The 144,179-nt window shown below is 36.7% G+C and overlaps 1 protein-coding gene and 1 pseudogene across 3 annotated transcripts; one reads left to right on the forward strand and one right to left on the reverse strand.

Annotated features, from left to right (window-relative positions):
- Nucleotides 1-4,552: 4,552 nt before the first annotated feature.
- TANK (TRAF family member associated NFKB activator) lies at nt 4,553-98,894 on the forward strand. 3 transcript variants are annotated; one of them, XM_045479995.1, is made up of 8 exons: nt 4,553-4,775; nt 39,785-39,932; nt 65,717-65,825; nt 66,910-67,028; nt 88,418-88,494; nt 88,935-89,050; nt 94,576-95,156; nt 98,613-98,894. In XM_045479995.1, the coding sequence occupies exons 2-8, from the start codon at nt 39,834-39,836 to the stop codon at nt 98,790-98,792; spliced, it is 1,281 nt and encodes a 426-aa protein (XP_045335951.1). In that variant the 5' UTR covers nt 4,553-4,775; nt 39,785-39,833; the 3' UTR covers nt 98,793-98,894. The 3 variants fall into 3 exon arrangements, with proteins under 3 accessions (XP_045335951.1, XP_045335950.1, XP_045335949.1); XM_045479994.1 differs by lacking the exon at nt 4,553-4,775 and adding an exon at nt 19,808-19,936; XM_045479993.1 differs by lacking the exon at nt 4,553-4,775 and adding an exon at nt 19,972-20,300.
- LOC123599765 lies at nt 78,197-78,484 on the reverse strand (annotated as a pseudogene).
- Nucleotides 98,895-144,179: the final 45,285 nt, after the last annotated feature.

Genomic DNA, 144,179 nt, shown 5'->3' on the forward strand with positions numbered 1-144,179 from the left:
AGCGGAAATCTGTCAACACCATCAATCAGCTGCTTGATATTGACAAAATCAACCTCTTGGAGTCTGTTTCTCCTTCTTTGAAGTGAAGGGATTCAACCAGGTTATATGAAAAACAACATGCACACACACACACACACACACACACACACGCATGCACACATACACAATTACTCTTACACTTCCAGCACTACTTCAATCTTTCCTCCTCAAACAATAGCTTGTGATTTTACTTAGAACCATGTTTATTGACTCTTTCATCATGGCTCTGGCATCCCTCCAAATATGAACAAATTCAAAGGCAACCAAAGAACAAATAACACACAAAGAGCCCTGAAATCTTTCTGTGAGCTTCAACTAGTTAAGCCTTCCAGTGTCACCCCCCCCCCCACCCCGGAATCAAGCTAAACAGTTTCCAAAGGGCAGATGTCTTTGAAAGTTTGACTTATTTTATTAAAGCCATAAAAAAAACCCAGAGTTTATGGATTATCCTTTTTGTCTCTCCCTCTTTTCTCTTCTCTGTAATTTCTATCTCATTGTCATTGCGTCTTAGAGGTTACAGATGGGTTAACATGGGTTTTTTTTAATCTCCTCATTTGTAGAAAATTACAAGTATGAACTATTAATCCTGCTAATATTAGAAACTATATCAGGACTAAATTACCGTACTGTATGTGTTTGCATAGAAAATTATTGATGACCTTAATGACTTTAAGCATCTCGCAGGAATTTCAATTTCATGAATTCATAAATCCAAAAGAAATATGTTTCCAGTAATGCAAATTTGTTTTCTACCATTTATAAATTCTGGATCTCTGTGAAGGAGCCAAGTAATTTTTATTTTCTTTGTTCCAATATCTAAACCATTTTTCTGGGTTTCTCAGTTTAGAATGAAAATGCCTGTGAGACTCATTCTTTTGGTCGGCGGTTCTCATTAACCTTGGACAGGAGAAATCCCAGTATATAGATCAAAATAAAAAGGCTATTTGGCAATAAACTAAATGTATCACTACCTTGGCCACTAAAAGAGAAAGTAGGATGCATAACATCAGACGCAGACATTTCTATAGTGAGGTGCATTTATTCCTTGATGAAATTTTGTCAACTTATAAGATTTTTAATGGAAAGTTAGATAGTTCACGTTGTACCCTGAAGAAAGTACCATGGGTTTTGCTTTTGTGTGTGACTTACTAAATTATACATAACAGATTAGAAAGGAAAAAATTGAAGGATAATTAAATCTTCACAATCAAAAGGTGCACTGTCATTTTCCTTAACTAATGACATTGAATCTGCTCCCAGTCTGCCCTATTTTCCTAAATTGATATTTTAGAAAAGGCATGAAGTCTAATTCACTCTTCCACTCTCAGCAAAAACCCCCTTCTGCATCACCCTCCTTTTCCTTTCCCATCTTCTTATTGTCTCTGATTACACCATTCTTACATGCCCATCCTAAAGCCAAACTAGTGCATATCGAGCAGGGATTGGAGGTGATACACTCTCTGTTCATTAACTTCTTGTCAGTCTGGCAGCTTTCAAAATTAGGCATAAGAAGAAATAAAAATTGGTAGGGAAAGCATCTGAACTTCTTTTCACCTCCTCTAAAATTCCATAGTATCAGTGAATGAGAAGATCTGTATTAAATAATGTGCCCTATAATGGACATCAGCCTGCCAGCAAGTGGAGGCTAGAAAATTCTGCTTCTACAAATACCATGCCTGGAACAAGGATCCACCCTGAAGTTTCCCATGTGATCCATCATCTGAACCAAGTTGCTCAATCAGATACCTATCCCATGCAGCCCAGCTGTTTAACTAGCTTCTTGGCCAGAGTTGCAGGTACTTGGCGTCCCCTCATGGAGGAGAGAACCTATCCCTGAATCCCAGTCAGCAATGAAGGGCACTGGCCTTCCTGCCCTCCACTTTTCCCAGGGAAGACTCTTGCTTTCCTAGAATCCTTCTTAGGAAGACCTTTCACCCAGATCTGCCCTGAGAACCCTGCTACCCCAAGGTGGCATTATTTGTTCATTATATGTTCATTATTTGATTAGAAACTCCTTGGCCACTCTCCTCTGCCTGAATGGGAACCTGACTTTTGCCTCTCATTCTCTAATTTGGGCTTGGAGCACCCTCCCATCTCCTCCTGCCCCGGTCATCGTACCCTAACCTTTGCCATATTGGCTTGGTGCCATTTTGCTCCTTCCTCCCCTGCAGTAATCTCCACATTTCTATCAGCCTGGTCACGGGGTTTATGACTCTGAGAGGAAAAAAGGAGGGGGAGGGAATAGGAAAAGGAACTGATAAAGACAACAGAGTTAAGAACTTACATCTGCCTCACATGTTCTGCCTAGAGCCAGAACCAGTCGGTAGCACAGGTTTTAAATACCATGCACTCAAAAAGATTTTCAAAAATCTCTAACTACAGCTTCTCTGTCTTGCCTCAAGACCCTCTTGCAGCCAGTGCCCCTCCAGGTTGAGGCCAAGTACTCAGGACTAGCCTGCTCTGCAGGCGCTTGGACATCAGCCAAGCTCACATGCCAAAGTAAATAGAAAAGGGAAAGGGCACAGAATAGAGAGATCAAAAGGGCATTTCCCAGTTAAGACATCAGCACCACTTTTTTTTTTAAGGTGTATTTTTAAAATTCTGCTCATGGGAAAATATAAATTTTTGAGAAGAAAATTCTCCTTCCACTGTTTTATTTTGTGGTACTTACAGTATTAGATAGGTTTTATCTTTCCGTTGTATACAAGAGAGTTTAATGTTTGATATCAGTAAGATAATTTGTAAAACACAAAGTGCTGAAAGAAATTAATATTTCACTGTATGTTAGATGAGTAAATGGAATGTTTTTCATTACAAGCTAACTCATCATTTTAGACATTTTAAAAAGTATTTCCTTTTCAGGGGCACCTGGATGACTCAGTCAGTTAAGTGTCCGACTTCAGCTCAGGTCCTGTCTCCCAGTTGGTGGATTTGAGCACTGGGTCGGAGCCATCAGGCTCTGTGCTGACAGCTCGGAGCCTGTAGCCTGTTTCAGATTCTGTGCCTCCCTCTCTCTCTGCCCCTCCCCCACTCACACTCTCTGTATCTCTCTCTCTCAAAAATAAATAAACGTTTTTAAAATTTTTTAAGTATTTCCTTTTCATAGAATAATGTCACCATGGGTAGAAATATCTCAGACTTATTTAACATCTAATTTAAGAGAAGGCAATGTTTTAAAGTAGAAAAGAAACTAGGGGCGCCTGGGTGGCTCAATCAGTTAAGCATCCGACTTTGGTTCAGGTCATAATCTCACAGTTTGTGAGTTCGAGCCCCACTTGGGACTTCACGTTGACAGTGCAGAGCCTGCGTGGGATTCTCTCTCTCTCTCTCTCTCTCTCTCTCTTTCTCTCTCCTCTCTCTCCTCATAGTATTCTCTCTCTCCCTCTCTGCCCCTCGTGCACTCGCACCTTCTCTCTCAAAAAGTAAATAAAATAAAATAATTTAAAAAATAAAAGTCCTTAAAAAAAAGAGAGAGAAGAAAAGAAACTAGATTGACAATCAGAAGTTCTAAATTCTAGTCATTCTTCTGACTGTGGAACTTCTGGTAAAGTCTCAAATTCCTCATCTGCAAAATGCAGAAATTGAACAAAGAGACTCTCCACCTTTTGTTGTTGTTGTGATTACGGTCATTTTCCTGCTCAATAACTTGCTGTGCTGAGAGCATAGTACAGTAAAAAAAAAAAAAAAAAAAGTTCACTTGGATTCAAAGCCTCAGATGCCTCTAACTTTCTTTGTGACCTTGAGGATTTACCCTCTCCTGTTTCCTCATCTGTAATAAAAAGGAAATGGAACATATGGTGTCTCAGGACATTTCCAGCTCTAAAATTTTATAACAAAGAAAAATGTCTGTGGTGCCTATGCTGCCTTCCATTTGCATGTAAAACTCGATGTTTTGCTCCAAGTGGCCTGAGAAGAATACACGCATTTGTGGAGCATTTCCCCAGTGTGCTAGAACATGCACTCATCCATATGAACAGGGCACCTCAGCTCCCAAGGAGAAAGCTGTCTTAAGAGCCTTTTTTGCTTCACCTTTATCATTAGTCCCTGAGATGATGCATCCAGCATAAACTTTATTATTACCAGACTTCATCCATGTGACCTCTGAAGGCCTTGAAGCAAAGACAACCACCCTCAAGTCTAGTCATTACCTGCTGTTTATAAATATGCCGCTTAGGTTGAAAAATGCCTTCTTAAAAGCCAAAAAAAAAAAAAAAAAAGCGCCATTTATCAAATGAACTTTAAAATTCTCTTGCATGAAAATGTGTTTCATACAAAAATATTTTTGTGTTTACAATTTCCGGATTTTTGTTAAAATGCCCTAACTATTCAAGAAAAAGTATCTTTGATTCAGAAGGAAGTCAGGGCTATAGTCATGGGTGGTTTACAGAACATTTTCTGGTAGTCTTTACTTCATTTCAATATCTTGCCACGATTGGCTGTTGAGAGCTACAAATAAGGAAGTCTTCAATTTAGGGGATTTCTCAGTGGAAGTTCCCAGTTCAACACAAGGGAGAGCTCAGGACAGTTTGGGCGGCATTGCTAGAGTCTGCAGATAAAGTTTCCACACTCTGTAACTGCCTACGTCTTTCAAGAGCACTACTCTGTGAAGGAAGACTTCTAACTTGGAAAAGAGATAAGCCAAACTTGGGTTGTTCCTACCAATTCTCAACTAGCAAGGTGGACTGGATGTCTTAGACTGAAGCGTTGCAGATTTGTTCCGCTCTTGCTTCTGCAAAGTGAGTAATTTATGACATGATTCGATAATGCCTTGTATTCATTGTCATAACTGGAAATTTGGCCTTTAAAAAATAGGACCCCTAGCCGAGACCAAAGAAAATTTTTGAAAATACTGTGTTCTTTTTACATTCCTCTCAACTTTTAAGAGCAAATGTATGTCTCTACTTGAAATAATTTTTTTTTTTAAGTTTATATCTGGAATATAGACCTTCTCCAACGAGTGGTTTTTATAACATAATGTAAGACTTGAAAGATATGTATTTGGCATATGTTAAGGTATAATTAGCTTACTAGATTTAAAAGTAAAATAATACTGTATATATTTGTACTTCTGGGGAGCTAAATTCTTAAAGATCACTTCTGGCCTGATCCAGTGTGTCCATTCAAAAATTAACTCAAGTTTAGTATTTTTTCATCTCCTAAGAAACATATGCTAATGAATATTTTTTTACAGTAAAATATTAACCTTATAGACAACTTTGCATTTCCTATCTTAAAACATTTAAGAGTTCACCATTACGGTAATCCGGGCTTATTTGATTACCAATTGGCTGTTATATTCACTATCAAAAATGAATATTTAAGGATTGTGTACTATTTCTTTAAGTTTTTTCTTGAGGATAGTCCTAGGAAAAGTTGATAGTTCGGACACATTAAACATCAGAAATCATTATTAGCATCAATAGCTGCCATTTATTGAATTTCTGCTAGAGAAAAAGTTACAGGATCTTCCAGCTAGTAAGTGGCAGACCCAGGGCTCAAACCTGAGCCCTGAGGTTCAGGGCTGAACCTGACTGAGGTTCCTACAAGCAGCTAGTAGGGCCCTACGGCCAACATCCAGTTATTTCCTTAAACACTTGTGACAGCGAAAGACATGGCCAAGTGGAAATTTTTAAATACATTCGTTAAATTCTGCCAAGAAAAGACAGTTCTAGCTGGAATTTCATGGAACTTAGGCACTAATTGAAGGAAAAGATCATCCTTACAATACAGAACCTTCCTGTCTGCACACATTATTTTTCTTTCCGTATATTAATAAGGCCTTGGGAAACATATAGGTTCTTTGTTTATTATCAAATGTATTCCAATATATTTTATCTTTTTTGTGTGTAGAGTTAGGGATGCTATTGGAGAGGGATGTTCTTTCCGCTGTATTTTCTAACTAATTACTGCTATCATTTAGGAGAGTTCTTTATTTCGTATTTTTATCTTGTATCCAGCTATTATATTGTTCTTCTATTTGTTCTAAATTAGTTAGGTAATTCATATGTGATGCCTGTTTAGGAAAAATATAATTTTTTCTCCTCTTTTTTTTTTTTTTAACTTCTGTCCAAAACTTCTAGAACAGTGTTTAATAACAGAGGAGATAACAGCTAACCATGTCTTGTTCTGATCTCAGTGGGAATTTCCCTAGTGGTTAACATTAAGAATGACGATGGCTGTTGGTTTGAGATAAATACATTTATCATGAAAACCAAGTAACTACCAAATCTACTTCTCATTCTATTTTAGTAAAGGTGTATCAGTACTTCATGTTAAACAAATTCAATGTAATTTTGGTATTATTATAGACAACTCTATGGTTTGTCTACCTTAAAGTATATAGTGCTCAGCTGTTACACAATATGGTAATTGCATTATTTAAAATTTCTATGTTGTCAGAGGACTTGGGTGGCTCAGTCAGTCAAGCTTCTGATTCTTGATTTCAGCTCAGGTTGTGATCTCATGGTTCGTGAGTTCAAGCCCCACATCAGGCTCTGTGCTGACAGTGTGAATCCCTGCTTGAGATTCTCTCTCTCTCTCTCCCCCTCTCCCTGCCCCTCCCCTGCTTGCACTCTGTCTCTCAAAATGAATAAATAAACTTAAAAAAATATGTTATAAAAAATCATGCCTCCATCATAAAGGTAGATTTATAATATAAAGCATATTTAGTTATTGCTTTAGTTAAAATAATAAATTAGTTGATCAAAATGAACCAAACCAAACCTACACATTTCCTCATTTTCTCTTTATCCACATGCTTAGATGCCTCTCCTCTATTATTTTGGCTTCACAATTTAGTTCGCAGCTCAAATTAACAGAAAAGAATGAAAACAATGTAGCATAGCCAAGGAACCCTATCCAGGCAGAGTAACCAGATACTCAAACAAAGCAGCTGTTCCTACAGCTTTGTGCAAAAACGCTTTCTCCTTATTATGACTGTGCTAGTTGTAAGCCACAACTCTGTTATAACCAACAGTGGTGTGCAAAGTATGTGTCCAAATTAATTAATTTTATGACTGCTTTGGATTCTGTGTCTCCCTCTCTCTCTGTTTCTCCCCCACTTGTGCTCTGTCTCTGTTTCTCAAAATAAATAAATGTTAAAAAAATCAAATTAATTTTATGCCAATTTATATTAAGAAAATGTATGCCAAAAGAGAATTATCTGGGGGCGCCTGGGTGGCTCAGTTGGTTAAGTGTCTGCTTTGGCTTAGGTCACAATCTCGTGGTTCATGGGCTCGAGCCCCACATAGGGCTCTGTGCTAACAGCTCAGAGATTGGAGACTGCTTTGAATTCTGTGCCTCCCTCTCTCTGCCCTTCCCCAACTCGTGCTCTGTTTCTCTCTCTTAAAAAATAAGCATAAAAAAATTTTTAATAGAAATTAAAAAAAAAGAAATATCTGTAATTTACTGAGAACTTTTGCTTTCATTTTCACAAGTGAAATAAATCTGTATTTTTATTTTCTGATAAAAATACCAAAGTTTTCTATGTTCTAAAAAGGTTTAATGAGAGTTTTCTGTTCCTTGGAATATTTAAAGAGCAAATCTTCACACTGTTTATCTTTGGCACCCACTTTTGGATGTAGTTCTTTAAAAGCTTTCTGATATTTTCTATGGTTATTGATATTGTTGGATTTTATGCTGTTTTTTTCACGCAGTTTAGGTTGCTTATAAATGATCCTTGTCATCAAATTTTTCAAAGGTATTACCATACACAGTATTCTTGTACTTTTTTATAATCTCCATAATCATGTAGATAACACTTTTTCATTACCAATTTTGTTTATTTATGATTTCAAAGGTTTTTTTTTTTTAATGTTTATTTAAGAGAGAGAATACAGGGCACGAGTGGGAGAGGAACAGAGAGAGAGAGGGAGACAGAGGATCCAAAGCAGGCTCCGAGCTGACAGCAGAGAGCCTGATGCATGGCTCAAACTCGTAAACTGTGAGATCATTACTTAAGCCGAAGTCAGATGCTTAAATGATTGAGCCACCCAGGCCCCTCATTATTTTAAGTTTTCAAAATAAGTTTGCAGTTTTGTGTCCTCTTTGATCAAAGAATTATTTAGGACAACGAAGTCTTTTTTCAGTTAAGAGATTTTGTTTGTTTAGAACAGTTTTCGATTCAGAGAAATGTTGAGCAAACACAACAGTTTCCATACACCACCCCATCACCCGGTGTCCCCGATTATTAACATCTTACATTAGTATGGTACATTAAGGAACCAGTATTCGTACATGTTTCTTAACTCAATGCATAGTTTATTCAGATTTTCTTATTTTTTCCCTTTTTAAAAAATTGAGGTAAAAGCCACATAACATAAAATTAAACTTTTTACGAAGTGAAAAATTCAGTGGCATTGACTACATTCACAAGGTTGTGCAACCAACCACTTCTATCCAGTGTTAAAACATTTTTATTACCCCGAAAGAAAACTCTGTTGTCCATTAAGCAGTGCTCTGCTTTTCTTGCTCCTCTCAACCTCTGGCAATCCATGTTCTGTCTCTATGGATGGACCTGTTCTGGATATTTCGTGTGAGTGAAATCATGTAACATGTGACTTTTTCTGACTGGCTTCTTTCATTTAACATAATGTTTTCAAGATTCATCCATGCTGTAGCATGTGTCAGTACTTCATTCCTCTTATGGCCAAGCAATATTCTATCATATGTATATACCTCAATTTGTTTATCCATTCATGTATTGTTGAGTAGGATAGTAGGGCTACTTTCACTTTATGGCTATTGTAAATAGTGCTGCTATGACCATGCATTTACATGTATATGTTTGAGTACCTGTTTTCAATTCTTCCTGGGTATATACCAAGCAGTGAAATTGTGCGGTCATATGGTAATTCTCTTTAACTTTTTAAGGAGCAACCAAACTCACTTATTAGCTCTAGTAGCTTTCTTGTGGATTCCTCAGGATATTTTCTGTATATAAAATAATGCCATCTGTAAATATAAATATTTTTACTTCTTTCTAATTTACATGCCTTTTATTTCTTTTTCTCGTTTAATCCCTCTAGCTGAAACTTTCAGGACAATGTTGAATAGTAGTGGTGAAAGAAAACATCCTTGTCTTTTCCTGATCTCAGGGGGAAAACTTCTGGTCTTTCATCATTGAGTATGATGTTAGCTATGGGTTTTCATAAATTCTCTTTTTTGTGTTGTAGAAGTTCCCTTCTATTCCTAGTTTTCTAAGTCTTTTTTTTTTTTTATTCGTGAAAGGATGTTAGTTTTGTTAAATGCCTTTTCTGCATCAGTAGAGAGCATCATGTAGGGTGTTTTTCCTTTATTCAATAATGTAGTGTATTTCATTGATTTTTTTTTTCTTTTTTTTTTTTTTAATTTTTTTTTTTCAACGTTTATTCATCTTTTTGGGACAGAGAGAGACAGAGCATGAACGGGGGAGGGGCAGAGAGAGAGGGAGACACAGAATCGGAAACAGGCTCCAGGCTCTGAGCCATCAGCCCAGAGCCCGACGCGGGGCTCGAACTCACGGACCGCGAGATCGTGACCTGGCTGAAATCGGTCGCTCAACCGACTGCGCCACCCAGGCGCCCCGATTTTTTTTTTCTTTAACCATCTTTGCATTCCAGGGAAATATCACATTTTGTCATGATGCATAATCTATTTAATATGCTATAGAATTCAGTTTACTAGCATTTTGTGGAATCTTAAATCTTTATTCATAAATCATGTTGGTTTTTAGTTTTCTCTTTTTCTGGTGTTTTTGTCTGACTTTGATATCACAGTAATGCTGGCTTCATAAAATGAGTTGGGAAGCATTCCCTCCTCTTATATTTTTTTAAAGCATTTAAGAAGGATAGATGCTAATTCTTTTTAAAGTGTTTGATAGATTTCTCCAGTGAAGCCATCTGGTTCTGGACTTTTCTTTGTTGGGAAGTTTTTGATTACTGATTCAATCTCTTTGTTATAGGTCTGTTCAGGTTTTCTGTTTCTTGTAGATTTAGTTTTCATTGTTTGTGTGTTTCTAGGAATTTCTATATTTCAGCTAGATCATCTTATTTGTTAACAGATAGTTGTTTATAGTATTGTCTTATAATCCTTGTTATTTCTATTTGGTTGGTAACAACGTCTCCACTTTCATATCTGACTTTAGTTACTTATTATTCTCTGAAAAAGTTTTGTCAATTTTGCGGTCTTTTTATTCTCTGAAAAAGTTTTGTCAATTTTGCGGTCTTTTCAAAGAACTGACTTAGCCTTCATTGATTCTTTTGTTTTTCTATTCTCTATTTCATTTATCTCTGCTCTGATCTTTATTCTTTCCTCCCTTCTGCTAGCTTTGGGTTTAGTTTGCTTCTTTTTCTAGTTCCTTGAAGTGTGAAGTTAGGTTATTGATTACAGATCTTTCTTCTCTTCTATTGTAGATGTTTACTACTATTAATTTCTCTCTGAGCACTGCTTTCACTCATTCCATAAGTTTTGATATAGTACAATTTTGTTTTCATTAATCTCTAAGTAAATCTCATTTCCCTTGTGATTTCCTCTTTTGATTGGTTGTTTAAGAATGTGCTGCTTACTTTGCACATATTTGAATTTTCCAGTTTTCCTTCAGTTAATTGGCATCTAGCTTCATTTCATTCAGGTTAGAAAAGATACTTTGTATGGCTTCAATCTTTTTAAATATATTGAGGCTTTTGTGTGTGTGTGTGGCCTACCATTTGATTTATCCTGAAGAAGTTTCCATTGAGAGTAACGTGTCTTTTGCTGTTGTCGGGTGGAGTGATCTATATATGTCTGTTAAGTCTAGTTGATTAATACTATTATTCGAGTTCTCTCTTTTTTCATCTTCTGTTTTCTACCCATTATTGAAAGTGGTAAAGTAAAAAAAAGCGGTAAGTAGTAAAGTCTCCAACTGTTATTGAGTACTGTCTGTTTCTCCCTTCAATTCTATCAATATTTGCTTCATACATTTGGGGGATCTATTGTTTGGTGTGTATATGTGCATAATTGCTGTATCTTTTTGATTAATGGCCCTTTTGTCAGTGTATAGTGTCCTTCTTTGTCTCTTGTAACAGTTTTTGATTTGAAAGCTATTTTGTCTGATGTTAATATAACCACCCCCATCTTTCTTTTGGTTACTGTTTGCATGGAAAATCCTTTTTCCATTATTTTACTTTCAACTTATGTCTTTGGATCTAAAGTAAGTCTCTGGTAGGAACCATATCATTTGATCATGTTACATTATCCATTCTTCTAAGTTTTGCCTTTGGATTAGAAAGGTTAATTCATTCATATTTAAAGAAATCACTGATAAGGAAGAACTTATTTCTGCCATTTTGCTATTTGATTTCTGTATGCTTTATACCATTTTTCTGTTCCTCACTTCTTACATTAATGTCTTCTTTTGTGTTTAATTGGTTCTTGGATTTGTACCACCTTATTCCTTCTCATTTTATTTTATGTATTTTTTTCAATGTTGTCTTAGCGCTTACCATAAGGATTACAATTAGCAACTTAATTTGTAACTATCCAATTTGAATTAATACCAACTTAACTTCAATAATATACAAAACCTTTACTCCTATACAGCTTAGCTTCTCTCTTATGTTGTTGTAATAACAGATTTTTATCTTTATACACTATGTACACATTAATATAGATTTATGATTTTTAAAAGCATTCATCTTTTTTAAATCATGTAGGAAATAAAAAGAGGAGTTATAATCATGCTGGCTTTCATATTCACCAATGTAATTGCCTCTGTCAAAGTTTATTTTTTGTAATGCTTTGAATTATTGTCTAGTAGCCTTTTATCTGAGCCTTCAAGACTCCCTTTATCTACTAACACTGAACTCCTTCAGTCTACTAGCACTGAACTCCTTCAGCTTTTGATTATCTCAGAACATCTTAAATTTTCCTTCATTTTTGAAGAATAGTTTTTCTAGATAGAGAATTCTTGGTTGACATCTATTTTTTTTAGCACTTTAAATATGTCATCCCACTGCCTTCTGAATTCCATGATTTCAAAGTGAAATTGGCTGTTAATCTTACTGAGGCTCCCTTGTGCATAATGAGTCACTTCTGTCTTAACTATTTCAAGATTCTTTCATCTGTGGCTCTCAATGGTTTGCTTATAATATGCTTTGGTATAGATCTCTTTGAGTTTATCCTTCTGGAGTTCACTGAGTATAACATTCAGAGTTTGACAAGAGAGAAAGGGAGGCGAACCATTAGGAGGCTAGTATGATACATTAGAATTGATGGTGTCTTGAACAAAGAGTGGCAATAGAGACAGAAAATGGCTATGAAGACAGTGTTTAACAATGAGGACAGAAAGTTTATGCATGCAAGAAATGTTGCAGAGGAGTACTCATATGAGTTACCTTATTGGGGGACTGATTAAATGTCAGGAAGTAAGAGTTTTATATCTTTGTTATATGGGCAATGTTTGCTTTTCATTCTTCCTCTCTTAATGTGAAAAAATAACCATAAAAATTTGAATTCTACTTATAGCTACTTACCTTCACATTAAAAAAGAACCTAAAACAATATATGTTCAATTATTATTGTTAAAAGGACATCCTATTTATTATTTCTTATTCCTACATGTAGAAGATAAGAAAATTAGTAAATTAGAACATTTTACTTCCTGCCACTTCTCTTCCACCCACTTGAGTTTTTGTTTCTATAAACAAGAATTTTAGAATACATTCTTATTAAGCTATTTATTTATACTTGCACCTTATGTCTTCAAAGTTACTTTTAATAGCCTCATTATATTTGCTACAGATTTTTACTTAATCCAATAATTAAATCATTTCCAATATTTAGAAATATTTCTTTTATCTCAGAATTTTACCTTTCCTTCTTTTTAAAAGTTTGATTCCCTTCTTGACCAACACAAGTGTATCTTCAACTATTTCAGGAAATGGGTGGTATATTTGTGAGCCTTGAAGTATCAAAGAATATCTTTGTTTTCATTTCCTATGTGAATGACAACTTGGGTGGGTATAGACTTTAAAAGTTAAACCTTTCCCATGCAATTATAGATGTTATTCTGTTCAGCTTCTGAAGCTTAATGTTGAAGATAGTCTATTTTTTTCTATTTTTCTTTCTTTGCAAGTAATTTATTTTTTTTCTTCCTGTATTCTTGTTGAATTTTTGCCATACTTTAGATATAAGAAAACTTCCCTCATCTCTCAAGCCTGAACTCAAGCCTCTCCAGTGTGTTTTCAAAGTACCCTATACTTAACCTGTATTGTAGTATTGTAATACCACATTGTGGAGCAATTGCCTGCTTCTTCTATGTGTGTTACCCACAACAGACAGGAAGTTCTTTTAAAGTAGGACTGTGTCTTAGTCATCTTTGTAGCCCCAACTTTTAGCACATAGCAAGCACTCACAAAATATTTGCTGAATAAATAAATTGATAGATCATTTAATATCAAAATTTTATCAGGATATGTCCAAGTGTTTGGTCTCATTCCATTAATTATGTTTCAAAACTTAGAGTCCTTTTCATCTCCAATTGCTTTGGATACATCTTCTGATGTATCTATAGTTGGTATTTCTGTTCCATTTACTCTGATCTTTTCTCCAGGAAGAAGGTAGAGAACTATCTTTCCACTATTCCATTTCATGGTTTTCTTCTGTTTGACCTTTCCATTGACATTTGAGAGAGTTTTTCAAGCTTTTACTCTAATCATTGATTAATATTCTGTAGTATTGATTCCATCCTTGATTATGTTCAAATAATATCTGAATTTTGCCATTGCATGTTTCTATAATCTTAACTTATCCAACTTTGTTGTTATTTCTCCCTGCCTCTTAGCTAGGTCCTTCCTTTTCTTCGTCTAATATCCTGTCTAATATGACATCTCTTTTTTCATAGAAAATGCAAAGCAGATTTTTTCCATTCACTTATGCTTCTAGTAAACCATTTTCCAAAGTGTTCATTTTCTTTGCATTTTGAGAACTCTATTTTCTTCCTTTATACAGCATAATCTTTCAAAATGTATGCTTTGTCTTGTATTTTCTCATTCCCAGCATTCTATAGCCCTTACTAACCAGATGTATGGATTTTTCTTGGTTCTTCTCATTATCTGCTCGATTTCTATTAGTTCCTCAGCACATATATAGAGCTGAGAGACAAGTAGACATGCACAGGTCACAGCTACACTTTTGCCTGAAGCTGACATTTATCAATTTTGTCACTATAGGTATTTACCTGAGCCAAAATCCCTTACCCTTATTGCCTAGTTATTTCCCTATGAAGAGGAGAATTCTTGGTTAATCAGCAGCAATCATTGGTCTTTTCCTTGATAGGAACCATAGATTAAAAATCGAAGTCTCAGAGAGAGCCCAACACACAGCTCTGTCTGCTCATCCCTTTTCATTATTGGCTTCACATACCCTTAAATATGGAACATTTGTCCACTCTCATTGGGATCATGTTGGTATACTCCAAACCACAGCTCCAAAATGGACAACAGAGAGAAGTATTATTGGGTGATATTTGGGCAAAGAATTGTCAAATACTATGTGCAGGTCCCACATAGTAGTGGGGTTATTGCTTAATTGACTAGTAGGTGCCATGAGGCAGATAGTTTTATTACTATTCTTCAGGCCAATTATAACCATTACTATTCTTTATCTTCAAGAAACAAAGGTTATGTCCATTTCAATCCCACGGGTCTTGCAAATGATTGGAAATCCTGTCACATTTTGTTACTAGGATGCTTGTCAACAGGGTTACAGTTTCTCTTTTGACATCTTTTTCTGACTTAGAAAAAGGCACCCCTTTGGGGTATACTCAAGCCCAAGGGGGCAAGGTTTGGCAAGTGACCACCTCTGTCAGCTGGGTGCTCTGTACAGGGGAGAGCCTGCTCAGCCATCCATACATGCTGGATCTGGCCACCAGTTCTTCCTTTCAAAACTATTATGAGTTTTCATATTTCTCTAATTTTTCTTTAGTAATTTAATTTAGAGTCTAAGGCACAAACAGCTAGTCCAGATGTCATCCTAAATCAGAAGTCAACCAGATTCTATTAATAGTGATATTTCACATCAAAGATTTGGCTGAGATCATTGATGCATACCTGGCATTCCAAGTTGTAGTAGGTGTTTATACTGGCAGCTTTCCTTTTCCCTAGATTTATATTCAGAACTATCAATAAAATATTAAGCAGTTTGAAAATAGAACGTAAAATATATTCAATGAGTATGCAGTTCTCATTTTCCTTTTTTTAAATTTTATTTACTTATTTTTGATAGAGAGAGAGAGAGAGAGAGCAGGAGAGGGGCAGAGAGAGAGGGAGACAGAGGGCAGAGAGTGGGACTCAAACTCATGAACCATGACATCATGCCCTGAGCTGATATCAAGAGTCAGGTCCTTACCCTGCTGAGCCACCCAGGTGCCCCCCTTTTTTTCAGTTCTCATTTTCATCCCACTCCACCTCAAAGTCCTGCTTGCTAACCTAAGGTATATAAACATAATATGAATAAAGGAAAATTGTAGGGAAATTATGTCATCCTTTTAAAGGATTAATCCTCAAATAAATGTCTCAACCCAAGTCTTAACCTCAGTAAAACATACTGTATGTCAATTCTAAAAAATTAATCATCATTATAGAAAAAGGAAAATGTTTGAAACTGTTTTAGCATGAAATTCCTCTATCTATCCCAGCATACATGCATGTTTCACACACTGGAGAAATATGTAGCCATTTCTCTTTATGACTACAATATCATGGAATTGAAAAGAGAGGAAAAAGTATATTTAAGAAATGTGTATGTTTAATTTTTTCTTCCTTATTCAAATTTTTTAGCATCTCCACGTTCAAAATGCTTATGCATTCTAGGTGTATTATTACATTCCATCATTTCAATTAGAAGTCACCAAGCAGCTCTTTCAATTTACTAAAACTTCATTAAAATTAAAATTAAAATTAAAATTAAAATTAAAATTAAAAATTTCTGCTCTGCAAAAGATAATGTGAAGAGAATAAAAACACAAGCCACAGACTGGGAGAAAATGCTTGCAAAAGATACATCTGATAAAGGACTGTTAGACAAAATACACAAAGAACTCTAAGTTCAACAACAAGAAAACTAAAAACCCAAATTTTATATTATTTTATTTTATTTTATTTTTATTTTTTCAATATATGAAATTTATTGTGAAATTGGTTTCCATACAACACCCAGTGCTCATCCCAAAAGGTGCCCTCCTCAATACCCATCACCCACCCTCCCCTCCCTCCCACCCCCCATCAACCCTCAGTTTGTTCTCAGTTTTTAAGAGTCTCTTATGCTTTGGCTCTCTCCCACTCTAACCTCTTTTTTTTTTTCCTTCCCCTCCCCCATGGGTTTCTGTTAAGTTTCTCAGGATCCACATAAGAGTGAAAACATATGGTATCTGTCTTTCTCTGTATGGCTTATAAAAACCCAATTTTTAAATGGGTCAAAGACCCTAACAGATATCTCACCAGAGAAGATGGATGGCAAATAAGCATATGAAAAGATGCTCCACATCATATGTCATCAAGGAAGTGAAAATTAAAACACAGTGAGATATACTACATGCTTGTTAGAATGGCTGAAATCCAGAACACTGACAACATGAAATGCTGACAGGGATGTGGAGCAACAGGAACTCTCATTCATTGCTGGTGGGCATACATTGCTGGTGGTCCAGTCACTTTGGAACATAGTTTGATAGCTTCCAACAAAACTAAACATACTAAGGGTGCCTGGGTGGCTCAGTTGGTCAAGCGTCCTACTCTTGGTTTCAGCTGAGGTCATGATCTCATGGTTCTTGAGACCGAGCCACTGGTTGGGCTCTGTGCTGACAGCATGGAGCCTGCTTGGGATTCTCTCTCTCCCTCTCTCTCTGCCCCCCCCCATAAGTAAGTAAACATTTTTTAAAAACATACTAAAAATGTATATGATCCAGCAATTCCACTCCTTTGTATTAACCTAAAGGCGTTGAAAACTTATATCCACACAAAAACCTGCACACTTATGTTATACCAGCTTTATTTGTAATCACCAAAAATTGAAAGCAACCAAGATGTCCTTCAGTAGGTTATTGGATAAATAACCTGGCACGCCCAAGCAATGTAATACTATTCAGTGCTAAAAAGAAATAAACAGCCAATCCATGAAAAGACATGGAAGAAACTGAAATGTTTATTACTAAGTGAAAGGAGTCCATCTGAAAAGGCTACGTACGTACCTTTTTATTCCAACCATATGACATTGTAGAAAAGGCAAAACTATGGAGACAGTAAAAAGATTAGTGGTTGCCTGGGACTGGGGGTGGAATGGATGAATAGGTGGAGCACAGAGGATTTTTAGGGCAGTGAAACTACTCTACTATAGTATGATACTATAATGATGGATACATGTCATTATCTATCTGTCCAAACTCATAGAATGTACAACATGAAGACTGACCCCTAAAATAAACTATGGACTTTGGATGATAATATTACGTTGATGTAGACTCATTAGTTGTGACAAATGTACCACTTGGTGGGAGATGTTGATAATGGAAGAGGCTTATGCATATATTGTACTTTCCACTCAATTTTGCTATAAACCCAAAACTGCCATAAAAAATAAATTCTTTAAAAAAACAGTGTTTTACTGTCATGTTTAACTCAATTACTACTTACTACAGAAACTTTTCAACTGATCACAATGTTATATACAAGATGTTTCTGTTTGTTTAAATGTTTTTTGCAATATATTTTGGCTTTAACTTTTAAAAGTAAGCTCAATATTTAAAAATGCACGGCAACTTGGCAGGCTTTTAAACCCTCGGACTTGCAGGCTTAAGGAAAGTAATGCAAATAACCATGGCTCAGAAGTGTAAGAAGAAAGTGAGGCAACCAGAACCTGATCCTCCTGCTCTAACAAAGAAAAACTACAATCCCAGGGAGCAAGATGCTGAGTTCCCATGAGAAGATACCACCTTCTAAGTTATATGGGACCATGTGACCAGAAAAAAGGGAGCTCAAGAGTTCCAGGGCTGGGCTTGAATCTTCAGAATGAAGAAAGAATCACTGACTGAAGACCTGTTCAGGCATGGCTTGGCCAAGATCCCTAGGACAAGAAAGTTCTCAATTGCAGAAGATTTTGCCAAGTCTATGGATAGAGAACCTATGTTCTAGAGCAGGCTGTACCTGATAACAGCCTATAGTATTCACAGTCATTTTATTTATTTATTCGTTTTTAATTTGTATTTATTTATTTTGAGAGGGAGAGAAAGAGTGTCAGCAGGGGAGGGGGGGAGAGAGAGAGAGAGAGAGAGAGAGAGAATCTCAAGCAGGCTTGACATTGTCAGCACAGAGCCCAATGCAGGGCCCTATCCCACGACCCTGGGATCATGACCTGAGCTGAAATCTAGAGTAAGATGCTCATCCCACCGAGCCACTCCTGCTCATTTTAATCCTATCAAACTGTTACTTCAATGTCCTTAGTATGCTTGTGCTTGGTGATGAGGTCTTTTTCAAACAGCATCAACCCATGTAAGATATGTACAAAAGCAGTGAGAGTTCTAAAAATATTTTTAGGGGCACCTGGATGGGTCAGTCGATTACGCACCCAACTTTGGCTCAGGTCATGATCTTTCAGTACGTGGGTTCGAACCCTGTGTCGGGCTGTGTGCTGATAGGAGCCTGGAGCCTGCTTCAGATTCTGTTGTCTCCCTCTCTCTCTGCCCCTCCCCCGCTCATGCTCTGTCTCTCTCTCTCTCTCAAAAATAAATATTTATATAATAAAAATATTTTTTAAATTAAATAAATAAATAGGTAATTAATATGGAAGCTTCTGACAATGCTATATGCATTCAGTCAGATGCAATTATGCTCCAGTCAATGTGGAAAGTCCTAGACTTCAATGCTGTCAGGAAGCTTCCACATGTGCAGTAGTTTCATGCAAAGAATCCCAGGGAAAACCTTGATGGTGGCAAGAAGCCAGCCTGACATGAGGCTGTCAGGACAATATCCTTCATTTGCAGAACATTCTAAAATTTACCATGTGCTTTTGCTTACATTATTGGATTGACCATTCATCCAGCGAAGTAGGTTATCACTGTCTCCATTTGTCAGATAAGAAATTAAGGTTCATTAGGTTAAGCAACTTGCCTGAACCAGTAGGTATCAGAGCTAAAACTGGGAGTTCCAACATTTCTAGATGTAATGTCTAAAATTTCTATCTTGGAGAATATTCAGGCATGCCGAGGAAATGGAATAATGGGGAAGTCTTAATTCATGAGAATTTTCTATGAAGTTCTGCTTGTATTTACCAACTATTCAACTTTAGCAAGTATATTTAGTGAAAGGTGTTACAGTTGGGAAAAAGCCAAATGGGTGTGTGTGTGTGTGTGTGTGTGTGTGTGTGTGTAGTGCTTCTCAGTGTGGACCTTAACCACCTTAATCACATTCACATGAGGATTCGACAAAAATGCAGGTTCCAGGCTTACGCCCACAACCCAGTTCGCTCTGAACTCTAAGATCTCTAGGGGTGAATTGGTAAATCTACGTCTTTAACAAGTCTGTCAGATGATTCTTGTGTGTGCTAACCCACTTACAGGGTGATGTTAAACCTGGTTATTTTCTCTTTAGGAAAAATTCTAACCAAGGCCGGCAGGTGACCTTTAACCTTGACATTGATGGTTTTTGGCTGCCGTCCTTTTTCCTTTCCCCGGTGAGACGGGACGGGGCGGGGCTTGGACGGGCGGGGCTTGGACGGGCGGGGCGAGTGTGGGTGGGGCGAGAGGGGTCTGGTTCGGCCTGGCCGGGTGGAGGGTGAAGGGTTAAAAGCTCCGCGCGCAGGCGCTGCCGTCTGAACAGGAACGGAAAGCAACTTCCGGTCGATCCACTCGGCCGGGCGCCGCGGATCCCGGGCGCAGAATCCCTGAACTGTGAGTAAGAAACTTCGAGAGCGAGTTCGTCTTTCGGAACCCGTCGAACACAATGGCGGGGAACTTGTGTGTGTGAGCGAGGGCGGTGCGCTGGTAGTACTGGTGCCGCAGGGAAAGAAGCCGAAGAGCTGCGGAGACAACCAGCTCTCAAGAGTGGAGAGGGACGTTGTGCGAGAGAAACCACCCGGGTGTACGTCCCAGAGCGGACCCGGGAGGGGTTTTCCGGGCGCGCGACGTCAGCGCTGCAACGCTGTCCCCGCCGTGACGCTCCGTGGGGAGGGATCCTGCCCAGCTCCGCGTCCAGCGCTCGCGCCGTTTTGACCTTTCGCCGGGAGACAGGGGAGGCAGGGCTTGCGATGTCTGGGTGAGCAGTGGGTCCCGGCACGAGTGTTCCAGACTCCTTTCGGGGCAAGGGTTGTCTTCCGGAAGCTAGTATTATTGTGGTTATTCTTTCGAAAACTTTTAAATAGGTCTTTCTGTTCTTCCCAAGGTTGTTGCATAATTCCGCTCTCTGCTTTCCTGTGGGGTGTCATCATAGCCGTGTCAATGAGAAGTGGGGTAACTTCCCCGAGGGTGACGGAGAGAATGGGTGGGCGAGGCGGAAAAAGCAAAAGCATACCCTACCCGCAGTGGGAACCAGGCGTTACTTAGGGTCTCCACTCTCGTGTGAACAGAAACAACGAGTTACAGGTGTAAAAGCTGTGCTTGTCAAGCGAAGAACGTAGGGGGAAGATACTCAAACCAAGGAGTGGGTGTGTCCCTTGTTATACTGTAACAAGCAAAAGTAGAGCAGCCTTGCTATGTAAAGTGTCATTTATCTCACCGATGCTTTTGACAAGTTATCCTAAGGGAAAAAGGGTAGTAACAGAAGTGAAGTGATATGAAAATGTAGGAAAATAAAATGATTTTCCTGCTTACCATGGTTGGAATACACATTTCAAATGTAGCAGAGAAGCAAGTACTGTATTCTGTTGAAAAATTATTTTCTCATCATTTGGAAGGGGTGGAAAACCCCAAAATGATACAACCATGTATAAAGCCAACAATTTCTAAAGAAAATGAAACGTTCTCAGGCCTTTCTCCAGTCGTAGGTACTCCAAGACCGTCTACATCTCTCTTACATGCACAAAACATGTTATTTCGTTCTCTTGTGAAAGTGAGAAAACTATTCTGTTTTCTGAGTTTTCAGACCAAAAAATATATGGTGCAAGTCTTGCCATGCATAGCTCTATTTTATCTTAATGTCAGCATGGTATTTCTCTATCAGCATGTACCATAACATAGTTAACCATCTCTTAATGTGGCTTGTCCCTATATTTTTCCCATTATTATTCAAAATTATTTATCTGTATTTGATTAGAGTACAGATATATTTTTTTTCTTCTTTTTTTTTTTCAACGTTTATTTATTTTTGGGACAGAGAGAGACAGAGCATGAACAGGGGAGGGGCAGAGAGAGAGGGAGACACAGAATCGGAAACAGGCTCCAGGCTCTGAGCCATCAGCCCAGAGCCCGACGCGGGGCTCGAACTCACGGACCGCGAGATCGTGACCTGGCTGAAGTCGGACGCTTAACCGACTGCGCCACCCAGGCGCCCCAGAGTACAGATATATTAATCCTTAATGAAATATATGGCAGATATTTTCAAGAACTGTCAGTCTTTTGGTTTAAAATGCCCAGGTTTGTTTTTGTTTTTTATCACTTAAGGCAGTTCCTACTCAAAAATTATTAAAATATTTTCCTATATTGCCTGTTAATTATTTTATAGTTTTTTATGCTCTACTCTTTAAAACATCTGAAAATTATTTTTGTACATTATATAAGATAGGGATTTAGCCATTTTTTTCTGAACTCCTTTGTTAAAATCAATTCTTACTGACTAGAAATACTACCTTAGTATAATAAATTTACATGGGTCTTTTATTATTATTATTATTATTATTATTATTATTCTGTTGCTTTGTTCTATTTGTCTCTCCCTATACAAATACCAATCTCTTTGATTCTGGCATTTTTTAAGTAATTCCTACAGCAAGTCCTTCTTCATTTATCTTTTTCAAATTTTCTTGAATATTATTGCACTCATTTTGACATAAAATTTAAAGTAAACTGTTTATGTTTCATTAAAATAATCCTTTGGTCTGTTTTAGCTATTATATTCACTAATACTTTGTGGCTGGTATGTAGATGAGTGACTATACGTCTGGCCGATTTTCTAAATTTATTAGTTTTAATAAATTGTCCCCCTTGAATTTTCTAGGAAAACAATCATTTAAACATAGTCTTATCTTTCTTTATACTTTTTTTCTTTCTTGGTTTAATGAATTGCTAGTTTCTCCAGCCTAGTGATATGTAATCCAACCTAGTGATATGTAATAACAGTGATTCTGGCCATCCTTTTCTTATTTCTTAGTTTTTGGATACTTTTACCATGTCATCATTAAATATGGCATTTACTATTAATTTCCAATAAGTTCTGTTTATCAAGGAAGTGTCTTTAATATTTCTAGCTTACTAGGATTTTTCGAAAGAGTGGATTTTGGACCAAGGTGTGTGTGTGTGTGTGTGTGTGTGTGTGTGTGTGTGTGTGTGTGTTTACATTGGCTAGCATATTGCGAGCAATTTTGAATAATAGATGTTGAGTGTTCATTTGGTCTGTATATTTCTTGTTGTTAAGATGATGTCTTCTCATTACTACTTAACTAAACATTTTTATCAGGAGTGAAAGTTGAGTTTTGTCATATGGCTTTTAGGCATCTGTCGTGACCTATTGTGTGCTTTTCTTTGACCTATTAGGATGATGGGTTATTTTAGTTGATTTCCAGTTTGTGAACCAACCTTACAGTTGATCATGGTGTAATATTTAAGCATATAGGTTCCTTTTTGGTAACATTTTTACTTAAAATCAGTAATTGGGTGTCATCTATAGTCCTCTTCTTCTGTATTATCTTTGCTAGAGTTTGATATCAGGGTTATGATGGTTTCCTAAAAAGAACTGAGAAGAGTTCCTTCTTTCTCTGCTCTGAAGTAGTTTAAAGAGCGTAAGAGCGCTCTATTCTTTGAAGATCTGAAAGAATTAACTCATGAAACCATCTTGGCCTGAAAGTACTATTGTTCTTAAAATAGCAACATCCACAGAAAAAGGCTCAGAACTTAAAAAAGCTAACAATCAGAAACTCCTCAGAGTAAATCCAAATAAATGAAAGAGTCTAAAATACCCATATGTTGAGAACAAAGAAAAATTCTGTGTTTATCCTAGTCCTTTCTCTCCCCCACCTCTTTTTTTTTTTTTTTCATGGTCAGAGAAAATGCTATAGGTAGGCTGAGGCTGATAATAAAAGGTATTGCTGTCCTTTCCTCTATTCCAGTTATACTATAAAGAAAGTAAAGGGTGTTGCTTCTACATGGGCAAGTTCTTCTATGCCTTGAAGGAAACCAGGAGTGACACTCAACTGGGAAAGCATCAGTTTCACTTTGTTGTCATTAGCTTCCCAATTTTGTTGGGAAATTTCTTTCTTTAGAGGTAATAACCAAGCTTACATGCTACTGTAGCCAAATCCCATAAGAGGGTTTCAAAATGAGTTGGTGAAAAAAACATACAAGCTCAGCATGCCTGTACTTAGTTAATATGAAGTGAAAATTATTAACACAGTCCAGATATGTGTGTGACACGTGCACACACATAGAACAGGGATGGCTTTTAACAAGTACAAACCACCAAAGGCCACCTTTTTTCTAGACTAATAGTTTACTGTTTATATGTGGATAATAGTGTATTTTGTACTCTTTGGTAGAGTTATTACCTTTTTTTTTTTTTTTTAAATAAGCTTCACACCCAGTGCAGAATCCAACGCGAGGCTTGAACACTTGCCCCTACAATTAAGACCTGAGCTCAGATCAAGAGTCTGACACTCAACCGACTGAGCCACCAGGCGCCCCGAGTTATTACCTTTTATAAATGATTATTCCAGACACTTTTTGATCACTGTCAAGAATATGACCTTAGGCGGGTAATGTCATATAACAGTATACATCTGTAAACTGTGGAGGACTTTAAGACACTCATAAGTGCTGTTTACAGAGAGATGCAGTCATTATCTGAATGCTTGCATATTTGAGTATTTTAACTGACTTTGTATCAATCTAGAAAAAAATAATTATTGACATGATTTGGGAGTGTGCCTTATAACAACGAAAGACTTTGCATGCTTTTTAAAATTGTGCTCATTATCTAAAAGTAAATGGTAAATAAAAATAGATAGCCTGTGATATAAAACTTCACTATTCTATCTGTTCTGATGTGATGCATTAACTGATTAGCTGTTAACTACTGTTTGGTTTTTTGTTTTCTAACACCTTATAAACATCTGTATTACTATTTAATTTCACCTAGTTTGTGTTTCATTATATCAAGACAAGTTTGGGTTTCTGGTTCCTGTAGGATTTATGTTGTGGCTGCCATTCCCTTTTACTCGTGTCCCCACCCCCCACCCCCCACCCCCCAATCTTCTATGCTTGCTGCTGTGGTTTTCAGTCATGGGTAGAGGGAAAGAGGAGGCTATTATCTAGAATAGGTAACAAAAATCTCTTTATAGTCTGAGACCAAGATTCTAAGTCATCTTCAAAAAAGGCTAGCAGAGAATATAAAATGAACTGCCTTGTGGGTGGATGGCTAATTAGTGTACAGTCTTTTGAACTAGGTGCAATATTTGACACTGTTCAAAAACATTGAGAAGGACTGGAACTAGGTTCTTTGAAACTGAAAACAAGCCTTTGAGACCTGTGTAATACATATGTCATAGTTTTTCAATCCCCAGTCTATAAAAACATTTTTTTAATTATGATAAGATACATATTACATGAAATTACCATCATAACTATTTTTAAGTACAGTTTGGTAGGGTTTAATGCATTTGCATTGTTGTGCAACCAAGAAAAACATTTAAGGGACTTACTCTTTTAAGAAAAAGAGTCTGGGAAGTAAATAATGATAATCATTTATCTCACAAGGGAGATGTCCTGTATAGTAACTTGATAGTAACCTGAGTTTTCTTCCTTTTACGCAGGGATACTCTCTTTGATAGTAATTATCAATACTAAATTTTGAGAATAAACTGAGCAGTGGTAATCTGAAGTTGCTTTCACTTACTACCAACAGTTTTGCTTTGTAAAAAAAAAAAAAAGTGTTGAAAGTAGATTGTGAACGCAAGGTCTATCTTTTCAAGTCATTTCAGTAAGGCACTAACTGGGAATTGAGTGGACTAAGAAAAATAATGTAAGTTCCATTTTGATTGTTACTCAAGAAGTTGAAGTTATAAGAATCTTTGAAACATTTGCGTAGAATGAGTTATAGAAAATTATTCTCTGGAACAGCAGAACAAACACAACTAGGTAATTTGCTAGGGAGAGTGACTTGTTAAAAGGACAGAAACCAGGGACTCAGATCTGTTTAAGAAAATATTTCAAATTGCTTGAATAAAATCAACTATTGTGGGATATTTAAATGCATTTACTGTTCATGGCCATTTGTTATGTAGCATTTGCTATAATATAATTTCATGATTTCATATATTTGCTGTCTCTAAACTAGAAATGTCTTTCCATTGATATTGATGTTTCTTGGTTTTTTAGAATCCTTATCTCCTTTTTGATTAATGTTTAAATCTCACAGATCCTAGGACATTTCATATTTGCTCCTCTTTCCCACACAGTCTTCTTTCTCTTGTAGTTCCCCCATCCAAGAATATTCTGCAGAGCACTGCTTTATATGACTTAAGAAAACAGATTTTTAATATTAAACAGTCATTTTAAACTGCATAAACCTCACCCCCACCCACCATTTCCAGATTTTAACATGGCCCTAATGCAGGAGAGGATACCCCTTAGGAAGCTGAGCAAGCTAACTGAGCAGTGCCATGAATCTGTTCACATTGGGGTGGAATACCACATGTCATGTCCGGTTTTCTTTTGGTGTTACACTGATTGTACACTTCAACTCACAAAATTTGATAAACAGTCTGAGAGAAAGAAGTACTACTGGAGAAAAAAAGGAAGTAAAGCAAAGCTGAAATACACGGGTGTGGTCTTTGGCTGTGAAATCTTTCAACTCTTAAAAGATAGCACAAAAAGTTTCACCAAGTTTTAACATCCAGCAAAATGGACACCTGGTCTGGGGAGCTTTTGGTTTGATGAGTAGGGAGTTGTCTTACCTTGTTTATCGTGATGCATTTAGCTAACCACCAGCTTATGGAAAAAATACAAAATCTAAATTCTAACACTGCTGGCTCAATGATATTTAAGTTTCTATTATTTCAGCTGCCTGACTGTAACACACTAACAGTTGAGGTACAGCGTGCTATGGGTATATTGGAAAGTGAGACTACAAATGCAAACTGTCATTTTGGGAAATTGGCTGCTTATGTTAGGGAACTCTCTTAAAAGTGGGAAATGATTATAACTAAATGTTAGGAGTGACAGTTCTTATCCATTTCCCTTTTTCAAGTAGGGAAAACACACATACTTTTGCGTGTCTTTAAAATTTTACCCTAACTATGTAAGACAGAGGATGTCCTTTTATTTAAGGGTATGTTCTCCCGTTATTGACTCATACTTTTGTTTCTGATACTAATTGTGGGTAAGGAGGCTAATACAGAACTAAAATACAGAAAAGACAGGGTGTATCTCTCACTAATTTATTTATCTCTTTTGCTAAGGTGTCAACTTTTCTGAAATAGAATGTAAATGCTTATTACTATTTGTACCTCAGAGGGTTGGAAAAGCAGGCGACTTTCTTTTCTAGGACAGAGTGGAAGAGGTAACTCAAGGTGATTTCCTCCCCCTGTCCCGAAACTGCATTGGATTTGAAGTGCCCTGTTACCACAAGTGTGAACCCTGGCAGAACACTTACATAGAAGTAGAATAGTCTCAGCAGTGGGGGAAACCCAGCAGAGGGGCCTTTCCCACCTTCCAAATCACCCATATTGTCTCTACTACTCCACAAAAAATAGACCTTATTAAAGCATTATAAATCATTCTGGGTGGAGGCGGTGGGAATCTGATGCCTATAAGCCGGTGATTCTTTTCAAACTTGAAATCCCAAAATATATAACTAATCAAAGTTAAGTTATTCTGGTTGAGCTGGGCAATTGGTGGTGGAATGTTGTTTGGTTCACATACGCCCAGCCTCAGTAGAGCTCTGGAAGCGCTACCACTTTGATTACTATTTTATTTTCTTCAGGATTGGTTAACTGTCACTTAGAGAATAATATTGGTTACCAAAGACAGCAAGCTTAAGATATTTTATCTATGAAGTAAGAAAAGTTCATTTAAAAAGAAGGTGGGTGGGAGGAATTAGAGTAACACTTAAGAAGAATCAACATCCTGATAGAGGAGTCCCACAAAGGAATACAGAAAGAATGAAATTGGCCAAAAAATATTTGAAGAAAATTTCCCAGAACTGAAGGATGAACTTCCAGGTGAGTTAAGTATAAGATCAGGAATCAAAATGGCTCTAGACTTCAACAAAAACAAATGGAAGCTAGAAGAGAGCATAGCAAAGCTTTCAAAATACTGTGGAAAAATTGCTTCCAACCTAGAATTTTTAACCTGGCAAACTATCAGTTAAATCTGAGGGTAGAGTAAAGGTATTTTCAGTGATGCAAGGTCTCAAAAAATTTTCTTTGCAAACACTTTCTCAGGAAGCTGTTGGAGGGTTTAGTCCACCAAATGGGATGAGTAAAACAAGAAAGATGAAAATTTGGGATACTGAAAATGAGGGATTCAACTAGAGAGAGAGATGAACAAAGGGAATCCTCAAAATCAAGGTGAAAGAAGGTCTTGAGATGAAGGTTTACCTTCAGGCATAGAGATCAACAAATCTAGACTGAAGTCAAAAAGCTCAAGGGGAGTTCCTCTAAGAAGATGAAAATGGTAGAGTAACTGAAGTGTCTGAATGGATTGTATTAGTATGATGGGAAATAAAGTAATATAAAGTTTTTTCAGGGAAAGGTGTTTCAGGGAAGGGAAAGGAGTCATAGTATGGCTTACCAGTGAATAACATTGCATAGTTATAAGAAAGTAAAAGCTGAATGTTTATCTAACTATCCTCTTTTTAGAAGATATAACTATTTTGGGAGAATGGGGAGAGTATAAAGTTGCAGGTCAGGGCCAGGGAGTGGGGGGTTAAAAAGAGCTGAATCCTTACTTTGCATAGTGGGAAGAAAAGTAAAACTGAAAAGTCAATAGTAGCAACATTAGCATGTTTGGAGATACAGAGATAAATACCAGAAAGAACCAAAAGAACTGAAAATTGTTGCCAAGGTGAAGCAGGAAATGGGGAGGGGAAAGAAGAGAGCAAGGGACTTAATGTTTTTCTTAAGCCTTGTGAAGCTCTTTGACTCATTAAAATATAGATATGTATCTCTGTGGTTAAAAATAAAAACTAGATTAGAATAAAATGAGCTAGAGATTGGACTTTCATATTGGAGAGACCTGGAGTTATCTGGGTCTTCCATTTTCTAATTCTTTGACCTTAGTCAACTTACATAAATTTGAGGCTCAGTATCCTTATGTAGAAAGGGAAGGCAATTTGTGATCCTGCAATAGAAAAATTAAAATAAGGTACTTTATATAAAGCACCTGAGGCAAGTAATATTACCTCAGTAGGTATCGATCCTTACCCCCATCCCTGATGTTCTCTGTGAGGAAATACCTCCTTCATTGTTGGAATTGTTGTCATTCAAACAGAAATCTAAAATTGTCTTTTTGGTCCATGGCTGTGTGCCTTTTTGGAATGAAGTCATGTCATTGAGATCTATGTCCTTTCTCAACTATCTGTAGATAGTTTGAGAATTTAGATAGAATTGAAATGATTAGGGTATTGGTAGGGGGAGCATCGAGTGGAAAGGGCCATTGCTGCTTGGTGGGAGAAGACTTGGTCCCACTCAAATTTCTCTCTCAACATGAACCTCAGTGCAAATGCTATCAATGGAGTCTCTTCCATTAATAGTGTTTCCAAGAGGAAACACTTGTCATATAAACTGATGAGTTGTGGAATTTTCACAGAACCAAGATTAACATTAGAGTGCTATTGCTGTGGGCCATCTGCCAAAGTATCAAAATACCTTTTTTCTTTCTTTCTTTCTTTCTTTCTTTCTTTCTTTCTTTCTTTCTTTCTTTCCTTCTTTCTTTCTTTCTTTTTCTTTCTTTTAAAGAACATCTTCTACCTTAGCAACTGCTATTTTTGTTTCCAAATTCTATATGCTTCTTCTGAAACAGTTCAAAAAGCAGATCATTGTGGAACACAAAGACACTTTATCAAAAGTCTGTTTCCCTGCCATGGTGCGTATTTGTACAGTTTTATACAGAATACAGGGCTTTCCTAGTTATGAATTGACCCCCTGTGGCAGTGATCCTAAATTTGTCTTACATCCACTTTTCCCCCTCTCCCCCGCCCCCCAAATTATCCAAGAGGTCTTGGACAGTGTTTACTGATGTGTTTTGTTTTTTTTTTAAATCACCCTGGATGATTCTGTTAACCCATGTCCTACAGGATGTTCTACCCCAAACATCCTAAACTGGGGCAGATGAGGGAACTGAGGTCCACAGAAAGGTTAAATGACTTGTTTACTCTTACCTGTCAACAAGTTTGTACTCTGTACTCCTAAATCTGATTTTATCTTTGGTTGACTAGGCTTTTTAATTTTGATCTATAATGTTCAAATTGTCTCAATAAAGAAATTAATATATTTTACACAAGATGTTGTCTCAGTCAAAAATTAACTTTGGAATCTGCATTTTATAGCATCTTTTTTTTTTCCAGATACAAAAAGAAGTGAAAGTGAAAAAAGTGAAAATTTTTAATAAGCTCTTGTTTCCTCACAGTAGGATAGCACAGCAAGTGTTACTTGGTCTGAATATTCACATTTGAGAAAAACTGGCCTTGAGGAGAGTAGAGGCTTGGGTAATTTGGGCACAAATGCCGGTGTGAGAGGTTGGTTTGTCAGGATATCCAGGGATTTGGGGGTTTTGTCTTCAGCAGTATCCAACAGTTGGAGTGAGAGAGTGTGTTGCATGGTATTGTATCTGATTTTAAACTTTTATCATATTATACATTTAAAGTCACACCCTAAACGTCTTGGGAATGACTGGAAATAGAGATCTGGAAATCTCTGAAACCTTATTTATTTTCCCATTGGAGTTCTCACAATTACTTCTAATAAAACAAGTTGTGACTTGCAAACATTTGCCCAGCAGCCTTTAGGTGTTCCTCAGGGAAATTAAAAACAAGGTTATGAAGAGCTGAGCAGTCCTGTGCCCGTGGTTAAGAGCACAGAGTACAGCTTTATAATTATGTAAGCTTTTGCCTTTTTCCATTTATCATTGGTAATATTCTCAACACTAAATGACTGCTCAGCAATTTAAACTGTGATTTAAGAGAAAACAGGCCTTTTTGTGAAAAGGTCCCCTGTCTCCTGAAGTTTCACTATCTTCATAGAAGAGCTCTTTCCTTTCATAGTGGTTTTATTTTGTTCTGATACAGTAAATGACTCAGAGATGCTGGAGGGGTCCCTAATCTGTTAACTCATAAGATTTTAGCTACTTCTTTTTCAAAAACAACTTTGCCTTTTATGAATCTTGTGCAGCCTGTGACATCTCTTATATTATTGTGGTCTGTGTAGGGGGACTTTTTTAAGATTACTGAAAATATTTTTTTTTTTCCCGACTCTTCTGGTTAGCACCAGAAGATAGGTACAAACCATCCTACTCTTGTGAAAGATCATTAGTAATGCTACTTTATTGTCACAGATTTGGCAGAGTAGAAGGGAGGAGACTTAAAAAAGATCACACAATCAGACAGAATTATTTTTCCTGTTACTCAACAGCATGTAAGGGTTAACGGACCCTTTGGATAACATTCCTACCTATTTGCCTTTGTATAAGATAACAGACTTCTGCTAAAATGCCTTACTATTTTATGCATTCCCTAGTTTATTTACCTTCTGACATGACCTTGTCCAGATAATAAGTGGTCCTATCTTTTTTGCTTTATATTTGGAAGGAAAAGAGTGTACATTTTGTGACATGAAATGATACAATAATGGGTATTGCTTCTTTCTCTTTCCATTATTTTCTTTACAAAAATGTAGGGTTTTGTTTGTTTGTTTGTTTTTGGTAAAAAGATTTGGGCTTGGTTGACTGTCAAAGGACTTACCAGTATCAGAGGACTTTCAAAAGTCCTGGTATTTTGAAAAATATCGCTGATGAACCATCTTCAACAAAGTCACCTGGGTTGCTTTGCTTATTGAAATGCATATTCCCATCCCAGCCCAGCTGATTTAGAATTGCAGGGACCTGAATGCTGCATTCCTGTGTATTGTGGACATCCATTTGGCCAACAAATCCTGTTGATTCTGACTTTGAAATGTCTCTTGAATCCACTCATCTTTCATTTCCCCTGCTCTAGTTCAAGCCCATCTTTCACCCAGAATACAGCAGTAGCTTCCTATAGATATCCTCACTTTGTCTCCAGGTTTGTATTCCACAGTGTATCCAGTTTACCTTTCTAAAATGTGTTCATCTCCTGCTTGAAAATCCTCCATTACTTCTTTTTTTTATAAAATTTTTTTCTAACGTTTATTTATTTTTGAGAGAGAGAGCATGACCAGGGGAAGGGTAGAGAGAGAGGGAGACAGAGAATCCACAGCAGCTCCGTGCTGTCAGTAGAGAGCTGAATGCAGGGCTTGAACTCATGAACTGTGAGATCATGACCGGAGTCAAAGTTGGACATTCGACCAACTGAGCCACCCAGGCACCCTAGTCCTCCATTACTTCTTAATGTCAGCAGGTTAAAACCTAAATTTCTTATAGTAACATTCAGGGTCCACTGCAATCCGGCCATAACTGAGTCTGCTGCATGTAGTTAATGCTGTTAGCACACTCTATAACTCTAGGGGGTTCCAATTATGGTCTGCATGAATCCCCTAGGGCTTTTACAGTGCAGCACAATCATACCTGGTAGCCTTGACTTCTGTCTTAACACCCTCACCTCTCCTTCTTCTCTGTACACATCCTAGACTTCATAAATAAAATACCTACAGTCCCTAAATGCACTATACTAGTGGCTTCTCAATTCCTCTGCTCTTTCAGAGTGAATATTCTTTCCTCCCTCTCAATTCTCCACTAGTTGAAATCCTCATGTGTCAGATCCTGTGTGAAGCTTTCCACAATCCCTCTCATTTTAATTGTTCTTCCTCTTGAGCTGTTATCCTGCTTACACCTTTTATTTAGCAGTTCTTTTTTCTTCTTTTGAGGTAAAACTTACATGCAATAAATCTTCAGTGAACTGTTGGGTGAATTCCCACAAATGTTTCCACCTGTGCTTCCCAGACCCTTATCAAGATATGATATGATCATACCTTTTTACACATTTATAATTGGCCTGCTAGTGTGGTTAATCATTTTCATGCCTGCCTGCCTTACTAAATTACAAGCTCTAATTAGAGAAAAAGGCAAAGACGATGACTTTGTCTCTTTCCCATGGAAAAAAGGAACATGTACGATGCATTCAGCACTGAACTAGTGTTGACTGTTGTACCAGTTAACATACAGCTCACCTCCTCTCTTAAGGGACCCTCAAAGACAGTGGCTTAAATAAGACAGAAATTTTATTTCTTCTACATACTACAATTTAAAGTATAAGATGTCCAGGGCTGATCTGGCATCAAGTCCGGTATCAAGGACATAGACATCTTCATTCTTGTTGTTCCAGCCTTATGAAGTGTTGTCCTCACCATGGTGTTCTAGGTGACTAACCACAACATCCCGACCAGTTGGGGAAGGGAAAAAAAAAGTGAGGAGAAGAGCTCCTTTTGGAAGTTGCACTTTTTTGCCAATGACCATAACATAGTCACATGACCATACCAGCTATAAGTCAGGAATACTAGAGAAGAGAACAGATGTTGAGGAACAGATAAGATACATACTTCATATTTAATCTGCACAGTAACACTACAAACTGTGTATCATAAGAAAACTAATACACAAAGAAGCTAAGTAAATGGCTAGAAAATTGCAGATCTGCCATCTGAATCCAGAACCTTTACTTTCTTCCTTCTATCCGGTACAATGTTAGGAGGGCATACTTAAATGTTATTAAGTAAATAAAAGTAGTCTTTACAGTGTTATTTCACATTTTTTATATCACATACTTTCACAGTATCATATCATTTCTTTACTTCCAGGACACCCTATGTAACTTGACTCCATGCTTCTTGCCATCCTAAAATTAAATGCCATATCAGCTGGTTTGTAACCGAGGCCTAGTTTATAATAAAAATTAAAACAAAATGAATACTTCTTTTAAATCTATATCATATGAGGAAAAATATATCACTGTACTTGCCAAGCAATCGCTTCTGTACTCTTTTTGCTTGGAAATGCTATATAATCATAAAGTTGAAGGAGATTAAATCGTTTAGCTCCTTCATTTTAAAAGCAGGGAAAATTGAGGTCCAGTGAAGGTACAGGACTTGCCTTTTATTTCGTTCCCACTGTTACTTCTTTTCAAGTATCATGGGAAGAGCACTAGCCTAATCAACCCTTTCTGTAAGTAACCATCGTTATACTGAAGAATTATCTCAGGTTTGCAGAGTTGTTATGATCAGAAAAATCAAGCTGAACATTGCACAAAGAAATGCTTGTTATCCTAGCCTTTTTTAGTGAAGAATAAATATTACCTAACACTAAAAACCTCTTTATAGCCCTTGGGAACCCACTTTAGAAAGGACGACTGCTGTTTGATAATCAAATAAAAGGAATGGGTGAGGTCATGCCTATCCATAATTCAAAAGCCTGTGCAAATGTTACCTACCTCTCAAAGCCTTTCCTAAACCTCAAAAATAGATGTGACCACTTTCCTCTCCAAATTTTGTGGCCTTTAGATACCTCAGGGAGTGTGTGTGTGTGCGCGCGTGTGCGTGCGTGTGCACACGCACTTTAAGTTACAGCTAATGATGTCGTCGTGAGGATAGGTTTTGTGTATGTTTTGTTCTCACTGTGTGAGTGGTGCCCAGTACAGGCTTTGCTCCTCCTTGGCAATGTTTCATCAAATGAACATATCCACCATGGCACCCTGGGAGAATACTTTGCAGTTGCCTTTAATAAACAGTTCTTGAACTAAGAGTTTCAAATCTTTATTCCCAGTTCGCACACTTACAGCTTTGTAGCTCTAGGCAAGTCATTTAATGTCTCTGAGCTCTTAATCAGTCAAATGGCAATGTGAATAATAGGAAATAAAGAATTGGTGGAAAAACTTTGTAAAAGGAACACAACTCTAATGTGGTACTCTCTGAAGCCCCTTGCTAATAAGTAAACTTTTTTTTTAATTGAACTGAATAGTAATGGGATATATTTTATTAAAATCTAAGTTTGACCCTAGCAGTTGGCAAACTTTTGTTGGAGCTTGGAAACTTTTCCAAGGAAAGATAAAATTATCTCCCTTACGTAGGCTACCTCTTTATTATTGAACAGTTTCATTATTGAACCAAGGGATTCATGAAAGAGGAAGCAGCCTGCTGCCCAGGGATTTTCTTGGTGCCTCCTCCTAGTGGGCACACACTGGACCCAGGAGGCAGAACAGGAACTTGCTGTCCTTCATTTTCCTTCTCACAGGAACCACCCAGGGGAAAAAAGGAACTACTGCCAGAGGGGCAGATGTGGGTGGGTAGGGACTATCCTAGCTTCAGGGGATTGCCCTGAGTGAGTAGGGGTGCTTTGCCTTCTCCTTGCCCAGATGCATTCTAGGGCATCAGTGACTTAATCTTTTCCTCATAGAATGGAGGGGAGCCAGCAAACCAGACCATGGATGGCTTTCCTAAAAATACACTTCAGAGAGAAAAACCAGGGGCGCCTGGATGGCTCAGTTGGTTGAGCGTCCGACTTCAGTTCAGGTCATGATCTCGCGGCTCGTGAGTTGGAGTCGGGCTCTGTGCTGACAGCTCGGAGCCTGGAGCCTGCTTCGGCTTCTGTATCTCCTTCTCTCTCTGCCCCTCCCCCACTTGTGCTCTGTCTCTCTCTGTCTCTCAAAAATAAATAAATGTAAAAAAAAATTAAGAAAAAAAAAAAGAGAAAAACCATAACTGTAAGAATGTTTCCAAGGCAGAGGTTGCTCTAGCTTGGATCTCCTGGGTTTAGGTGATGAGATTTGCGTTTGAGCATGTTTACTATAAATAAAACCATTTCCCTGGAGCCTGGCAAGTTTTGCAGAAGGCATACCAAAATGTAATTGAAATGTGACTGCCTCTTAAATTGTGAAATTAATTTTACACTTAACAAATGCTTTAAAAAAAATTGAGGAACAAGTGGCTTTAAAGTTCAGGGTGTTAATATTTGAAATCTGTCCGATTTAATTAGTTGGGTCCCAGCGACTTTTTCTGTGGTCAGTGTCACTGATCTAACACCCAATTCTCTTCTTGGTTGTGAGATAGAAATTAAATGTATCATTTATTTAGTTGTATTGACCTGAATTGTATCTCTCCACCACACATTCTTATTTCAGAAAATAGGATGCATCCATGTGGAATTTACTCAGTAACTCTTCTTAGTGACATTTGTGTGATCTAATTCAAGGACCTGAAGTAAAGCCTCCACACTATTTACTTGCATATGATGCAGCTATTTTTAGTACTGCATTTACATTTTTAAAGACAAGAATGCACCTTCTTGATGGAGCAGACCTGCATTTTTAGACTCACAGACTCAAGAACTGTAGAACAAATAAGTTTCTTAGACATCAAGTCCAAACATCTTTTTTTGTATTGGAGAGAAATAAACTTGGGTTCAGAAAGATTTGCTCCTGGGTGGCTCAGTCGGTTAAGCAACCAACTCTTGATTTCAGCTCAGGTCATGATCTTGCGCACAGTTTGTGAGTTCAAGCCCTATAAATTTTAGGGCTATGTGCTGACAGCATAGGACCTGCTTAAGATTCTCTCCCTCTCTCTGCCCCTCCTCCATTTGTGTGCATGCTCTCTCTCTCTCTCTTGCTCTCTCTCGCTCTCAAAATAAATAAAACCTAAAAAAAAAAAAATAAAAGATTTAGTTGCCCTGAACTCAGGTCACAGACTTATTCAATGATAGAACAAAATAAGAAACTAGATGGATTCCCAATTCAAGGCTCCTGTTTGTCTCAGATTTTAAAATATAAATGTGTTGTATGTTGACAATTTGTTATGATATGCAGGTTTTTAAGACAGTGATAGGTAACTTAGTCACTTAGTTACTTAAAACCTCTAATTTCTGCATTAGCATATTACAGTATATTATAGTCTCTATAGCTGCCTATCCTTGTTTTCTTTCGCTTCTTGTATACTTATTTTTATCTTGCTCGTATTTTTATAAGCTGCCTTAAATCCTTCTTTGAATGATATGGTGTCCAAAGTACTCAAAGTGATACTTTGTGTGTTAATATTATTTATTTTTCTGTAGTGTCTATGGCATGTCAGAGATCCTGGCAGTGTTAGTTATCCTAACAGTATTTTGTCCTTTATATCTATCAGAGGTGGCAGTAGAAACAAACTTCCTGAGTGGAATGCCAAAAAAAATTACCATTCTTTTATTTATTCAGAAAACAGTAACATTCTGATTCCCATAACAAAACCCTCAAAATTGTTTTTATTAAACCTGAAAATGACTTAGTGTATTTAGTATCTTAAAATGAAAAGACCATTTGATAGGATTGAAATATTACCTAGGTATTTAAAAGAGCATTGTGATTTACAGTCAACTAATTTTGATAAGAATGCAAAGGCCATTCATTAGGAAAAGGAAGGGCAGCTGGATAGCCACATGCCAAAGAAAGAGTTTGGACCCCTACCTCATGCCATATACAGATAAACTCTGTGTGGATCAAAGATCAAATATAAGGCTAAAAGTATAAAATTCTTGTAGGGAAACATAGATGAAAATCTGCATGGCCTTGTATTAGGCAATAGTTTTTTAGATATGACATGAAAAAAAGCAAGCAACAAAATGAAAAATAGATAAATCAGACATCATCAAAATTAAAATCAAGGAGTAGAAAGACAATCTACAGAATGGGAGAAAAATTTGTAAATTACATATATCTGATAAATCTCTAGTTTCCAGAATATATAAAGAACTCTTACAACTCAGCAATGTGAAGGGCCACCTGGGTGACTCAGTCATTTTGAGCATGTGACTCTTTTTTTTTTTTTTTTTTTTTCAACGTTTATTTATTTTTGGGACAGAGAGAGACAGAGCATGAACGGGGGAGGGGCAGAGAGAGAGGGAGACACAGAAGCGGAAACAGGCTCCAGGCTCTGAGCCATCAGCCCAGAGCCCGACGCGGGGCTCGAACTCATGGACCGCGAGATCGTGACCTGGCTGAAGTCGGACGCTTAACCGACTGCGCCACCCAGGCGCCCCAAGAGCATGTGACTCTTGATTTCGGCTTGGGTCTTGGACCTGGGGTCATGGGATCAAGCCCTATGTTGGGCTCCGTGCTGAGTGTGGAGCCTGCTGGAGATTCTCTCCCTTCCCCCTCACCCCTTTCCCCCCACTTGCACTCTCTCAACAATATGAAGACAAATAACCGAATTAAAAAGTGGACAAAGGATTTGGTAGATAGGCATTTCTCTAAAGAAGATACACAAATGACCAGTATGCACTGGAAAGATGTTCAACATCATCAGGGAAATGCAAATCAAAATTGTTGAGGTACCACTTCACACCCACTAGGATGGGTGTCCATTTAAAAAATGAACAATAAACGTTGGTGAAGATGTAGAGAAATTAGGGCTCTTATTACTAGTAGAAATAGAAATTTGTACACATTCTATGGAAACAGCTTTGGCAGTTCCTTAAAAAGTTAAAGAGGATTATCATCTAACCTAGCAATTCTGCTCCTAGGTATGTAACCAAGAGAATTGAAAACATATATTCACACAAGTATGCATACACAAATAGTAGCTTTCTTCAGGATAATCAAGAAATGGAAAGAACTCAAATGTCCATTAACCGAGGAACATATAAACAAATGTGGTAAATTCATACAACGGAATATTAGACATCAAAAGCAGTGAAGTACTATTACGTGCTACAACATGGGTAAACCTCAGAAATTGTTTGCCATGTGAAAAAAGCCAAACACAAAAGCCATATATTGCATGTTTCCATTTATATGAAATGTCCAAAATAGGCAAATCCATAGAGTCAGAAAGAAGATTAGTGATTGCTAGGGGATTGGTGGGAGGGGGGAATTGGGATTAACTGCTAATATTACCTTCTTTGTGTAGTGATAAAAATATTCTGCAACTAGGGGCTCCTGAGTGGCTCAGGTGGTTGAGTGTCTGACTTCGGCTCTGGTCATGATCTTGTGTTTCGTGAGTTCGAGCCCTGCATCATGCTCACTGCTGTCAGCGCGGAGCCTGCTTCAGATCCTCTGTCCCCCTCTCTCTGCCCCTTCCCCGCTTGCACGCTTTCTCTCTCTCTCTCAAAAATAAACATTGTAAAAAAATGTTCTGGAATTAGGTAATGGTGATGATTGTACAACAAAAAGCCACAGAAGTGTATGCTTTAATGTGGTGGACTTTATGTTATATAAATTGTATTTTTAATTTAATTTTTTTATGTTTACTTATTGAGAGAGAAAGAGCGGGCAGGCATGAGCAGGGGGGTGGGTTGCAGAGAGAGAGGAAGAGAGAGAATCCCAAGCAGGCTCCACACTGTCAGCACCAAGCTCGAAACAAGATTTGATCCCCCAAACCATGAGATCATGAACTGAGCCGAAATCAAGAGTTGGAGTCTTAACTGACTGAGCCACCCAGGCTCCCCTATGTGATTGTGTTTTAATGTAAAATACTGAAAAAAAAATTTTTTTTTCAAAGCATTGTGTACCCAAAATAAAATGAAAGATGTTATGAAAGCTTAAAGTGTAAGATTAAGAAGGATTTCCAGTCATTAAGAAGTGAAATAATTTAATACCCTCAAGCCCCCTAGGACTGATAGAGAATTTTATCTATTCTCTGGCTTTCAGAGGATTAAGAGAAAAGTCCTGTGGTGGTGTTTTTTACAGCTGGACAGGAGGAATCAGAAGCATTATATGGTCCTCTGCTCAGAGCCAAGGAATGTGGTTAGAGATGTTATGCAAATTGAGATGATAAAACCAAATTACCTCCACTCAGTAGATCACCTGTAGTTCAAAAACAGCAGGGAGTTTGGAAAACTAATAGAGAGTGTGGGTAGGACTGAAGGGATGTGATTTTTTCTTTTTTAATGTACAATCCAACAGCAACTCTCCCTAGATTTTGTGCTAAAATAAGAGCATTTTCACACATTTTAATTGCTCTGCGATAACAGCAGTGTGAACTCCATCCACAAACATTTATTATCTATTTAACTTTGCTCTAATTTCAGTGTAGCAAGAATTCACCTTGTAAGTGGGAATAACTGTCCGTTTAGTAAAAAGAAATCCCTTCCCACGTTGTTAATCCTGTTGTGCATTTCTATAATAAAGTATTAATAACAAATGGCCTTTTATATTTCTCCATTTTAAGGTTGCATTTATAGATTACTGTTTTCAAAGTAGCATCTTTGTGAATTGGAACCCCACTTGCTCCTTGAACATTAGTAAAGAATATTAAAAATTGTAGAAGTTAAGGTTTCTTAACATTTCTAATCAGGATTTTAGATGAGACCCATATGCCTTTATAAACCTTTATAGTACTTGGTGCTATAATGTTCATGATAAACTGTATGGAACTGTTTTTAAGATGTGTCTTAAAAATGAGATTTGTGTAACTTCATAGCTATCTAAATTGTTTTATTTTCCAGACCTGTCATTTACTCCATCCTTTATAGTGATGCTACAGAACAGAAAGGAATGGATAAAAATATTGGCGAGCAACTCAATAAAGCTTATGAAGCCTTTCGACAGGCATGTATGGATAGAGATTCTGCAATAAAAGAGCTACAGCAAAAGGTATATGGTTTTGGTTTTGAAAGTTATTTCTTCTGGTAAATGGAATTTGAGAATCTTTTGCAACTAAAAAATATTGTACAGTTTGAAACTTTCTTGAAGAACTATAAATAACTAAAACACGGAGATTTATATTAATGGATGGAATTTAAGATTGTTATTGTTTTTTTTAAAAAAAAAAAAAACATTGTGACCAGAAGGAAGAGTTCACAAAGAGTATTATGTTCCATGAATAATTTTTAATTTTCAGTTGCAAAAGAGGGTAAGTTGGAGGAAAGGTATACTTCCTAGGCATAAATTTACCTTAGTAGTTCCTAGACACATGTCTGCTATTGGCCCATGATTAGGTCTTCACTAATCTGTAGCAAAATGAGAAAAATACGAATGTAATGAACTTCTTGTAATGCTAAATTTATCCAATTCAAAATTCTGTCCTTTATTCTCATATTATGTTTCCATGTTTCCATACTATCAGAGTATAGGGCAGAATTGTATTAACACACACTTTTGTGGGGCACCTGGATGGTTCAGTTGGTTGAGCATCCATCTCTTGACTTCAGCTTGGGTCATGATCCCTTCCCAAAGGATCAAGCCCTGCATTGGGCTCCATGCTGAGGATGGAGCCTCCTTAAGATTCTCTCTCTTTCCCTCTGCCACTCCCCCCTGCTTATGGGTTCTCTTCTCTTTTTCTATCTAAAAAAAAAAAAAAAAAAATCCGCCCTCCACTTTGGTGAGATGATAATGATAGAATTTTTGTTTATTTATTTAATATCACTATTTAGTAGTGTCTTGGGGGTCCCCAATAGCATATACACATTCTGTGCTTCTAAAGGGACTCACAGGACTTAGCATACAGTAATGCTCACAGTCAAGATTTATTACAGTGTCATGATAAAGATACACAGCCAGATCATTAATATAAAAAAACCATCAGGCAGATTCTAGAAGGATCCACATGCAGGCCTCCTATGCTCTTTCCCACCTGTGAGGGGTCACACAGAGTGCACCCTGCCTCCAGTCAAAAATTTAGTCACACATGTGCAGTGCTTCTACATAGGGAACTCCATTTGAGACGCAAGAGTTAAGGGTTTTTATTAAGAACTAGTCCCATAGAACATCTACAAAGGCAAGGTAATTAAAAGCAAAAATGAACTATTGGGACCTCATGAAGATAAAAAGCTTCTGCACTGCAAAGGAAACAATCAACAAAACTAAAAGGCAACTGACAGAATGGGAAAAGATATTTGTAAATGACATACCGGACAAAGGGCTAGTATCCAAAATCTATAAAGAGCTCACCAAACTCCACACCTGAAAAACAAATAATCCAGTGAAGAAATGGGCAGAAAACATGAATAGACACTTCTCTAAAGAAGACATCCAGATGGCCAACAGGCACATGAAAAGATGCTCAACGTCGCTCCTTATCAGGGAAATACAAATCAAAACCACACTCAGATACCACCTCATGCCAGTCAGAGTGGCTAAAATGAACAAATCAGGAGACTATAGATGCTGGCGAGGATGTGGAGAAACGGGAACCCACTTGCACTGTTCTTGGGAATGCAAACTGGTGCAGCCGCTCTGGAAAACAGGGTGGAGGTTCCTCAAAAAATTAAAAATAGGTCTACCCTGTGACCCAGCAATAGCACTGCTAGGAATTTACCCAAGGGATACAGGAGTACTGATGCATAGGGGCACTTGTACCCCAATGTTTATAGCAGCACTCTCAACAATAGCCAAATTATGGAAAGAGCCTAAATGTCCACCAACTGATGAATGGATAAAGAAATTGTGGTTTATATACACAATGGAATACTACGTGGCAATGAGAAAGAATGAAATATGGCCTTTTGTAGCAACGTGGATGGAACTGGAGAGTGTGATGCTAAGTGAAATAAGTCATACAGAGGAAGACAGATACTATATGTTTTCACTCTTATGTGGATCCTTAGAACTTTAACAGAAGACCCAGGGAGGGGAAGGGGAAAAAAAAAAGTTAGGGAGGGAGCCAAAACATAAGAGACTCTTAAAAACTGAGAATAAACTGAGGGTTGATGGGGGGTGTGAGGGAGGGGAACGTGGGTGATGGGCATTAAGGAGGGCACCTGTTGGGATGAGCACTGGGTGTTGTATGGAAACCAATTTGACAATAAATTTCATATTAAAAAAATAATAAAGGTAAAGACTTAAAAAAAAAAAAAAACTAGTCCCATAGATACCCTATGTCAACCAAAATTTCAGACTCTCAGAAGGAAAGTAGGTCTTCATCATAAATCTCATAGTCTCTTGGTATAGTCTAAGTAAGCTGTCATAGCAGTCAACTTTATCACTTAGGAAATGTTCTCAAAGTTAGGCTCCCAGATGCCAGCCAAGGGCTAACCTTCATTAGTTTCAACAGGCAGTTGAAAGTGGGAGATCTTACATTGGTTCCCTCATTTAAGAAAAAAATACATTAGCCTTGAAATTCTGAAGTCTAAGAAATATGCTAGCCATGCAGTTCTTAGTTTCTTCCATAAATTTAGGAACTACACAATTCTCTTCATCCTACTTTAAACATCTATAAAACTAGCTGTTATACATATTTCCCTGCATTCCTCAGAAATCATTATTATTTGTGATTCTCCTGTTGGTTTATAAAAGAATACTTCCATTTGTATAGGCAGACTTATGGACTAAGTTCTTCCTTGGGGGGGCGCAGAGGAGAAACAGACTCATAACAATGACAGGGAGTTTTCTAAAATTATTGAAGTTTAGATTTTGGATTTTTCCTTTCTAGTTCAGGTATAAGGCATAATCACTTCTTTTTTTTTTTCAACGTTTATTTATTTTTGGGACAGAGAGAGACAAAGCATGAACGGGGGAGGGGCAGAGAGAGAGGGAGACACAGAATCGGAAACAGGCTCCAGGCTCTGAGCCATCAGCCCATAGCCTGACGCGGGGCTCGAACTCACGGACCGTGAGATCGTGACCTGGCTGAAGTCGGACGCTTAACCGACTGCGCCACCCAGGCGCCCTAAGGCATAATCACTTCTTAAAAAACAAAACAGAGAAAAAAGAAAAACAAAATTCCCAACTTTTATTCTTCTTATTTTCCTATTAGGTTCACTAAGAAATTTCAACAATCCTGTACTTGTTCTAGGAAAGTTAGGAAACACAGAATTAGGGAAGAGCAGTATTGACATATTCTTAGGTTAAGGCAGAGACAGAAATTTCTCTAACTGCTCCTCTGCCTGCACTAGCCAATGGTAAGAAACTCTTGTAATTTAACCTTTTAACTGCCATGGAAGAAGCCTTTGTTCACGTCAGCAATTATTTCAAGGAGGGTAAAGGGAATTTTTTTTTTTTTTTTAATATTTGTCACGTACTCAAGAATAAAAGAAAACATGTATACTATATATTCTTATGTACTAAACTCAAAATATCCTGATCTATTTTAAAATACTATTGTATGCCTGCCGTATACTAGGCCCTTGATGAGGTTCTGAGAATGCTGAAACAAAACATAGTTTATACCTTTAAGGAACTTTCCAATTAGAAGCTAAAAAGGAAGAGTAATAGTTCTTATCATAGGATACTAAGTGCTAAAGTGGAAATCTGTGGAGGATAACATAGGAGCACAGAGAAGGGGCACCTCAGTCAGTCTGGGAGGATCAGGTGATAAGCCAACTCTCACGCCCCTCACTTAGGCTAAGATTAGGAGTTGGGCAAATTAAGGAAGAAGAGTCCTGCAAGCAGGGGGAGCGGTATATGTAATAAAAACACAAAAGGAAGGGAATATATGGTACATTCCACATACAATAAGGTGATTCTATGGCTCCAACAAGAACAATAGAGCTGTACAGGAAAAGAAGCTGTGAAGGTAGATTAGGGGCCTATCATGAGGAATAGGACTAAGTAGTTCATACTGCATTCTTAATCAAAATGTACTGAAGGATTAATATACATGCTTCAGAAAAGGCTTCCTGACATTAGGATATAGGATAGAGGACAATGTAGGATTCAGCTCAACAAACATATTGATAATAAACAGTGTTCTAAGAGCTGGGAATATAAAAATAAGTGGTAATCATCAAGGCACTTTATCAACTTTAATATATATATATATATATATATATATATATATATACACACACACACACACATGTTTCATATATTATGTGTATGTAAAGGTATACATATATAAATGGTATGATTATATATAAGTATCCATTAATATGCATATGTTTTATATATATACAGTTGACCTTGAATAACGCAGGGGGTTAGGGGTGCTGACCACCATCCCCGCCCCCCCGCGCTGTCAGAAATCTGCATGTAACTTTTGATTCTCCAAAAACATAACTACTGTTAGTCTACTGTTGACTGGAAACCTTACCAATAACATAAAACAATCAATTAACACATATTTTGTATGTTATATGTATTATATACTGTATTCTTTCAATAAAGGTGAGCTAGAGAAAAAATGTTATTAAGAAAATTATAAGGAAGAGAAAATACATTTATATATAGTACTGTACTGTATTTATTGGGGGGAAAAATCCACATATAAGTGGACCTGTGCTGTTCAGGGGTCAACTGTACATATATTATACTTCAGTGTAAAAAAGAAAAAATGAATCATTTTAAGCAGTCAACATGCAGACTTAAGCATTAGGGATGAATTAGGGAAGCAGTCTAATGTTTATTTAGAAAATAGAATGGAAAGTAGGTGGCACCTGAATGCAGGCCACTTCTGAGTGTGATAACATAGATTCTAGATGATAACTAAGTATCTGGAATAGAAGACTGGATTGATGGTGGTACTGACGACTGAAAGGAACAGTAGAGAAGATGGAGATTTACAGATGGGGAAATAAGATGTGTAATTAGGTTTTAGCTATCGAGTTTAGTTACCTGTGGGACATGCAGGTGAAATTGTATAATGGATGGTTACAAATATGGATTTAGAAGCCTAGGTAGAATTGTGAAGAAGAGATTATAGTTATAGATTATAGAATAACAAATTTTATTATAGCATTGAATAAAATAGCATTTCCAAGTTAGAGTGTATAGAGCAAAGGAGTATTTGAAGGATAAGAGGGTGAGAGGATGGAAATAAGACCAACCAGCTGGTCATTGGAGATTTAAAACTAAAGAATTGACTATGAAACGAGGAGAAACACCTATTCCTCAGAACTGGAAGGGATGAGAAAAAAAAAAAAAAAATAGGTTCACACGAAGATAAGTTTGCAGATAGGAGTTGGTGGTGGCAGGAAGTTAGCAGGGTTATCATGTATCACTTATATGTGGAATCTAAAAAAGTCAAACCTATTGAAAACAGTAAAATGGTGGTTACCAGGGATTAGGAGGTGGGCATAATATTGATGGTATTTAAGGGTTTAAACTTGTAATGAGGTAATGATTAGTGAATAAGCCAAAGAGATCTAATGCACAGTGTAATGAATATAGAAAATAATATCATACTATGATTATATAATGTGATAAATACTGCTACAGGGGCAATCATATTACAATATATAAATGTATCAAAGTAACACACTGTACACCTCAAACTTACACAATGTTACATGTCAAATTTATTCAATAAAAGAAAAATAGGGTTATAATGTAAGAGTTTATTTTTTTCTGTGAAATACATGGTGAGGTCATCTGAGTGAAGTGATTTTAGGATATTCTGAGAGTGGTAGTAAAGAATTGAAACAGCTTCAGTTAAAAAATGGGAGAAGAAATATGTTGCATCCAACATTTACCATGAATTTTTGGTGGTATCAATCCATGTTTGTTGGTCATTTTTTTCAGCAGCTTTCTTCATATAGAAGTGGAATGAGCAGATGGCCAAATCCAGGATTGGGAGATTGCAGAGTTAAGAGTAGAAGAATGTGGTTAGTGGTGGCCAGAAAGTGGGTACAAAAGCAATTGAAATTGTGTGCTTTGAGATACAAACTAACATCAAGAAGAAGTTAATCTAGCAGTCTAGTAGACTAAAACAAAAAAAGAGGGTTTATGTCCGAAGTTTCCATGAAGTGAAAGAACAGATCCAGAAGGAGTGAAAGAATGTGAGAAGTGAAAGGATTGACTGTTCGCAATGAGTTTGAATTGATGTTTAGGATTTTCTGTTTTCATAATGAGTCATGAAAGTGGGTAGCCGGAGTGGGATTGAGAAATTTTAAGAAACTCAGATTAGAGCACTTCTCCTTAAAGTGGTGACAAGATTAGGAGCATTTAGAAAGACTGTGTGAGGGGCGCCTGGGTGGCGCAGTCGGTTAAGCGTCCGACTTCAGCCAGGTCACGATCTCGCGGTCCGTGAGTTCGAGCCCCGCGTCGGGCTCTGGGCTGATGGCTCAGAGCCTGGAGCCTGTTTCCCATTCTGTGTCTCCCTCTCTCTCTGCCCCTCCCCCGTTCATGCTTTGTCTCTCTCTGTCCCAAAAATAAATAAACGTTGGAAAAAAAAAAATTTAAAAAAAAAAAAAGAAAGACTGTGTGAGAGGAAGAGCCGAAATTCTTGAATGTGAGAGAATGACTAGTATGTTGTAAGATAAACAGTTTTGAGGAGAGACTGGTATTAATTGCATGCCTTGTGGATGGCCTTTTGCTTAAGTTTAAAGGAATATGGCTCAAAAGTGGCAATGATGAGGCGAGATACTGTTTATCTTCTTGTTCTCCCACTTCCTATTTCATTGCCCAACCCCTGTGGTTTGATAGGACATTAGACAGCTTCATATGAGGGGACTGCAGAGGTATTTGTATCCTCCAGAGACAACATAATAATTCCCATTTTAAAGTGAGGTGTGGGGCGCCTGGGTGGCGCAGTCGGTTAAGCGTCCGACTTCAGCCAGGTCACGATCTCGCGGTCCGTGAGTTCGAGCCCCACGTCGGGCTCTGGGCTGATGGCTCAGAGCCTGGAGCCTGTTTCCGAGATTCTGTGTCTCCCTCTCTCTCTGCCCCTCCCCTGTTCATGCTCTGTCTCTCTCTGTCCCAAAAATGAATAAACGTTGAAAAAAAAAAAATTTAAAGTGAGGTGTGCCTAGGTTACTCAGTCGGTTAAGTGTCCAACTTTGACTCAGGTCATGATCTTTCAAGTTCATGAGTTTGAGCCCCACATCGGGCTCTGTGCTGACAGCCCAGAGCCTGGAGCCTGCTTCAGATTCTGTGTCTCCCTCTCTGTCTCTCTACCCCTCCCCTGCTCACACTCTGTCTCTCTCTGCTCAAAAAAAATAAATAAATAAACTTCAAGAAAAAAAAATAAATAATTAAGTGAGATACAGTCTTTTTGAAATTCAATTGTTTTTAGCCATTACACTTCCCTATAGTATAACGAAATAGTTCTGACATTAGGTTTTATGCTTCGATCTCATTTGTTATGCTTTTTTAAGTTAACAATTTTCTAAAATATTTTTGTGGGAAGACCTGTATACTTCCTCTTGACATTTCTTGGGATTTTATTTTATGGAATATATATTGTTTTTTGAATTACAGACTCAAACATACCAAGTGTAAATCACTAATTTGTTCTCATCTAACTACTCCCAGAAATGAAATTGAACTTTGAAGTAAAACCAGCTAAATATTCCTCATTTAGAATCTTTAGTAATAAGATGATACATACAAGTTCTCAAACTTATGAAGATAAGAGCAAAGGTTCTGATGTCAGAAGGGCCCCAAGGGATGTGCTGTCAGTAAGCCTAGCTGCCCTTCCTAACACTGTGCTTGAAGAATTGGTCTATTGAGTGACATCAGCAAGATGGCAAACTAGGAAGTTCCAGGCCTTGTTCTTCCATGAAAACGTCAAATAAACAACTACAGATTGATTGAAATAATTTTATAGGAGTTCTGGAAATCAGTGATTATCAGCAACCAAGCAAACGCCTAGTCAAGGAAAAGCCATATTCAAAACTGTAGGAAATTTCATGGCATTTCTACTTGCCCTTGACCCACTACCTGCCCAGTGTGGTGTGGTGCATTTGGGAGGAAATAGCCCAATTCCTGGTTCCCTCCCTCAGGAAGGAAGGAGAAGAGTGAAACTTGTTTGACACATCCTGACCTGTCTGTGGACTATCCAAGGGAGTGTGTTCTGTCTCATCTGACTTGGAGCTCAGAGTTGGGAATGGTAGCATAAGTTTGGGTCTCAAGCTAAAAGTCATGGAAGGCAGTGGTGGGCAATTTAGCCTGTGGAAACTGCAGGGGGACTGCAGTGGACAGCTGAGTGCAAGAGATTGAAGGAAGAAGACTATAATAGAACATCTAAGATCCTAAGAAGCTGGGGTAAGACCTTTTGAGAAGCTAAGATACTTCCAGCCAGCCAGGGAAAATCAGAAACAAACAGAAACCTACACCCACTGGCCCAAACAGGATACACACTCGGCAAATACCGAGGAAGACCTTAAGGCTTTACCCTGAGCCAATCTCAAGGCTAAGGGGCCTGCTAATTAGTTTTTGTTAGTTTTCTTTTCTTTTCCTCTGACTTCTTTATTATTATTACTAAATATAATTTACTGTCAAATTGGTTTCCATACAACACCCAGTGCTCATCCCAACAGGTGCCCTCCTCAATGCCCATCACCCACTGCCCCCTCTCCCCCAACCCCCATCAGCCCTCAGTTTGTTCTCAGTATTTAAGAGTCTCTTATGGTTTGCCTCCTTCCCTCTCTGTAACTTATTCCCCCCCCTCCCCCACAGTCTTCTGTTAAGTTTCACAGGATCCACATATGAATGAAAACATATGGTATCTGTCTTTTTCTGCCTGATTTATTTCGCTTAGCATAATACTCTCCAGTTCCATCCACATTGCTACAAATGGCCAGATTTCATTCTTTCTCATTAGGGGCCTGCTAATTAGTGAAGATCTTCCACACCAGGCTTTAGAGACTGGAAGAGTTTATTCATATGCCCCAGTTTTCAATAAATTACAAGGCCTATGAAGAAACAGGGAAATGTGGCCCTTTCAAAGAATAAAATAAATTTCCAGAAACAGTTGCTGATAAACATGCATCAGACTTACTAGACAAGGACTTTAAAACACTGTCATAAATATGCTCAGAGAGCATACAAAATAAACAAAGGAGGGATGCCTGTGTGACTCAGTTGTTAAATGTCTGACTTCAGCTCAGGTCATGATCTCATGGTTTGTGAGCTCAAGCCCTGCATCAGGCTCTTTGCTGACAGTTTGGAAACTGCTTAGGATTCTCTCTCTCCCCATCTCTCTACCCCTACCCCACTCGTGCTTTGTCTCACTCTGTCTCTAAAAAATAAATAAATGTTAAAAAAAAAAAATCAGTGAACTCCAAGACAGGCCATTTGAAATAATGGAGTCTGAAGAGCAAAAAGAAAAAAGTAAGAAAAGTGAGCAGAGCCTAAGAGACTTAGGGGACACTATCAAGTGGGGCAATATACACATTATAGAAGGAGGTGAAGAGAGACATTATTTTTTAAAAATAGAAAAAAAGAAATAGGTTATTTAAAGAAATATTAAATGATGACTTCCCAAATTTGGGGAACAACATAGATATACTTATCCAAGAAGCTCAACAAATTCTATGTAGGATAAATTCAGAGAGCCCCATGTCAAACTCCATTATAACCAAGTGTCAACAAAAACAATCTAGAAAGCAGCAAGAGAAAAGGAACTAACTCATTATATTCAAGGGAGTCCAAATAAGACTGTCAGTGGATTTCTCAGCAGAAGTCTTACAGGCTAGAAGGCAATGGGATGACATATTTGAAGTGCTGTAAGGGGCGCCTGGGTGGCTCAGTTGGTTGAGCATCCGACTTCGGCTCAGGTCATGATCTCACGGTGTGTGAGTTCAAGCCCTGCATCAGGCTCTGTGCTGACGGCTTAGAGCCTGGAGCCTGCTCCTGTCTCTGCCTTTCACCTGCTCATGCTCTGTCTCTCTCTGTCTCTCAATAATAAATAAACGTTAAAAAAAATTTTTTTTAAAAATAAAGTGCTGTTGGGGCGCCTGGGTGGCGCAGTCGGTTAAGCGTCCGACTTCAGCCAGGTCACGATCTCGCGGTCCGTGAGTTCGAGCCCCGCGTCGGGCTCTGGGCTGATGGCTCAGAGCCTGGAGCCTGTTTCCGATTCTGTGTGTCTCCCTCTCTCTCTGCCCCTCCCCCGTTCATGCTCTGTCTCTCTCTGTCCCAAAAATAAATAAACGTTAAAAAAAAAAAAATAAAAAAAATAAAGTGCTGTAAGAACAAAACCTGTTAACAAGAATTCTGTATATCTGGTAAAACTACCTGACCTAGAAGACCTGACCACTAGACCTGACGTAGAAGAAATGCTGAAGAATTGAAATGCCTTCAAGTTGAAATGAAAGGATGCTGCATAGTAAATTGAAGCCATATGAAAATGGGTTTTCTGTAAAAGTAAATATACAGACAAATATAAAAACTAGCATTCTTGTAATTTTAGATTGTAACTCCCCTTTTTATTTTCTACAGGATTTAAAAGACAAATGTATAAAAATTACTTTAAATCTTTATTAATGGGTGAACAATATATAAAGATGTAATTTGTGATATCAGTAACAAAGTAGGGAGGTGGAGCTATAAAGTTGGAGGGTTTGTTGTATGCAGTTGAAGTTAGTTTGGTATCAACTTAAGATACTGTCATAACTTCAGGATGTTGTATGTAGTCTCAGTGGTAACCACAAAGAAGATATCTACAGAATATGCACAAATGGAAAGGAGAAGACATCAAAATGTGTCACTACAAAAAACCAGCTAAACACAGAATAATGGAGCAAATGAAGAACAAAAAGCTGTAACATATACAGAAAACAAATAACAAAATGGCAAAAGTAAGTACTTCCCTATTGGTAATTACTTTAAGTGTAAATGAATAAAATACCCTTACCAAAAAACATCGATTTCCAAAAACCATAAAATACCTAGGAATAAACATAACCAAAGAGGTGAAAAATCTCTACACTGAAAACTATAGAAAGCTTACGAAAGAAATTGAAGAAGATGCACAAAAATGGAAAAATATTCCATGCTCCTGGATTGGAAGAACAAACGTTGTTAAAATGTTGATACTACCCAAAGCAATCTGCATATTCAATGCAACCCCTATCAAAATAACACCAGCATTCTTCACAGAACTAGAACAAACAATCCTATAATTTGTATGGAACCAGAAAAGACCCCAAATAGCTAAAGCCATCATGAAAAAGAAAACTGAAGCTGGAGGCATCACACTCCCGGACTTCAAGACATATTACAAAGCTGTAATCATCAAGACAGTATGGTACTGGCACAAGAACAGACACTCAGATCAGTGGAACAGAGTAGAGAACATAAATGGACCCATAAAGGTATGACCAACTAATCTTTGACAAAGCAGGAAAGAGTATCCAGTGGAATTAAGACAGTCTCTTCAGCAAATGGTGCTGGGAAAACCGGACAGCAACATGCAGAAGAATGAACCTGGACCACTTTCTTGCACCATACACCAAAAAACCCCCTCAAAATGGAAGAAGGACTTAAATGTAAGACAGGAAGCCATCAAACTCCTCAAGGAGAAAGCAGTTAAAAACCTCTTTGACCTCAGCTGCAGCAGCTTCTTACTCAACACCTCTCCAGAGGCAAGGGAAACAAAAGCAAAAATGAACTATTGAGACCTCATCAGGGTAAAAAGCTTCTGCACCGCAAAGGAAACAATCAGCAAAACTAAAAGGCAACCAACAGAATGGGACAAGATATTTGCAAATGACATCGATAAAGGGTTAGTATCCAAAATCTATAAAGAACTTATCAAACTCAGCACCCCAAAAAAACAAATAATCCAGTGAAGAAATGGGCAAAAGACATGAATAGACACTTCTCCAAAGAAGACATCCAGATGGCAAACAGACTCACAAAGAGCTGCTCAACATCACTCATCATCAGGGAAATACAAATCAAAACTATAAGGAGGTACCACCTCACACCTGTCAGAATGGCTAACATTGACAACTCAGGCAGCAACAGATGTTGGCAAGGATGCAGAGAAGATCTCTTTTGCACTGCTGGTGGGAATGCAAACTTGTGTAGCCCCTCTGGAAAACAGTATGGAGGTTCCTCAAAAAATTAAAAATAGAACTACCCTACAACCCAGCAATTGTACTACTAGGTATTTATCCAAGGGACACAGGTATGCTGTTTCGAAGGGGCACATGCACCCCAATGTTTATAGCAGTGCTATCGACAATAACCAAAGTATGGAAAGAGCCCAAATGTCCATTGATGGATGAATGGATAAAGAAGATGCGGTATATGTGTACACACACACACACACACACACACACACACACACACACACAATGGAGTATTATGCAGCAGTCAAAAAGAATGAAATCTTGCCATTTGCAACTATATGGTTGGAACTGGAGGGTATTATGCTAAGTGAAATTAGTCAGAGAAAGACAAATATATGACCTTATCATATGAGGAATTTAAGATACAAAACAGATGAACATAAGGGAAGGGAAGCAAAAATAATACAAAAACAGGGAGGGGGACAAAACATAAAAGATTCTTAAATATAGAGAACAAACAGGGTTGCTGGAGGGGATGTGGGAGGGGGGATGGTCTAAATGGGTAAGGGGCATTAAGGAATCTACTCCTAATATCATTGTTGCACCATATGCTAACTAACTTGGATGTAAATTAAATAATAAATGAATTTTTTAAAAAATGGGTTAGCAGAATGGATTAAGAAATGGAATCCCACTGTGTTATCCTACACAGATAACACTGTGTGTTATCTACAAGCCTCACTTTAGATTTAAGTACATACATAATAGGTTGAAAATGAAAGGATGAGAGAAGATTCTATGCAAGTAGTTACCAAAATAGAACAAGGGTGTCTGTATTGACATCAGACAAAACAGACTTTACATCAGAGATTTTTATAGAAGATAAAAGAGGGGCATTTCATAATGGCAAAGTTATTAATTTGTCAAGAAGATACAGTAATTATGCACTAATCATCAGAGCTCTAAAACATATGATACAAACATTGACAGTATTAAGAAATTATAGCTCTACAGCAGCCATCAGAGACTTTAGTACTCTATTTTCAACACTTTCAGTAATGGATAAAACAACCAGATTAGAAGATTAATAAGGAAAATGAGGTCTTGAACAGCATTGTAGGCCAGTTGGAACATATACAGAATACCCTACTCAACAACAGTAGAATTCGTATTTTTTCTCAAGTTCATATGGAACAGTATCCAGGATAGCCCATATGTTGGGCCATTAAAAAAGACTCAATAAATACTAAAAGATTGGAATCATACAAAGCATCTTTTCTAATCACAATAGAATGAAACTAGAAGTCAACGACAGAAGGAAAATTGGGAAACTAAAAATATGTAGAAATTAAATAGCACAGTCTTAAACAGCTAGTGGGTCAAAGAAGAAATCACAAGGGAAATTAGAAAATATCTTGAGACCAATGAAAATGAAAACAAAATACCAAAATTTATGGGATGCAATGAAAGCTCTGCCAAGAGGAAGGTTTTTAACTGTAAATACTTATCTTAGAAGAGAGATCTCAAATCAATAACCTAACTTTACACCACAGGAAACTAGACAAGAAAGCACAAACTAAATCAAAAGCTATTAGAAAGAAGTGATTAATAGTAGTGATTAATAGTAATTAAAAAGCTCCCAAGAATGCCTAGTACCCAGTGGCTTCATAGTGAATTCCGCCAAACATTCAAAGAGGAATTAACACCAGTCCTTCTCATATTCTTCCAAAAATTGAACAGGATGGAACATTTCCTAATGTACTCTATGAGGCCAGCATTACCCTCATACCAAAGCTAGATACACAGACACTGCAAGAAGACTGCAGACAAATATTCTTAAGAACATTGATATAAAAGTCCTCAACAAAATACTAGCAAACCAACTTCAACAGCATATTAAAATGATTTTACACCTTGACCAAGTGAGATTTATTCTTGCAATGCAAGAAAGGTGCAGCATACAAAATCAGCGTGGTTCATCACTTTAACAGAATGAAGGGGGGTTACCACATGATCATTTCAATTGATGCAGAAGAAGCAGTTGACAAAATTCAACATCCTTTTATGATAAAAACACTCAATAAACCAAGAATAGAAGGAAGTATTTCAACATAATAAAGGCCATTTATGAAAATCCCACAACTAACATAATAATCCATAGTAAAAGACTGAAGGCTTTTAAGATCAGGAATAAGACAAGGATATCCACTTTTGCCACTTTTGTTCAACATAGTACTGTTTCCAGTACTACCCAGAGCTATTAGACAAGAAAAACAATATCCAAATTGGAAAGGAAAAAGTAAAATTATTTGTTTGCAGACAACTTAATCTTATATGTAGAAAACTCTAAAGATTTCACCAAAACTGTTAGAACTAATGAATTCAGCAAAATTGTAGGATACAAAATCACACAAAAATTAATAACATTTCTATACATTGACATTAAACAGTGTGAAAAAAATTAAGAAAGCTTCATTTGCAATATCATCAAAGTAAATAATATACTTTGGAATAAACTTAACCAAGTAGGTGACGGACTTTTACAAAACATTACTGGGAAAAATAAGACATCAACATATGGTGGAAAATTCCATGCTCATGGATTGGATTTACCTTTACCATATACAAAAATGATCTCAAACCAGGACCTAAATGCAAGAGCTAATACTATAAAACTCTTAGAAGAAATCATAGGGGGAAAGCTTCATAAGATTGAATTTGGCAGTGATTTCTTGGATATGACCCCAAAAGATCAGGCAACAAAAGGAAATTAGGTAACTTGAACTTCATCAAAATTTAAACTTTTGTGTAACAAAGGATACTATCAACAGAGTGAAAAGGCAACCCAAGGAAGGTGAGAGAACAGGCATGCTTGGATGGCTCAGTCAGTTAAGCATCCAACTTTGGCTCTGGTCAAGATCCCACAGTTCATGGGTTCAGGCCCTGCATCAGGCTCTGTGCTGACAGCACAGAGCCTGGAGCCTGCTTCAGATTCTGTGTCTCCCTCGCTCTCTGTGCCTCCCCCACTAGCACTTGCTTGCTCACTCTCTCAAAAAAAAAAAAAAAAAAAAAATGAATAAACATTAAAAAAATAAAGTATTTGCAAATTGTATATCTGATAAGGAGTTGATATCTAGAATATATAAAGAACTCCTACAACTGAACAACAACAACAAAATAATCTGAATAAAAAATAAGGAAGGATATGAATAGACATTCTCCAAAGAAATTATAAAATGAACTATAAGCACATGAAGTGATCCTCAACATCATTAGCAGTTAGGGAAATGCAAATCAAAACCACAATGAGATACAACTTCATACCCAACTTCCTTCAAAGATGTGGAGAAGTTAGAATTCTTATACATTGCTGATGGGAATGTAAAATGGTGTAACCACTGTGGGAAATGTATAATATTTCCTCAAAAAAATAAACATAGGATTACCATATGACCTAGTAGTTCCACTTCTGGCTATGTACCCCAAAGAATTGAAAGCAGGGACTCAAAGATATTTGTACATCCTAACATCCGTGTTCATAGCAATCTTTGTAAGTCAGAAGGTGGAAGCAACCCTGATGTCCATGGATGGATGAATGGATAAACAAAATGCAGTATATACATATAATGGAATTTATTCAGCCTTTAAAAAGAAGGAAATTCTGACACATAGTATAACATGAATTAACCTTGAAGATATGCTAAGTGAAATAAGCTAGTCACAAAAGGACATGTTTATGTATGATTCTACTTACATGAGTTACCTAGTCAGATTATAGAGATAGAAAGTAGTAGGGTGGTTCCTAGAAGCTGAGGGAAGGGAATGGGGAATTAGTGTTTAAAAGATACAGAGTTTCAGTTGAGGAAGATGAAAAAGTTCTGGAAATAGTTTGTGGTGATGATTACACCACATTGTGAGTGTTACTTAATGTCACAGAACTGTACACTGAAAAATAGTTAAAATGGCAAATTGTACATATATATTTTACCACAACTTTAAAAAATCTGTTGCAAAAAAAGAAAAGAATTGGTGTGGCCTAGATTCTCTTACTAGATTGTTTTATTGCTATGCTATTCATCTATACAAAGTCACCATCCTTTCACCACTTACTTGTCCATACTCCAAGCCAGTTTTTCTCATAGTGTTTCTGTGAAGAAATACACTTTAGGGCTCTTCTCGGGGCCTAGGTGGCTCCATTGGTTGAGCATCTGACTCTTGAGTTTGGCCCAGATCATGATCGCAAAGTCGTGGGATCAAACCCCACATCAGGCTCCATGCTGAGTGTGGACCCTGCTTAAGATTCTCTCTCTCCCTCTCCCCTGCTCATGCATGTGCACTCTCTCTCCCTCTCTGTCTCTTACATTAAAAAATAATAAAATTTTAAAGACTCCTCTTTAAGAAGTCAGTGTGCATTCGGTCAAAAAAAAAAAAAAGCATTCGGTCAAGAAAAGACATCCAACTATTACAAATTAATGAAGGAAACAAAGACAAATAAGGGCAAGTCAGTGATTTTTAAAATATTACTGGCTGAAATTACAAAAGCAGCACATGCTTATTGAAAAAAATGCAAGTAATTCAGGATATACAGAACGTAAAGTGATTGTCTTTCCCCTTACTCTCCAAGGGTAAGCATTGTTAGTAATGTGATATATATTCTTCCAGAACATGTGAATCATATTTTTTTAAATGGAATGGTGCTGATCTGAAAAAGGTTAAAATTTTTTAAAAATGTCTTTATCTTCACCATCATCATCACTAAGATTTATCAAAGCTATGTTTACCAGAGTGCTTTATACAGTCATCTAATTTAATCATTAGACAAATCTGGTGAGGAAGTATTATTTTCATTTTTTCAGATGAGGAAAAGAAAGTGCAGAGAGGTGAAGTAGCTTGCCCACAACCACACATCTAATGAGTAATAAAGGTGGTAGAACTGTGATTTGACCATAAATTTTACAAGTATCAAATAACTTTGTATGTAAATCCCCCTAGCTCTGCAAAGTTAAGCATTGTTAGCCCATTTTCAAATGAAGAAATTGAGACTCAGAAATAAGTTAATTTTTTTATGCAAAGTGGCAGAATGTGTACTGAAACTAGGTTTATCTGAATCCAGAGGCCACATTTATTTTACTAACCTAGCAAATCACAGCCCATTCCAGGTACTCAAAGTGTTCTTCCCATTACTATGAATAATCTAATTTGGCTTCCTATTTTCTTGGATAAATCCTTACTTTGTGTTTTATACATCTCTTATGAAAAGAAGCTGGGGAGTATAAGGCTTACTGTTCGTATTTCTTTCATTCATTCTACAATTTATGATGTGCCAGGTACATAATAAATGCTAGGGATTACAAGATAAGTAAAACAGATCATACACTTAAAGGGTTCACGATCTGATATTGCTTCTTCTGTTTGTTGCCTTGTATAAGCATTCATATGTACCCATGCTAAGAGGTCTTCTGATTTTTTCCAAAGTAGAGTAATGTTTTAATCATAGTAGCCCCTAACATGGGCAACTTTTAATATGCTTACAGAATAAGAGAAGAAACTATTAAATAGAACAGTGGTAGAGTTGGCTTGGTCCTTGAATCAGTTACTGTACAGGGTAACTAATTCAAGAGACCAGGAAGTACTGTGTTTAAATAAGATAAAAGTTTGTCCTCTCGTGCAACAGTCCAGAGTAGCCAGGGATAATGGGGCAGCTCTACCATCCTTAAAATACGGTTTCCCCCTCTGGAATCACAGAGGCCATTCTACTTGTTAACATTTCCCTGCCAGTGAGAACAGAAAGAAGCAGTGAAAAGCAGACAGCTTTCTTTTAATAATGTGGTCCAAAATTTGTACAGGTCACTTCTGTTCACATCCTGTTAGCCAGAACTTAGTCATATGGTCATATGGCTAGTAAATGTATTCTCTAGCTGGATGACCATGTGCACAGGTAAAAGTCTGTATTACTAAAAGAAAAACCGAGAATGTATATGGGGGAATAACTAGCAGTCTTTGCCACACATTTTGACTAACTAGGCTAAGGTTTCAAATATCACAAGAGTCTATAATGTGGACTTAAATATTTAATCAGCTGTATTACTTATACCAAGTTGCTTCTGATCCATTTCTGCCACTGTTCTGTGGAAGAAACCAAATATATTTAATAAAGACTTAAGTACCCTCTATTGCTTATTTGACCATCTTTCCAAGAGAAGTATCAGTAATAAGTAATTTAAAAATCTGAAAATTTTAAAACTGATTGCCATTTAAAAATCAGATTACAGTATTCATAAATGATTAAGTTTCGGAAAACTTCCTAGAGTGGGTCTCCTGCTTTTCCCAAGATCTTTGCATTATGTAAAAAGAAAATATAAATCTCCTTTGTTGAAAGAGAAATGTGGAAAAAAATGTATTTGTCTTTTCTTGCCAGTTCTTGGTTAAAAGTGAAAAATCAACAATGTCTTATGTGGGAAGGTAAAAATCTCCTTAATTATAAGATCAGGTGCTTACAAACAAAATTTCCTTTCTTTCTACTGCTAAGAAAGGTGAAGGATACAGAATACTTAAAACCATCCTGTTTGCTAAGTAAAGATCCTCACTAACTAACCAGTGAGTCTATGATGAAGGCCTCAAATAAGACTAAATTTGACTGTGCACTTTTTGTCATCAATTATAGAGCCAAACATTTTTCCAACAACAATGTTAAACCATTAAGGACTGTGTTGTCAGATTGCTTTATTCTAGAGCTAGTCTTGACCCATCCGAAATGTAAAGTGTCAGGCTTATGTTACCTGTAAAAGCTGGTAGACTATGTTTACTAAAGCATAATGTGCCTTTATTATAGGTAGTACTTTATTTAAAAATCCTTTATTTTCACTTAAGATGTGAATGGCCTCATTGTTTACCACCCTTCTTTTTTTCCTTTCTTTGTTCCCCAAAATCTCTGTGTAAAGTGTCAGTGGAAATGGAGCAATTTACTCTTCTTTCTTTCTACAGAAGCTACTGGTATTAGAATAAAGGTGCTTCTGTTGTTTCTGACTGAAGTTTTATTTCTTCTATTGTACATTGTCAGTACGTTGCCATAGACTCATTTTCTACCTATCAAAATTTCAAATATTTGTATCCTTTGTTCCAGGTTTTTATTTCCAGAAATACTTTTAGACAGGCATGCTAAGGTAGAAGTTCAAAAAGTTATGTTAATAATTAGGAATGTTTAAATTATGATATCCGTTCAAAGATACTGTGAGCACCTACTCAGTATATTGTGTCAGCAACCGTTCTAAGTACTGGGTCCACCATGATAAGCATACACGCTGTCTGCTTCGTGGAATGGTGGCACATCTAGTAAAGAATAGACTAGTCAAATAATCTCATAAATGTGAATTTTCGTGGTGCCTGGGTGGCTCAGTTGGCTAAGCAGCCGACTTCAGTCAGGTCATGATATTGCGGTTTGTGGGTTCGAGCCCTGCCTCGGGGTCTGTGCCAACAGCTCAGAGCCTGGAGCCTGCATCACATTCTGTGTCTCCCTCTCTCTCTCTGCCCTCCCCCTTCTCTCTCTCTCTCTCTCTCTCTCTCTCTCTCTCTCTCTCAAAAAATAACTAAACATTTAAAAAATTATTTTTAAATAAATGTGAAATTTCAAACTCTGGTAAGTATTAGGAAGAAAAGTAAACTGTTGTTAGAACATCTGTTAGGGAGTTGACCTAATCTAGGAGATCAGAGAAGATAATATTTATGAAGTGATTTTTGAAAGGACAGGTTTGAGGTACTTTCCAAGTAAACAAACTGTGTTACAATGACTCATTGGCCTGAAGAATTGAAAGTATAAGAGAAAAGTGCAATAAGAATCAGGGGCAAAACTATGTAGGCTCTTTAGAGGCCATGTTGAGGATTTTTGATTATTTTGAAAACAGTAGGAAACCATTTAAGACATTTATGAGGGAAGGGTGAGAGAACCCAGTGGGTGTTATGATTATATTTGCATTTTGCAAAATACATAATGGCTACAGTTTAGACAGTGGATTGGCTGCTACACTTAGGGAGAGCAGTAAGTCTATTGCAGTAGTCTATTAAGGATGTGATGGCTTGAATGGTGATGGCTACATTGAAGATAAAAAAGTGGACAAATTTGAGAGATATTCAGTATTAAAATTGACACTTGGTAATGGATTGGCTATAGAACAAGTAGATGTCAAGGATGGTTATAGCTTTCCAGATGGATAGTGGTGCCCTGTACTGAAAGAAGGAATGCAAAGGACCTGATTGTCCCATGGGCTGGGGTTGTAGGAGGGAGAAGGAGATGTTGGAGGGAAAAGATCGTCAATTTTGAATATGTAAAATTTAAAATGCTTTCCCGGCAGCACTTGGCCACATAGATCTAGAAGAGAGACGTAGAAATCCCAGAGAAGTCTGGGCTAGAAGGAGATATTTGAGAGTCTGGAGTATAACCTGCCACTTGGGATGATATTGCTTAAGGGGAGCCTATATAGCAAAAAGAGGACCTTGCTAGAATATACTAGCACAATATACTAGAATATAGCTTGCTAAGTATACTCACGTGATCTGCCATGGTGGTTATTTAGGGTCTTGGGCTTTGGTGGTCAGGCAAAACCTGGATTAAAATCCCAGCTCCACTGCCTACTAAGAAACTTTGGCCAGGTTTTTTTGTACCTCTTTGTGCTTCAGTTTTCTCACCTGTAAAATGTAGGAAATAACTGCCTCAGAAGATTAGTCAGTTTAACAGCTAAAATGAAATAAAGGTCTCTGATTTTGGTGCATAGTAAGTATTCGGTGAAATGATCATATGATGATCGTGTATTGTTGAAAATTTTGATTGCGGAACAGTTCACGGTTTTTAAGAAGTAGAATACATATACATGTGCACAGAAGTTCCCAAAGGATATAGACCAAAGCATCAGTAGTTACCTCTGAGGAGGAATGAAAGGCATAGTAAAGGGAAAGACTCTTTACCTTGTACATGTGGGGTTTTGTGGTGGTAGTGATAGTAGACATTTTGTTTTGTGCATTTTCTCAACAAATGTGCCACTTTTTAACAGCCATTAATGGTTCCATAATCATTTTTGACTATTTTTTCTCTTTGTAAACTTTGAACAACCAGGGCTCTTAGTTTTTTTGCTTGACAGAATGTTTTTGATTCAATGGAGGTACCATACCGCTTTCTCAAAAAGAAACTTCTGAATCCTGGGTTACAATGAACTAGAAGAAAGACTGAGAAAACTGGCTTAGAGCATGGGGAAGTTGTGTGGTAAGTCTGGTGACAAATTGTCCATGTTCAGGGGTAATAGAGCTACATGGTAACAGGTATTATGTAGATACCTTGCTCATTATTAAAAGAAAGGAACTAACATTTGCAAAGAGCTTATTATGTACCACATAATTTATACATGTCATTTCCTTCAGTCCTTCAAGTAAATACCATTTTCATTTCAGGAAGAGAGAAACCAAACCTCAAAAAGGCTAATAAGTAATCAGAACCAAAACACAAGATTGCAAAATAAAAATAGCTTGTCATAGTTTACCATTTGGCATGCTGAGAAATTGGTGGCAGCACTGAGTAGTAGATATTCACATTGATAATTTGGTCTGTCAGATTGCAGGTCTAGGTAAGACTTGATGCCAGGAGGATGGGGGAGGGCAGGGTTTATAACCTAGTTATAATAAGAAAATATAGCAGAGAATGGTTGAAGAATAGGCTGTATAAATCAGGATCTCTGAGTTGCTAATCATATACAATCTTTTTTTTTTTTTTTAACTTGAAGTTGATGTTTAGTTTACCAGAGTTTCAAGATAAAACAGTTTGTGATCAAAGTGCTGTGTATTGAGACAGTTATTATTTAATTGTCTTCCTTCAAGAACTGTGGAGCTTCCGTATTGAGAACATTTGTGGTAGTGTTCTACAAAGCTTTTGTTCTCTTTGTTAATCTTGGAACAGTCTGAAAGATTTTTACATTGAGATTCTTTTTTTTTTAATCCATTCAATTTATTAAATTCCTATTCTTCTTATACCTGGAGGAAAACAGTGGTATTTTTCAGAATATTGAGATTAGTTTTTAAGGATGAAAAGAGATAATGTTTGACCTTTAGCAAGTATCATCAATGACGTAAGGGTACTTGAACTTTTTTTCCCTCATCTAGGAAATAAGTGCTTTGAAAAATATTTTAAAAATGAGAATTTTTAGTGTCAGCAATAGGGAAAAAAACAATTTAGAACTCTTTTAATATTTATAAAACACATGAAAACTTGAGCAGCTGTATATCCAAAATTACAGAGAATATGCTGCCTTAGCTTTAAAGGTGGATTGAAATTTCCCTGGATAAAGGGACAGTTCTAAAGATAATCTTTTTGCTTTGTTTATGATAATCAAGGAAGGCATATATGGACAACCATTTTTAATAAATTTAAAATGTATACCATATTTGATCAGCATTGTTTTCAGCTTTGCTTTTGAACACTAAGAAAGAATACAGAGTGCATTATGGCACAAATACCTAAGTACCTGTTTACCTCTTCAGTTACTGGTAGACCACTTGTTTTGCTAGTCTTTGGAATTGGAAGGAGTGTCAAATACACAGAAGCCAGAGTCATCTTGGCCAGATGGTGTTTGATACAGATGGATGGTTAGTTGTCATGCAGATCTCCTAGTTGGTAACTTGTTGCTGCCATCTGACTCAAAGAATCATTCACACACACTGGCTGTCAAAAGCATCTTCTCTTCTGTCTGTTTTAGCTGTCATGTCTGTGCTCTGTACAGACGTGTTGACAAGACATTGCTGTTGTACATTTTCAATGTGGTTGTTAGTGATTTTTCTGTTTTGTGGGATCTTTGATCGGGCTGGAATGTACTTGGTTTGTAATTGTGTTTTTTTTTAAAAATACTGTGACAGTGCAACAATTATCTGACCTTTTAAAAGGACTTTTCAGGTTATAAGTGTATTCAGATCTGTTCAGTGAACAAAAAGCATTTAATAAAAAGGAAAGAAACCTTCTTGTTTCAGTTTCCAAATATAACAAATAAACTGAATTCTACTGGTTATTTCTGAATTTGAATCAGTATCTTCTTGTGGACTCTCTATCTTATAGCCTTGTGGTCAAAATCTTTATACTATTTTCTGAGTATGTATTTTCTTTTCTTGAAATGGTACCTTTTTTTCTGATGGTAAAAGCTTCCCTTTTTCTCCCCCCGCCCCCCCCAAAAAAAGAAAAAGAAAAGATCTTCAGACATTGCCTATCTTTTGCACCCATTTTCTCAAACTTAATTTCCTTTTCTCTTATTCACCTAGTGACCTGTCTCCTATTTTTCCTGTTTCCCTTATAAAATATAAGCAAAGCCTTTCTCCAGTCTTTCAGGTAACTTCTTAAGTTATTTCTGAAGTCTGTTTCTCTGATAATTAACAACTTAATTAACAATTTAAAGTCTATTTATTCAACTAATACTTAGCATCTCAAAATGTGCCACTCTGCTATACTCTAGAGATACCAGAAGAAAATAGTCTCTGCTCTTGAAGAGGTCATAGTCTAAAGTGAAATCAGAAGTATAGATAATGAGACTAGAATACTACAATTGCTTTAAGTGTGTGGAGAACAGAAAAGCAGTAAGAGAACAAGGGCCATTGCTCTTCTTTTCCCCTGCTGTATTTCCAGAATATCAGTTTTTAATTTATTACAGAATTTGCTTGAGTTTATAAAGCACTTTATTAAGTGGTTTAAGAAATAGTTCAAAACTTTAACTTGAAAGAGTTGTTGATTTTTCCCATCCAGTGACTACATTTTCAGCATTATTCGTTTGTTATAATATTTTATATGCAGGTATGCTAAAGTATGTTTTTAAGCCAGAGATAAAAGATGAATATTACCTGGCAGAACCTTCTGACTTGGTTCCAAAAGAAAATACAAGTCCTTTGGTTTTCAGTGCAGGTGGGGGAAAAATATATAGTAGAAAGAGAATAGGCTGAAGTTTGAATCACTTACACACTCATTCTGGGCCTATCTCTAACTTGCTAAGTTTTTTATACTGGTTACTTAGTGTCTGGATAATAGAATATTTTTACCTATCAAAACATAGTGATGAAAGAATGGGCAATTATTGGTTAGTATTTATGAAGAGCTTTGAGTTCTTTGGAAAAAGCCGTAAATACACAGAAGTAGATAGTGAGGAAGTAACATCAGCATGTTTGCTGATTCCTCAGCCTGGTAGCTCTGTGCAGCCCAGGTAAATTTAGGTATTACAGAATTTGCTGTAGACATTTAAATCCTCCTTTCAGTCAGCCAACTCACTCTTTCTAGGGACTTGGGTATAAATTTATCTAGGAAAGAGATGTCTTGTCCTGAGAGGCATGGCCCTAGACTGGATTTTGGTATTTAAGGATTAGTTCTGAGACTCATAATCATAGGATATGTGATCCATATGGATTAACAAGATACATTCTTCTATTTGCAATAATGAAGTTTGGATTCCTTTTTTTTTTTTTTAACTTGGATTCTTTATTTCCATTATTTTTTTTTCAACAAGCATGTACTAAATATCTCCTATGTATAAGTTACTTTGCAAAGTTTAATGGGAGTATCAAGTCCTGTAACACTACTCTCAGGCAGCATGCAAAGAAAATGAACCACTTAAGTTACTTATCAGCTCTGTCAGTTACTCTTCTTTGAAGTGTATTACTTATAAAATTTCACCTTTTGTTTCGCAAAATGTGGTATTTTGCTTTAATTTCCTAAGCTAATGTATTTTGGGAATCTAGGAACCGCTATATAATTTATAAAGAACTTTAAGCTTACTGGTCTCTGAAAAGAATAATTTCATTAATTTTGAACTCTGAATTAAAAAAAAAATTCAAAATCAAATACTTAGTATGTACTGAAGGACATTCCAAGATTATTAGGACCTTCTTTTATATTCAGGGAATTTGCAATTTAGTCATTTATTGTTGGACCAGTGATAAAAATTGATAAAGAATTCTCTGTTATTTGTTGGTGATATTTTTTAAGACTTTGTACTAATTTGGTAATTGTAATGTAGCATTTTCAAATTTGCTTGAAGGTTTGTTAACATCTGTATTCTCTAATGCAAACTGCTGTCTTTTTTCATTGCTTAATTTTCACAGCCACTGCAATAAAATAGCAAGATGAATGGATTAAAAATATAAGGGAAATTATGATATTTAAGATATCCAGTAAAGATTAAGCACATATTCTCTTGACTTCTTAAAACTTAATCTGAGAAAATAAGTTTTTGATCAGTATAATTTTGTAATTTGTACTCATCCCTTTAATTTTCGTAGGGTTTTAGTCAGAGCTACTTTCTTTGTGATTTTATACCCTAAGTATAAATTCAAAAGTGTTTTTACTTAAGAGACATGAAATGTTAACATTTTTTTAAGTTACAGGTATTTTTATACAGTAGCATAGAATGATAGAATGAATCCATTTTGTCATTCATGCTTTTGTCGTTGCTGCCATTAAGAACTGAATTCTAAATTACAATTTTTATCCTAACTGAAAGACCAAGAGTTGAACTATTAACTGAAGTTTCTCTAATTAAAGTGACTTTTTAAATTTTACAGTGTTTTAAGTCAGTGATGTTTATAATGATTATTACTGTATTGTTGGATCCAGTTTTTGGCTCACAAATAACATGCTCACTACCTGGGAAATGGCAGTAGGGCAAACCATATCTATATGTAATTCTTAATGGACAGTAGATGTATGTACACACATCTGTCAGTAAATATAAGGCTGAATGGTTTTTATGTCCACAGACTGAGAACTATGAGCAGAGAATACGTGAGCAACAGGAACAGCTGTCACTTCAACAAACTATTATTGACAAGCTGAAATCACAGTTACTTCTTACGAATTCCAGTCAAGGTATCTTCATATTTATTTTTTACGTATTTCTTAAACCTCTTGAAGAACAGAAAGATGGAAATCAAGTTTTTCTATTTTATTTCTCCATTGTTTCTCAGTAGTTCTGATATTTTAATGATTGCGGTGCAGTTACATGTTTTCATTTACGAAATGAGTACTTGCCAGGGTGTGGGAAAATGAACATTCTTCTAGAACTCTGTGTTGATAAAACTTCTTAGAGGGCAATTTGCCAGTAAGTAGTGAAAGCTTTCTTAAATGTCTGTGCCTTTTAAACAAAAAATTCAAGTCCTAACCATATGCCATAAGAAAATATTTGTTCAAATACTCAAAGATACGTATGTAAGGATGCTTATCACAGTATAACTTCTAATAATGAAAAATTATATACAATGAAATGTTCAACAGTTAAATTATAGTCTTTCGTATAATCATCAGCTGTGTAGAAGAAGCGATGATAATAGATGTTAACTTACTAACATGAGACATGTTCATTATATATAGGAAAGAACAAAACAAGATTTTATATATATACATATATATATATATAATTTTATTTTTTGTGTGCAACAAAAAAGATTCTTGTATGAATTTATATGTATTGGAAAAGAAAAACTGTGATAAAATATAAACTAAAATTTTGACAGGAATAATTCACAGGTCATAAAGGTTTGAGCAGCTTTTATTTATTTATTTATTTTTGGTATGTCTGCATTTTCTAATTTTCCTATAATAAGTATGGAGTATTTATGCAAATGATTGTCTTAAACAAGAAGTGCATACCTGAAAATACTGCTTATTAAAAGTTTCACTGCTGTTGTTGATGGTAGGCTTCAAAGAGCTTCTAGTTTTCTAAATTCTACATAGTTTTTATACCACTGATTTGGGGAGTGTAGGAGTTTTGTGGGAATGGAAAAAATCTAAATGGGCAAATTTAAGTTGTCAAGGTAATTTTTATCTTAAGAATTTCTGAAACTCATAGTTTAAATTTTCTTTAAAATTAGGGTTTCTGATTTGTTTTTATTTTTTCAGCTGGTACCAAAAACAGGGATATCCTACTTATATCCAAGAGGTTTTTGTCTTGCAGATAACAGTTTTGGCTATGTTCCTCTGCTTGAAGACAGTGAAGCAAGAAAGAATAATTTGACTCTTGATCAGCCACATGATAAAGTAAAATCAGGAATACCAAGAGAAAAAGAATTAAAGGTAGACTGCACTGCTGGTTTATTCCCTAAAGAAAATAAGAAGTGATGGGATGCCTGGGTGGCTCAGTCTGTTGAGCGCCCAACTTTTGTGCGGGTCATGATCTCGCGGTTCGTGGGTTCAGACCCTGCATCAGGCTCTGTGCTGACAGCTCAGAGCTGGGAGCCTGCTTTCCTTATTAGATTTTATGTCTCCTTCTCTCTCTGCCCCTCTCCCACTTGTGCTTGGTCTCTCTCTCTCTCTCTCTCTCTCTCTCTCTCTGTCAAAAATAAACATTGAAAAAAAAATTTTTTAAAGAAAATAAGAAATGAGAAATTGGGTTCCACAGACTTACTGAATTATTCAGTCAGTATTCTATCGAATTTGTGTGGGCGAGAGCAAGGGAGAAGGTGGAGGAGATTTTTTTCACTCCTACCATTTCTTCAAAAAGCAACATTCAAATGCTGACACATAACACATGTGCTTCTTTGTTTTGTTCTCCTGTGGTAGATCCACCACTGGAATTCTAAACAAATTGTAGATGTACACAAACAAATGACATACATATTTCAAATAGAAGCACTATTTCCAGGTAAAATAAAGGCTTAGGGTTCATGTTTCCTAGTATTCTCTTTTCTATATCACAAAGAAATAAAACATTTAACTAAGGTAGGTAGTAAGGCACAGATGATTCTGGATTAGAAAATAACATTCTAGTTTGTTCTTCAATTTCCTGTGCTTAATTTTCTTTAAAAAATCCACCTAACCAGTTCGGCAAAAGTCTTCACTGAAACAATATAAGAAGGAACGTTCCATATCTCTGCAAGGAGACATGTATAAGGATGTTGGTTAGGAACAAATTAAACATCCATCAGTGGCAGAACAGTACACCTTTACAGGAAACACTTTAGAAAAATTAAAATTAACCAAACATTTATATATTAGTATGCCTAGATTTCAGAAAGAGTATTGAACAAAAAGTGGAAATTACAAAATGATAAAATGGGAATGACTTATGTAAATTTTTTCAGATATAAAATATTATGACACTGTTTCTAAAAACACAAGTATGTAGTAAAAGTATAAAAACATGGACAAGAACGTTCCACAACTTTCTTAGAAAAATGATCACCTCCATAGTTGGGGAGAGAAGAGTCTCTGATTCTGGGAAGGGAATAAAATAAAAGATCAGTTGTATCTATAACTTTTCTTTTTTTAAAGAAAACTACTGAAATGAAATGTTAACACTTGTTAAATCAAGGTACTAGATACACAGATGTATATTATTTTCCATGTTTTTATGAATCCTTGAAATGTGTGTTTAAAAAGGAATTTTTTAATGAGTTAGGTTTTAGAAGGATGAAATAGCTCTTCAATAAAATAAGATTTCCTAACTAATGAGGACTCTTAACATCCACAAGACCAATTAAGTCAAGAATGCTATATTTATTTCTTCTAAATATGGTAGAAGATTTTAGCTTTGTGTGCCTAGGTTATTCATTTATCGATCCCATAACTAAGGCTGTTGTAATTTGTTTTTATTTAACATGAAATATGAGAAACCCAGTTTAAATACTTTTCTATATATAAAAATTTATAAAATTTATATAATTTATAAAATTATATAAAATATATATATAAATATATAAAAAATAGAATGAGAAGTTCTCTAATGTATCTCCCCTTTCATTTTTTTTTTTTTTTTTTTTAATTTTTTTTTTTTTTTCAACATTTATTTATTTTTGGGACAGAGAGAGACAGAGCATGAACGGGGGAGGGTCAGAGAGAGAGGGAGACACAGAATCGGAAACAGGCTCCAGGCTCTGAGCCATCAGCCCAGAGCCCGACGCGGGGCTCGAACTCACGGACCGCGAGATCGTGACCTGGCTGAAGTCGGACGCTTAACCGACTGCGCCACCCAGGCGCCCCTCCCCTTTCATTTTTTAAAAATCAATCTTGTTTTTTTATTTGAATCATTCAGCTCTCTTCACCCTCACTCCAATTTCCATTTATCTAAAAATGCTGATAAACACAAGAAACTCTGGCACTGGAATATGTTTCAGTTTATTTTGCAAAAGACAAAATTCAGAAACAGTGATTCGGACTTCTGAAATACAATCTTATGATTGGGTCTATTATAGTGCATTATAAAATAATTGAATTACTGTGAAATGGCAGCACATAAACTTAGTGCTTAAGTAAACAATATTTACATTCCATTTTCATGTTTTGGGGACTTCTTTTTTTTACTTAAAAAATTTTTTTTTAGTATTTATTTTTGAGAGAGAGAGACAGTGTGAGCAGGGAAGAGGCAGAGAGAAAGGGAGACACAGCATCTGAAGCAGGCTCCAGGCTCTGAGCTGCCAGCACAGAGCCTGGTGCAGGGCTTGAACTCAGGAACTACAAGATCATAACCTGAGCCGAAGTTGGTTGCTTAACCAACTGAGCCACCCAGGTGCCCCTTGTTTTGAAGACTTTGAAATGTGATTATTTACCATCAATTTTTAATCAAAATTCCTACATATATTCCAGTTATAACATTTCTTTGAAGATAATAAAATATCTCTAGTTCAAAATATACAGAAGGCATTTTTGAAAATATTAATCTTGGTTAGAACAAACAGGATGGTGTAAAAGGCTCTTAGATATGTTAGTAATTTCATTTATTTTATATTTGGTAATTTGTCATTGTTTATGAAAGGTTTAGGGTTTATTTTTCAGTCAGTAAGTGTTCAGTGGGAACCTTCCTCTGAATTATTTTTTAAATTACATTCGTTTTATTTTTATAAGATGTCTTTTGTCTATAAAATATATACTATCTGGATATCTGGCTTACATTAAGTGTAAGTAATAGAAATTATGTCAGAGATGGCTTATTTCCAAAGAATTAATAATGTTGCACAATTGTAACCTTATTTGTAAACAGACAATAGAGGAAAAAATAAAGTGAGAAATATAAATCTAGTGAGTTCTCTTAATGATCTTTACTAATAGGGGAAACATTTATGTGACAGCCACATATTTAATACTTGGAATAGCTCATCAACTCAGTCTTCTTATACTGTAACTATTTAATAAAAATAAAATTAACTCTTATATTTCCGGTTTCTCATCTTTATCTAGAGTCAAAGTGCTAATGAGCACTAAATATGCAACAGATTAAAAGGAAGAAATATATTCCAAAAGAAGGAAGGAATTGGATTTATTGAATATTTGAGAGCTGGCTGTATATTGTAAAAAAATAGGCCTCATTTAGAAAACTACTGGCCAATTAAGCAGTTGAAACTCAATTCAGTTTTAGTTAATACAAGTGAAATCCTTTCCTAAAGAATTTTGATTTTGGATGTATCAGGGTTTTTCCAAAATGAAAAATTGCATATTGGTTGTCAGTTGCAGCTTTGTAAAAGTGTGCATGTACGTGTAGAAACTGAAAGGCAGCATGTACAAATGGCTAAGAGAATGGTACAGTTCACTTTTTTTTCTGTTTCCAATATAATTTTATGTAATTAGTCTTTTTAAAAACTAAACAATTTCTAGAAATCACGTTCCCAATCAGTTGGCCTAGGCTCTGTAAAGAATAAGTTAATAGAAATGCTTTGAACCAATAACCCAAGGAAGCTACTGCTAACCGCTCACAGTCCTTTCCTCCTTCTGTTTGGTGAGTTGTTTGAGGATTTGTTTTCTTTTGACTATTTATTTTGTTCAGGATTTGGTTAGGATATTTGACAGCAACAAATGACATTATGGCACTATGGCAAATGATGTGGCTTTCTTGTTGCTCTCTTCTCTTGGATCTCTTACTTTCTTACTTTGAGCAAATAATGCCATAATGCCAGGCTGCCCTGGAAAATGAGACAAAAAGCAGAGGAAAGGGGTATTTGAGGGGAAAAAAGCCCTTTTAGAAAATTTTATTTGAGAAACATGAAATTTGTAGATCGGCCTCTGTTCATGGTACTCCTCCACAAAGAACATGCAAGAATTCTTCGACTTCTAAAAGGACATAAGGAAGTCACGACAGCAGAGCTTGTATAATTGGGTGGCCCTTAATACTCTGCTTTAGTTTAGAGACATTAGAGAAAAAGTACTCAGTTTAGTGGAAAACCTGAATTTCACTTCTCATATACCACCATGGTTTGCACAGTCTTTCTTGAGGAGATACGGTTTTGGCAAAGGGGTCATTGCGTTATCTATCTTACAACAAAGTCCCCCGAATTTTATGCCCAAACTTAACAACTTAAAACAACAAATATTTATTATTTCAGTTTCTGTGGGTCAGAAATTTGGAAGTGACTTAGCTGGGTAGTTCTGGGTCAAGATCTCATTTGACTGAAGTTAGGATGTGGGCAAGGGCTTCAGTCATCTGAAGGCTTGGCGTGGTTGGAGGATCCACGTCCAAGATGGCTCACTCAAATGACTGTTGGCAGGAGACATCTCCATGGCCTTTTCTCACAACCTGGCCAATAATTTCCTCAAAGTAAGAGAGTAAGAGATCCAAGAGAAGAGAGCAACAAGAAAGCCACAGTGCTTTACATGACCTAGTTTCTAAAAATCACATACCTTTACTTCCACTTTATTCTGCTCATTAGAAATAAGTCACAAAGTGCTTCAGAGGCAAGGAAATACGCTCCTCTTCTTGAAAGGAGGAGTACCAGAGATTTTGTACATGTATTTTAAAAGCATCACGGGATGGTAGATTGTGGCATACAGAGAGGGTACCATAGATCAGGGTGTGGTGTGTAGTATTTGATTTATATGATAAATACTAATGAAAAGTCAAGGACCTTGGCAGAATTTAATAGTAAATTCAGCTTCCTGAATCCTATCAGTGTTAATCTCAGAAGAAACAAATATCATAGCTTCTCATCTTAACAATTTGAAAAATTCTGGGGCGCCTGAGTGGCTCAGTCAGTTAAGCATCCGACTTTGGCTCAGGTCATGATCTCGCAGTTTGTGGATTTGAGCCCCACGTCGGGCTCTGTGCTGACAGCTCAGAGCCTGGAGCCTGCTTCAGATTCAGTGTCTCATCCTCTCTCTGCCCCTCCCATGCTCGTGCTCTGTCTCTCTTTGTCTCTCAATAATAAATAAATGTTAAAAAAATTTAAAAAAAAAAAACAATTTCAAAAATTCTGACGTGAATGTAGACTTTCCAGAGAATAGCTGAGCAGTGTTTTAGAGAACCAAGAAACTATTGCCTGTTGTTACGTTTTCTTTTTTTATAACCAGTTTTGAAAATTGAAAATATTTATATGTGGAAAATCAACACAAAAATGCACACACTTATTCTTGACAAAACTATCTCTTGTTTATAGAACACCATTGTCAGACACAGTAGCATATGTCATGAGAGCAGTTATTTAAATAACAAATTGTGTTTCTTAATGTAGATATAAATTGGCATTGTTTAATTCACTTTTTTAAAAACTAGGATTGTAATATACTGGATCATTTTTAAGATCTTGGAAATAAGAGATTTTTATAATACTGCTTCTGAGAGGCACTTCAGTTGCCAAACTGAATACTATTCTAGGTGTCCAGGGTTTGACAAAAATTGTTTGCCCTCATCTTTCTATCCTACAGTATTTTTTTTGGAAGTTACACAAGAGTCTAGATAGAATGTTGGGATGCAAGAAAATGTATAGGGAGTGATGATATTGAATACATAGAAGAATTTGGTGATACTGGTAAATTTTCTTCGCTCACTTGTCCAGTGACTGAACTGCTATGTACCTGACACTGCCAGCCGCTGGAAGAACAAAGAAATATTGTCGATGCTGGCTTAAAGTTTTGATTTAATAACCAAAATCAATGTTACTGAATATTGTAAGGTCATTTCAGAGTCTAGGATCCAGGATACAAAGTGTAATATGAGTTTATTTGAACTTCTGTTTTTTAACATAGAGATCATGTGTCCAAAGAGCTGATTTTCTGCTTTGTTTCTGATTTTATGTATTTCTCATTTGTTCTTTATACATGTCTTTTTTCATCTGAGTTACATGCTTTAAGCAAAAGTGTAAAAATACAAAGAATGCAGTTATTACGGAAAGATGCCAGTTAGACAGTTGGCCCATCCCTCATGTCGCCATTCTTGTGATTAGATCGGTAGATAGACGGTAGCATCAAGGAGCAGCAAAGATTTTGTGGGTTTTGAAGAGTAAAACAGTGATGTAGCCGTGGAGCTGCCATCAGTGCTAACATTAAGGAAATAAGATGTGCTGTACCTGGTAATTCTAGTGAATATAGAGGCTCTGACATGTTTGAAGAAAGCTGATGTCTAAAAATTCACTTGTCAATCACTTAGACAAGAAGTATTTGTTGAACTCCTTCTATTTGCCTAGTCTTGCTAATCATTGACAGGAGTACAAAAAAAGAATGAGACATGATCCGTCTCTAACTTTAAGGAGCCACGTAGTCTGATTGGAGAAACAAAGATTTGGACCCCAAAGCAATTAGCAAACATTGTAAGTCAATGTGAAGTCTTAATTATATGATAAAATGAAATGCTAATTATAATTTTATGGTACAGATAAAACATATAGGACCTTAATTTAAAAATAAAATTCCCAGTGAGCTAAAAGGTAGGCTTGAGCAGGGGATCAACATTTAGTTCAAGGAGAGAAAAGAAAACATATTCTTATGTGCCTATGTTTTGGTACTGTGTGCATAGATATGAAAACCTAATTTTCTGCAAGATTTTAATGGGAAAAGAATAATTTCTAGATACGAGCTCAAGATTATTCAAGGCCACTTTGGAGAACATTATGTAAACTGAATCTGGGTGCCTGGGTGGCTTAGTCAGTAAAGTGTGTAACTTTTGATCTTAGGGTCATGAGTTCATGCCCTACACTGGGTGCAGGATTACATACATACATACATAATACATACATAACTGAAAGGTAAAACTGATGATTTTGAAAGATCAATTTCATTTACTATAAGCTTTTTTTTTTAAGTTTATTTATTTATTTTGAGAGAGAGCACACACAAAGAGAGGAGGGACAGAGAGAGACAGGGAGACAGAGAATCCCAAGCAGGTCCCATGCTGTCAGCGCAGAGTCCAACATGGGGCTTGAATTCACAAACTGTGAGATCATGATCTGAGCCCAAATCAAGAGTCAGACACTTACCTGACCATAGTAGGTGCCCCTACTATAACCTTTTTAAAATGACATAATCATGGCTTCAGGAGACAGAATGCTCCCTACTATTGTGTTACCTTATTCTATAGATGGTCCTTGAGAGGCATTGGTGTGTTCCTCCAGTTGTTGTGCATGACAGTTTCAACAGACAGTGTATGAACTTTAATGCTGCTTTACTTTCTGAACTTTTGTAACTTATAAAACTGGTCTCACAAGTCTAGGTCTTAGATGGTATCCCCATCCTTGCAGTGTTCATTTGTCACATACTATGGATTTCAGATGCAGCTCCCACTTAGGGATCTATATCTGAGTTTAGGCCCCCTGTAGTTTCTCCCTTTTTTTTTTTAATGTTTATTTATTTTGAGAGAGAGTGCACACACAAGCTTGCACAAGTGCGGGGGAGGGACAAAAGAGGGAGAGAATCCCAAGCAGGCTCCATGCTGTCAGCGCAGAGATGCAAGGCTTGATCTCACAAACCCGTGAGATCATGACCTGAGCTGAGATTAAGAGTCAGATGCTTAATCAACTGAGCCGCCCAGGTGCCCCAGCTTCTCCTTTTTTCTATTGCAGGTCTTTTCAACTAATTTTGTTGACCAACTTGCCATATATTGTCCAAGTACCTGGTTTTATAAGCATTATAAAAGCTTTATAATAGGCTGTTTTATTATGAATACCTTGCCACACGTTTCTGTCAATGCATATAGCAGTTTTTGTGAAAGTGTAGCTGATAAAGCCTCTCATCTATAATTTTGAATACTGCTCTAACAACAAAACCATAATATGAAACCAGTTAAGTTTTGCACGAAGAGCTCTTACAATAGAACTTGCATACTGTTTCCCCCTTCCTTTAGCAGTTTACTATCTTCAACCATTAATAATTTGTGTTTTTTTAATCCAGAAGGTATATAGGAACCTTTTCAGCTTTTTCTTCTCTTATTAGTTCATGTGGATGTAGTTCTATTCAAATACCTTATTTTACCTTACAGATATTTGTTACATAAGCAGACACTACTGTATTTAGAAATGTTTATTTTAGTCCATTAAAAACTGTAAAACCAATCTGTATCATGTACCAGACTGATTTAAAATATACATATTTATTGGACAAAAATTGTCATATACAGGTATATGATAAATATTTTTTCATCATTTGAATGAAAGTTAGAAATTAGACCATTAGTCAAGATATGTAACCATCAAGTGATTTCTGTGGGAAAAGTCAAATTTGGTTACATTGTCTAAACACTACCTTTTCTAAGAGAAGAACTTGAAATAAATTCACTTAATGTTCATTACTCAACTTTGTTAAAAAAAAATGACTATATTTTAATGCTCAAGCTTCTCTTTTTATCATCTTTTATTAGATAAAAATAGGGATGTACCCTCTATACAATGGCACATGCCAGCCTAAGCTGAGGCTTATGTAGTATTGGAGAAATGTATGTGAGCACCCTGTCTTCTCAGTCACAGCAAATGTCCTATTCCCCCTAAGTTGTTTCTAGAGACTGGATTGAATATACCTTCTTTCAAAGTATTACGTTTCTGTATTACTCCTCTTTGGAGACCGGCTTTTGTTTATAGATTATCTGGTAGAATAATAATTAGAAGGCAGAAAAATCCTCTTGAGTCAGCTCATTCATCAAAGTTCAGAGTTTTTTCCCAAAGTGTTATAATAAATATATCACAGATTTTAGGAAACAAAAAAATATATATTAATATCCAAAACATTTCAATATTTTGAATATTTCAATATATTGAAACTTCTGTTGCAGATTGTTTCCAAATCTGAGTTATTAATCCATCCTAACCCTTTCCTGTTCTGGGTCTCTTTTTTAATTCAATACATCACTTTAGAGTTTTTGTTTTTATAATACTGGAAATAACTTTTAAGGGGAGAAAAAAATGAGAAGTGGCATATCACTTCTTAAATTCTCTTCCCAGGCTTCTAAGCAGATTTGATTATTTCTGGTATGGTTTTTCTCCCCTCATTTCCCCCTATTAAGCTCTTCCTCGCATTTCCCATTTTTCTTTTCTCTACTCTTCTCCAGAGCCCACAAAACAAGAGTTAGTATATTCTGTTCAGCCCTGATTTCTCTTGACCCAAGCATGAAAGTCTATTCTCTCAGCCTCAGTAGGTTAGGACTAGCCCCCCAAAACAATCTACTTTCTCTCATATTATTATCTGTCATCCTAATTTCAAAATCTGTTTTGAAGACATTTGTTTTTCAACATTATAAAATGCTTCTGCATTGGACCTGGTGTGATGTGTTGTGTTTTTTTATTGTTTTGGTTTTTTTGGTTGAATTATCTGAAGAAAATCTTGTTTCATATAGATATGTAGTTAGGAAAGAGAATAATATTTTAATAACCTTTTTAGAAATTGTGGCTGTTCTCCTTTGATACTATACCAAAATTCAGTAAGTAGTAGTTTAAGTGTCAGTTGCAATATAAAAGCTGAAACCAATGAACTTTTCTACTGCATTAAAAGCCAGAGGTCTATCTTGTCTATCTTTAGGTCTATCTTTTACCTATATGATTTTGTAGCATCATAAATCGGTCATTTGAAAAATACTGGTTCACTGTGCTATGCAGATCTTGCAAATGTTGACTTATGATATTTAAAAATCACATTTAACATCATCACTGATCTCATCATAAAAGTCTTTTTAAGTATTGAGCAATTGTCAAGCTTACTATAAGGGGTACACAGTTCCCAAGATTTTAATTTTCACTTTCTAAAATTTTTTTCATGGACAACAAATCTTGTCAGTTTTCTATAAAGTGAGAGGCTAACTTCATTTGCTTTTGAGAATGTCTGAATAACCATAGCATGCATGTCAGTCATTCTTTCAAGTGAAAATGGTGTTCCATTAAAAAAGTGACTAGTTCAGCTTGCAACTCTCAAACAGTTGAGCCAGTGCTTTTCCCCAAGACAACCCTTGTAGTTTGGTATGAGATAGAAGTCCTTTGTGTGTATTTCCTATTTTGTCTCACACAGTATTTAAAAGCTATTAACTTGGGATCAAAATTTAATAAAATTAATAAGGTTTACTATCTCATCAAGGAGACATTTCAGGACCCCAAGGGTTTTTTTTGTTTTGTTTTTTGTTTTTTTACTGAGTATGTGGCATTAAAGAGAACGGTAACTCCAGTTTTGTGTCATGGCCTTGATATGTTCAGGCACTAGCAGTTTTACTCACCATTGCTTTTGCATCATCAATATAAATACCAGAAGAGTAAAAAAAACAAATACCATCTAATAGTACTGTGATAATAGTTGACGCCATATATGTCAGGGTCAGGGATTTGATTTTACACTACTCACGAGCTAGTAAGTTAGCCAGTTACTTCTTCAGAGATGCTGTAATAAGACACAAGGCTCTTGAATCAGAAAAAAAATCTTTGTTATACACAGCATATAAGCAGCAAGAGCATTATTATTTGTGTTGGTCCCTCCAGGGAAGAGGGAGGGGTAACGTGGTAAGACCCAGATGGATACCTACATATGTAATGGGTTGCATTAAAAGGAACACTGAGCTTGGGAGATGGGTCATTTTACAGCAAGCAGTAAGTAGCATGCTCATTGTCCAAGAGAGACATTAGCTTTCATGTTTGCCCTCTGCAAACACAGTCCTCAGAAATATCCCAGGTAAAGAATAATCAGAGCCTTATATTCTTGGCATACACAGCAAAAATGTAGGGACACTCAGGGCCCAGGCAGATTTCTTTCCCAAAGGTAGATCCCTTGAAAGAATCTCAGGACTTCCAGGGATCCTAGACCTTATTTTGAGAACCACTGTTTTACTAGATTATAATATTCTGTTAGAAAAATATTGCCTTTTTCTCAGTAAGTTACTTTTCCTTCTATTGAAAAAATGTCTTACTTTAAGAATACTCTTAACATCCCCTCAGGAACCCTTATTTATGTATGGAAGTCATACTGCTTGTTCATCATTTTCACATTTATTAGATAACTAATTGTTTTACATCTTTATACTTTATTTTGTTGTTGTTGTTGTTACATACATTACCCATTTATTATAGGCTAACAATGTTTCAAATGGTGGAGCTTCTACCGGTCTTCCAACTCCGTAGTCTTTTGATGGCTGACTTTCCTGTAATGGCAGAAGTGATGTTGGTCCAAACACCACCAGCTACCGTTTTTATGTAAGAACCACAGTGCCAGATCCCCACAGCTCATCTTTTCATCTTGGTTTTGCCACAGAAGGAGCACGTGTATTTGGCATGCTGGTTTATTTCAGTCTTCTTCACCATTTTCCCAAGGGAGGCACCATAATGGGTCCCATATTTACCGGTGATTCCGACCTTGGTGTGTTTAGCCATGTCACTGCAAACTAGGTCTGAGCCCAGAGAGCTACATCTTTATACATTAAGTCATGATATCTGTATACTGCTCCCAGTTACTTAGCTATACCTAATATATTAAGTCTGGAGCAAACTGAATTTTGACTCTCATCTGTTAAAAGATAGTGTGGTACCTGATACATTTCCTGAAGTGTTCCACAGAACTCCAGACCTGTAAAGTGCTGCATACTGTGTACTCTTTCTGATGAATTTTAAAGGCATAAGAATGTATTATAGGATCTGAAATCAGCAGTAAGAAAACCACTTCGCTTCATTTAACCACAGAATCTCTAGCTAGCATTTTCCCCAATATTGTATTTTAACAACTTCTTACCAGATTTGTAGTCCCCTTTAAGATATTTCTAGAATTTGGTGGGGGAGAGGCAGGGAAGGCTCACCCAATTTTTCATTTGTACCTAATATGTTATACTCTCTGAACTCTGCTGCTTACTTGCTATGTTATGAAACCTGACGTTTTCTCTGAAAAATTTTTTTTTCTATCAAAGATGGGTGTCTTTTATTTTCTCTCTCCCATTTTGTCAGCAGTAGTGTGATTTTTGTATTCCAACTCAGTTTTCCTCTGAGTAATTCCATAACGGCCATATTGGATGGGTTTACTCAGTTCTTCTATCCCTAATTGCTCTTCACTATTTAACATTAAGGACAGCGTGTTTCCCTATACATTGCATCCACATAATGTTGCTCACTGACTTGTCCATATTCCCCAGAAGTGTCATTTGAAATTAACTTATGCTGGATGGCCAAATAGCCATGATAACTCTTGCTTTCCTTCTTGCTGTAGCTGTTTAAACATTCTCTTCTCCTCTTTTTCCATGCTGCAGCCTTGGAGTCCCAAGTCCTACCCCTAGCTCTTGCTTCGCCTCTTGTCCTAAGGACAAAGTGGTAATAACTTTTTTTCTAAAGCTGAATCTAAAACTCTCTCCTTCCTACTTTTTTGATAAATGTCTATTCTTTTTTGACATAAAAAAGATAATAGATCTTGGCATTTTATTGCCCTTTGTCAGACCTACAGTTTTGTTTTGGATTTTGCTATGTCAGGAAAGCCTTACCTCACTTTCTTTAAGATTTTATCTTGCCCTAAGATTTTTGATGCTAAGGAGAACAGCCTTATATTTAAAAAAAAAAAAAAAAAAGGAAAAGGAAGATTAGAAATAGGAACTATATTTGAGGAAAAGGTAATTAGGTTAGGTTTTAAAACTCAGTCTACAGTAGATAACAGAACAAGTGAAAATCCATTGGCTCAAAAGAGATGAGAGTGGTTATCAAGAGAGAGGGTAGGCCTGAAAATACAGACTGTAGGAAATGAATACTCAATAGAATTGACATGAGAATGAATGATAAGAAAAGTATATAATGAGAGAAGAACAGTGTACCCATGTCGGAACCTTAGAGAATGCCCACATTTATGGCCTAGGAAGAGAAGCCAATGAAAATATCAAACTTTAAGTAGAAAACCTAAATAGCATGTTATACTGGTAGCCAAAAAATGTTTCAAGGAGGAGGATATGGTCAGTAGTGTGAAATACTGTCAAATGAGCAGTGAACAAAATGAGAGTTTTAAGAGAAGCCATTGGATTAGTGATGAAGACATCTCTGGAAAACCATGGTAAATCTCAGAAGAATGAAGGGATTAAAAAAAAAACAAACCCTGAGTTTGCTAGTTGGAGCTTCTGTTATAGAAGAATGAGTACTTAACCATCCCTCTACAAATAACAGTATTAACTCTAGCAACATATACAAGAACAACTCCCTGAGAAACTGGACACTGAACTTTGCATATTTTAGAGAGGAGTCAAAATGTGGAGCAAGTAATCAGTTCAGAGTAAATTCCCAGTTTTCTATAGTTTTGTCCTGAGAATGGCCATAGTTGCAGTGGCTGAAATTCCAATAGAAAGCCCACCATCCTTCAGGCTGGAAGAATCAGGAAAGAGAATGAGTTCAGAAGAAGCATAGCCACCAGGGAGAGGGAAGGAGCCCCAAAGAGGAGAGAGCCAGAGAAGGAAGGAGAACCATAAGCTCTGTGTTTAGATTCAGCTCAAGTTTCTGGCTGTTCCCAGAGCCCATGGATGTGCTGGGCAAATAAAGCAGTTTGCAGCTAAAGCTTAAAAAGGACTGGACTGAAATCTGAACTACCCTTCTGGAAAGGAGTGACAGTTTGGAATCTAAGCCTAACCAAGTGCCTGCAAAAACAAAATCATCACCACTTTTGGCACCATGTAGCATAATGTCTCCACAACGTATTCAGTGTTCAGGGTACAGTCCAAAATTACTCAACATGTGGAGAGTCAGTAAAACGTGACCCAGTTTCAAGGGAACACACCAACTCTGAGTAGATCTAGATAGTGAAATTATCAGGCAAGGGTTTTAAATCAGCTACTAAAACTATGCCTAGTCCTCTACTGGGAGATGAGAAGTCAGGAAGAGAGTTCAGGTTTTGAGAGGATAGAATTAACAAGAAGATACCTCATTGTCATTCTTTGTCAAATGGCTAACTTCTAATAGTAAGTTTGAGAAATATTTGAACTGTGAAGTTTTGGTTAAGAAAAACTATTGCCAGATTACTTCTGTCAGCAAGTGAACTGGTTTGACAGAACTTGGGTAAATCTATCTAGGTTATTTTTAAATGTAAATTTCTACTTGGACATTCTTGAGTGCACACACACACACACACACACACACACAAAAGCCATGCCAAAGGTTTTTTCCCAGGCAAAATTTAAACATCAAAACTTGGCTTATCACTACTCAGTGAAAAATGTATTTGTTGTATGACAAGTTTTAGAAGCTTAAAATTAGTTTGCATTGGTACAGTGTGTAAATGTCACCATTCTATATCTACCTCACCATGCTAGATACCCACTACTGAACTTCTCTGGCAGCCAAGCCCTCTCTCAACTGGAGAAGTTAAGATCATACAGTGATAAGGGTTCCAACTGCAGCTACCCCACGTACCGAACTGTAGGCAAATCATTTACCTCTCCAAAGCCTTATTTGCTACAGCAAACTTTAAAATTAAAGTACCTAATTTACAACATTATGTGGATTAAGTTAAATAATTAATATATACAAGTTGCTTAAGTAATAGCTACTTTCATGAAGGTATTTTCTGTTTACCATGACAATGCTGTAACATTAAATTTGTGGCTAATGAAGAGGGTTTTCCCAAATCAGTTTGTTTTAAATGTAGTATTTGGAGAAGGGGTGAGGGGAATGGGTTATCTTATTTTTTTTTAATTGGTCGTTTAAGGTATTCATTTTCCATTTTTCATAAAAAGGCATCCCCACAATTCAACATTTCTTCCTATTAAGAAAATAAATTCAGGGGTGCCTGGGTGACTCAGTTAGTTAAACATCTGACTCTTGATTTCAGCTCAGGTCGAGATCTCACGGTTCGTGGGATCGAGCCCTGCATCGGGCTCTCCAAGAAATTCAGAAAGATGTGTGCAGAAGGAACCTAATACACAGTGAAGACTCCAAAAGCAGATGATAGGAAAGTATTAATCTCACTCTGCTTCAAATTAACATAATAGAATTGAAACCATAGTCGTTGTGTTACTACTAGTAAAGGATTTTAACTTTTTTAAAAGAATACTGTAGAACTGATAGTGATTTGGGGGTATTTATATTAAACCAGAATCCTGTAAAGATCTTGGAAGTAATTGGGGTATTTAACTTCATGCTTATATTGTTTATTTTCTTGCTGCTTCCTTCAGAACTCTGGAATGGATCCCATTTTGCCTTGAAATTGTTCCTGCACTGGCAGTGGGTTTACCTGGCATACTCTGCCATGCCAAGCAGATGAGACTCATAGGATTTGTGTTCCTCTTGCTTTGCTAGATTTTCAATAATATTAATGAGGGTGAGAGAACCATAGATTTCACACGGCCGCAAATACTCATAAGTACAATTTTCTTGTATTTTTTGTTTACCTTTTACTATGCTTTTGTACTCTCATCAGATCTCTTTTTTTGTAATTTTTTGTTCGCGTTTCCACCTTAATCTCTTTTGTCTTAGCCCTATTCTCACTTTCTCCCTATTTAGACCGTATTCAGTGCTTGACTTTACCATAATATCTTTGTCTAAATATATCTAAAACTGGTAAGAAAATACTCAACCTTAGTTTCTCCTTTCATTTCATTCTTACTTTCAGTAACCTAAGTGAAAAGTAAATTATTTTCAGTTTCTTTTTACACTGCTCATTTATTTCTCCTTTTTCTGTAGAAAACTTTATCAAGCTAGTATTTATAACTATTCCACAGTTTATATTTCCTTTACTAATCCATCCTATCTCACCTTGGCTCATTTCTTGAATTATATTGTTCCAAGTAAGAGCGTAGTTCTCTTTTCTGTTTTAAAAGCATAATTCTGTTGGGGCACCTGGATGGCTCAGTAGGTTAAGCATCCGACTTCGGCTCAGGTCATGATCTCACAGTTCGTGATTTCGAGCCTGGCGTGGGGCTCTGTGCTGAGAGCTTGGAGCCTGCTTTAAATTTTGTGTCTCCCTCTCTTTGCCACCCCCCTGCTCACACTCTGTCTCTCCCTCTCAAAAAAAAAAAAAGTGCGTGTGTGTGTGTATGTGTGTATGTATATATATATATATATATATAACATTTTTAAGTTAAAAAAATAAAGTAAAATAAAAGAATAATTCTATTAAGCCTCATCCAGAAACAAAATCCAATAGTGGCTACATACAGTTGCTTGAGCCACCTAAAAATAAATATTCCTTCTGCATCTTAACTAAATTTTAGAGGACATCTTTGATAGGAACACTGGAATAGAATGATAGTCATTGCTGTAGTTCAAATATGTATTATTGCAAACTTACCACCTTTATTCAATATTAGTCTTTTAAAGTTTAAATTCCATATGAGAAAGTATACATTGTATTAGTGAATTTAGTATTATCTTTAAAAGTTTCATAACAATTTAATTCTGCTGACTTCAGTTGCTTAAAATTTTTAAGAAAAAAAAAATGATTTTGAGTCTAAATTTTATTGCATTTTCCCCCCAGCTTTATAGAGGTATAATTGACAAATAAAAATTGCATAGGGGCGCCTGGGTGGCTCAGTCAGTTAAGCATGCAATTTCAGTTCAGGTCATGATCTCACGGTTCATGGGTCCGAGCCCACATCGGACTCTGTGCTGACAGCTTGGAGCCTAGAGCCTGGTTCAGATTCTGTGTCTACCTCTCTCTCTGCCCCTCCCTCGCTCACACTCTATCTCTCTCTCTGTCTCTCTCTCTCTCAAAAATAAGTAAACATTTAAAAAATTTTCATTGTATATGTTTTTAGTATATATGGTGCTTTGATACATATATACATTATGAAATGATTACCATAGTCAAGCCAACATATCCATCATTTTACATGGTTATCTTCTTTTCCATTGTGATGAATACATATAAGATTTATTTTATTAGCAAGTTTCAAGTGTACAATGTAATAGTATTAACTATAATCATCACGCTATATATTAGATCTTCAGAACTTATCCTGCATAACTGAAACTTTCTACTCTTTGACCAACATCCCCCCCATTTCCCCCACCCCGAAACCCTGGCAACCACCATTCTACTCCCCACTTCAATGATTTTGGCTTCTTTAGATTCCATATATAAGTGAGATCGTGCAAATTTGTCTTTCTGTGCCTGCCTATGTCATGCAGCGTGATGTCCTCCAGATTCATCCATGTTTTCTCAAATGACCTGATTTCCTTCCTTTTTTAAGGTTGATCTATTCATTATGTATGTGTGTGGATATAGACATAGATATAGATATAGATATAGATATAGATATAGATACAGATACAGATACAGATACAGATACAGATACAGATATAGATATATAGTTAGGGACACTGGCTCCCCACATAGTTGAAAATCCACATCTAACTTTTGGCTTCCCCAAATCATAGCTACTAATAGCCTACTATTGACCAGAAGCCTTACTGTTATCAGTTGACTAACACATATTTTGCATATGTATTATATATTGTATTCTTATAATAAAATAAGCTAGACAAAAGAAAATATTAAGAAAATAGTAAGGAAAATACATTTACAGTACTGCCCTGTATTTGTTGAAAAAATCTGCATAGAAGTGGGCCTGCACAGTTCAAACTGATATGGTTCAAGACTCAACTGTACTATATATATATGTATGTATACACACACACACACACACACACACACTACATTTTCTTTAGCATTCATCCATTTACAGACACTTAGGTTAAATCCATATTTTGGTTATTGTGAGTCATTTATTTTTCAAATCAGTTTATAAAAGGAATAAAATACTTTCACTTTTGTGCTAAATATTTTATAAAGGCAAGAATTAGGGAAAGCGTACATTTCTTTCTTTAAGATGCTGATATCTGCCAGATCCCAGACCAACACAAAAATGTTTTCCATTATCTGTGCATTAAGAATAAACCTGGTTTTCGACTAACAAAAATATTAGCCACTTTTTATTTTTCCTTCTTAAGTATCATTGCATATTCAGCTGGCCCTGGAGCATATATTTTTAATATGATACCCATCTATGAGAAACTTAAATTGATTTACACTAAAACAAAATTCTCCCAATTCACATACGAGGCAATTTAAGGAATCATTTCACAACATCTTTCAACTGTTTCAAATGGGTTTATCGTAATGATTTAGTTGAATGACTTCTCCAGCGCCATAGTGGAAGTGTAAATGAAAAGTACGACGTGTAAAGCTCTTATTTCAGTATTCATTCCACAACTTCGGCATTTCCAAACTAGTACTTGGAACAGTTTATAATGTTAAGTATTTTAAGTTTTAGTACCTCAAAATAAACTCATTTGTTGAATGATTTAACGTTTAAAATCTCCTAAAATATAATGTTCAAAGTTCCCTTGCTTTCTTATTTGAAGTCGCAGTAACTTCAGCTTCCTGCAGTGCAGGGTCCGCCTGGATAATATTTGAGAATAGAAAGAAAACTACAAGTTACCTCCTTTAATGTTTATTTACTCTCTGGGATGTTCAACAAACTGCATAGTCTTTATTAAGTAAATTAACTTGGCATTGAAAAGCAAGTCTTGAGTTTCTGGGAGAAATGTTGGAGCTGCCATTGACTACACTAATTCTACATCCTTTGAGGTATAAATGATTGTTTTCAGAAAGTTGTGTCAGATAGCTACAATGGAAAATAGCATTGACATGCTACACCCATTCTAGATAAAACCCTGCTTCACAGTGTCGGAGAACTGTTTGCCAATTTTGTTGTTTGTTTGCAGAGCTAACATGTTAAAAGGCCCCTTTTAAAATTTTTTCTTAGGATGCTGGAAACCTAAAATTTTCATTTGAACTATATCAAGAGATTTATTTGGTGTGAATGATAGAAGATGCAGTGTATCGCGTAGTACAATCGTAGTATTTTTCTTCAATAATAGTAACAAAGATAACAGTAAGCAGGGCTGTATTCCTAATCCCAAAGAAGCTGAAGACCTTAAGTTTGCATACTTTGTGGAAATTTCTTAATAAGAGAGTCCTCCCTTTACCCCCTACCAATACACCTGAGGAGTCTTTTCTGGATAAATTAATTCACCCACACCAGTTATCAAATCTAAACGACAAACAAGTAGGTTGTCACAGGTTATTTACCAAACCATACACAAGTTTATCATTCTTTTCCTGTCTTTTCCTTCACCTTCTTCTCATCTCCACCCCCACCCCCTCAATTTTTAAGGTTTCTTTTTAACATAAGAAGCAGTCATTCCAAGTACTGATTCCAAAATCAGTACTTTGGAACTGGAATAGTCTTCACTACTTTATGTAAATATCTTCATTTTTAGGTTTAAAATTAGAGTACAGTTAATCCTTGAACAACACAAGTTTGAACTGATTGGGTCCACTTATATGTGGATTTTTCCCCATAAACACAGTACACTACTGTAAATGTAATTTTCTCTTCTTCGTGATTCTTGTAATAACATTTTCTTTTCTCTAGCTAACTTTATTGTAAGAATACAGTATGTAATATATATAACATACAAAATATGTGTTAACTATTTACGTTTTTGTAAGGCTTCTGGTCAATAGTAGGCTATTAGTAGTTAAGTTTTGGGGGAGTCAGAAGTTATACATGGGTTTTATACATGGGGGTTGGCACTTCTAACCCCATAGTTCAAGGGTCAACTGTGCTTCTTTTTGGTTCTTTCTGGCTTGTGATAAAATAATTTTGTTTCATATTCAGGATTTCTAGTAGTAAATTTTAAAAGAAGATTAGTCATTTTATTTAATCACATATTATTTGTTTAACATTAAATTGCCAAGTGTTTCTATTCCCTTAATATTACCTCTTCTCTGATTTTGTTGATACAGATTTAATATAATATCTTTATTTTATTTTATTTTTTTAAGTAAACTCTACACCCAACATGGGGCTTGAACTCATGATCCCCACGATCAAGAGTCTACATGCTCTACTGACTGAGCCAGCCAGGCACCCCTTAATATAGTATCTTTTAAAAGTTTGCTTTCCTGCTTATAGCATCCTGAATGATTGGCTATCTTTAAAATGTCGCCTCTCTTCCTAGTACACACTAAAATCCACTGAGTGTTTTTTAATTGCACATAACACTAAAGAAAAACCTTGTCTACTGCTTTTAAAAACAAACTGTGAATGTGAAAATGTCTTCTGATGTGACTGCTTTGTAAGCTCAGTAAAACACTTTTCATCCAGAAGACCTGGCCTAAGTGTTTGCCAGACAAAAAGTATGCAGCAGCAAATGATCTTTTTGTTACCTCAGTCTGACAACATAATATATAAAATCACAAATTGTTTGGGTTGCTGAGATTTCATTTTACTAATTAAAGGAATACTCTATTTTAGAAATGTTAAGCCAACACTGGTATTTAGAAAAAGCTGGAGAAGTAGAGCAATAAACTGAAATAAATTGGAGAAGATACTAATTTAAAAAAACAAACTGGAATCAAGTCTTTTTCTTAAAGAACAAATGAGACTCCTAAGAAACTGAAGGAACTTTTCGAAAAGCAAGATTAAAAGAGTTATACTCAGATGAAAAGAAACAATGAAGTAAAATCATCCACTTTAATAATGGCTACAATGACCTTAAATCTTAAAAAGTCACTAAATATAAATGACCACTGGTTTCATTTGAACTTAAACAAGACCTATGCAGGTTTGGTAGAATTATAATTTATGATTGTATAATATTAAGACTTCTTCAAATCTTTGTCAATTTGTGACTTTCGAACATACACAGAGTTTTCTAGGTATGATTAAAGATTTTTTAAAAATCTAAACCATACAGTGGATGTATTACATGTTTTTTAATGTTGACTTTTAAATGTCAATGAATGTAATACCAGAATAAGCCACAGGGTGGGAGTGAAAGGCAAGAACTTAGCTTCAGAAAGTAGCTTAAATACATCATTGCACTATCTGTAAAATGCTTGTTAAATGCTAAGGTGCTGTAGCCTGGTTTTCTTTCTTCCTCTCTACATAGCTGCATTCCTCAGCAAAGAATCTATAACAAAACACAAAGACATTAATTTAAACCTATAGACCAATAATGGAAAAGAAGTAAATACACACACATACACAGATTTTTTTTTTCCTGGTTTCTGGTCATATCAGGTGCTTCTTAAATTGTCAGTACTGGAAATAGTAATTACAGAAGTTGCCTGAAATACTTCTTGTCTCCATCCTATTTTTCTGCCTCAGTTTTCCTTTTTCCCTGATGATTCTTATTTAGAGAAAAGAAAGATATGTGTCTGTAAGCTACCTACATATATGTTTCAATGACGGAGGTGAATTTTCCATTGTATTTTCTGTTAACCTATTCTCATTTGAGTTTAGAAGCAATTTAAATTGGTGATTATTTTGTATCTTTAAGGTAAGAAGACAAGAGGTTTCTTCTCCTAGAAAAGAAACTTCACCAAGGAGTCTTGGCATTCCTTTATTCCATGAAAGGTATTAATATTTCAATAGACCAAGTATTATGGCCATATTATGTTATATGGACAGATCTTAACGTAAACATTATCGAAATGAGGAACATTTCATTTTCTTCTATTTAAGATGTTTACTGAGAACAAAAATCCATGTATTGAAATTTCTAATGTGAGAATGAGACAGCCAGCAAAAGTGTGATTTATAAATAAGTAGATATGCTAGTCTGTGCTACATCTATGTATTAGAACTTTTAACTTACTGCTTACTTTGTGCCTTTGTGCCTGGCTCTCCAAACATTAGAGTAGTTCTCTGGGACATTTTCTAGGATTTTAAAATAATTTTTTAACTTTAACCTTTCAGTAATTATTTTGTGGTACATAAAATGGTGCTATGTAAATTTAATGACAATAGAAAATATTTAAAGATAAAGCTTCATATTTTAAAATATTAATTTCTAGGGCTTATATAGAGAAGACTTTCCAGGATCTAAAAGAAGAATTTCACAGAATATGCATGCTAGCAAAAGCACAAAAAGACCACTTAAGCAAACTTAATGTACCAGCCACTGCAACTGGTAAGGTTTGATTTAACACACAGTACTATTAACTTGATTGATTTAAATGTATTTCTTTTTGATCGTAAAAATATTTCTAAATGCTTGTTAAGTGCTAAGGATCTGCAATTTGCGCCTCCTACCACTCATAATGGGTAAGTGCTGTTAAAGTTCTGTACTGTATTACATTATCTAATGATTGGCTTTTTTCTCTCTTTATTGTGTGTGGGGCTATGTAGAGTGACTTGAGTGATGTAATTACTAATCATCTTAATGAGAAGTCCCACCTTGCAAAGGGTACAAAATAAATATAGGAAATATGTCTCAAAGTTTTCAGTTGCTATTTGGGGGGGTTAATTAAACATTAACTCATGTATTAGTAAGCAGCCTTGAAGCTGCACTACCATATATAAGCTAAGTAAAATTAGAACATCAGGTTTGTTTTTAACTTCTGCTTGAAAGTTCGTTGGACACTATGGATTTTTATAATTTGGTTCAAGAAATAAACATTTCACATTTCGTGAGGCTAGCCTGTTGGAGATACAAAGTACAAATTTAGTATAAAATATAACTTAAAAGGAACATCTGTTTTTACACATGTGTTGCCGTGTGTTTTTTAAAGCCTGTACCCTTTCCTAAAACCCCAGACCAGGGTTTGGTTCAGCCATTCCATATGAATAGCAAAACACCAGAGATTGAATCTGGCTACCAAGCACTTCCATAACAAAAGGAAGGTAAACTGATCATTTAAAATGATAAATTCTCCTTTACCCTTGTGATTTGAGATATTCTGCATATGGTTCCCTAGAGATGTGATTTACAGTTTTCACTCTGAAAGATGTTGCAGCAGTGCTAATGCCCCTTTAATTAAAGATCACTTTCCATCTCTTCCATCTCTTATATCTAGACTATTTAAAAATCATATTATAGTGTAAATTCACTTTTTGCATACTACTCCTGTTTTATATTCAGAAAAGGTACACAATATGGTGGGGAAACAAAACAGTCTTTGTAGACAGACATAATTTATTTCTTCCCCTTTTCCCCCTCCAGCTACCCAGAAAGAATGCTAATTCTTTCACCTGAATTTTTGTCATTTTCATGAGAAATTGATCTTTTGTGTAGGCTAAAGACACTAAGTACCTCTGAAGTAAAAGAATTATTTTTATTTAAAATCTACTAGCTAAAGAGATGTAGTACGTAGAACTCATAAACATGATTTTTTTTAACATCAGCATCTTATCAAAACATTGTAATGGTGATATATTCATCGTTATACAGAGAACCTACCCCATTATCAGTGGCTTAATACTTTGACCATTTTTAAATTGTGCAGGTCTAAATCTGAGTATATATCTGTCAACTAGGACACTGAGTGTTTAGCTTCATTTTCTTCCCCACTAAAACCGCTTCCTAATGTTATTCTTATGTTTTATAGTAAATGTGTCACAAATAATAAGTACAGCATATTCTTGAAATGCTTTAGATCTGTTGTGCCATAGACTGCAGTGAAGTTTTGCTGGGTCTAGACAAAACTCAAAATATTAAATATTATTCTGGTAGTAGTAGATCAAAAAGGGAAAGAAAGAAAAATGTTTTGGGAAAAGATGCCTTTTAAGGATGAACATTACATTGAATAAAAATATAAGGAAAATATTTTAAATGTGGTTTGCATAATACATCTGGAAAGAGCGTATTAGCAGTATTGTCCCCATGTTATTTTTTTTGTTAAAATTTGACTTTTACCTTTAGATAAACATATAATTCATGAAAAATTGCTGAGTTAGTAGAATTGTACATTTCCTTTTTCTTTTTTCTTCTCATCCACTTATGACAGTAGCCTTGAGAAGGGATAAAGATAAAATGTATGTTTAAGCAAATGTGGCTTCATAAAAAGTGCTATTTGGTCCATAAAGGAGAGTCCTATTTCAGGGAAGATGAAGAGAGTAGAATATAGGATCGCAACTTACAAACAACCATCAGATCTTTTTCTTTTGTCAATATACGAGGTAATTAGACTAAGAAGTAATCTAAATGGACAGCCTGTACTTAAAATTTAGAAACCTAAAAATGTTTCTCATTGTGTTTTTTTGTGTCCTTGCGAAAAGAAGTGTTCTGAAAATAAACAAAATAGAAAGGCAATTTGCTCCACCTGATCATGTTTCTCAGTATAGTGTCAGGATCACAAGTGCTTTTATGCACCTCATTTAAATCTTTTTTTTTTTTTTTTTTAATGTTTATTTATTTTTGGGAGACAGACAGGGTTGGGGGAGGGGCAGAGAGACAGGGAGACCCAGAATCTGAAGCAGGCTCCAGGCTCTGAGCTATCCGCACAGAGCCTGATGCAGGGCTCAAACCCACGAAGCACAGGATCATGACCTGGGCTGAAGTTGGACGCTCAATTGATTGAGTCACCCAGGCACCCCAAATCTTTTTTTTTTTATAGTAACTCATCGCTTGAACAGATTAATTCCAAAAATTATTTTAATGTGGCTGAGGTATGCCTGCTAGCTATAAAAAAGAAAAAATCTGCTTTATTATAGGTGTTTTGAGTTTCCCAGGTTTTGTTCACAAGGGAGATAGGTCGTCTATTGGAAAAGAAAATCATTTCGGGGACTCTTTGTGTGTGTGTGTGTGTGTACATGTGTGTACATACATATACACACACAGTATGTTTGTCTTCTGTGTCTTCTACGTGTATGTGTGTATATGTACAGCATACAGTATGTTTGATTTAACATAATGGTTCAGAGCACAGGATCTAGATTAGGTTGCCTGGGTTCCAATGCCAGATGTACCACTCGTTCATTAGCTGTGTAGCCTTGGAAGTAACTGCTCCATGTCTCAGTTTCTTCGCATGTAAAGTGGGGATAATCTAATGCCTACCACATGATTATTTTGAGTATGAAATGAATTAAGACACATAAAATGATTATAGTAGTGCATGACACATAGAAGTGCTATTGATGTTAATAGTTGTCATTAGCAGCAGCAGCAGCAGCAGATTCTTCATCATTCTCCCTGTTCTCCTTGTGAAGATCATTTTGATAAGCATTTCTTCCTCAGGTGTTATAAAATGTAGTTACCTCAGCAGTTGATTTTCCTGATTTGTTACCTGCAGTTAGCATATGTAATCTGCAAAGAAAGTACCATTGCCTAGAATTCCTGCTACTGTTAAGTCTACTATCAGGAAAAACGACTACTTGAGAGTTAATGGACTTTGAGAAACCTGCAAGGACAAAGAAATCCTACCAGACAATTGAGCTCGGTCTTTGTTACTGTTCTACTTCTAGTCACAGACAGATTATCTAGTGAATGTGGATTATTACACTGGGCTGTCTTGGGAACAGAATACAAATGCATTCAGAATACATTTATTGAGGGCATACTATGTGTCAGGCACTGGGCAGGGTACTGGGGTTAAGTGGGAAACAAAGCATGGTTTAAGACCTTAAAAAATGTACTTCAGTGGGAGAAAGAACAAATACAGTGCAACATGTGTAAGCCTCGGGACACCTGTGAGTCATGCCTAACCTGGTCTTGGGGAGCTAGAGAGAACTATCCAGAGAAATTAAGCCTACATTAAGGAATGAAGGACAAGTAAGACTTTGGTAAAGAGTACTTGGAGAGGATATTTCAGGCAGCCTGCATAGCTTGTGCAAAGGCCCAAAGACAGGAGAGCCTGGCTGTTTTGGAGAACTGTGCAAAGTCCATTATAGCTGGAGTAAAAAGTGCAACAGTTGGGAAAGATGAGAGTATGGACAGGTGACCAGGGACCAGTCATGAAGAGTTTTATATGACTTTTCTGAGGGATGAGGCTTTGGAGAGCCATGAAAAGGTTCTATGAGGAAGGTAACATGATCAGATTTGTGCTTTAGAAAAGAAATAGGGAGCAATGTAGAGAATGGATTGGCTATGAGCTAAGTTTAAAGGGCAGAGAAGCAGTTCAAAGGCTATTGTAATAATCCAACAAGATAAGGTGGTGTGTACTAAAGAGAGGCAGTAGATATGTAAGAAGGTAAACTTGAGGATTTGGTTGCAATATACTGCAGTTGTGTCCAAACAGAAAATACCTTGTGTTGGAATGTGCTGTGGCAAAAGATAGGAAGGTGTCATGAGACTGCAAGGACCAGAAGGAAAGGAACTGACATTTGTTAAGTGCCTACTAACTTTGACAGACACTACACAAGGTGTTCTGTGTACCCCGTCTGCTTAAATCGGCATCCTTGGGCAAGTCTCCTTTTGTGAAGATAAAACTTCTCTGATGACTACCTTTTTAAAGTGCTGATTTCTTTTTTAATCTCTACCTTCTGTCCGCTTAATGAAAATCACACATTACCAATCTCCAACCTACTGTCTTCTTAGGTAAGATTGTGGAGCATAATTTAGTGTTTTCTAATGTCTCAGGATTATCAGCATAGAGAATGCTTTGATCATTGTGTTTTTGCATTGAGAAATGTAGCCCTTATTGGCCCTACACCAGACTGTAGTGTTTTGTGAGTTCTTATATCTGCTATTTTGTTTTTCTCGTCTCCTCTCATGCTTTCAGCTCTTGTTGATATCTATATCTGTCTTCAGCAACTCCTATCCCTACCTTTTAATTTGCTGCTTCTAACCAGCTCTGAGCTAAGGGAAATATCATCAAGCTTGTTAGAATAAATCTAAAATGAGAGTAAGAGCAAAATACATATATCTGTGGGCCTTTTGGCTCTAATTCTGACTCCTCAGAAGCTCTGTTTACTTACTTTCTAGCTTTTGCCTGTGTCCTAGAGAGCTGAATTTGTTCTGGAGCTGAATTTGTTGGATGAGCAGCTTCCAGATAAATGAGCTGCAGGGGCCATGGTATCTACCTGATATCCACCTGCTATCTTCATAGGCCTTTTATATATGTGTGTGTGTGTGTGTGTGTGTGTGTGTGTGTGTGTGTGTGTATAATGGGAGAATTATATATTCATATACAGTTTTCTGAACATGCATCCCAAAATTTCATCCTTCTTTTGCCTTTACTGTCTTCTTTCTCTCCAACCCCCACCACTACCACTCCCTCACATGAATTATTGAGAATACCCAAGGGCTAGACTGATTGCTGATATATTTTGTGACACAGTGATATTAGGGCTAATAAATGGCCGAATTCATGTAGATTCTTAACCTGTATAGTGTTATATATGCCTAGTAAGGAATTTTCTTTTTAACAACTTATTTGTCTAAGCAAGCTCACAGTTGTAGCTTCCATTACTGACAAAATGTTTAAATGTATACACTACAAGCAAATGTTTTTTAAGCATAGAGCAGTATAACTGTGAACAAGATGCAAAGCTTACAGCAAAAGACCTAGGAAAAGACAAAGTAGTTTCACTGCAACTAATAAGCTACGTTCCAGTTCACCCACTGGAGACTGCTAATATTCCGTGGAAGGTGGTAGCAAAGGTAAAAAGTACCAGTTGTCTTCAGTTGCTATAAAAAGGAATTGTAAAAATAATAGTCATCATTTTTAAGAATGATTGGAATGCAACCATTTTCCTTTTGTGTTCTTTTCCCTGCAGAAACACAGTGCTCTCTTCCTGTACAGTGTACGGATACAACAGATAAACAAGAAGAGCTGTTTAAGCCTCAGGCTAAAGATGATATAAATAGAGGTGCACCATGCATCACATCTGTCACGCCGAGAGGACTGGCCCGAGATGAGGAAGATACCTCTTTCGAATCACTTTCTAAATTCAATGTCAAGTTTCCACCTATGGACAATGACTCTACTTTCTTACATAGCACTCCAGAAAGACCCAACATCCTTGGTCCTGCCACATCTGAGGCAGTGTGCCAGGATAAATTTAATATGGAGTTCAGAGACAACCCGGGAAACTTTGTTAAAACAGAAGAAACTTTATTTGAAATTCAGGGAATTGACCCCATAGCATCAGCTATACAAAACCTTAAAACAACTGACAAAACAAAACCCTCCAATCTTGTAAACACTTGTATCAGAACAACTCTGGATAGAGCTACGTGTTTGCCACCTGGAAACCATAACGCATTATATGTAAATACATTACCACTTCAGGACCCATCCGATGCACCTTTTCCTTCACTTGATTCCCCGGGAAAAGCTATCCGAGGACCACAGCAGGTAACTGTTTTGCATTAAAAAATATATTATGCATGAACACATATTTTACCATACATGCACAGATATGCATCTTTTTTAGGTTATCAGATATTCCTTTTAAACTAATGACTGGTTAAAGTTAAGACTTAAAAAAAAAAAAAATCCAAGTCCTATAATAAATGACATGAAATTATAGAAGATACTCGTCTTCTATAGTACAGCTCTATTATAAAGTACCTTAAAATTTAAGGAACATTTTTAAAAAATACATGTCAGCCTAATCCATAGCTAGTATGTGTCACTTTCTTAGTCCCTTATTCAAAGCTTTTTACTCAGCATCAGTGTTACAATAGGATTCTTTGTTAAATTTCATAGTGGGAGACAAATGGCATTTTTTAAATTAAAAAGTTTGTGTATATCATACTCATCTTTAAAAGAATGCTTTTCATAAGTAAATAATTGCATTGCATATTTTTATATATGAAAATAAGTGAACTGTCTTTCGTCTAATACTCTGTTACATTCTCAGTTATACAGTATGCAGATCTGTAGGGTTTGGTTTCTAATCTGGCAATGAATATGCAGCCTAATACATTTTTTAAATGGCCTCTGCATATGTATGATTTTAATCAAACACTTCGATGTTTTTAAAGCTTGCAGCCCCCCAGTCCACTACTACCCTCCCATTTATTCAGGTTCTATCAGAGAATGGTGCTCTTATTTAAAAAAAAAAAAAAAAAAAAAATTAATGCCTGAAGGCAAATGAAAAATATATCATTGTTACAATAAGCAAAAGCCTGTGAAAATACTGACTGGTGTAAATATCTATATAATTTGCAAACATTTGTTTTATTTCTTTTTGCCTTGAGATACTTATTTTAAAAAAATCCAACACCTTGATGGATACCTTTTGGCTTTATAAGTGCTGTATACGTTACAGACTTACATCAGCATACAAAGGAGGCAGTAGTCAAGCTGTGGCATATTTAACTAGTGGGGAAAAACTAGGCATCTCTGACAACCAGCTTTAATTATAAACTCACTTATGTTCTACATTGTGCCTTATTTCACATCATAGTCTCAGTTATAGTTACTACTAAATGAAACAAATTAAACAATTTCATTTATTACAAGTAGAATTCCTGTGGAGCTGTGAAGTGCATCAGTTCTAATGCTTGTTACTTTTTTCTCCATTATATCTCCTGCTTGTTCTTTTACTAGTTAGTCTGTGTGCATTCATGTTTCAGTAGATGGCACCCTGCATTGTGCATTTGCTTTCTATGCTACAGCAAGGGAAACAGCTGGTATGTGATTACAACTTGATGGAAAAGTATTCAGCTTAAAAAATGCAGGAGAATTGGTGTTGAGCTGTCACAAGACATGGGGCATAAGGTTAGATAATTGATATTTTGGCAGAAAAGGCAAAGAAATTAGTTTGTTTGAAGGCCATGTTGCAGTTTAGGATTGAAAGAATATTTCTTAATTTTTAAAAACATTTTGTTGTTTGATTTGTATTAATAAAGCTAGTATGATAAATATAAAATTCTTGAATTGTTGGTAATGACAAAGAGAAGTGAAAATTTGGGGTTTCATGTTTCCGATTTTTATGCTATATCGATTACCACTACTTAACACCTTTTTAAACATTCAGCTATCATAACAAAGCCTAAAATTAAAATATATCTGCTTATTTTTGCTCTGTGTGATTTTATTTTCTTCCTAGTTTTGCTGAGTCAGTGAGTGGGGTCCCAACTGAATTCTCTGAAAAGATCCAATCTGAACTAATAACTCCTAATAGAGAAGGATAAGGATGGACTTTGAAGATAAACTGGCAGTGGAAGATTGGCTCACCAAATTTAGAAGCTAAATTGCTTCTAAATCTATTTCTTACTGTTTTATAGATCTTAATAAGAATCATCTTTATTTATAAATAATCTTTTATTTATATCCATATCAGTTTCCCATTAAAGAGATGCATATTAATCACTTGTACTTTTTGTTTAAACTGCAAACAGTAAAATTTAGATCTGGCTGACTCTAACTTATTTTGGCTTATATACTCACATTTATTACCACTGCTTTTTAATCATACCTTTTCTGAAGAAAATTATCTTACCCCAGATTTTAAAATACACATGTTAAATATTACTATTTTTTGTGATAAAATTGTCACTTCTCTAAAAAGCAATTGAGTCAATGTTATCATAAACCCTCTGTTCTGATATTTGAACGTATCTCGGTCTAGACAGACTTTGTATATTTACACCAACTGTACGCAGCTGTCCAGTAAAATGTTTATAAGACAGTGATGTCGTGAAACTTAAATGCTTCAATTAGTAATACACTGTTTATTGTAAATGATTGGTTAACTAGAATGAAAGAGATTGGTTAAGGGAATGAAAACTTAACACTGTATCAGGTGTTGGACTAATAAAAACATATTAGTAATAAGAGCCCAAAAAGGTCTCTTTAAACTGACTTTTTAAGTGATTTTCCTCAAAGTATCAGAAATTAACTGTGTCAAGGTAATTTACCTATGTCAAGGTATACCAGAAAGCAAATTTTAAAAATAATTTGGTATGCAGTTCAGGAAAATAAGATATTCCAATCAAAAAATATTTATTGAGCACCTACTATTGGACTAAATGCTTTTTCTGCCCTGTTAGATTTTTTTTTAGAAAGAATAAATGCAGTATTTTCACGTATTTATGTGCTGCTTATAATGGAGGTAGTTCTGTTGAATTGTGATTTGCCATAATTATTTAATTGGGCAACTGTTGACACTGTTCAGTCACAAGAAAGGGGAAAGAAGGCAAAACTACGTGCTATATAGCAGGAGCAAAATAAGCCAAAAGAATGCATCCCATGTTAGATTTTGTTGAATGATTAAATATTTGAGGTTTCAAAGAAACAACTGATCAGTGGAATTTGTTTAGTACTTAAAAAATTTCGTTTCGAAAACCAAAACAACTTATTCCTATGTGTTTTATTCATTGTATATTTCCTTATAAATAGTGAAATTTAAATTGCTCTTGATCAAACTGCATGTGTACACACATCATGTCTAGTGCACTTTGTATTAATCAGAGCCCTATAACTTAAGGTTTCTGTTGTAAGACAGAAAAGATAGAATTCAATTTTTAAAAAGTCTTAATGATTGACTGTTGTGCCAAAACTACTGCTGTTACGATAACGAGTATTAAAATTTGCCGGTGGTAAAACTGGAAAAAATTTAAATATGTGAAGATAAAGTGCACATATATATTTTAAGTGACTTAATCAAAGTTTAGCTGGGCCCTTAATGAAAGGAAAATTGAGTTAGGTCTTCATGCTAACTCTGTAGAAAGGTAATTTGCTTTCATAGAAAGGAATTTTGTACTTATGCACAAAACCCACTCAAAAAATTTGAATTTGAAATTTATTCTAAGTTGATTTTACCTACAAATAACAGAAGATATTTTTGTTTGTTTCCCATAGCCCATTTGGAAGCCCTTTCCTAATCAAGACAGTGATGTATCATCGGTACTAAGTGGCACAGGCTCAGAACTGCATATACCTCGAGTATGTGAATTCTGTCAAGCAGTTTTCCCACCATCCATTACATCCAGGGGGGATTTCCTCCGGCATCTTAATTCACACTTTAATGGGGAGACTTAAGATGCATTTGAAAACAGCTCCGTGTAATGATTCTATGTGATCATCAGGTTCTATGTGATGATCTTGGGTTTGTAATACTATAAATACTTGATTGAAAACTTAGTTCAAGATCGTTCATTGAAAAATAGCTATGTCACAGCTATTTGAATTTTTTCCTAAACTTGTATTGTAACTTTCTTTTATTAACTTTTATGGATCATTCTGTATAAAACTGTAATTCATTGCATTCATGTTTACAGTGTTTATTACCTTAATTTATGTTTGTTTCAAATGTCTAAGCTTATTGCTTGGATTTCTAGTTAAATTTATTAAATTTGGTGATGTCAAATGTTTATAGGGTGTTTCACTTAAAAACTAGATTATTTATGCTATCGGTGATTTTTTTTTTAATAAACCTGTAATACAGAACAGCAGACAACATAAATGTCTAAGTAAATACCAAAACCTAAGATTTGTTACCCAGTGATAAAATCACTGGTAGGATTATTCAAACACTTCAGATTGTTTTTTCTTTTAATAATATACATGGTTTTAAATTTTACTATGTGTATAGCTACATGATGAAATGAGTTAAATATTTAAAAAGTTACTTATGTCATGATCATTAAATATGTTCTCTGTTCCTGAGTTAAAAAAAAAAGGAATAAATCACATTTGAGGGAAGTTTAAAACATTCCTGTTTTCTAATGATAGAAGGGTGATATCAGATCTGGTGACATTTAATTACAAGTAGTCGATCACTTTGAATTTAAAAATTATTTTCAAAGTAAACTTGCTAAAGAAATGTATTTGTATTTATTGGGAGCAAATCTAAAACCCTGTAGGAACTATCCACATTTATTGATTTCTATTAGAAATGTTTACATTGTTGTTGAGAAATTTGTTATTCATTGTCAGCAGCCTGACTGATGGCCAGTGGAAGACATTTGCGAGAAAGGCTACCAAATAAGAATGCTGCAAAATTTTGTTTAAAATGAGACTTCCCTTTCATTTTTCTTCCCTATGCTGCTTGTTTTTTAGGTTTCCCTTTGCCCTCCAATTTTTAAAATGAGGCATGGCTTCCGTTTTATAAAGTGAACACTGATTTGCAACTCTCAAAACAGAAATTTAAGCCTTCTTTGGAGGAAGTGTTTTTAAAAATTGGAAGGTTTTAGGATGGGGGAATTTGAGAGGCCTCTGTGCTGCAGTGAGGAGCCTTAACTGGTGGAAGCATGAGAGTGGTGCCTCGACTGCTCAGGGTGCCAAGCACGTCAGGTTGACATCTTCCTCACCAAGGTGACATAGCGATTATTAGGTATTCACTGTGAAGGTTTCTGAGACGTGTACATCTTTCCTCCACTGCCACTGGGGCTGAATGGAAATACCTAGACAATTACCCATGTCTCCTCCCTACCTCCCACCCACCCAGCCTCCCCTCTCACTCACTTCTCTCTCTCTCTCTCTCTCCCTCTCTCTCTCTCACACACACGCACACACACAATTAAAAATAAAAACTTCTCAGCCTGTACCAGCCAGAATATACCACTGTACCTATCTCGTAAACGGGGTTTCTTTTTCCTTCTCCTTTTCTAGAAGAGAAAGAGCCCCTCTCACACAGTTGACATCTACTAGCCTGCTGACAGCCAAAGGAAATTATAGCCCACAAAGTGACTCGAATTAAAGTGTTATCACAGACTCTTCCCCAGTCCTCCCTTTTCCCACCTCCACCACCGTTAGTAAGAGCGGGAAACTCTGCTTTTGGGTTCCAGGGCTCCAACTTCCGAGGGACAAAGGCCCTCTTGGGCCACAGGAAATGCAGCCTGGGGAGCAAGCTCCAGCCCCGCGCCGCAGAGGTGGCGCTGACTGCAGCTTTCAAGGTGGAATGGGCACCCGCCAGGTCTCTCCCTCTCTCTCTTATTACGGAGTCGTGCAGGGGCCGCATCTTGGCATCTGCTAAGCGTGGCCGGGTAAGAACAGCTCCCAGGTAAAAAAGCTGCACACGCGAAACGCTGAGTCTGAAAAAACCACCCCCGCCGAGACGAGGCAGTTGTGAGCGGGATGCCTGAGAAGTGGGAGGTGAATGTCCTCGGGAGGGCCCCCCCCCCCCCCCCCGGTGCAGCTTTCCCCGGAGGCTGAGGCTGCTGCCAGCGGGGACATCTGCTTTCTTACACTCCAGCCTGGCTCACCCCGCCCCCTCAGCCCGGGTTGCGTGGTTATTTTACCAACACGGAGGGAGGGAGAGCTCGAGGAGGTAGAAAAGGGGTGGATGGGAGCTCAGGAGATGTTCTTCCCACTCCCCCACGTCCCCTCCTTTTTTTTCACATCTTTTAACCTTCAAGGTAAAGACTTTATAAATATGAAACGGATAAACGCGTCCGCTGGCTCCCAGGCCCGCCTTCTGCTCGCGGGGCTCTCGGGTGCGGGGCCTTGTCCTCTCCATCCTGCATCCTCCCCGGAGCAGGGCCGGTTTGGGCGGTTGGGCCGGGCGCAGGGGCCGGCCTGGTGCGCTCCGCCTGTGGCGCCTTCTCTCCCGGGCTGCTGCCTCGACAGCTGCTTGTAGCTACAGTAATTAGACTGTCAGTGCTTGTTAGAGGAGAGCGGGGAGAACACGCTTCTGACAGCAGATTCCGAGACTCCCCAGTTTGTTAATTTCTAAGAGATCTTTAAAGCATTAATTGAGGTCTCCCCAAGTCTCCCCTCCGGTCCCTCTCCCCAACTCCTCCCTTCCCCAAAATATCTTCAGGAGAAGAGAATTCTCTCCCCGTGGAAGCAGTGATTCCCGCAAAGCTGCAGGGCCGCCCGCGATACTCGCACAGACACCCTGTTTTACATATACGCATATATGCGCACACGTATACGCGTGAGGTGAACTCCACGGGGGCCGGGTCCAAATAGGAACCAGGATTGCATTTAAAATAATAATAAATAAATAAATAAATAAATAAATGGGGGTGGGGAGGGAAGCAGAAGTCGGGAAGAAAAGAGAAAAGCAGCAGGCTGATTACGAGGTGTCAAAACTGCCAGGAGCAAGAAGGTGATAGCAATCAGGGGTGAGAAGAGTGCGGCATTCGTGCGGGGCAACTAATTATCCGTCTCATTTGAGAAGAGCAGCATTTGAGGCAGCAGCGTTCGCCTGCTGAACGGTGACAGATTGGCGCGGAGGAGAGGGGAGGTGTTAAAACAATGGAGCCGGGCGCGCGAGCGCTGCTGCATGCTAATCAGCCCTCCCTCCGCCTGCCTGCCGCGCTCCCTCCTTCCTCCCAGCCTCCCTCCTCCGCGCTCCCTCCTCCCGCCTGCGGCGCTCCCTCCTTTCCAGCGGGCCCGCCGCCGCCGCCGCCGCCACCCGCTTCCTGCTCCCTCGCTTTCCCGCGCGTCCTTCCCGCCGCTGGCAAGTGGAACTCAGCCACAGCTATCGCGTCCCTCGCGGGCCGGGAGCCCCCTTGCAGCCCGCCGCGGGCATCCTCCGCTGGGCCCGGCCGCAGGCTCGCCGAGGGCCAGAGCCACCCGGCGCCAGAGAGCCCAGGACCGGCCCGCGCCCAGCGCCCACCCCTGGGCGCCTCCTGGGGTGGGGCAAGCGCCCGCGCTCTCGCACCCACCTCTTGGAGAAGAGGCCAAGGAGCCTGCACTCTCCTGCCCGCCTTGCTTTCGGCTGGTGGACTGAACGCGTTGGGCAGCGAGTGGGAACCCAAGCGAATTCATGAAGGGCAAGGGCCAGGAGGGGCAGACAGGAGTGGGAAGAGAGTTGAGATCAGAAAGGCAAAGACGGCCCCGGGACAACCTGCAGATCTGATAACCGGCCCTAGGGCAGCCGCCACCCCCAAAGGCCTCCGGCGGCCCGCAGCCTGCCCCGGGCAGCCGCGCAGCGAGCGAGGTCACACCCTAGCGAAGGCTCCCTCATTGTGCCCCGCAGACCGCCCCCCCCCCCGCCCCAGCACCTCCCACACCCCACCAAGCCAGAGCAGCGCTCACGACTTAATAATCAGAGTGAGGAGGACAAATAAAGGACCTTGGCATTAGTTGCGTTTCCAAGGCCTGACCTCCTGACCCCAAGACTAGACCGGATCCCCAGAGACACACCATTACACTGTTGCTGGTGAGAGAAAGCCATTAAAAAAACGGCCACCCCACCCTTTGCCGCATAGCCTGGGAGGCAAGAGGGGGCCGGGCATTTCCGGAAGGACAGGTCTCTGCTTGGTTGCTCCTCTCAGTACTCTGACCTGAGTGAATTTGGTCTCTCGACAGAGAATCCACCAGAACCAGAGTCCGCTGGAAAAGGTCTATACCTGTTGAGGCAGGCAGGCCTGGGACCTGAGGTTTTGCATCAATTTCCTCCTACTTTTTGAGTTTAAAAGCTGATTGTTGAGCTTGAAGCTTTTGCTTAAAATACACTTTTACCCATACCCAACACTTTTATATTTGCATATGTATTAAAACATTGAAACACTGACTGACGTACTTGTGCCTTGAGAGGGTTAACCGAAACATAGCTTCAGAGAACTGGTAGGAATTTGGACTGAATGAAAATGCAATTCCTTCCAACGAGTTCCGTGCTATTTAGCTAAGCAGGTGTCTAAATTAACATCATAAAACTTCCTTCCCCCAAAACATAGATGGAAAAGGAAAGCCCCTGAAAGATAATCCAGCCATTATAATTTTTTTTCTGCTGACCTTTACCATTGCATTAATTTACACACACAACTGTTCATTTAAAAAAGATCAATTTAAAACGTGAAGGTTTGATAAAGCTGTCATTTATACATAAGAGTTTCATTTATATTAACCTCTCTACCTTTATCTGTTTGTAATGTTTCATAATAAAAGTACAATATGAAAAAATAAAATAAAAATGACTCGAGTAAATTTTGCGATTTTATACCATCATTGATCTAGTCATATGAAAACCTACACAAACACAGAGTGAATCATTTTTCCTTTTAGAAGATGCCCAGGCATACCAATACAATAGGTGAGTGCAAAATTGTTGGGATCTACTAAAATAATAGAGAATGTTTAAAAGTTTTAAAATTGAGAATTTTTTAAAGGCGTTACATCAATAATTTTGTATATAAATAATGGCATTTTTTGTTGTTTTTTGTTTGGTTTTGGGGTTTTGGGGTTTTTTGTTTTTTGGTTTGGTTTTGTGTGTGTGTGTGTGTGTGTGTGTGTGTGTGTGTGTGTGTGGTTTCTACTCCTTGGAAAACCACTAAGCAGCACTCTCTGCACTTAATGCAACACAGACTTTTCAGTGCTAAAGTACTATCTGGTATTTGGAAACTCCCTAGCATCTGAATCTATTTAAATATCTCACAGAAAAAAAATTAACCTTACGTTTATTAATGTAAATTTGGAGGTTCAGACGCTTCATCAGCATCAAAATTAATCAATTCATTACCTATTCATCAGTCTTTTCTTCATTAACCAACTCTATAGAACCAAAACCTCTCTCCCTGAAGTGGTAAACCAATAGAGTTCAAACATACATTTAGTTCAGTTCCGTGTTGCATTATTTATTTCTAGTATCTAATATCTAATCAAATTCTTTACCTTCCAATATCTTGGTTGGGATGACTTTAACGCAATTTCTTCTCAGTCTACAGACTTCACAAATTTGCATGGTTGTTCTAATGGTGTATTTACAGATAAGTTTTTATTTGCACATAAGGACAAAAAGGTGAAGTGAAATTTGGTCCCAACGGAAACCTGTTAGGTTCCCTGAACATATGGCTCATTGGGCTGTTACTTCCTTTTTGAGATCATTTCCAAGATTTTTTAATATATACATCAATTTGACACCAGTTATAAAGAAAATATATTGGCTTTAGAGATGCCTCCACCTGGGGCATATCTCTCCTTAACAAACCATCTAGTCAAGTGGGCCTCTGAATGTACAGGTTTCCAGTGTCCAAGAACAGGGTACAATCTGAAACCAGTCAGAACTGATAGTTAATTCACACTGTCTTTGAAATTAGGTAGTTCTTTGGATTCTTAGAATGCCACAATGATTTGATTAATACAGTTTAGGGGAGACTGCTTAAAACCCTTTTTACAGAGGCTGCGCATTTGGAATCTACAGTATCACAACGATTCCTCTCAGTAGATACAAGTGATGTAAGTCTCATTTATTGAAAGTGTGTGGTGCCAGCTTAAGACTTAAGGGGAAAATCACAGCACTTTGAAAAAGATGTAAATGTTCAATTGGTAAAAAAAAAAAAAAAAAAAAAAAAAAAAAAAAAAGGGTGGGGGGGACCGTGCTAAAACATGTGCCTATTTCCATTATGCTTAATTTACTATTCAAAACAAGTTTTTCCTAATAAGCTCTATTGTTTCTTTCTGTTTTGTAAAATTTAATATGTGTGAGACAAAAACCAGATTCAGAATGTGAATGAAGTCTGTTTAGCGAAAGCGTGTTGGAGCTTACGGTACCAGGAGGGCCTCAAATTAAAAGACCTATCACTTTATAACCCTGATACGATGTAAAGAGGTGAGTTCCTTGGGTCTTTTCAAGAATCAGTTACAACTAGATTGCTAACTTCCTCCAGCCTCAGAGCTCTTCATGGGTGAAGAGCACTTCATACTTAAAATGCAGCAAATGCTAGAATATTCACGATAGTGATACCATGTGTATTTAGTAAATAATTTTAGCTTTCTCTTTACTGCAGTCTTCTTTTTGAGGTCTCAATCCCCAAATAGGACTCAACCATAAGTTCTAGAACATGTTATGCCCTTGTCCTGGGTATATAGGGTTAAGTGGCTCACACGTCTCCAGACTTTTTGCACCTGTTTCTGGTATATCTTGATGTTGAACTGGTCTCCCTTGTTTGAAGATCCCCTGGGAATCTGGAATGCCTGGATAACCTGAAGTGTGCCCATGCTTCCTTTGTTGTTTAGAGCTATAGCATGAATAATTCTTTAAATATCTTACTTATATCTTTTGGAAGCAGTGTACCAAAGATAAGTTACCACTTACTAATTAATTCAAGGAATAATTGTTTTCGAAATAACATAATCTTAAAGATTGCCTAATCCAACTTTCTTTTTGTTTGGATGAAAAACAAAAACAAAAAACAAACCAAAAAGAAAAATGCAGCTAGAGAGAATGAATGAGTTCTTCAAATCCACTCAAATAGTTAGAACCTAACTCAAGCTCTCCTGTCTTTCAATCCACTATTTTTTCCATTATAATCCTTTACCTCAAAACAGGTATACTTTTTCACTGGCTTTGTACTTGGCTTCATTAGAAAGCTTTAATCATTCTATCAAAAGTCTTTTATACACAAAGAGACTAACCATTATATTAAACCACAGGGACAGTGGGGAGCCTGACATTAACCTGACCAGGGGTGGGATGTATTATTTAGGGATTATCCATTAATCACCCCCCTAACACAGGCCTCAGAACATTTCTACTGGGAGGAAGAAACACCTCGTGCACTGAGTGTCAAGAATTTCTCTTGCCTTGCTCCAGGCAGCAAGTGTTGGGATGTATTTTTATAGCTTGAGACACAAACTAAGGTAGGAGAAAAGGTTAAAAAGATTTGTACCTCTAAAGCTTGGAGTTAAACCTCACTGTAACACCCACACCACTACACTACCTTTAATCGTCTAAATTCTAAACCAAAGGCTATAGTTTGTATGGTAAAGGGAAAAAAGTGAACCAGAGGCACCTGGGTAGTTCAGTGGGTTAAGTGTCTGACTTCGGCTCAGGTCATGATCTTATGGTTTATGGGTTCAAGCCCTGCATCAGGTTCTGCACCGACAGTGCAGAGCCTGTCTGAGATTCTCTCTCTCTCCCTCTCTCTGCCCCTCCCTGACTTGCATGCCTGCTCTCTCTCTCTCTCTCTTTCTCTCCCTCAAAATAAATAAACTTTAAAAAAAAAAAAAAGTAAACCAGTATGAACTGGAAGTGAGCATATATATTTTCTAAAACTATCAAACTGGAACTAAAACATTCTCTAAACCAAACAAATGTTCCATTGGTTCAAGAGTTTGCCTTCACTTGTCTCAAGATGGCCCTGAGGCTCGTGAGGAGGTCTTGGCATTATATTATCTTCCCTTACATGTTGGTGAATCAGCTCTGAAAACAGCTCTCATTAGACAAATAGTTTCTCCCTTCGCAGTTGTTAAAGGGGCATCCTGTGTGGGTGTATTCAGACAACTTCAAGCAATTGGCTTAAAAGGAAGGCACGCTCCCTGGGAATCCAAAGTATCAGTGAGGGTGATAAAGCTCCCTTGAAAAAGCTCTCACTAACCAGAACTGAGGGAGAAACTCAAGCAGCAGGCTTCTACCGTTCAGCTTTTGGTTTCTCTCTCTCTCTCTCTCTCTCTCTCTCTCTCTCACACACACACACACACACACACACACACACACACACACACACTCCAATATGCAAAGACTCACTGTTTAGTTTCTCCTGAGGTTTTACCACTGGCATTCTGAAAGTCTTTTCTTTCAGCATCTGTATGGCCTGGATGAGATCTGTTTTATTGGTTTAGACCACTTGATAAATTTCAAAGCAGATTTTGCTCTTCCCTTCCACCTTGAACGTTTTCAAGTCCCAACTTTGTCTCTTTCAAAGTAAAATAAATACCAACGAGTAGTGTGGCTCTATAGTAAGAGATTAGAAAACGTATGTAATTCTGACATGGGAACACCACTGTAACTGACACTCTACCTTCAGACATGCTATGGTTACCCTGTACCGGCCTGGAAAGGACCCAGTCTCGACGAAGGAACCCTGGCCCATTTTCTGTTCAAGTCAATGACACTGCCGCTTCCTCTAAAATATGAGAACATTTCCAAGTGTTTTCATCATTTCTTCTTCCTCCACCCTACAATGTGCTTGGAAAAGTATCCTGTGAAAGTAACTCATTTCCTCTCAAAGGCAAAGTCCTATTGAAAAGTCCAGAATATTCTGATTAATATATACATCAGAGAATGAGCCTTGCTTCTTGTATGGTTTCCTCCAAAAAAAAAAGGGGGGGGGGTTCAGTTAGTATTGCCAGACTTGGCAAACAAAAATACAGGATGCCCAATTAAATTTCAGATAAACAACAAATAATTTTTTACTGTAAGTATGCCCTATGCAATATCTGGGAATCCTATTTTTAATATTTCATTGAATATAAAGATGTGAAATCAGGTCTTACTTAACAGATTTTCCTCTAGTTTTTTTTTTTTGTTTGTTTTGGTTTGGTTTGGTTTGGTGTTTTTTTTTTTTTTTTTTTTTTTGCTTTTTGCGGATTTGGAGGTGGGTGATTAGGTTTGAGGCAATTGCCCCTTTTTTGTAATTGGAATGGTCTTCCTTTCTCACTCCTCAAGGAAAATCTCAGTGCCTCTTAAATCTCTCTCAGCATTTGTTGTACATACTTCTCCCCTCGTTTTCGATTATACAGTGTTTTGTGTCGTGTTTAAATGTGTTTATACAGCCTCCCCCATGATCCTGTGAGCTTCTCCAAGAGAGAGAATCCGTGTCAGGTAGCTTCCTCCCTCCCAGAGGCCGCAGGCGCCTTTCTAGCCTCTCCCTCCAGGTGGGTCAGGTGGGTCCGGAGGCACAGTGGAGGGGTCCACTCTCGCCGCTGACCCAGAGCCGGAAGCTCTGGGCCAGGGCCCTCGTCGGAGCGGACCGAAAGGGAAAGGAGAGAGCCAGGAGGGCTTTTCGATCCCTGCAGCCCAGCACTGCGAAGGGTGGAGGGCCTAGGCAGGCCCTTCCCCGAGGCCTGCACTGGAGGCCTGCATAGCCGCGAGGGCCCGCGAGGCCTGGAGGCCCGTCCTCGGGCCCGGGGTCGGGGAGGCCGGGGAGCGGCGCGGGGGGCCGGCCGCTGCGGGCCCGGGGTCGGGGCGGCCGGGGAGCCCGGCTCCGGGGCGGGACGCGCCCAGGCCCTTCCCCGCCCGGCCGAGCCGCTGGGCGCCTCGCTCCAGCCGGGCGGTTCTTCCCCTCATTTGTTGCATTGTTTGCATTAATATGAATATCTTGTTCTGTTTGTTTTGTCTCCTGGGAGCCAATAAAGCTGTGAGTTTTTTCTTTACACCAAATGCAGCTCTACGGGCGATCAATCAATGGGTAGTCTTCGGATAATCTGTGAGAGTGAGAAATCTAATAAAGCTAGCGACTAAAAAAGGAAAACAATCTATTTTCCTCTTAGGTGAACTACGTCAGGATGGGTGTGTTCCACTTCTGCTGCTTGAGGTGGGTTTACCTCTTGTTCTTGTTTTGTTTTGTTTTGTTTTGTTGCTGTTTTTTAAGCAAATGGATAAAAATGTCAAGGCGGGAGGGGAGCGTGTGGAGAAGAGGGGTGTTTAGGGGCCTCATAACGTTTTTCTCATGATTGGTGGGTTCTTGCAAGAAGAGGAAGGAAGGGACTTTCTAATGTCCCAGAAAAGCTGCGAGAGGTGTAGGATTCTATGAAGACGCACTTTGGCGACGAAGGCCTTCCTCAGTGTTCCAAGCAGACAGGAAGTGTAAATCAATAACGAAGTAAACCAAGGACTCATAATAAATCAAGGCATGATTAGTGGCCCTTGCCCCCGTCACGTGTTCCCTCCTGCTAGACCCGAAGCTCCCCAAATGCATTTTGGGAAGTGCCCTCAGCCGTCCTGCGCACCGCAGTAAAGACGAGGAAGATCTTCTGCCTCGGCGGCTGCAGTTCGCCTCCCAGCACAATGCAACCTAAATCATTTATAAACAGATCAAAATAACAATCTGAATTATCTAACATTAACAGCTGAACTGAAGAGCCCAAGATTACGTGATGAATTGTTAAATTGCAGTAGCATTGTTTTGGATTGCTAATTAAAAAAAATAAGCAAACCCCATGACTCTAGATATGACAACTGAAAATACCCACAAATTATTTAATAAATGAAGCGTCTAACAACTTTAACACTTCCTGGTCGCCTTGTTAATAAATGTAATTTGAGGTAGATTTTAAAAATCTTCAATCTAAACAGTGAATTCATTACGCGCCATTCAGATCTCTGGATGCCTATGGACTTCTTGGAATTAGGTGTTAAATAGACAAAAGTGAACCAAACTGCCTTTAAAAGCACAGCATGACCATGTAATTCTTTTTCCAGTTTGTGGTAAAAAATGATGAAACTTCTTTCCAAGTAGCTATCACCCAGATTTAGTGTGAAAAGTAGTGTAATTGTAATTCACGCCATCAGGGTCTATGGCTGATAGACGATCAGCTGTTCTGTAGTGGGGAGAGGCTTTCTTTTCAAATAGGAAAGCTGCCAAGTGCTCTGCGATACCTCCAGCAAGCTTATCGGATTGAGTTCAGAGCCAAAACAGCAGCTGCACACATATGCAAATTGGCAATTAATAGTATAACATTCTGTAAAAAAAAAAAAAAATGTTTAAAAAAATTTTAAAGAAAATAGAAAGAAGCTACCTGAACATTAACCTCCACTGTAACTGGGACTTCTAGGATGAATGACTAAGGATTAATTACCCTCTGGAGAGGACTTGCTCTTTATTACCTTCTCTCCTGCAGATCAAGTCTTTGTTGTCTTGCTGAGTTTTGTCTGTTTCATGGAACACAGCAATGGACTCTACAGGAAGAAGTTTAAAAATAACTAAAAAGCCCTTATAGTTTGATTCCAGAAAAGGGGGAAAATTAAGTCCTCTCCATTGATCATTCTTTCTTATACACAGAGATCACAAAGCAAGAGCTCTAGCATGCTCGGGGCAAAAACATTTTGTTCTGGATGTCATCATCTCCTTCCACTACAGCTTGCAGTAGGAACAAGCTTCACATCCTGGGGGTGCTGCCTGTCTCTGTCTTGATTTCTGTCTGTCTCTTCCTCCCATTGACAGGAATGCCGTTTGTAGGCTTCAAGCAGCAATAGCAGAAATCTAGCAAGATTTATGATTTACGTTGCCCAGCGTGTATAAACACAACGCGCTCAAATGATGAAAGAAAAAAAATCATATGAATTTGTTAAATGTCTTGACATCCTGGCCCCACCCCAGTTCTCACACACACAAGTACACTGTTTTCTCTGATAAGGTCATGTAATAGCTATGGCTGGACTTAGGTGGACAACCTGAGGCCCTAAGAAGGGCCTGGCATTTTCACAGCAGGCCTTCACCAGTGCTTGGAGTCTTCCTCTCCCTCTAGCCTAGGGGGGTGGGGTGATTAACAAATGTTTCAGATAATCTGTGAATTCTTAATAGTCATATCTCCATGGTTGAAGAGCTGCCTACTTCTGGGATGTGGCAGGTTTCAGAAACCTTGGTGTTGGGGTTTTTACAGATATTTCCAAGTTCCAGGAGTTTGAAATTTGGGTGAGGATCCTGATTGCCTTCAATGTGTGAAAGTGAAAGAGGTTTTATTTTGCTTTATTTTTCTGGATGTTTTGGGGTGAGATGGTATTGGTCCTGGCTGTAACATAGACCATCGATACAGAGTTGTGACCGTTACCTCTGCCTTTTTCTCCTTTTATCACCAACACTTCTGACGTTATTACTTTCAGTTTTATTGCAAATCAAGTGTGCCTTTATTTTAAAAATATTCTTTTTCCTACACCCATAGGGAAACCGCTGTTATAATCTGAGATAAATTTGGGATTAACATCCCACTTGAAAGCAGTACTTTCATTGCCAACATGGGCTTTGAAGCTTGAAGATCAAAATTTTAATAGAAAATTCACCCACATACAATTTAAATGTATTTGTTCATATTTCTTGGAAAAGAACATTTTTGATAGCTATCTATTAAGCATCCAATCCCATGTTGAGTTCAAAAAATTTTGAGCTCCTAATAAGGACAAAATTTTTTTCCATTAGTGATTGACTCTGGACCAGTAGATTGTACTTTCTAAATATTTATGATTAACTGAGCTTTTTTTTGTCTGATTCCAGTAGGGGTATCCTATGTGTTGAAGATTTGAGGTACAGGAGAAAAACTGTCAAGCCTGTATTCTGTTCATAAGCAAGGTATTATTTTTCTTGACTTGTGATCCAATTTGAATGCATTGTTAGGCTTTTCTGTTTTCTTATGACTGAATGAAAAGTGATTTAAAATGACATAGTGAGTCAACTGAAAAGTTGCTTTTGAATAAAACAGAAAAATGGGAACGCCAACTTTCTTTCCTTCTCTATAACTTCATTAACATGGTTGTATAGACATTTGCATGCAAAATGTAGTTAACAAAAATTACACAGAAGTAAATTTAGTCCTTTAGTGCCTACCTCTATGGTAAAATCAGACCATTTGGCATAGTTTGAAGTCTTCCAAGAAGCCTGGTTTCCACCTGGAAAATAAATTACTAAATTTGAATGTGTTACTTATACTATGGTGAGTTGTCTATCTGTTAACATTTTATTTTAGTGCATATACTAGAAGTTCTATTTAGGTTTTTTCTAAAATTGTCATCTGTCAAGGTAGAGAATTATAATAATATAATTATATCCAAGGAAGGTGTTCTGACTTTAGATTATTTTGATACTGTTATAAATATGATGCATTTTTCAAAATTCAGAAAGTCACAAGTTTATATGTTTCATTGTCAGATTTTGAGATTAACTTAGATTAGCTATAACACTTATAACATAGTTTATTTTCTTGGCATTTATTGATGCATAGATAATGTTTACATAGGGGTTCATTGTAACACATATACACTATTGGAATATTTAGCTCTACTTACTTTGCTCCATCTTTAAATGGAAGTTCGTTTAAAAAATTCGTCTCAAAAATTTCTAATATAGCATATTTATCAAATCATTGTTTTAGTCTCAATTCAGGATATCCTACTGTTTTAAGTCATAAACAGTTTGTGGTGTTATAAGAACCGTTTTGATTCATGAAAGATTCTGTGTCATATGACACAAAGTATCATAATGAGGTGATTGGTGAGATGTCATGGACAGTGAAGACGACACTGGATTAATATATCTAGAGAGAAACTATGTTTTGGAATGCTGTCGGCTTCCACAGTGGGAGCAGGTGAAGATGTGGGACCATGGCTCAGTAAAAACTCATTACCACAGCTAGCAATCAGGGGAAACAATGTGTCTTATTAAAATGTGTTTGTAGGGGTTTCTTCATCTGAAAGGGGAGCACATTAATCTCCTAAAGGAGGCAATATTTCTTTCTGAAGTGTATATTTTCTGAGTTGAGTAAATAGCCAGAACACGGGTATACTCTCAAGACCAAAGACTTCACAACTCAGGCCAGTGTACCCAAATATGTCTAAATCCTCTATCACTTTCATCATAATTATAATTCTTATGTTTGTCAATTTTAAAATTCTGAAGTGCTTTGTGAATCCAGGTGAAAATATAATCGATACCATCTTCTGTGGGATTGAAACGAAGAAAAACTTTATTCATATAAAGATGCTATATTTGAGCCGTATGACATTAATATATTTTATCTTAGCGCAGGGCATTTGTTTTGGAGAAGTTTTTGGGAGGACTCAGGACAGCTTCTATGTATTAAACTGAATGAGGGGACTTTACTTAAAATGGTACAAGAGTAATAATTTTAGAAAATCATGCCTCTAGGACATTTACTTGCCCATTGGTTTAATAGCCTAAGCAGTGATGGTGATTGTGACGGTCATTATTAACTTTATCCACTGATGAGGAAAATGAGGCTAAGTTTAAGTCACAGAGCTGGTAACGGATGAGCCCCTAGGGCTGTGGGACTCTAGCCCTTGCTCTTATGCAAGGTACTAACATTCTGGTGTCTGAAGGATAGACACATGGGAGGTTAGGATACCACCTCTCTCCTCTTAAAATTCCATTTTTGCTTTTCTAAATCCAAAAGACTCAATGAAGTAGTCCAAAAATTTAGCAGTGTAATTGAGGTCCATTTGATTAGGAAGACTCTATATGACTAGAAACAGGATTGCTTTGGCACAGGCATAAAGACTCAGGCGATCTACACATCCATCTTCAAATTTAGCAATTCGAAGCAGTTAGCTACACGGACAGTTTTGTATGCATTGCTAAATGCAGACACAAAAACTGCATTTGCAAAAAGAGGAAACCCAGTTAAACTAGGTTGCAAATTTGGCCCTAATTTAGCGTAGCATTTGTGATACATATAGGTTAGAGTGACATTTATATAATGGTGTGAAATATGAGAAACTTCCAATGCTAGACACAAAGACTTTTTAAAATTGCTTTTGCCTACTTTGGTTAGTTTAAGAAACAGGAGGAAGAATTTGGTTTTTCAAGTGATGGGAAGCCTTTAAGGATGTTGGAACACTGTTCAGTCCCCTGGGGTTCTGCCTGCTGTACAATTTTAAATGTCTTTTAGCTAAAAAATTGGCCAACAAGGGAAACATAGAGATGAAATCTCTTTTTCCTTATCTGGGAAGTGAGAAGCATAGGTGGCTAACATAATCCAATTGTGACTGTCAAATGAATGGTCAGCTTTGGGGGTCAGACAGCCATAATCATTCCCCCTATCTAATAGGACTATTTAACTGGAGTCGCCACTTGTAAACTAGAATTTACTTCAGAGGTTTTGTCCTTATGCTCAGTTGTAGACATAGGCTTCAGCTTAAGAAATATAGCCAGAAATGAGACTAGATATATACACAATGTTTTATAGAAGTGCTGCAGTCATGGTACCTGAAACTATTTCCATTTCTCCAGGGAAGACCACTGGAGGGCAGTATTTTCTCCTTTGGGAATAGCACCTGGTTTCAGATGGAAACTGCACAGATAAATTAAAAAGGCATCTGGCTCATGGAAAAAGAGTTGCACTTCTCATTCAGGCTGTGCTTGGAGCTTACCCCTCTATGTCATTCAGGTTGCTGCTTATCATACTGCTGGCCGAATTAGTCAGACCTAAAATCAGATCCTAAAATAATACTATGTGTAAAATTTGCTACTTGGGAGTCTTTTAAAGGTTTGTATTAATTAACCATTTGAGGAGTGTGCAAAGTGTGTTCTATGAATTTAAGGATACATGAGCAAGAATGGGTAGTTTTAACCAGCTGCTTTGTGCTTCACAATTTTAATATTAAGTTTACATTAATTTTTTTTCTTTTCAAATGTTATTTTTGAGAGAGAGTGTGTGGGTGCACGCAGGGGAGGGGCAGAGAGAATGGAAGACAGAGAACCCCAAGCCTGCTCTGTGCTCTGAGCGCAGAACCCCAGCGCAGAGCCCAATGCAGGGCTCCAACTCATAAACCATGAGATCATGACTTGAGGTGAAATCCAGTAGGGCTCCTAATTTTATTTTTAATACAATATGTATACATATATTTATCACCAAATCAACAAATTAGCATATTCCAGAAAGAAGAAATGAAGAATTTTCCATAGAGTTTATTTTGCCATATTCTGTGGTATGATTTGTTCCCTAGGGAAAGTATATGGAAAAATATTTACAAATTTTTTATTAAAAAAATGCTCTGGGGGCCCCTGGGTGGCTCAGTCGGTTAAGGCTTTGACTTTGGCTCAGGTCATGATCTCATGGTTTGTGAGTTTAAGCCCTGCTTGAGGCTCTGTGCTGACAGCTCAGAGCCTACAGCCTGCTTCAGATTCTGTCTCTCTCTCTCTCTCTCTCTCTCTCTCTCTCTCTCTCTGCCCCTCCCCCACTTGTGCATGTGCTCTCTCTCTCTGTCTCTCAAAAATAAATTTTAAAAAAATGTAAAAAAAAAAAAGGTCTGTTGCTGAGTATCAAATTTTAAAATTATGCTTTTTTGTGTTCCCATTAATTAAAAAATGAGGTTAGATTACATAACAAAATTTAGGGAGAAGCCATTTAATCTTTATTTAAAGGCATATAATGCTAATTGAATTCTTTTAATTATGGCAGTTGTTTGTTTCACTTAAAAATAAAAATATAACATATATAAACTGTGATTTTGTCTAACAAAGATCACGATTTTTTGCAAAATCAACCTCTAATGTTATTCTCATGATTTACTTGATATATTTTTTCAATAAAATGCCAACAAGCTGACCTGGGCTTATGCTTAAACAAAGTGACCCAAAGCAACAAGTCACTTGAGAAAAAACATAAATTTCAATGTCTGCATCATAAACATTTGTTTAAAGTATTTTATTTTTATAACATTATTGCTGATTATAAAGCTAATAAGTGTTCTTTAAAATTATGGAAATAATATATAATAATATATTATATATATTATATATAATACATAATAATTAAATAAATAATAATATAATAAACATCACCCATAGTCCAACCAGTTAGAGATAGTCACTGTTAATATTTTTTTTGTATTTTTTTTTAATATTTATTTATTTTCAGAGGGAGAGAGCACGTGCAGGGGAGTAGCAGAAGGAGAGGGAGAGAGAAAACCCCAAGCAGTGTCCGTGCTATTAGCACAGATCCCCACATGGGGCTGGATTCCACAACCATGAGATCATGACCTGAGTTGAAATCAAGAGTTGGGCACTTAACCGACTGAGCCACCCAGGCACCCAGTCACTGTTAATGTTTTAATGTATATTGTTACAGCACATTTTTCTGTGTACTAATACATATTAAAAATAATTAGAAGGGTGCCTGGGTGGGTCAGTTGGTTGAGCATCTGACTTCAGCTCAGTCATGATCTCACAGTTTGTGAGTTCGAGCCCCACATAGGGCTCTTTGCTGTGGGTTCGGAACCCTCTTTGGATCCTTGGTCTCCCTCTCTCTGCCCCTCCCCTGCTCACACTCTCTCTCTCTCTCTCTCAAAAATAAAAAAAAACACTTAAAAAAATAATTAGAATACATGGCATCTTATTTGTGAGCTACCTTTTCATTTAGAATATATCACAAATATTTCCTCATGTCATTAAATGTTTGTCATCAACATTACTTTGGATGACTATATAGTACACCATAGTTTAACAAATCCTTTAACACTATCTGGTGGTATCTAATTTTCCTACATTATAAACAACACTAAGATGAACATCTCTGTAGACAAAATTTGCATACATCTATAATGATATCCTCCATACAAATTCCCAAAAGGGCAATTTCAGCTCAGAAAATTTCTTTATAAGCTTTAATACATAAGGACAAAGTGTCTTTCAAAATGGAAGGATATGAAGGTGTTCATTTGTCCATTCTACACCAACACTAAATGTTACCAGGTTTTAATCTACTCTGATGTTTAAAAAACAATTCTGTTCTTCTAGTTGTTATTTTGGCTTAAAAATTTTAATGTATTTAATATGTTTATTTTCCACTTATGTTGTTTCAGAGTGGCTTCCTTTTTTCTCTACATCATCCATTTTTTCTATTGAGATGTTTTTATTTTTTAATTAATTTATGACATTTTTTATATAATAGTGATAGTAACACTGTGCCATACATTATAGAGTATTTTTCCAAGGTAATATGATATTTTATCTTGACTTTCTCATTTTTAAAAAAATTTTTAAGTGAACTCTACACGTAACATGGGGCTCAAACTCATGACCCAGAGATCAAGAGTCACATGCTCCACCGACTGAGCCAGCCAGGCACGCCAACATTTTCATTTTTTTTTTTTTTTTAATTTTTTTTTTCAACGTTTATTTATTATTGGGACAGAGAGAGACAGAGCATGAACGGGGGAGGGGCAGAGAGAGAGGGAGACACAGAATCGGAAACAGGCTCCAGGCTCTGAGCCATCAGCCCAGAGCCCGACGCGGGGCTCGAACTCACGGACCGCGAGATCGTGACCTGGCAGAAGTCGGACGCTTAACCGACTGCGCCACCCAGGCGCCCCAACGTTTTCATTTTTAAATGACCAGTTTCTCAAATGTTTTCATTAAAACTTCTACCCCTGCTTATACATTTAAAAAATACTTTTTATGAAGATCAGATATTCACTTATATTTCCTCCTACATATTTGACAACTTTGGTTTATTTTTACTTTTTGGTTTCATTTCATGCATTGAATGTTTTAAGCAATCTGCAGTTTATTTCAGCTTATCATGTGAGGCGAGGATTTGATCTTTTCTTTCCAGTTGTTCAGCAATTGTCCCTGAATATTTATTGAATGCTATACTTCTTTCCCATTGATGTAAAAAGACTTTTGAATCAAGCCAAAAGACTTTACATTCCAGAGTTCACTCCTGTGATTAACTTCTGCCCCTCTGATTTCTCTATTCTTCCACCTTAATCACGATATATTAATTATACATTCTTACATCCGATGTTGCAAATCTCTCTTTAGTAGTTTTTTCCCCCCAAAGTCATCTTTGTCATTCTTGAGTACTTATTCTTTGTATGTTTCAGAATTACTTTATCAAGTTAAAAAATTCACTTGAGAACATATGTTTTGCTATGGAAAAATGCCCAAGATATATTAAGTGGAAAAATCAAGTCGTAGAACAGTATGTATGATATTATCTCTCCTATAATTAAAAAAGTCAGAAAAAAAGCTACAAGTGTGTGTGCATGCCCCTGTATATGTGAGCATGTGCCTTATAGACACATGAAAACTTACTGAAGGAATAAAGAAGAAAAATTGTTAACATCGGTTACCTTTGGAGAGTGGGAATGGACATTGTGGGGAAGAGGGACTTCTCCTTTTTACTATAAAGTAGCCTTTTAGGCAGATTGGATTTAAAAACTCACCTGAAATTCTAAACAGAATTGGATTCAATTTATAAATGAATTGGGACACCTTTATATAATACTGTAATTTTCCTGTATGGGAACAGTTTATAAAAATTTTTGTGTTCCTAATAAAGATTTTTAATTGTTCTCAGATGGGTCTTACACAAGCTGTGCAGTTTTTTTATACTTAGATTTTAACTATCTATAAATATGTGAATTATATATCTATATCTATATCTATATCTATATATTGATATACAGAAATATAAAGGCATACAACATCATAAATATATATATTGCATAACTGCTATTGTTTGTAAAGTTAATTTGTCTCATTGAAGACTATTTCCTAGTTGTTTTTTTTTTCCTTTAAAAAATTGATTTTTTAGTTTTCTTGACTTTAACTTCAAAAATAATCCTAAAATAATTGGTCAGCTCAAGTTGGTCAATTTAAGTTCAGGCTAAAATTATTGGCTTATGTAGAAAAATACTCTAATTTTACCCAATGTAATTGTTTTTATTTATATGCTTCTTTTTGGAATCATGTAAATATGCCTTAAGAAAGTAGCAATTATGAGGAATATTCTGAAATATAAATGACTGTAGAAGACAATACCTGTCATTTTTTGAAAAGAAATGCAAAGGAGTAATGAACAAAAATAATTATTAGTATAGACAGGATTTCCATGAATAATTTATGAGGACCTAGACAAGGAAGAAATAATAGATATGACCTATTTTGAACCCTGTGGACTTGTTTCCATATTTGTAGTAGAAGATACTGCTATTTTAAATGTTCTTTTCAAAAAGGAAAGTGTTTTATTGCTCTTATTCCTGACTATAAATATGTAATATTCTCATTGTAAAAAGCATTCAAATATTATAGAAAAAAAAAAGGACTTCCTTATATGAAGTTCAACCACAACCCTATCATTCAGAAAAAAAAAATACTGTTAATAGTATTTTGCCTATTCTTCAAGAAGTAATTCTTTTGTTATTTATTTATTTATTTATTTATTTATTTATTTAGTTTATTTATTTATTTTGAGAGAGAGTATGAGCAGGGGAGAGGTAGAGAGAGGGGGAGGGACAGAATCTCAAGGAGGCCCAATGCGGGGCTTGATCTCATAACTGTGAGATGATGACGTGAGCCGAAATCCAACTGAACTACCCAAATGCCCCTGTATTTCACATATTTATAAAATGAGACCATACTATGCATACCGTTTAATGGCTTTCTTTTTCTTTTAGTGTGTAATCAGTACTGTCTTTTAATTTTCATAAATGCAGATCTTCATAATTCTTAATGGCTACCATTAAAATGTTTATTTTATTTTATGATGTTCCACAATTTGATCAGTCTTCCAAGTTCTTTTAGGTACTTTCCAGTATTTTACAATGAATATTCTAAAACATCTTTTCACATTTGACACATACTTTCCTTAAGAAATGCAAATGCTGGAGCAACAAGTTTGAATAATTTTAAGACTTTGTATACATACAACCAAACTGGCCCCCCAAAACTCCATAGTGACTTTTCTCTCAAACCTTTCCAGTATTGAGCGTTGACATTATTTCTTAAATCTGTAATGTGACAGGTGACAAATGGTATTTCACTGTTTTTTTAATTTCCAGAACTTGATTACCAAGGTTTTTTGTGTTTTTGCATGTTTATGGTCTATTGTTATTTCCATATTTGTGAGTTAGCTATTCTATCCTTTCCAGTTTTTCTTCTGGATTATATATCTTGTTGTTATTGACCTGAAAATGGCTCTTTAAGGATTAAGAATGTTAATCCTTTGTTTGTTATATCCATATATTGCAGTGTATCTTTGGTCTTCTTACCTTGTTTGTGTCATTTACCATACAAATTTTTATGTGATCAGATTTGCAAATTATCACTTAATTTAATATCTTTGGCATCATTCTTAGACATTCTCTATGACAAGATTACTAAGAAAAGATTCTCATATGTTTTATGCTAACTATATTTATGTTTTCTTATTTTGCATTTATATCTTTAACTTATCTAGATTTTCTTTTCTAACACAAAATAGAGATCTAACCATATTTTTTCCACACCATTAATGTTACCACACCATTTTTGAGCAATCCATAATTTTCCCTAAGTTCTTAGATATGTTGTAATCTAGTTCCAGACTTTATTTTTATCTTCTATTTCATTTATCTGTATTAGCATGATCTGTATTAGTGAGATTCTGAGAATATTGTTCAGGGTTTACAGCAATAGTGCTGTGTAACAAAGACTCCCCCAAATCTCAATGGATTACAGCAACAAACCTTTTTTATTCTTTTTCTTTCTCATGGGTATCTGGGTCAACTGTGACATTGCTGGGTTCTGCTAGATATAAATGGACTTAACTCCAGGCGCCAGGTCAGGCTTATGAATGTTCCACAGGCCTCTTTTGTTTTCAGTAACAATAGCTCCTTAAAACATACTCTTCTTACAATAAGTGGCAGGAATTCAAGAGGGCTGGCAAAATTTTGGCCATACTTCCTAAATCTCAACTCAGCACATTCTCTTTTCCATCCACATTCCGTTGCTCTGGCCATGCCCTAGGTGAATGGCAAAGGTAAGTATATCGCCTTGCCAGGAAAAGCATGTTAAAACGATGAAAACTTGTAAACAAATAATACGATCTACCTCACTGAACCAGTTATATTTTTAAAGCCTCAGGTTTTTAATGATTAAATATAATTGTAAAGATTCAATAATATAAATAATAAATGTAAAACACCTGGCATCTAGTAATTCAATAAATGTGTATCTGCTTCCTTACCATATACGACAGATTTACAACCTACTTTAATATGTGAAAGGGCAGATTAGCTCCTACCCCATCACTCTTTCTTCACATCATTTTTCTAACTATACCGTTTTTTTCCAGGTAAATAAACAAACTTTTGATTCCATCACATATGTTCATCTCATTAATAGCTGAAAAAAAAATCTTCTCAGTCATGCTACTTTTAGAATGATGAGCAAGTTGTTTCAAGGCCTTACCAAAAAGGGATTGAGGGATTACTTGTAAGACCCATAATAATCAATGTTTTTTTCTGTGTATTCACAAAAGTCAAAACAATACTGCACTAGTTTTCAAATGATATTAAATCAATTGAGGTGCTTGGTATCTTGAAAAAAATAAACTATAATTCAATTTAGGATAATAATCATATTTTTTAAAACTATGCTCAAAAGAAATAAATACAAGGCACATTCATAATTATTCAGTGCAATATAGGATCGTAATCAGTATCAGGGCAAAAGGACAGAAGAAAAAGACTTTAAGAATTACAAAGTACAATCTACAAAGTACAAATAGTCAATGATATGGGAGAACACAGACATAATTTTTATGATTTCCTAAATATTCTTAAACAGACAAGGGACAATTTCTCCTCTGTGTCATACATATGTTAATTTGCTTGAAAATCACTCCCAGTTTAGGATCACATTTTTAAAGGATGTGAAGAAATTGATGCGAGTTCAAAGAACAGGAAAATAGCTAAAGAGATGTAATTTAGGTCCTCAGTTGGGGGAAAGCTAAAGGAATTTGTATTATTTAGTTGTAAAAGGATAAGGTGTGACTTGGCTAGTATTCAAAAGTAGAATTTATTTTCAGAGAAAAGATACTGAGCAAGAGACCTCTGTGTCTAAATAAGAACAGAAATTTTCATTAAAACAGTTTGATGTGACTTTTTTTTTTGTTGTTTTTTTAAAGATTCTATTTCTAAGTAACCTCTAAACCCAACATGGGGCTTGAACTTGAGATCAAGAGTCTCATGCTACACTGACTGAGCCAGCCAGGCACCCCTGATGTGACGTTTATAAGGAAGCATTGATTGTTAGGTCACGGAAACACTAGAGATAAGTAAACATAGAAATCAAATTTCTATATGTAGAAAGAGAATTTTTTTTTAACTAAGAGAATAGACAATTATCAGTTGGCTAAAACTGTCATTTGAAGGTCAGTGACAGACCAGATGAACCCTTCCAACAGTGTTAGCCTATGAGTTTGTCTCAAGATGTGTAACACATTAATCTGTATTATTCATTAATAAATTAACTCAAATATTTATTGTGTAGTTTAATCATAGTAATATATTGACATATTTATATGCATTTTGAACATGAAATAAAATAGCATAGTTGCCTAATTGACTCTTATTTCTTCCTAATAAATAGCAATAGATATATTAGAAATGCATTTGGTTAGTTATGCTCTGTGGATCATTTTAGGCTATTATTCACGTGCATCCAACAAAATGTTGCCAAAACTACACCCATTTATTCTTTTTTTTTTTTTAATTTTTTTTTTCAACGTTTATTTATTTTTGGGACAGAGAGAGACAGAGCATGAACGGGGGAGGGGCAGAGAGAGGGAGACACAGAATCGGAAACAGGCTCCAGGCTCTGAGCCATCAGCCCAGAGCCTGACGCGGGGCTCGAACTCACGGACCGCGAGATCGTGACCTGGCTGAAGTCGGACGCTTAACCGACTGCGCCACCCAGGCGCCCCTACACCCATTTATTCTTGATTATAACAGAAGTTCAGAGTTTAAACTGTATTTTTAAGTGATACTTTAAGGCTTAATTTTAGAGTCGGATATTTCAGGTTGTCCTCCAAAGACCCAGGTTTTAGAACTAAAATGCCCTTTTAAATGTTATTTGTTAGTGCTGTAAACTGACTTCTCAAAGAGGGCATCTTTAATGCATTTAAAAAGGGGTCTGTAACATAAAAACCAAGAAATTCTCAGTAAAAGGGCAATTGGGAGGAGCTGAGACATCCTTTGCTTTCAGTCTTATGAGGCACTGGCTGTTTCTTGTGTGTGTGTGTGTGTGTGTGTGTGTGTGTGTGTGAGATGAGAATTTTTAAGAAAGAGTAAATGTCAGCTTTCAAAAATATAATGCAAACCTGTCAATTAATTTAGATCTAGTCACAAGAAATGTGTTTTGGTAGAAAGCAAGAATGAGGTACGGTGATTTTGTTTTTATTTAATCACCTGCCAATGGTTCTGAGAAATGTGTGTGTGTGTGTGTGTGTGTGTGTGTGTGTGTGTGTGTGTGTGTATGTGGAAAACACATTAGTTCATTCCCAGATCTCAGCTCAGTGGAGGAAACTTTGTGTAAGAAAGCAGTGCATTTGCATATTATAAATAGGTCAGTTAATTCTGCCCAATTTTTTTTATAAATATTCTTTTTGAACTGCTAATATGATTAGCCCTGATTGCCTTTTGAACCAAGTGAAGGCCTATTCTCACTTTTTGATGCCTTACTCATCATTATGTGGTTAAATAGCCTTTGTTGCTTGAAAGCTTCCCATGGGTTCCACTTTTTTAAATTGCATCATTCCAACTATTGATAATTTCATGTTTGTATTATTAATAGACTGTCAAAGCGTATTGATGTCTGCATTAGTTTTGAAAACCCTTTAATGTTTTCTTTGCATTGGGTCTAGAGAGATCAAACCATTTGGAGAAGAGTGTGATCAAAAGTAATAGCCCTGCTCTCTTGGTGATGGAATCACCAATGCATGCACATATATGCACAGGTTGCAAATTAAATAGATAGGATGTCTACTTCAGTTTCAAAAATCAATTTATTTTTATTTATTTTTATAACTTTTTTAATGTTTATTTATTTTTGAGAGAGAGAGAGTGAGCAGCGGAGGGGCAGAGAGAGAGGGAGACACAGAATCTGAAACAGGCTCCAAGCTCTGAGCTGTCAGCACAGAGCCCGACACGGGGCTTGAACTCACGAACCACGAGATCATGACCTGAGCTGAAGTCAGACACTTACCCGACTGAGCCACCCAGGTGCCCCTAAAATCAATTTAGTTTTATATTATTTTGTCTTTTATTCATTTATTCCTTTTTTTTGTAAAACAAAAGGAAAATTGCATCCTAAGACTCTGCTATCAGGACTATGCTCTTAAGGATGAGAATAGTGTTTATTCTGCCTTGTAGCTGACTGACGTCCCACCACCAAACAACACCTGAGGCATGACCACACTCCATACTGTTTCTCAGTTTGGTGGTATCCAAACTGGCCTTTTGGTAGGTTCTTTGAACTTGGACACAACTTTGCTGTTTTTAAAGCTACAGTTTAAAAGTAGTTAGCTGGCATTTTCATTCCTTGTAGTTGGCAATTTGGTAGTGTTCATCAAAATTTAATACATACACATTTGGCCCAGTGATTCCAGTTTTTAAACCTATCCCATAAAGTACTCAAATATACAGAGGTTGGTATACAAAGCCACTCACTGCATTATTGCTTTCAACAGAAATATTTGAAAGTAATTAAATGCTCATCATTGGCAGATAGTTAAATAAATTGAGGTACATCAATACTATACAGCAGTTTTGACAGAAGGAGGTAGTTGTATGCATTAGTACATGGAAAGATCTCCAAGATGTATTGTTGAGAGTTAAAAAAAAAACTCTCCAAATAATTTATGTGATGTAAATGAATGAGAACATGTTCTAAAATGATAGGCACAACACTTTCTTTTAATTTTTTTTTTAATGTTCATTTTTTTAAATTTATTTTTGAGAGAGAGAGAGACAGACAGAGCACAAGCACGGGAGGAGCAGAGAGAGAGGGAGACACAGAATCCGAAGCAGGCTCCAGGCTCTGAGCTGTCAGCACAGAGCCTGACGCGGGGCTCGAACTCACAAACTGTGAGATCATGACCTGAGCCGAAGCCAGGCGCTCAACTGACTGAGCCACCCAGGCGCCCCAGAACACTTTTAATATTATTTACCTTTAGAATACAGAGGTACACTGATAAAATCATGTATTTGAAGGTTCTGACATGGGCTTTTATAGTCTAATGTATTGGTATTGTGTTTTAATTTTTAACAACAGCATGCATTTATGAATGAGATAAATAAACCTGTGAGTTTTTTAAACAATACTATTTTATGCAGAGAAACTTTTCCCTGGTAAATAATTGTTAAAGTATAAGTTTAAACATTTATAATTATTCTCCACATCTCCGTCTTTTCTGCCGTTCCTCTCTTCACACACTCTACCCATTACAAAGCTACAAAAAGCCAAAACCTCTTTAAAAACAGAAAAAAGGAAATAAAAATATGCCTAGATAATGCCTCATTTATATTATATCCATCTCTTTGTTCAGTGGCAAAAAACCAAATTTCTATTTAACCTGGTGAATACCATTCATACACATGGTATTAAGAGCACCAGAACCTGGCATGTTGGTCCCTCTTGGTAAATTTCCAGGGAGATTCAGCTGATCATTTCTACCAAAAGTTAAAGACAGAACAGTTCTTAAATGCTTTTGAATCAGTAGATACATCCTGTTAGCATTTTATCTGATTGTCTTATATTGAATAATATCAGACTGGTGTTAATGTTTTTCTTTAAGTACAGGTTACATTGCTTTAATCCTACTAGGTATTAATATTTATTAATGTATGTTCTGTTGTGATAAATGTGTGTTCTATTGCCTAGTTGTCTACCTCACACATGACATTATAGATGGTTGAGACTAAGTCTTGTCTATGCCTTTGTAAACCAAAGAGGGGTGCCTGGCTGGCTCAGTCAGTAGAACATGTGACTTTTGATCTTGGGGTCCTGAGTTTGAGCTCCATGTTGGGGGTAGAGTTTAATTTTAAAAAAAGCTTTTTAGGGGTACTTGGGTGGCTCAGTCAGCTGAGTATCTGACTCTTTATTTGGCTCAGGTTATGATCCCAGGGTCATGGGATCGAGGACCAAGTCAAGGCCTGCATCTGGCTCCACACTCAGCATGGAGCCCACTTAAAATTCTTTCTTCCTTCTCTCTGTCTCTCTCTCTCCCTCTCCCTCTCTCTCTCTCCCTCACTCACACATGCTCTCGCTATCTCTCTCAAATAGATGGATAGATTAAAAAAATAAATTAAAAAAAATAAAAATAAGTAGAAAGGCACTACTTAGCTCTTGTCACTTCTTACTCTCTACTTTTACATATACTTGTATACAATCTAACATGTGGTTATAAAATTATTTCCTGTTCTGTGTTATCATATGAGAAATATTTTTATTTATTTATTTAGTGAGAGAGGGAGACAATCTTTTTTTTTCTTTAATTTTGTTTTTAACGTTTATTTATTTTGGAGACAGAGAGAGAGCGTGAACGGGGGAGGGTCAGAGAGAGAGGGAGACACAGACTCTGAAGCAGGCTCCAGGCTCCGAGCTCCGAGCTGTCAGCACAGAGCTGTCAGCACAGAGCCCGACACTGGGCTTGAACTCATAAACCGTGAGATCATTACCTGAGTCGAGGTCAGACACTCAACCGACTGAGCCACCCAGGCGCCCTGAGAGAGAGGCAATCTTAAGCAGACTCCACACTCAGCATGGAGCCAAACATAGGGTACAATCTCCATCCTGAGATCACGACCTGAGATTGTGACCGGAGCTAAAATCAAGAGTTGAACTTAATTGACTGAGGGACCTAAGTGCCTCAAGATATATTTTAAATAATGAATAGGGAGGAAAATGCTCATGTATGAGAAGTTGCTTTCAAAAAAAGGTAAATTTTTTAAATGTTACAAATGTTTAAACTTACTTTCTCTATGTAAACTCTCACTTAGATTTCCCTACAGGTTTTGATCTCCATTTTTCAAAACTGAATATCTAAACCATGTCTTTCATTATTTTCTCTGAAGCCTAACTTAATCTGAACAGATGTCATTCTTGAAAAGAGGAAAAAATTTTTTAAGTTTGTTTTGAGAGAGGGAGAGCACACATGTGAGTGAGTGGGGGAGGGGCCGAGAGAGAAGGAGACAGAGAATCCCAGGCGGTCTCCACGCTGTCAGCACAGAGCCCAACCTTGGTATTGATCCCACAAACCATAAGAATGTGACCTGAGCTGAAATCGAGAATCAGATTCTTAACCTACTGAGCCACCCAGGTGCCCCCAAAAAGAGGAACATTTTTAAAGATTGAGGCCTGAGGTTGTCAATTGTCTCATTTAATGTCATTTTGAGCTAACTTATAACATAAGACGATTAAGAAGAAAATTTGGGCATCACCTGCCTCATTATCCTCCACAGAATCTGATCTGGTCAGTAGAACTAATGACAAAATAATCCGTTCCTAAAACATATTGGTACTTTCTAAGTGAAAAAGCATTAATCTAATAAGATGAAACAAAATCTAATGACAGTCAACTTTTTCTGCTCTTTTCAAATCCAGAAGTAGCCACCATTTTCCCCAAGAAAGGAAGATTTGTAACTAAACAAGTAGAAAACAAAACTAGTTTCATATATTTTTCTATTATAGTGTTGCAAGGAAAAAAGAGGCAGGTAAAACTTTAAAGCAGAAAAATACAGCAAGAAATAATGTTTTTTGTTTGTTTTTAATCATTTATATTATTTTCTTTATTCTTTAAATACGCTTCCCTCTTCCTTCTAAAAGAGTTGTATTTCTAAAAAAAAAAAAAAAAAAAAAAAATGAGGTTAGAGAGGGAGGGAGCCAAAGCATAAGAGACTCTTAAAAACTGAGAACAAACTGAGGGTTGATGGGGGGTGGGAGAGAGGGGAGGGTGGGTGATGGGTATTGAGGAGGGCACCTTTTGAGATGAGCACTGGGTGTTGTATGGAAACCAACTTGACAATAAATTTCATATTTAAAAAAAATAATAAAAAAATAAAAGAGTTGTATTTCTAAAGTCAATGGAAAATGAAGACATTGTTGCATACCAAGTAATAGAAGATACATTAATCCTTGGTCAAAATGTAGAAAATTTTGAGGTCTTAACAGTTGTTCAGGATTTTGGCCTCTCCTTACATTCTATTTTTTCATCTTTCACCACCTCCATTTTTAATCAGTACTACCATCATTGCTAAGACCAGCAGATCTTAGTAATGATGTAGTGGGAGCTACAACTTTCACTTAAATATAGTTCAATTTTTAAATAGCTGATGGTCTAGGAGGAGAGACGAGAAAAGCTTGAAATGAGCTCACTTAAAATTAGCTAATATGGGTATTCAGTTACTCATGTTATGTATTTGTAGGTTTGCTTATTATATAATACTTATATGCATTCATTGAATATATTGTTGCCTGTGAATACAGTCACATGTAGGGGACAAAGTGGTTAATTGCTTATATTAATGAGAGAAGGCTTCTAAGAGAAGGGGACTCCACAAATCTCAACATATGGAGGGCTGATAATTCCACATTTGTAATCAGCTTTAAGATTATAATGGACCAAAGGACTGCCTGAACTTTTTACTCTAGAAATTGCAGTCCTGTCACAGGAATAATTGCTGTCTGTGGGACAACTAAATATACATTTATATTTATATTATTATGCACAATTATTATTGGCCTCTCTGCCTGAAGATGAAAAACTTCGTGTCTTTGAGATTTGTTTCATACTGAGTACTGATGAATTGGAAATAACTGAATATATGAAGAAAATGTTCTTCCTGTTTTCCATTTTTGTACATAGAACAACAAACACACAGTTTGATGACCAATTTTTATTTAGAACTATTTTTCACACAAATCTAAAGAATACACATTGAAAGAAATGTCTGTGTTGTCAGCAGGAATGGAAAATTTAAATTACTTTACTAGAAATATAAATAGTCCTCGTGTAACTTTCACTCAAAAGAGCCAAAAAGCAAGATAAGTGTATCCCAAATACTGAAATCACCATTTATTTTTCTAACATCGATAATTTTAGTAAGATTATATTTTTTAAAAGTTAACAGACTGAAAGTATTGTATTTACCAGTATCTGCATGAAGGTATAAATGAGACTATAAAACTAATTTTATCTATTTATTTGCTAGCCTATGTTTCAATAGGAATTGTGCTTTAATAAATCCACTTCTAATGATATTTTTCTTGACCTTGTTGGCATGAGTTGAGATACCATTTCTGAGATTTTTTTGTACTGAGTGAGGATACTTCCATAAAACTTCAAAATCCAGATACTCTTGAAGATCTCATCTAGCACAACTTCCATTAAAGATATATTTCCTACCTGTAACTAAAGGGCAAATATCAATTGTTGTTCAACAGCAAAATGGGGAGAGTATTCTGAGTTACTTCTCAAACTTGGTCCATTTCTCTTTAGAGTGCACCGAACAATTAAATAATTTTCCCCCTATTTTCTTGGTTAAATGGACTTTTAATGGTAAAACAAGTCCCCTAAATGGTTTTCCTTTGAAATGAGAAGTCCTATAGAGACATTGGGTTATTTTACCCAACATTTTTTGACATTAACAACACATGGCTCTGTTCTGAACTAGACTGTTAACATGCCTTTCATGGTCTAACTTTGTAGGTTCTGAAGAACGAAACTTTCACTCCTTTCCCGGGAAGACAATTCTCCCGTGTAGTCCCTCTAATTATTTAAGGTAGGTCCTCATTTCTTTAAAATAGCTGAGTTATTCAAGTTTGAAAAGCAGCGACTGCGTCAGCAGCCTGACTTAAACTGACAAAAGCAAGGAAATTCTGGATCCATAATTCACCTTCCACCCCTCGACCTCACAAACCGCCATATTAGCGTGATCACACCAAAATACCAGCTTGTGTTTACAGTTTCAGTCCTCCTGATGGCGGACGGGCGCGTGTACACGAGCTCTCGCTCTGTGTGCACTGAATAGGATCACGATCCGGAGAGCTGAAAATGTAAACACAAGCTGGTATTATGGTGTGACTGGCGGTCTGTGGTTCTTTGTTTGAATACTTTAAAAATGGGCACCCTGGCAAGAACAAAAGAGGCAGAAAGCAGAACTGCTCTTAAATGGCTTCTCTCATCTTTGTCCCCCTTCAGGTAGACCCAGAATAACTCACCCACTTGATGGGCGTCCCTCGCAACAATTTGTTTTTGCTTAGTTGGCTACACTTCAACCCAACAGTTTTGCTTTCAAATGCAGGCCGTTAATACTTTGCCTTTGGTAAAATTAAATTATTTTCTGAGTGTTTGCAAGTACTGTCCTTCTCTAGTTATTACTTGAATCAAAATCGTCCACGTGGCAAATTCATTGCAATGTTTGATGTGTTTAAGCGAGAACCTGAATGCCTCATGTGGCCTTGTTTGATTATTTGCCAATTACCAATAGTTCCTTTACCTCAAATGAGGTTGGCATCAATATAACCCTTTTAGACAACATATCTACCTGCTGTTCCTGCTTGTGCTATTTTAGTCATTGATTCTGAAATGCAGAGGTTGACCTCAAGAGAAATGTTAAAGGTAAAAAACCTAAAATTATAGGCTCTATGGTAGCATAACCTCTAGTTGCATAGTTGGATCTTTACTTTTCTCTGAAGTCTTTTGTCATTTTTTCATCTTAACACTAAATACGTTCAGTTGTTGGCTCACCACTGTGAACTTTGCTTCCGAAATAGATTTACTTGTAGGATGAATACATGATTCTGTCACTTCAGGAAGAAAATTAAGACACATAAAGAAGGAAAGTTGAAAAAAAAATTATTTCCTAGAAAATGTCAGCCTACATAGCTCATGGTATGCTTGACTTCATGATAAAGTACATTGCCTTGTTTTTCAAAAACAGAATTTTCCCTTCAGAATTAGGTATATCATCACTACCAAAAATCAGTAACTAAAGGAACAGTGGGGTAGTTGGCATATCCCTTTTCTTAAATAGAAATTACAAATTGATTTTACACCTACTGAGGCAGCCATTCGCCACCGTAAACTTACTTCTGACAACTGTTTCTCTTAGAATCCAATAAATAATTGAAAAACAAAAGTGGTTTTCTCAATACAATTGAAAAGCAGCTAATGTAAAGACATAAACACAAACAACTCATGGTTGTAGACAGTTTTGATGTAGACTGCAGTACTTAATAAAGGAATAGGAGGGGCCTTAGCTTGGGATTTTTAATGAAATGTCACTCAAATGGGAGCAAGTGATTTCAGAAGTGTTGTCATTCACTTTAGACTGAAAAAAAATAACAAGAAACAGCTTTTAAGATATCAAATAATTTGCACTAAAATGCTGTACTGTAGCACCTCGCCTTTGAATAGGCCAATAATTTGCCTTGTTTGTTTAAAACATATTGGACTTGGTCACTTCACAAAACTGCGCAACTTGACTTACTTTTGCCGTCTTGTGTCTCGATTATCTCTCTCCGTGTGAGATCCCTCACCAAGACAGCTTGCAAGCATTTCACAAATTGTAATAAAAGAACCACCTACATGTACGTCAATACCGACAGATCTGGATCATCTTATTTTCACCTGATATATGTTCAGGCTCAATTGAAAACTAAATTATGGAATGAGTATTTACTGGAAGAGTGAGTTTAGCCTTATCTTACATACACATTTTGAGAACAAGTGAATGAAGCTATTTTGGAGATTCAATATCTATGGTAATATGTTCAGCGATACAAATAGTTAATGTACAAAGAATTGACATTTTCACAGGTTTTATCCCCAATATCATATAAATTCATATCTTGTGTGCCATATTTCATATTCTGGAGGGAAAGCTTCCATGCTGCAGTATTCCATAGCTTTAAACTTTAGCTTTTAGTTTTAAAGATTTTTTTTAAACTCTTCATCTCAAATATATGATTGTAATTTTACAGAAAGTTCAAAACATCTTTGAGCTTGCAAACATCCTTATTACTTCTCATAATTCACTTCGACTCATCCACTTTCTAATGCCATCACTTCTTATCTCCCTTATCCTGTTAGTGTCTGTTGGCAGCAAATACAGATAAACAAATGTAGCCTTTTAGATGAGAAGGCCTATGGCAAATTTACCTTCTGGAAACCAGCTAAGAAAAGTCAAGTAGGACTCAGGAAGCTGCAACAATGGCCCAATCCTACATTTTTAACAACAAGGGTGAAAAAAAAACAAAACAGATGGCTAGAGGTGGATGGTAGTGGGGTGATTGCACAGTGTGAATGTCCTTAATCCCACTGGACTGTACACTTCAAATGGTTAAAATGGTAAATTTTATGTTACCTATTTTTTACCACAATAGAAAAGTAGAGGTTAAGATGAACTTGAGTGAGAAATTAGGGACTGACTCTAAGAATGTACTTGGCCCACAAAAAAGCAATTCTACACAGAAAGGATGCAGACACATCTGAGAGATGAAGCAGAAAAACTAAACTTTCTTCCCAGTTCATTGGAGCACACACTTCCGAATTCTTTGCTCTTGGAGTTTATGCAAACACAGATTATCATATAAAGTGGCCAAAAGGGAATATTAAAGCAAGACAAAGTTTATTACATATCTTTTAGTCTCTCCTCTATATTTTCCCAACTGGCTATCTTTTTTTCTGGGTTGTTATTTTTTTTAAAGCCCAGGCACATGAGCATATAATTGTCTGCGTGACTATTTATAAAAATGAAAAGGAATAAAGTAAAAAGAAGTGAAAAATAACACTGCCTTAAATACTAATGAATTTTAAGTAGTTGGATTTTTAAAAAGTAAACTCTAAGTCATACTGTAGGGCCTACTTTCCTACTTTTTAATAGCTTTCTAAAAAAACTCAAACCTTGAAGTGCATGCAATTAGAAACATGCAACAGTGAGGCTAGGCTTAGTCACAGTACTATTTCAATGCAAGCTGCTTCTATTTTTGGTGTCCTACAGAGAAATAGAATTAGAATGTTCTAACCTCTGCTCATTCTGTAGGTGAGAGTATAAAGCTGACTGCTTTAAAAATTGGGGAGGGAGAGTCCTTTCTAGCTAATTTTTTTCTCATGTTTTATGTATTAGGTGATTATTTTACTATGATGTGGACAATTAGGGACAAACAATTAATTTTGTATACATAATTAACTCCCACCTCTCTTGGACAGACTGCCATGAAGGTGGCCTATCTAGGAGCACTAGGACATGGTTTCTGCCTCATATTCATAGTATCCTGATGGTTTTATGCTTTAGCCGAATGGTTTTTAAGGCTTCTCCACAATCTAAAACAGAGCAGTGTTACATAAATTTATAGAATCTTAGGGTTGGATGAATTTTAACTTCATCAAGTTCAAGCACCTATCTGATGCTTTAATCTCTTCAAGTACTTACACAGATTTAGAGTTAATAGTTCTAGTGATGGTAATGCTTACTTCTGCTGGAGCATATATAACTGAGAACAGGAGAACTAATAAACTAGGAATAAATTACTATTTATGCATCTGCACAATATCTATAAGACTGAGGATTCAATGAAATAACCTATTTGGTCATGCCTAGCACAGTGTTAGAAATATAATACATACTAAACAATAGTCATATTTAAATTCATATATATCACACTCATTACATCACCTAGTTTTTTGGTACCTGCTTGTCTGTTATTATGTGAAGGTTAGAATTGTTGGAATGTCATCAATTTAATATTATGAAATAGAACCAGTTCACAATTTTTTAACTTGGAAAAAAAAAAGATACTTCTATTATGTTCCAGATTCTTATAGTCTTCGGGTTATGGTTAACATAATAGAGTTATATGTCATGATAGAGTTACATCAATATTTACCTGTTATTTAATTTACCTTTCCACTAACTCACTGTTGCTAAAATCTTGGTCACAAATGATAAAAATCACCAGAAATCATAGAATCTTATGATAGTCTCAGTAAATGTATGTCTTCACAGGTGCAAAGTTGCATTTCTACTTCATTCAAACGTCTTGATTGACTAGATGTTGAGGAGTACACAACCTACTAATTTCTACATCTAAAATACCCCACATGTCTACTTCTTAATTCTATATTCAGATATAACCCCCCCCCACACACACACACACACAAAACTTCCCTTTGGTAAAATCACATTCAACTAGGTATTATAATCTTTAAGCTATTTTTTAAAACATTCTTAAGGATTTCTAGTTCTGTGATTATGATGATTATTAAGGCAATCTGAATATAAGTAGTTTTGTTCAAGATACGTTAATTCAGATTATGAGTATGTGACCCAAAATGTCTTAATGTAATTAGCAGCTCTGGTTTACCTGAAAACTGCAGTTATCAGGAGCGTGGGGTTTACTATCAGCACATCTCTAATATCGATGTTATTTAAAGCCATACATTAAGAGTCATAAGCATCTGTAGTGACAGAAGAAGCATGCAGCAAAGTACTGAAAAACTGGAATAGAATTAATTGGTTTTGGTCTACCCACTTCAAATTAGAAAATAGCAACAGAAAAAAAAAAAGATTAAACACTAAATGTATTCGTTAGGCAGGATCAGCAATCATGCTGCCCACACATGATCTGCAATTAATTTGTAAATAAGATTCATCACCTGGAGGATAATAAACTCTAGTTTTTATGGCCCAAAAGACTAGACAAGTAAAAACCACTAATGAATATACTGTATAAACACAGGGGCAAGAACATGCATTGGTTGAGCAAGTGAGGATAACAAGGAGACTACGTTTTGTTATTAAAGTAGACCAAAAGATACATGACACATATCTAGAGATTTTTCTGAAGTGTTAACACTGCTCAAAACAGGGTCACTTAAAAGGCGTGGAAAAGCGTTACTACAAGATAAGGAGGGCAAAAGTTGATTTTTAGAAAGAGCATTTTTTTAAAAAAAGTCAGGATCAGTATTTTAAAAACTGAGATAGTTATCTTAATTTTAATTAATTTCTTATAATTGCATATTAGAAAGTCTTAATAATAATCTGAAGTGGTTTTAGTTTACCGTCTTTAAATGTGACTTGGGTAATGATGAGATATCCCAAAACATTATCGAGAAAGTAAGTATTAAGTGGAATTTTCAGTGTTGCCCTACTTTGGAAGCAGATTTGATACGAAAACTAATTTCCTTCATGTAAGTTATGGTTGTATAACACATTTTAATTTTGTTTTTGTTTTTGTGTTTTTGTGTTTTTTTTTTAAAGATTCTATTTTGAAGTAATGTTTATACCCAACATGGGGCTCGAACTTACAATCCCAAGCTCAAGAGTCATGTGTTCTACCTACTGAGCCAGACAGTGCCCCCTACTTTATTATTTTCTTTAAGATTTTACACACCTTAATTTTGAATCCAAAATAAAACACTCAACTTTACATCCATTCAAGTGAGATTTCCTACTATAGTGTTAGTTAAGAACTCTGAGAAGTACAGAGAGATAAAACAATCAATAGGGATATTTATTTAAAATACAGAGTCCTGGTCTCTACCTCATACCAATTGAAATACAGTCTCTGGAAGTGAGACCCTGGAATCTGTATGCAGTTGTAACAAAAATCTTAACTTGATTTTGAAACACGGTAAAGTTTCAGAATAGCTTTTTTTATTAATATCTATGTTTATCACATATTTCTTCAAATATTTCCTTTTATAAACAAAATTATTTTTCAATAGACATATGAAAATACTTTTGCATAGTGTAAAAAATAGACCTGAAATTTTTTATAATAAATAAGTTCTCAGACCAGGAGTCATCTTAATGGGATCAATAATATTATTAATACTAAAATTAAAAGGAGAAGGAAGTCAAAAGGATATGGTAAATAGCACTCAAATTTTTGAATGCTCTAGCATTCAATTATTAATTATAAATTAATCAATAAATTAAAATAGGTCACTTATTAAGAAATAGAACTATCAGAGTGTCTCAGTACTCAAAACAGATGCCATAAAACATACTAAAGTCTATGTAATTCATCAATGGAATTTGTATTTGACCCAGTTCTAATAACTTTATTTATCTAGTTTATTTGATTATGGTACATTAGAGGTAGTTATATTTCAAAGCAAAGTTTGGGTAAAGAAAACATTTGCTGTTAGCAGTTACTTTTAAGAAGTAATATCTGGAAAAAAGAGAAAAAATTTTTATTCAAAAACAAGCCCCCAAATACTAGACTATATACTAAAATACTGTAAAGCTTAATCTCAAAAAGCATAGTATCTGGGGCCCCTTAATGGACAAACACTAGAATAATCTGTATATGCTTATGTAGTACTGTAACTGATGTTTATGATGATCATTATCAATCATCAGGAAACAGGCTTATACGCTCTAGTTTAAGAAGGAAATGTATAGCTCCATTTAGAAAAGTCTTAATCCAGATTGCTTAGAATTAACAATTACTTAAATCTTAAAGAGATAAATTGTGCCTATCATGAAAATTCACTAGTAGGATTTACCTCAAAGGAAGACCAGGCTTTTTCCAAATAGTTTAACTTAAAAAAAATAAATAAATAAATAGGGAGCGTGTTACTTAGACATAGGCGCCATCTACTGGCAAAAAGCAATAGTTTCAGGGTAATTGTTTTATCAGTGAATTGGGACAACGAGGAACTGGCTATACCCAGAGGTTTTGTTAAAGTTTTAAAAATGCCAATTTTAAGTTGTACAGATTAAAACGAAAAATATTTATTAAACTTCAAAATAACTGAGACTAATGAACGTCGCAAAGTGAGGAAGAAGCTGGAAATGATGAAAGTCGTGTCAACAAATAGTGGAGATATGGGAAGTTTAAAAGGGAAAATCAATACAGATAGGGCTTAAGAAAAAACGTTATTAAGCATTGGTCATAGATATATTATTAATTATATATATGGATTTCATAGGGAATTTTTTTTTGTGGTTTTGTTTTTTGTTTTACATTCAGAGCCCTGTCTAAAACTATTAATGTGTGGTGGATTCTCTCTTCTCTGATAAAGGTGGTTACAAGCAACATTATTATACATTCAAAAATTAGCCAGTTGTGAAGAAAACTGGGTTTTCTGATTAATTATAGTTAACCAACAAATATTTATGAAATAAGTACTCTTCATAACTCAACAAGTTCCAGGAAACGAATAAGATTGAAAAAACACATAGTTTCTGTTTATAATCTAACAAAATGCAGCTGATGTGACAACAGATTACCTACAACAGAAAATATTTGGTAGGGAAAATAATTTAAAAGTCATTCCAAACCTAAAACTACTGCCCAAAGCTCAAGAAAGACCATTCTGCTTATCCTGGTGCTTTGTGCCAGCCTAGGAGAAAACATCTTTCTTAAAAGTATATTGTGTGTGCTTCATAATTTGGTTTGACATATATTTCTATAATTTCTGACACTGCCACATTCAAATGTAAGTACAAAATCAACTTTTTCCAAAGCTAAATAAGAATTCTTTGAATCAGCCACCATTTTGGATTAGGAGGCAATAGGAGGCAGTCTTTGGATGGAGAGTAGATAGGGTTTGGAGATACATGGCTCTGGGGTCAAATCCCAGTTCTGTTCGTTTTTAATTTTGAGACCGTTTGCAAAGTATTCAAACTCTCAGAGCTACATCATGATCATCTATAAAGAATTAATAATGTCAATTATGTGAAACCATATGTGACATTGCCTGGCTATGGAAGGTATTTAGTTACTAACCCTTTGACCCTTTCATTAATATAGATAAGGAAGTCTCGTTGATAGTAAAAACTGAACAAGTACTGAAGGGAAATATTTTAAATGGGGCATGATTAGACAAGGGAGGATTTAAGATATTTTGAGAAGATCTTGAACAGAGTGATAGGTATACAATGACAAAGAGGGAACAAAAAGGCGTATAAACTAGGAGTATAAAAATGGAAATTAACATGCTGTATTGATATAGAGATCAATGTGAAAAGTAAAAAGAAAGACTAGAGTCATGCAGGGAATTATCTTTTAAAGATTTATGTGAAGCAATAGGGAACCATAATATTTTCTTGCAAAACAGTGAAATACATCATTTAAGGAGCAGATTTACCACTTTATTTTGCTATTAAATTGACTCGATCTAAATGCACAGCGATTTATTTGTGAGTCTTTCTAAGGAAGGAAAAAAAGTTAGAGGATCAGTTACTTCCATGTCTGCATGTGGTCAGAAACCTCGAAGGAAAATCTTTGTGAAAAATTTCCTAAAACAGGGGCCTCTGGGTGGCTCAGTCGGTTAAGCGTCTGACCTTGGCTCAGGTCATGATCTCACGGTTTGTGAGTTCCAGCCCCGAGTCGGGCTCTGTGCTGACAGCACAGAGCCTGGAGCCTGCTTCTGATTCTGTGCCTTCCCCTCTCTCTGCCCCTCCCATACTCATGCTTTGTCTCCCTCTGTCTCTCAATAATAAATAAACGTTAAAAAAAATTAAGAAAAGAATTTCCTAAAACAGGTTTTTTGTTTTTCCCTTGGCACTCATAGTACTCAACATACAATCATGGCATTTTCCATCTCTTTCTTTTACATTTTTTCCCCTTCTTTCTTTCTCCCTCCCTCCCTTCTTTCTTTTCTTTCTTCCTTTCTTTTTATCTTGATAGTTAAAAAAAAAAATCCAAGATAATTACATTTTAGTTTTGATGAACATCTATGTTAAAATTCTTAGGGAAATAATTAAAGAACTTCTTCAGCTTTACTTACTTCTGATATCTGGAAACAAAGTATTTAATACACTAATCTTCCTAAACTATCAAAACCATGAATCCATCTATATCTTTCTAAACTCTGCTGTTAAAAATTTCTATATCAAATATACATATCATCTTAAAATTCTTTAAGCCATTCTACTTGAATGGGACTTGCCTTAGAAAAATAACTTAAATAGAAGAAAAAATCTATTTTGGGGGCACCTGGGTGGCTCAGTTGGTTAAGTATCCAACTCTTGATTTCAGCTCAGGTCATGGTCTCACAGTTCGTTGTGAGTTCAAGCCCCACATCAGGCTCTGCACTGACAGCTTAGAGCCTGCTTGGGATTCTTTGTCTCCCTTTCTCTCTTCCCCTCCCCCACTCATACTCTATCTCTCTCTTTCTCAAAATAAATAAACATTTAAAAAAAAGATAAAAAGCTATTTTTATAATGTTTATAAATTAATCTTTAATTATTAAAAACCACAGTAGTGGGGCGCCTGGGTGGCGCAGTCGGTTAAGCGTCCGACTTCAGCCAGGTCACGATCTCGCGATCCGTGAGTTCGAGCCCCGCGTCAGGCTCTGGGCTGATGGCTCAGAGCCTGGAGCCTGTTTCCGATTCTGTGTCTCCCTCTCTCTCTGCCCCTCCCCCGTTCATGCTCTGTCTCTCTCTGTCCCAAAAATAAATAAACGTTGAAAAAAAAAATTAAAAAAAAAAAAAAAAAACCACAGTAGCTCCTGTCAAGAAGTATTAGTATAGTTTGTCCTCAGCAGAACATAGACATAATTGATCATACATAATCTTTCCCTACCTCTTGTAAGCTAGGTCCATGGGTTCTCATGTTTGCAAACTTCACAATCCAGTTTTTAAATAAATAATTAGCTAAATTATTTATACCCAAAGCATACTGCTTCTTTTTCTTCTCTTCTCTTTTCTCTTTTCTTTGTTCTTTTCTTCTTTCTTTCTTTCTTTCTTTCTTTCTTTCTCTCTTTTTCTCTTTCTCTCTTTCTCTTTCTTTCTTTTGTTTTAAGTAATCCCTCCACCCAACATGGGGCTTAAACTCACAACCCGGAGATCAAGAGTCACGTGCTCCACCCACTAGGCCAGCCAGGCACCCCCAAGCAGAGTGTGCTTCTTAACCTCCATGTTGAGGTCCGTTGGTTTGAGTGCCAAATGAACTGTGAGATCTGCTAAAAGTAACATATGTCATTAATAAAAAATAAAGCAGCAAAGTTGGCAAATAATTTTTTATAAGGCTATAGCACATCCATATTTCTCTGTATAATGACATACCTCTCACTCATTTGAATTCATAGATAATTCTTTTAAATTTTCTTTCACCCCACAGGTTCCCAGGGCTTCCCACCTCACCCCCCACCTCGAGGATATAGGATGAATTCACAGATTTTTCTTTCTTTTTTTTTTTAAGTTCATTTATTTATTTTGAGAGAGAGGGAGAGAGAGAGAGAGGGAGAGTGTGTGTGTGAGAGCAGGGGAGGGGAAGAAAGAGAGGAGAGAGAGAATCCCAAGTAGGCTCCATGCTGCCAATACAGAGCCTGGCAGAGCTCGAACCCACAAACTGTAAGATCATGACCTAAGCCAAAACCACGAGTTGACGCTTAACCAACTGAGCCACCCAGACACCCTGTAGATTATTCTTTAAAGCAAAAGAAAGAGCTAGAGTACATTTCTGTTCCAATTCCCATGAATCTACATCCTTCAGGATAGAGCTGGCATTGTTATAGCACAGATATAAACTATCCAAGCAGTGTATGAAATAAATTCGTGTCACTATCCATCCTTCATAGTTGTTTTGTACTTAACAGTTATTCATTCATTCTACTATGAAAAATGTGCTAGATATTTGAGTTATAAAGACTGATAAGATTAGGTCCCTGTACTGAAGGAGCTCAAAATAACTAGGGTGAATAGTTTGCTTGGTATCCAAAATTACAGGTTATGGTATTAATAGGAAGATGATTTTTTTTTTTTAATTTTTTTTTTTCAACGTTTATTCATTTTTGGGACAGAGAGAGACAGAGCATGAACGGGGGAGGGGCAGAGAGAGAGGGAGACACAGAATCGGAAACAGGCTCCAGGCTCTGAGCCATCAGCCCAGAGCCTGATGCGGGGCTCGAACTCACGGACCGCGAGATCATGACCTGGCTGAAGTCGGACGCCCAACCGACTGCGCCACCCAGGCGCCCCTGGAAGATGATTTTTAAGAGGAAATACATTGATTGTTTTTTTAATTTTATTCAGTTATATGTAAATATATTCATTTCATGTTTTTATTTCCTTTTTTTAAGTTTATTTATTTTTGAGAAAAAGAGAGAGAGAGACATGCAGGGGGTGGGTGGGGGCAGAGAGAAAGGGAGAGAGAGAATCCCAAGCAGGCTCCATGTTGTCAGCACAGAGCCCGACGAAGGGGTCGAACCCAGGAATCATGAGATAATGACCTGAGCCAAAGTCAAGAGTCGGACACTTAACTGACTGAGCCACCCAGGTGCCCCATGTTTTTATTTCTCAAGTTTTAATTTTTCAGATTCACATGCATTAATCACAGGGAAGGTGCTCATGGCTCTTTTGGATGAATATCCCTGGGTGGTCCTCTGACACCAGTGCATTTTTCCTGATTCTTATAACTTTCAAGGTGATTGTCAAGATGTGGTTTGGCCATGAAATTTCTCCTTAGATACCATTTATTGAGTCATTGTTCTAGAGCAGGATATTCAAGGACATGAGGCTTTGCTGGATAGTTTTTGCTCTTCACCCTGCTCTGTGCTCTGCGAGACTAGCCCCTAAGGACTGACTCATTTGGAAGCCAGTCTCATTTTGAGAATGTCTGAATTCCATTAAGGCCATAGTTCTTAGCCCATCCCCCACAGCTACAACTCCCCTTTCAGATTCTGGTAACTACTCCTTCCCCTTTTTCCTTCAAGTCTAGGAATAGTAATGGCTTCCTGTCGGCAGGTGCTTTGGTTGAGTTCCATTAAACTTGCTCACATGTCTTAAACAAGGTCCTCATTTATCTGTCTTTTGATGACATCTTTTGAATGTGTTTCTCTTTCTTGCTGGGATTCTGACTGATAGATGGCTTCTCATCAGAGTTTCAGCAAGATTATAGAAAAAATATAAAAGACTAAGCAGGAGAGACAGGCAGAAGAGGCTAGCTAGCTTTATGTTGTGATAACAAGCACTAAAATCTTAGTGGTTTAAAACATAAAAGTTTACTTCTTTGTCAATCAAGGATCACTATAGTCCATGCAGTTCTCCAGGGCAGCAGTCATTCATGTGTCACTTGGCCATCAGATCTACTTTGATCTTCTGGCTCCAACTTCTTATCACAAGACATCTCCATTTGCTGCTGGAGGGGGAAAAAGAAACTGGAAGTTTGCATGGTGGCTTCTTACTACCTCAGCCCATATATCACTTCCTCTCACAATCTATTGACTGGAAATATATGGCCCTGGCCAACTCCTGAGGGCTAGGAAGTGTGGTCTTCTGTGAGCTGAGTAAGGAAAATGGACATAGAATATTATTGTGGCATAATAAAAAAATATGTTTGGCCTTTGTCCCTTGTTCCTAGCACAAGGACCCTAAAACCCTTGGTAATTTTTTGAGTGCTAAGTGTGACTTTTGTTATTTTCAGTAAGCCCCCTTTGATCACATCTGGGTTTTGCTAATGAGATAACTAACTAGGGACCCTAGATGGCCTCAGGATGGGGCTGGTCACCAGAAATACCAAGTGGTTAGAGGGTGGGAACTCTTGGCCCCACTTACTAACTTCCAGGGAGGGGAGGGGGCCTGAAGATGGAGCTCTGCTAAAAACAGTGAGACTCAGGGAGTTTCCAGATTGATGAACACATCAAGATGATGGGCAGGCACACACCTGGGAAGGTGTGGAAGCTCTGTGCCCTCCCTATCCTATGTACTTCTTCATCTGGCCATTCATTCGAATCCTTCATAATAAATTGTAATGGTAAACATAGTATCTTTTTGAGTTCTGTAAGTCATTCTAGCAAATTACTAAACCTTGGAGTGGGGAGAAGAAGTTGTAGAAACCCTGGAACTTGTCGTCAAGTGGACAGAAGTTTAGGTACCTGGGGACCTGTTACTAGGAACTGATACTTGCATTGGGGGCAGCCTTATGAGACTGAGGCCGTGGAGTCCAACTCTTAGTGTCATGATAGGATTAAATTGTAGGACACCCAGATGGTATGAGAGAATCACAGAGTTAGAGAGTGGTGTTGGAAAAGACACCATGTATTTGGTGTCAGGGGAAGAACCCTTGAACCACAAAGAACTGTTTGTTCTGAGTAATATGACTGATGAAACTTTACGATTAAGAGTTCTAGGTAATTTCATGCAAGTCTCGCTATTTCTCACCCTGCCAAGAACAGATGATGTGGTTCTGTCCCTAAATCCTCTGACATTTTAGGATTCCCTTTTTTCAGCAAGGTAGCTGCACATGAAGAAATTCAAAGGTCAGGGCCCTCTGAAAATATTGTTCACAGTGATGGGAAGTAGGGTGAGTAAACCAAAAGAATTGGAATAGTCACAAAGAAATAAAAGTGGACATTATTGACCTAAAGTCGCATATCCTCTGCCACCAATAAGCAAGTAGCACTGAACCTAAAGGCAGGGAAAGGAAGCAGTCCCTGACTACGGTGTCCCTCGATTTAAGAAGTAGACTATTCTGGCATTTAAAAACCTGTGTTCATATATATTTGATTTATTTTTCATCACCCTGAGGTATTTCAAATCCCTGTAATTAAAAAATGATAATTTTAGTGGCACCTGGATGGCTCAGTCAGTTAAGTGACTGACTTTGGCTCAGGTCATGATCTCATGGTTCCTGAGTTCAAGTCCTGCATTGGGCTCTGCGCTGACAGTGTAGAGCCTGCTTGGGATTCTCTCTTTCCCTCTCTCTCTGCCCCTGTCCTTCTGTCTCTCTCTCTCTTGTTCAAAATCAATCAATCAATCAATCAATCAATCATAGGATAATTTTAGTTATGACTATTTATTTATGGTTGTTTATAATACTCCTCTTCTGACAGCGTGAGAAAGACCTGTCCCTCATCCTCCATACCATCTACAAAATACATATATAGATATTTCTAATTAAATATGAGCAAAACGTTTCTTAAATACATAACTTTGCTTGAAAGAAAAAGAGGAGAATCCAGAGGTACTAGAAGTAAAAAGGGAACTCCCAGCCATAGCAATAAGTCTATGAACAAATGCTGTGGGTGGGCTGAATAATGGCCCCCAAAGATGTCCACATCCTATTCTCCTGAATCTGTGAATATGTTACTTTACATGATAAAAGGGATTTGACAGATGTGATTAAATTCAGGATCTGAAGATGAGGAGATTATGCTGGATTATCTGGGTAGGCCCAATATAATCATGTGGTTCCTGTAAAAGGGAGGGAGGTCAGAGAATGGAGGAAGTGCTGAGATGAAGAAGTTAGCTTGGAGAGATTCACTACAACCAGTGAATGCTGGCCACCTCTAGAAGGTAGAAGA

This window comes from Leopardus geoffroyi, chromosome C1 (genome assembly GCF_018350155.1).
Source record: "Leopardus geoffroyi isolate Oge1 chromosome C1, O.geoffroyi_Oge1_pat1.0, whole genome shotgun sequence".
In the NCBI taxonomy this organism is placed as follows: Eukaryota; Metazoa; Chordata; class Mammalia; order Carnivora; family Felidae; genus Leopardus; species Leopardus geoffroyi.

Bases quoted from the DNA above. Each gene is read 5' to 3' on its own strand.
- TANK (XM_045479993.1), top strand. The intron at 67,029-88,417 runs GTAGACTGCACT...TGTATCTTTAAG, and splicing joins CAAGAGAAAAAGAATTAAAG to GTAAGAAGACAAGAGGTTTC. The intron at 95,157-98,612 runs GTAACTGTTTTG...TGTTTCCCATAG, and splicing joins CTATCCGAGGACCACAGCAG to CCCATTTGGAAGCCCTTTCC.